The 144179-nt window shown below is 35.0% G+C and overlaps 9 protein-coding genes and 1 pseudogene across 11 annotated transcripts; 7 read left to right on the top strand and 3 right to left on the bottom strand.

Moving 5' to 3' along the window:
- Nucleotides 1–1116: 1116 nt before the first annotated feature.
- On the top strand, nt 1117–2534 carry LOC125835543 (AAA-ATPase ASD, mitochondrial-like; annotated as a pseudogene).
- A 3593-nt stretch (nt 2535–6127) lies between these two features.
- LOC125835452 (beta-amyrin 28-monooxygenase-like) lies at nt 6128–8983 on the top strand. Its single transcript, XM_049514578.1, is given in 3 exon segments — nt 6128–7090; nt 7494–7681; nt 8678–8983. Coding segments are annotated over 3 exon segments (1446 nt in total). The 5' UTR covers nt 6128–6138.
- A 14321-nt stretch (nt 8984–23304) lies between these two features.
- LOC125835467 (serine/threonine-protein kinase STY13-like) lies at nt 23305–31287 on the top strand. Its single transcript, XM_049514592.1, has 3 exons — nt 23305–23359; nt 24226–25140; nt 30703–31287. Exons 2-3 carry the CDS (start codon nt 24242–24244, stop codon nt 31040–31042), a joined length of 1239 nt encoding a protein of 412 aa, XP_049370549.1. The 5' UTR covers nt 23305–23359; nt 24226–24241; the 3' UTR covers nt 31043–31287.
- A 15883-nt stretch (nt 31288–47170) lies between these two features.
- On the top strand, nt 47171–47547 carry LOC125835520 (organic cation/carnitine transporter 7-like). Its single transcript, XM_049514652.1, has one exon. The coding sequence runs from the start codon at nt 47171–47173 to the stop codon at nt 47531–47533; it is 363 nt and encodes a 120-aa protein (XP_049370609.1). The 3' UTR covers nt 47534–47547.
- On the top strand, nt 47547–52775 carry LOC125835471 (organic cation/carnitine transporter 7-like). The gene is made up of 4 exons (XM_049514604.1): nt 47547–47866; nt 50613–51102; nt 51212–51414; nt 52353–52775. The coding sequence occupies exons 1-4, from the start codon at nt 47594–47596 to the stop codon at nt 52575–52577; spliced, it is 1191 nt and encodes a 396-aa protein (XP_049370561.1). The 5' UTR covers nt 47547–47593; the 3' UTR covers nt 52578–52775.
- Nucleotides 52776–53076: 301 nt separating this feature from the next.
- LOC125835409 (uncharacterized) lies at nt 53077–86307 on the bottom strand. 3 transcript variants are annotated; one of them, XM_049514532.1, is made up of 25 exons: nt 86075–86307; nt 84711–84837; nt 84553–84615; nt 78202–78303; nt 77885–78053; nt 77683–77781; nt 77412–77561; nt 72909–72948; nt 72707–72764; nt 72514–72596; nt 71161–71259; nt 70869–70984; nt 70676–70794; nt 67685–67755; nt 66709–66820; nt 66347–66486; nt 65991–66149; nt 65818–65921; nt 65370–65545; nt 57169–57358; nt 55592–55691; nt 54734–54902; nt 54219–54301; nt 53845–53921; nt 53077–53618 (listed from the first exon to the last, which is right to left on the bottom strand). In XM_049514532.1, exons 1-25 carry the CDS (start codon nt 86126–86128, stop codon nt 53447–53449), a joined length of 2832 nt encoding a protein of 943 aa, XP_049370489.1. In that variant the 5' UTR covers nt 86129–86307; the 3' UTR covers nt 53077–53446. The 3 variants fall into 3 exon arrangements, 2 of the variants coding, with proteins under 2 accessions (XP_049370489.1, XP_049370490.1); XM_049514533.1 differs by lacking the exon at nt 86075–86307 and having other exon boundaries at nt 84557–84615; XR_007443411.1 differs by lacking the exon at nt 53077–53618 and having other exon boundaries at nt 53887–53921; nt 54219–54298; nt 86075–86271.
- Nucleotides 86308–103942: 17635 nt separating this feature from the next.
- On the bottom strand, nt 103943–105325 carry LOC125835542 (uncharacterized). The gene has a single exon (XM_049514665.1). The coding sequence runs from the start codon at nt 105323–105325 to the stop codon at nt 103943–103945; it is 1383 nt and encodes a 460-aa protein (XP_049370622.1).
- Nucleotides 105326–122184: 16859 nt separating this feature from the next.
- LOC125835457 (pyruvate dehydrogenase E1 component subunit alpha-3, chloroplastic-like) lies at nt 122185–125298 on the top strand. Its single transcript, XM_049514583.1, has 3 exons — nt 122185–122595; nt 123119–123899; nt 124683–125298. Exons 1-3 carry the CDS (start codon nt 122341–122343, stop codon nt 124958–124960), a joined length of 1314 nt encoding a protein of 437 aa, XP_049370540.1. The 5' UTR covers nt 122185–122340; the 3' UTR covers nt 124961–125298.
- A 1672-nt stretch (nt 125299–126970) lies between these two features.
- Nucleotides 126971–129932, top strand: LOC125835489 (rhomboid-like protein 14, mitochondrial). The gene is made up of 2 exons (XM_049514622.1): nt 126971–127297; nt 128882–129932. Exons 1-2 carry the CDS (start codon nt 127079–127081, stop codon nt 129659–129661), a joined length of 999 nt encoding a protein of 332 aa, XP_049370579.1. The 5' UTR covers nt 126971–127078; the 3' UTR covers nt 129662–129932.
- Nucleotides 129933–130615: 683 nt separating this feature from the next.
- LOC125835475 (F-box/kelch-repeat protein At1g16250) lies at nt 130616–140107 on the bottom strand. Its single transcript, XM_049514609.1, has 3 exons — nt 139860–140107; nt 138219–138794; nt 130616–131629 (listed from the first exon to the last, which is right to left on the bottom strand). Coding segments are annotated over exons 1-3 (1149 nt in total). The 5' UTR covers nt 139862–140107; the 3' UTR covers nt 130616–131058.
- Between the last annotated feature and the right edge of the window lie 4072 nt (nt 140108–144179).

Here is a 144179-nt window from a genome sequence, read left to right as displayed (position 1 = left end):
ACAAATCTTCGACAAAGGCTGCAATCATTTTGGAAGTCTAATCTATAGTGGCAATAGTTCTTGGGAATTCTTGGTGGACGTCAAGGATGGACTCAAAACTTTTAAGATCAATGACAACACTATTCATAGTTTTTTGGATGAACAATTTTTTTTTAGAGAAAACAGGAAAATAGGATCTCAAGCTTCCATAAATTCACATGGCTACACACTAATATGACTCGTTTAAGGTGAACTATTACATATGCTATTTGGTAGATACAAATTATATAAAATACTAAATCCAGGTTCATTACAAAGCGCTGTCAATTGTCAAATCTCCGCATAATTCAATAAACCAACTAGATGTTGCGTGAAACAGAACTTGACACCTGCTGTAGGAGCTGTATCAGCGGCCAGAAGATATCCAGTCTTGAAATCTTGATTTGAGTTTGCAAATTTGAAGCCCCTAACGCGCTGCATTTTTAACTCCAACCACTGAAGAGCCCTATTAATGCTAAGCTCAGTCAACAAAAACTGCTTCAAAGTGAAAAATTCAGTTATCATTCCTTATAGAACATATTCACTCTATTATATTCTCCTGCATCCTTTAAAACTTTAACAACTATAGTAAGTTGTAGTTGAATATCTGATGTTAGCCTAAGCAATTCTTTACCCTGCACTTCTGTTATTTCTTCTCATATCCTTTTCCTGCATTTGGAATTTCTTGAGTGATGGTTGCTCATATGATTTTTCTTTGTGGTTTCTACTTATCTTTTTCTCCTGCCTATGAAATTTCTTGGATTATTGTTGCAACGTCTAACGTTATTGTTGGTTTTGGTTATATGTTGATTTTACTTTTTTATGGCTGTCCAAATTTTTGTCACAATCCGACTTTGTTGATTTGTTAATTTCACTGCAATGCTGAAGATGAGGTTTGTTTGAAATAGTTTTTTTAGCTGAGTTGTAGCTTAAGTTTTTTTAAATGATTTGGGGAAATTCGTGTGGTGAATAATTTTGAATAGCTTAGTAAGTATATACACATAAAGGATTGAAATTTTAAGTTTTAATTTTCTGTTTCTCTCAGCCTCTTAAATAAAGTGAACACAAATCTAAGGGAATTTCTGAACATCTTTAACAATGATCAGAGCAATGAGATTGCTGCAAAGTTGGGGTGGTGTCTGGACCAGCATCGCTAGTTTCATATTCATGTGGGATAGGATCCGTCGATACTGTCCCCCTAAGCTTATCTGAGCTTCTGATAAGTGGACACGAAGAATCAGGAGCTTTTTGTACCCTTATATTCAGATTTCCATCAGTGAATTCATGAGCAACAATCTCAGGCCTCATGATGCCTATGCAGCAATCGAGGCGTTTCTCAGTGTCCACTTGGCAAAAGAAGCAAAGAGGCTTAGAGCTGAAACGGTAAATGGTGGGAGCAAGTTGGTGCTAAGCATGGATGAACATGAGAGAGTTACTGATGAGTTTCACGGAGCAAAAATACAGTGGATTTCAGGCAAACTTGTGCAACGGGAAAGTAAGTACTTGCTAGAACTGGAAAGAAAATATTACAAGCTTGTGTTCCACAAGAAATATCGTGACATGGTAACCGATATTTACTTGGAGCAAGTGATCAAGGTAGGGAGAGAGATTCAGATGAGAAACAGGAAGAGAAAGCTCTACACTAATAATGGACACAGCAAGACCACATGGAGCCATATCGTATTTGAGCATCCTGCAACATTTGGTAGCCTGGCAATGGAAGCAGCGAAGAAGCAAGAGATTATGGATGATCTCCTCTTGTTTAGAGATAGCAAGGATTTCTATGCAAGGATTGGCAAGGCGTGAAAGCGTGGTTATCTACTATATGGTCCCCCGGGTACTGGAAAGTCTACTATGATTGCTGCAATAGCAAATTTATTGGATTATGACGTGTATGATCTTGAACTGACATCTGTGAGGGACAACATAGAATTGAGAAGGCTCTTAGCTGAAACATTATTATAGTGATAGAAGACATTGATTGTTCACTTGATCTAACAGGTCAAAGGAAGAAGAAAGAGAAGACTGCAAAGACCAACAAAGAAGTTCCTCGAAAGGACACAGAAGAGAGTGGAAGTAGAGTCACTCTCTCTGGGCTTCTGAACTTCATTGACGGTCTTTGGTCTGCATGCAGTGGAGAGCGTATAATTGTCTTTACTACAAATTATGTGGATAAGTTGGATCCAGCTCTTACAAGAAGGGGAAGAATGGATAAGCACATCGAGCTCTCCTACTGTAGCTTTGATGGATTCAAGGTTCTTGCAAAGAATTACCTGAGCTTGGACACACATCCCCTATTTGAATCAATTGAAATTCTAATGACGGAGACCAAGATTATACCTGCTGATGTTGCAGAGAACCTGATGCCCAACTCCCTGAAAGAAGATGCAGAGAAATGCCTTCTGAAGCTGGTTGAAGCTCTCAAACAGGCAAAACAACTGATGATAAAGAAAGACGAGGAATCCGCACTGTCTGAAGCTGCAGATGGGTTGCAGGATTCTATAGACAAAATTTAAATGGTTATTTTTCACAATTAATTGTATGACAGAAACAGAAAGAGTCATCTGAGACCATTTGTGTTTTATAGTTGATCATCAAACTATTTATCTAAATCTAGATGCTATTTTCATGTGACAGCTAGACCACAAAATCTAATCAATTACCTATCCTTGAAAAACAATAAGATAGCAAGCCTGGCCTTGCATAATAAAACTATTTTACCTTCTGTTAAAAGTTGGGTACATTACTAACAGTTGACTACAATCTCTAAATCCAGCAATAGATCCTTAGCACTGGACCATTGGTAAAGTATCCAGTTACAAATCTTCTTTTTTTGCCTTTGGCAGCACTAACTTATGTTACCTAATTCTGCCCTGCAATATGAAATGAGAAAGCTTGCATGCAACTTGTCTAATTACATGGCGTACCTGCTACCTCCCACCGTCACGAATCCATAACCTGATAGTAATGAGTCAAGGAACCTTGAAAGTACTGTAATTCATATCGCATTATGCTTTCACAACATGTATGTGCAAATTACAGGAGGAATTTATATTCATCAGTTAAAAGTTAGAATAGAACAGGCAGAATAAAAGCAAAATAGACTATGATAATAATTTATTAGAAACATCCTGGTACTCATCCAATGCAAATTAGTTGCAACGGTTACCTATTGGTAATATGAGTCAGGCATCAGAATTAAGCTAGCAGCGACACTGACCACAAGAAAACAAATGATCCTATAACCCTCAAACCCCCAAATACTTTCTTAGTATACTACAAGAATATGGGTGTTTTGTGGCAACTAAAGTTACTACAGAAAACCAAAAAATATTTTCATATGCTTCAACTTATTCACATCTATTTTGAAATGAAAAGATCACTTGGTTTACTATGTATAAGAAAGTAATCAACTCTAATAGATTCTTCAAGAGATTTTGTGATCTCATCATCAACATTCCCATCAATTATTTCTTTCTATAAAAAAAATTGCATGTTTCTTACGAAATTCAAGCTCGTCTCTAATCCAATTTCTTTAGCTGAAATCATAACACTTGTAAATCATTTTTCTCTATATCTTTTCTCTTAATTGACAGAGGCGTCTTGACCATAAGGCCACTAAAACAATCGTTTGGAGCCTCAACTTTTCCAAGGAACAAATTAGGCCAAGAGGCTTCAACAAGTTTTCCAAGGAACGAATTAGGCTCAAATAATGACAAAATGGGCAAGGTAGTCATAATGTAGGTACGATAATTGGGTTGATCACTCTCAAAACTTGTGCCTAAGGTTATTTCTTGCATTCACCAAAGTTAAACAATTAGACGAAAAATGCAAATTCAAGGAATCCACACAAGTAAACCTCACCACTCAAGGCACTTAAAACACAATCATTGGACATAAAGTTTGCGTACAAATGGTCATTGCCAGTCTCACAATTTGATATGCAACTAGTCACAACGAAGAGTCATGCAATTTGAGTTGACTTATAGAATCCACACAAACACGCCTTCTCATCAAAAACACCTATCCAAGACATCAATATTGATTACGATCGATACTCACAATAGATGTTCAACGATTTCAAGGCAGTAGATTGAGGAGAATCAAGCATCACCAATTTGTTCACCCAGAACTTTAATTCGACACTTTCAACATTACCGATTGCTTTCCCGGTAGCCAAGAATAATAGGAATCTCCGCATTCAAACACCACAAAATCCGTGGGAAAGATAAAATTTCTCTATCTTCACTAGGATTCCATGAAGACCGATGCTAATTTAGACTTAATGGCAATTTTAAGGCTAATTTAACTCTCCTCATTAAGGCTTCATTGGTTTTCATTAAGATTAAATATCAAAATCGAAATTATTATTTGCTAAAAAATAAAACATATTATGTATTTGCTTATTGTTTAATAATTCTATTATGTATTTAATTATCATACTTTTACTTCGGTTTGGTAGTTTGTATCATGTTGTTTTGATTTTATTCTATGAATAAAAGGAACTGCAAACCCTTTCCATATCATATATAAGTCCACAAAATTGAAGTATATTTTAGAATATTTGACATCTGTTTAATTTAAAGCTATCAAATTCAAAAGTTTTTATTTTTATTTTCCTATTAAATGTGTGCCAAATCAAAATCACGCTATAATATTTTAAAAGACTACAATATATAGTCCAAATGCTACATTTACACTCTGTTTGGATCATTGTTACCCATTGTATTGTATTGTATTGTATTGTTATCATAGGTACAATATTTGTTTTGATTGTTACTTAAAATGTATTGTATTGTTAAATTTCGTTGTTACGTAACAATGAAAACCCTCATTTTATGGAACAACCAATTTAGTGTGTTCCCATTGTTACTTAATTTCTTTTTTCATTTATATCCTTACTTAATATTTCATAATATTATTTTACCTTTTAGCCTATATTATTTAATCTCACTCAAACATTCAAACCTCCTACCCAACAACTACTATGTTGTTTTGTCTCCTTCTAGGTTTGGTTGTTTGTTCTTCCTCTTTCTTCTTTTTTTAAGCATACGTTCTTCCCTTTTTTTCATACTTTTGTGTCTTTCAACATATTACATTATATGATTCTTTTTAAATATAATTAAATCAATCTTGATATAAACGTGATGGTAATATTTGATAATATAATATAATTGATGATATAATTTTATGTTATTTTCATATGACATAAAAAAAACATGCATGATAGTATTGTTATTTTATTAGTAATTATTGAGTAAAAAGTTTAGTATTTAGAATAATCATGGATAGTTTAGTAAATTTATAAATTACAATACAATAGGATACAGTCAAACCAAACAATAAAAATGTTATTAAACAACAACAAACAATACAGTCTAGTCAAATATTATATCTATCATACAGTACAATACAATACAGTACATTATAATACAGTATATTATTAAGAAATAATAGATAACAATGATCCAAACATAATGTTACCGTACGATTTTATTGTTTAGAAACAGTATTTTAACTTTATCCCAAGTTTGATTTATAAAGCATCAAAGTTGATAATATCAATGCTTGCCTGATGCGACTCATATATTTTTTATTTTGTGACAAGTGTAATCACGAATAATTAATGGTATCGGCTTGATAAATTTTCATATCCACGTAATTTCAATAATAATACTCTCCGGTTCGTTCCTTTTAGTTGTCATAGTTTTCCTTTTGAGAATTAAACGATATTTATTTTAACTAATATTTTAAGATGTATTTTTAATTTATAGTACTATCCGTATAGTTTTTGAATATCTAATTTTGAAATATGGAATGAATGTAATCTAATTTAACTTTGACAATATGACAACTAAAACGGAACGGAAATAGTACTATATAAGACTTGGCATTAAACGTACCAACCCTTAAATATAAAATAAATCTAAGATAATAAGAGGAATAATTCAAAAACAAAGATGAGACAAATTATAGAATATCTCTTGCTATAGTTCTCACATAATAATATGTCATTTAAGTATAGGTGCCTATATATGTGTGCTTTAACTTTAACCCAAAAATCCTCAATTCATACAAAATCACACCAATAGCATTTTTCTCTAAACTAATTAGTTAGACATGGAATTGTTCTATGTCTCTCTTATTTGCCTCTTTGTCCTTTTAGTCTCCCTCTCCTTCCTCTTTCTCTTCAACAATAAGAACAAATCCATCTTATCTTGCCCTCTTCCCCCGGGCAAGTCCGGTTGGCCGGTTATCGGTGAAAGCCTCGAGTTTCTCTCTACTGGTTGGAAAGGTCATCCTGAAAAATTCATCTTCAATAGAATTTCCAAGTACTCTTCTAATATTTTCAAGACTCATCTTTTAGGTGAAAAAGCGGTTGTTTTTTGTGGTGCATCTAGCAATTAGTTCTTGTTTTCGAATGAAAATAAACTAGTTCAAGCATGGTGGCCAAGTTCAGTAGACAAAGTCTTTCCATCTTCAACACAAACTTCTTCAAAAGAAGAAGCTATAAAAATGAGGAAAATGCTTCCCAATTTCCTCAAACCCGAAGCATTGCAACGTTACATTGGAATCATGGATCATATCGCGCAAAAACATTTTCAATCGTGGGAAAATCAAGAAGAAGTTCTTGTTTTCCCTCTAGCAAAACGTTATACTTTTTGGTTGGCTTGTAGATTATTTGTGAGTGTAGAAGATCCTAACCATGTTGCTAAACTTGCTGACCCTTTTGATGTTTTGGCTTCTGGATTGATTTCTATACCTATAAATTTACCAGGCACACCATTTAATCGTGCAATTAAGGCCTCGAATTTTATTAGAAAAGAGCTTGTGGCAATCATAAAGCAAAGGAAGATTGATTTGACCGAGGGGAAAGCATCAGACAGTCAAGATATATTGTCACACATGTTATTGACAAGTGATGAAAATGGAAAGTTTATGCATGAGTTGGATATTGCTGATAAGATATTAGGATTGTTGATTGGTGGCCATGACACTGCTAGTTCTGCTTGTACGTTTATTGTCAAATACCTTGCTGAGCTTCCTGACATCTATGATGGAGTTTACAAAGGTAATCCAACTTTTCATACTTCATTATCGTAAAAAAATATTTATACAATCAGATTACATGATGTAAATCTATTTGAAAAGTATTATTAAGTAATCTGATAAAAATGGTAAAAAATAAGTGAAATTACACTATTTATATAAAAACTTTTCTAATAGTCGATCGATATGGTATATAACTTAAAAAATAAATAAATTATGTGTTTGAACATTAGTAATTGATAAAAATAACAAGTAATATTCATTTTTGTATAACCAAGTCTTAGGAAAACACACTTCTTATCTAAATTTATTGATTTTTTTTATTCTACAAAATTCAATGATTTATTTTGACTAGTCATAGTTGGGGTAATTTATTTTCAACAGATATTAATGTTTTTATTTTTCTTTGTATTTGATGAAAATAGAGCAAATAGAGATTGCAAAATCAAAGGGTCCAGGAGAATTATTGAATTGGGAAGACATTAAAAAGATGAAATATTCATGGAATGTGGCATGTGAAGTTCTAAGACTTGCTCCGCCCCTTCAAGGTGCTTTTAGGGAAGCCCTTGTAGACTTCACCTTCAATGGTTTCTCCATTCCAAAAGGATGGAAGGTATGAAAAAGAAAAAGATCAATACTGTATATGTTGTGTTATTTTGATCATGTTATAAACCAGTTGATTGAGCGGTATATATCTGTAATTTTTCCATAATTAATAAGTACTATCACCAAATCAAGGGAAAATAGGATATGAGAAGTGAAAGAGAGAGTCTAAGGGCGTGTTCGGTATAAAGATGACATTTTTTCAATTTTCATACATTCGGTTGGTCAAATATTTTGAAAATTATTTTGTCTAGAAAAATAAGCTCCTTAAAAATAGTAAAAAATAATCAGTTCCCTAATGAAACTAACAAAAACAAGCTCTAATAGTGACCTTTCACATTGATTGTTTCCTCCCTACCCTCCAACACACCTCATCTTCGCCCCTAGTCTCTATAGCTCTCATCCCACCATCCTTCACCCCTAAAGCCCTCATCCCACCCTCAATCCCCGCAGCCCTCATTTCACCATCACAATGATTTTGTTTTTTACAATTTTGGTTTTCAATAAAAATTTCATATTAACAAATGAAAAAATCAATTTAATTGGTTGGGTGACTTTATAGATAAACACTTATAGTTAGTGGCTTTGAGTTTATAAAATTATATTGAGGGACATTCTGAGAGAGAGCCCTTAGTTGATTAACTTTAAAGTTATAAAAGAAAATTGAGTGATCACAATCTGAGAGAAGAACCCTTAGTTAAGTGACAATCTAAGATATTATCTCACTTAGGGTCAATACGAAGAGAATGTTTTCCAACCCTGACTCTCTTCATTCTCAACACACCTGACTATCTTCATTCTCAACCCTCATCCCATCATCCCACACCTCCATCTGTCATAGTATTTGTTTTGAGTTATATACAAATATTTTCAAGATAATATTTTTTGCTTAATTACGTACCGAACACAAAAGATCTACTTAATTATTTTCCTAAATACAATATAACATTTTCATTCATATGGAACACATCCTAACTCTTGTTTGTGCATTGAAATTGATTTGTAGATATATTGGAGTGCAAATTCAACACACAGAAATCCAGAAGTATTCCTAGATCCTTTAAAATTTGACCCTTCAAGATTTGAAGGAAATGGACCTGCTCCATACACATTTGTACCTTTTGGTGGTGGACCAAGAATGTGCCCTGGAAAAGAGTATGCTCGTTTAGAAATACTTGTTTTCATGCACCATCTTGTTAAAAGGTTCAGCTGGAAGAAAATTATCCACGATGAGAAAATCGTCGTTAATCCCATGCCAATTCCGGCTAACGGACTTCCGATCAGACTCTATCCTCATCACAACAAGACGTAAATAACTTAAATTGTTAGAGAGAGTATATTGAAATTGATGACTCGTACGTATTATGTTGTGGTTATATGTATGTTGATTTTATCTCTTCGTTAATTAAGGCAATCTTCTATATATATAAAGCAAGGACATAGGCCAAAAATAAATAATTGTGCTTATTTTTAATGTCTTGAATTGTTATTTATATAAAGTTCTTACATTTAAAAGTTTTGATAAAATATGATTTTGATGGTACCTTTATTTTTATTTTTAATTCTTTTTTCTTGTGTTATTTGTTTTGAAGATGTTGAATCATGCTCAAGTTTAAAGAGGTGTTGTTAAAATTATCTTCATAGGCAATTATTGTTAAAGCGTGAAGTTTCAAAGTTTGAATTTTTTTTATTTTTTTTTGTAAATAGGCTCTGTTTTAAGTAGGTATTGTATTGTTGCAAAAAGATCGATTACATATTGAGGAGTTTAATTATGATTGTTTGGGTGATTTGATGTAATTTTAGAGATGTTTTTTTTAATGAATCTGATGTTTGGGTTCAAGGAAGAAGACGAAGTCAATTTTTTTTTTGTATAAAAGAGTATAATATTGTATATGGATACATAAATATCTCTTATAATTTTATATAATATTGTATATTAGGTATACAATATTGTATATTAAGTTTAAACATTTTTGTAAAAAAAAATACTATAAAATTTCGTATATTATTGTATAAGAATATATAGTAGCTTTGAATCCCACCTCTTCTCTATTTTGATGAGCCCATTTTGAGATCATGAGTCACACACGGTAATTCTATACTCCCTTCGGTCATTTTTATTTGTCATATTGCGTTTTTTAAAAGTTAATTTGACTAATTTTCAAAGTTAAATTAGATTACAATAATTTAGATATTCATAAACTATACGAAAAGTACTATAAATTGCAACTTTTGCATATCAATATGATGAAAAAATACATTTTAAGATATTAGTCAAAGTTTTTATAGTTTGACTCTAAAAAAAAACTATGACAATTAAAAATAGATGGAGATAGTATTTTTGTATAGTGTGGACTAACTCCATATTTTACTTATTCATTTGGTGTGTCGTATAGAGTCCATAAACGAATGTGTAATAAATGTTGGGCTGCATATGTTATATTTTGGTTTAACTTACATAAATCACATAGTGTAAAGAGTAAATTACATCTTATCCCTACTTTTTTTCTAATTACAATAATCCCTTAAAATTTATACCTTCCAGATACATAAGTTCCCATCCGGATACATTAATTCTAATACAAGAAAAAAACTTTTTGTTGCACTAAAAAGGGAATAAAATCTGAAAATTAATTAAATCCCATAAATTACGCTTATGTTTATTCTTACTCTCAATCATACATAGAAAAATCCTAATAGAATGAAGAAATTCAAATTTTCAAATTGCTCTCCCCGTTCAACAAAGAAACCTTTCAGATTTGATTCAAAAACATTTGTTGAAACTTTGGGTAAGCGAGGTGAATTATGAAGGATACAAAAGTGATGGAATTGTTGTTGGACAAACGATATCCTTTTGAATCTTCAAGTTCATAGATCCTTTCAATTTTGATTCAAAATTATAAAAAAATTTGAGATTCAAGATTCTTTCTTCTCTCAATTCAACGAAGATCCTTTCAATTTTGATTCAAAATTGTTGAAAATTTTGAGATACAAAATTCTTCTCCTAGTTTATTGAAGATCCTTTCAATTTTGATTCAAAATTGTCGAAAAAATTGAGAAGATACATCATGAATATCTTTGCTACTTAGCATTTTATATACTATTTATGTATCTTGTTTAAATTGATAAGTATTGTATTTATACTAGATACATTAAATAAATAATTGTTGCCATAAGATGTTAGATTTGAGATCGATACATTACTGTGTGGTAGTTGCTATGTAATTGATACATTTAGTATAAATTCAAATTTACGTATCATATCTAAAAAATTAGTGCATGATACATTACTATTTATGTATCTCGTTTAATTTGATAATTATTGTATTTATACTAGATACATTAAATAAGTAATTGTTGCCCATAAGATGTTAGATTTGAGATCGGTACATTACCGTGTGTTGGCTGCTATGTAATTGATACATTAGTATAAATTAGAAATTTACGTATATATCATATCTAAAAAAATTAGGCATGATACAATACTATTATGTATCTCGTTTAAATTGATAAGTATTGTATTGTTTGCCTTGAAAGATACGTATAACTTACATAATATATCATTTTGTAGTTGATAATAATGTAGTTAATACAATAAGGTTGTGAAAGAAAGATGTATGTAGGCTGAAATAAAGTGTATCTTATAAATGTATCACAATAAATAAAAATTAAGTTATCAATTAGATACATGAACAAACACGGATTTGGCTCCCCTCCATTACACTTTCCATCCATTTCGTCAAGTACACTTCTAGATGAGAGACATGTGTCTTATTCAATTTTTAAAGATCAAAATTATATTATATTAAGAAGTATTGTAACCATAGTTAAGTTAACAAATTTTGGTAAACTATTCTCCAAATTTGGTAAGAACAAGATATTCCACATAAATTTTAATATCCATTAATATCATTATTTTCATCTTATATTTTTTTAAAAACATATTAAACTATGCTATCTTTAAGATGAGAATTGACCACAAAAAATTGTGGCAATAAATTTTATACTTGAAATATTATGTTGAGAATCCAAAAAGAAGGTAAAAAAATTATCAATATTGACAAAAATTATAAAATAAAAGAAAGGGAAATAAAAATAATAATAACAAAAAAAAGACGAGATGTTATCAAGATTACAAATGTGAATTATCAAAATTCTAAAGTTTAGGAGAAAATGTGGTTGTTGTGTTTGAAGAAGGAAAAAAATGAAATATATATGTTTTTAAAAAATATTATTTTATCTTCTTCGGGTTTTTTTTGTTTTGTGAATTTTGAAAACATATTTAAAGCCAAAATATTTTCGAAGACTGTTATTTATCGGGCTAAATAAAAATAGAGATTTGTGGAGTGAAATAAGGAAGGGATAAATATTGATTTTGGGAGTTAGGATTTATGTATCCAGGATTTGGGGGTTTGGGAGTAAAATAAGGGATTTTGGAAAAATTTAGAACTGATAGGGATTAATGGGAATTATGGAAAAAAAAGGTGTGTATATAGGCAATTTATCCTATATTGTGACCTATAATACGACAGACTTAATCCAAATTGTATGTTTGTTCATTATATTCATTTAAATCCTTGCTAAATAATTTGATTGTGATTTGTGATACATATGGGTATTACGAAATGGGTAATTACTGGTTAAATTGACTTACTTAGTGTAAGGTGATAGATATCAGGTGTCAGTGCCATATCTTATTATATTTTAAGACTTGACAATTTATTTTTTAATATAGATGATATACATATTTTTAACTTTATTTGAGATCTTATACGAACAAAATATATGTTTAACTTTTAGAAAATTTTAAATTGTAAAGTATTGGGCTAAAATTTATTTAAATGAAATATAAGTATTGATGATTTAATTGTCGATCACAACTTATTTGAAATTAAGCTATTGTAATTAGGGGTAGTTTGGTAAAGTGTATAAAAATAATGCTAAATAGAGTGTATTAGTAATGCTTGCATAAGTAATGCTTGTATTAGTTATGCTTGCACTAACATAAATTATTTCTTATTCATTGTTTGGTTTGGTGTATTAAAAATAGTATATATGCATTGTATAAAAATATTTATTTACAAAAGTATCTTCCACAATTATGGTGAAAAAGATGTAAAGCGCTTTTGAGGGGTAATTGAGTCTTTAACCATGCTAATGCATCATGCATGTATTAAATTTGTTTGCATTACTAGTACCTAGAAATTTGTGGTATTAATAATACACTCTTCAATACACAATATAGTGTATAATTAATACAAACATTAGTTATACATAGCATGAAAAATGTACCAAATAAGGGACTACTAATACAAAGAGCTAATGCGTGCATTATTTTTGCTAATACACTCTACCAAACGACCCTTTAAATTCTCACTTCCCGTACAATTATAATTAAATGCGAAGATAATTCAAAAAATATGATACTACAAAAATTAAATTGGCTCATAGCTCATGGCATGTGTGGCTCTACATTTCAAAAATATATTTCTACTTTTTATATTATGTTACAAGACCAAATAGTTTATTTTCATTTATCTACAAGTCGCACACTGTAATGAATCATTATGGCCAATTTTGTAATTCATAAAATATTGTGTATAGTTAAGTTGAATGGTTCATAGTCATGAACTTATAATTAATTGAAGTTGACCTATAATGACAATTGAACTTGACAATAATTTTCTTGATGAAATGAAATAATAAAATCTGTAATTTTAATGTTTTCTCATATATCTACAACTTGTAAGACTTTTTAGGAAGTAGGTATCACCGACATGTTCACAATAATATTGCTTTAAGCTGCAATATAGTCAAATATTTAGTCAAAGTACTATGCTTTGAATTTCAAGGTCATGAATAATCAAGGAATGTTATAACATTTTATTTACTTCACTTTGTTTTATCTTATATTGAAATATTCAATTATATTTTAACTCATTGCTTTTTAAAGAAATATGAGATAATTCGATAGTACTTTATCTTTAAATAAATATGTCCACATTTTTTTTTATTTCTTAATTTCTCATATCATTTAACACCCTTGGGTATGGTCTATTGGTCAATAAAGTGGTAGGTTCAATTTCTGATAAAGACAAAAAATACTAGGGGATTCTTCCTATCTGTCCTAATCTTGATCGATAGAATAACCTGATACATGTTACTGATGGGAAGTGGGCAAAAGCAGATATCTAGTATGGACAATTGGACATTGAAGAAAAACTTGGAGAAAGTTTTCTGTGTATATCCTTGATCAATAATTTTGTACATACTAATTCTACTTATACAATTTTTCTACCCTCTAATTTATGTACTACAAAACAAAATAAGACAAAGAAATAAGAACGATATTTACACTTGGCAAAGAATAATTGGTTCTTCTTCTAACAAACTCCAACAACATCGCGTGCCTCTCATATGTGATGAAAGATATATTTTGTTATGGGCACAATTGTTGCTTTACACGTGGACGCTCCAAATCTGATCTATTAAGTAATTAATCCACGATTGTGATGTTGCCACGTATCTTGTTTCTTTTTCATTAACGTGTATGAATTAATTTCAACTGGTTCAAGTGTTGACTTCTTGTTTTCTTTTCCAACATCTGCATTGGATCCATGGTTGTGACTATGATATGTAGATGCTTGATTTTTGTTCCCAACACCCCTTTTCAAGATGGAGGGGAGAGAAACGACACCCATCTTGGACATAAACAAAAAATGAGAAGGACCACTAAGAGCTTTTGTGAACAAATTAGCAAGTTGTGAAGAAGAAGGAACAAATGAAAGAGAGATCAAGCCGGCAAGAAATTGTTGCCTCACGAAATGGCAACCAAGATCTACATGCTTGGTTCGTTCATGGAATACAGGATTGCAAGCAATGTGGATGGCAGCTTGACTGTCCGAATGAACTGGAATAGGCAAAGATGGAGATACAGAGAGATCTTGAAGAAGTTGAGTCAATCAAGCTCTAGTGTAACCTTTCTCATAGATCTGTATTCCGATTTCGCAGACGATAAGGAGACAAAGGTCTGTTTCTTGGACTTCTAAGAAATAGGCGATCCACCTATACTGTAACACCTCAAAAATCAGACCTAGAAAAAAATTGCAAAACTTATCTGAAGCAGTGAACCACGGCAAGGTTCACAGTCCGTGATAGGGTCCACGATCAGTTGACCTGCCCGTGGTCATGACTTGGAAGTCACCAGTCCCAGACGTCAGACCACGGGCAACTTCACGGTCTGTGGCCTTGACGACGGGTCGTGGTGGCGTCCGTTACATCTAGGCAGTAGCCTCCCTAGCCTAGCCCTCAGACACCCCTCGCCTAAGTGAGGACCACGGGGACCTTCACAGTCCGTGGTCCTGAAGACGGGTCTTGGGGGCGTCTGTGAAGCCTTACCAGTAGCCATCTACCAGACCTCAGCCCAAGTGAGGACCACGAGGACCTCACGATCCGTGGTCCCTCACACGGGAGGTGGTAAGGCTCGTAAGACAGACTCTCAGCTCAGTAGTCAGCAAGTGAAGACCACGACCCACTTTATGGTCCGTGGTCCTTTTCACGATCCGTGAAGGTGGTCGTGGTTAGCCCCATCAGCAGTTTAAGTCAGGGGTCTTTTGGTCTTTTCCTATTTCGTTAGACCCCTAAAATACATCGTTTTAACCCTAAACTAAGTGGTTTTGATTAGTTTTAGCCTAGAAACATAACTAGAACTTACTTAAGTCAAATTATTAATCAAAACTTAGAAAATTAAAAGCAAGAGAGGAGTAAAAGTTGACCAGACCAAACTCCAAGAACGCAACAAGTTTTCTTCAGTTCCAGCCCATAAATCAAGGGATTTCTCCGTGGAATTCGTCACCAGGTATGTGGAATTTCACTAGTGGGTTCCTTTCACCCATTAGGTCCCTAGTTTTCAGTCAGTTTCTTGATTCCCTTATTATGACTAAACCTAGGGTTTCTTGATCGTTAGAATTGTTGGGTTCTTAGCTATTAGAATGATCTAAATCATATTAGTATATCAGATTAGTATGTTATTATTCAGTTTAATGCATGAATTCCAGAACCCTAGCTATGTATTTCTTTATTTCTTGAATTACACATATTAGGTCAGATATTTCAATTATTCAGGTATACATGCCTCAGTTATTAATGCATCAATATTAGTTTAATTGTTGCATTCTCAATTTGCATGTTCAGTTTGAGGTATCCAGTAACTTATATAAATTCAGTCATAATGTGTTCATTACTTAATCCATTGGGAGTAGCATAATACCGAGTTGCACTAGGGTTCATCGTACCCAAATAGTCTAGAACTACTAGCCACGTAGGTTATAAGTCCCCTATGTGGACATCATTTCAGTGATCACGCCAGTATGCCTCTATACCTCTGGCAGGATATATTGGGTCCTCTCAATGGGGTGTATACATCAGACTCCACATTTAGCTCATGTGGTTTTATTATCGGTTATTAGTAGCTCCTACAGTTCAGTCAAATTCTATTGCATTGACCATTTATCAGTATATCCAGTATTCAGTTTCAGCATATTATAAATTGGCCATTGCATTCAGTTATCTCAGCATTCAATATATATATCATGTTCATATTATATCATTGTTTATTTGCTTTGTTCAGTTATATGTTATTTCAGCTTTATTCTATCCTGCATGCTCAGTACCTTTCAAGTACTGACGCATACTCTGCACTATATCTTCTCGTGATGTAGGTTTAGGTTCTCAGTATCCAGATCACGCTTAGATCGGTTCCCGATCTCCAGTTCAACAGAATCAGTAGTGAGTCCTCATTCTCCGAGGACAATAGTCATGAGTTTCTTTTCAGTATTTTTTTAGTCTTTTAGTTTCAGTTTTGCTAGACTTAGCTGGGGCCTGTCCCAACATTTCTAGTTAGTTAGAGACTATTTTCAGACATAGATAGATTCAGCTTAGTATTAAGTTAATATCTTCCTTGTGTTAAACTCATCAGTTTTCATATATCACAGTTATAGTATATGGGTATTCCCCATCTATTCATTTTGTTTATGATTATAGCTTCCGCACAGTTTCTATTATTCAGTTTATATTTAGTATGCTCATGATCATGTCAGCAGGGTTCGCTTGGGATCACTTGTGGTCCTAGGTCCGTGTCCGCGTTTCGTGGATAGCTCGGGGGTGACATATACTGATAAAAAACCCACTAACAAATCTTCTAGTATCCCAGCAAGATGCCCAATCGGCATCGTAAAAAGCTAAAAGGGAAAGAGAAGAGGTGGAATTAAAAAATCAACCTTGACTTGGGTCCAATCTAATGTATTTAAGAACTCGTAATGCAGCATCCAAATGACCCTGACAAGGGTGTTGCATATATTGACTTAGAGTGAGGACAACAAATGAGAGATCTGGTCTGGGGTGAGTGAGGTATTTTAGTTTGCCCACAAGTCGCCGGTAAATGGTGGGATCAGCAAGAAGGGGACTAGAAGAAGCATTCAATTTGGTTGAAGGATCTAAGAGAGAAGATACAATAGGCTTAAACTCTAAGTCAAATTCTTGTAATAACTCCAAAGAAAATTTACGTTGACTCACAATGCATCCATGAGATTCTCTAAGAACCTCTAAACTAAGAAAATAATGAAGCTCTCTCAGATCCTTGATTTGAAAAGCAGTGTGAAGAAAACTTTGATAACTGCAGTCTCATTGGGATCATCACCAGTTATTAAAATGTCGTCAACATAGACAACAATAATAGAAATGAACTTTCCCATTTTCTTAAAGAACAGAGAATCGTCATTAAGAGAGGGATTGTAACCTTTAAAAGTTAGAGCACCAAAAAACTTCCATACCACTACCTAGAAGCTTGTTTCAGTCTATATAAGGACTTAGTGAGCCTGCAAACATGCTGAGGGCTGGGAGGAAGCATGCCTGAAGAAACTTCATATAGACTTTCTCTTGAAGCTCTCCATGGAGAAAGGCATTATTGACATCAAATTGTGAAATAGGCCAGTTTTTCTTGATTGCAATGGCAATGAAACACCTGATGGTTGTCATCTTGACGACGGGGAAAATGTCTCATTGTAATCTATGCCTTCCTTTTGTATTTCTCCCCTAATGATAAGTCTAGCTTTGTATCTCTCAAGATTACCATCAGAGTGCTTCTTGACTTTGAATACCCATTTACAAGGTAGAGCCTTTCGACCGGGGGTAAAATCACCACTTCCCAAGTGTTATTAGCCTCTAAAGCTGCAAGTTCTTTATCCATGGCCAACTTCCAATTAAGGTCTGAACAAGCTTGTTTAAAGCTGGAAGGCTCAACAATAGCACTGATAGAACCAAGTAAAGACTGATTCTGGACATATAAAACATTAAACGAGAAAGAAAAGGGTTGTATAGGGTTAGTAAAACATATGTCTAAAACATTGGACAAAAATACATGATTGCAAATGAAATCAGTTAAGTAATTTGGTTTTTTAGTGAGTCGGGTGGATCTCCTTTCAACTTGAGGAGGAGGAGAAGGAACATCAAGTGGGACAAGAGGTTCAGGGTTAGGCACATGAATATCAGGTGGTATTATGGAGGAAGGAGTAGGTGAAGAGGTGGGCAAGGAATAATCAAAAACATTAGGTGTGAATTTAGGAAAAATGGGTTCCAGGGTAAAGTTCAGATTAGAGAAAGGAAATATGTGCTCATAGAACTACACATCTCTAGAAATAAGAACCTTTCTAGTTGTAAGGTTAAGAAGTTTGTAACCTTTTTGACCTTGTAGATATCCCAAGAACAAGCATCAGCCCTTTGGTCAAATTTGTCCCTGTTTCTTTTCAAAGTGGAAGCATAGCAAGGACAACCAAAGGTTTTCAAGAGTTTATAATCAGGTGGTTTAGAGAAAAGAAGTTCCTAGGGAGTTTTGCCATTAAGAACCTTAGAAAGAATCCTATTAATGATGTGTGTGGCAGTCAAGATGGACCCCCCTCCCAATAGCATTTGGGTAGGTAAGATTGAAATAGAAGTGCCCTTGCAACTTCTAACAAATGCATGTGCTTCCTCTCAATAATGTCATTTTGTTGAGGGGTAGCCACATAAGAAATTTGGTGTATGATTCTTTGGGACTTGAGAAATTTTGCCTCTTGTATCCCCTTTCCCAACTCCAAAAGCATTATCTGACCTAATTTTTTGAACTTTGAGGTCAAATTGTCTTTCAACCATCAACGAGAAATCTTTTAAAATTGAGAATGCATTGCTTTTGACAGTTAATAAGAAAGTCCAGGTACCCCTACTGAAATCATCAACAATAGTGAGAAAGTACTTGTATCCATTATAAGTAGGTACCTGGAAAGGACCCCAAGTGTCTATGTGAATCAATTCAAATAGCCTCTTAGAAGCAATATGTCTAATAGGGAAAGGGAGTCTGGTTTGTCTTGCAATGGGGCAAATGTCACACACACAATCAAAATTGGAATGAATAGAAATAAAGCTAAAATGTTTCATTGCTCGAAAAGGCAAATGCCCTAATCTGGCATGCCAAAGAGTTACATCTGAGTTTGCATTAGCAGAAAATAGAAAAGGAATAGAAACTGACTTGGAAGCATGTCCTTCTTTAACAGAAACTACATTGCACTCAAGCAAATTGCTATAACTAAGAAATGTTGGCTCTAGAATGTAAAGACCATCTCTCACTTCACCAAAAGCTTGTTCCTTCTTCATCGAAGGTTCCTGCATGATACACCTTTCTACGTTAAATAAGAGAGAATAACTAAATTGACTGTAAAATTGATGAACAGATAGAAGGTTATATCTGAAAGTGGGGACAAAAAGAACATTTTGTATAGTAAAGTCAGGAAAAATGGGGACTCTACAAGTGTATGTGACTTGAATTTTAAAAAAATTAGGCAAGTTTATAGTTACAGGAACAAGTAATGGAATCAAATTCAAAGAGGAAGTACAGTCAAAACACATATGTTCAGAGGCTCTTGAATCCACAATCCAGTCCTTAAAGTTATAAATAGAAAAACAAGATCCAAAGTATTTAGCAATTGTACCAACGACAACACTTGCATTTATCCCTGAGCTATAACACTTCCTTCTCCTCTAGTCCTTCCTAGTTTGAATATTTGTTTAATTTGGAAAATTTGTTTTTGGCTGAGTTGATCAATAATGCTTTCATCAAACTCTCCAACTTCATAATCTTCATCACCAATTGCTGCATTTCCCATGATATTTCCTGAAAATTCCTTAGGTTGGTATTCCTCTGGATACCTAATCAGTCTGTAGCAGTCTTGTGCTACATGTCCAAGTTTGAGACAATAAGAACAAGTAACATTAGCATTAAACTTCTTCCTCCTAGAATTTCTAACCCTTTGAGATGGATAACCTCTTGGTGCTTGACCTGGAAACCACTTCCCTTGAGCCTGGTTACCAGATCTTCCTTGTAGCTGATTTTCATTCCTTCCTTGGATCTGATTTCCAGATCTTTGTGGATACGGAGTTGGTTAAGTAAATTTCTGTATGTTAGTTCCAGATATCTGCATAGGGTAACTCCTTGTCATGAATGAAGAATTGTTAGGAGGGAATTGAGGGTTTACATGAACTTCCCTCTGATTCTCATCTTGAAGTAAGAGATAATAGGCATAGTTAATCCCTGGTAAAGGATTCAACATCAGTATGTTTCCCCTTGCCTGGGCATAAATGTCATTCAATCCCATAAGGAATTGAATAAGCCTTTGATCCTCAATGAATTTACTCATCTTTTGCTTGCCTTCACAGATACACACCTGAGCAATTGATGTGAGAATTGAGGGAATCCAATTCATCCCACAACTTCTTTATCTTAGTAAAATTCCCTGCAACATCATTGGAACCTTGCATTAATCCATTTATCTCTTTTTACAGGTTGTAGAGCTTGGCTCCATTGGATTGTCCAAATCTCTGTTCTAGATCTGTCCATAGATCTTTTGCAGCTCTAGAATAAATCATAGAATGAGCAATGTTCTTGGACAAATAGTTGAGTAACCAAGAGGTGACCATATCGTTGCACCTGCTCCATAATGAGAAATCTGCTGCTGTAACTGCTGGTTCAGAACAACCTCCATTGATAAATCCAAGCCTGTTCTTGGCGGAGAGGGAAATCAAGATGGATCTCCTCCAACCTTGATATCCTCGACCATCAAAAACCCCATTCACAAGAGTCATCCTTGGGCCATCAGAAGGATGAAGAAAAAGAGAGTTGCTGGAATCAATACTGGTGAATCCAACAATGATTCCCTAAGTAATGGTGGAAATGGTATTCAGAACTCTTCGGGGTTAACCATGATTCAAAACAGTCTAAGCAACGGAAAAAATATAGACGAAAGTGGGGATCTATTGCTCTGATACCATGAAGAAAAACTAGGAGAAAGTTTGTTGTATGTCCTTGCTCAACAATTCTGTACATACTAATTCTATTTATACAATTTTCCTACCCTCTAATTTCTGTACTACAAAACAAAATAAGACAAAGAAATAAGAATGATAATTACACTTGGCAAAGAATAATTGGTTCTTCTTCTAACAAACTCCAACAACATCACGTGCCTCTCATATGTGAGCACATTTATTGCTTTACACGTGGACGCTCCAGATCTAATCTATCAAGTAATTGATCCACGCTTGTGATGTTTCCACGTATCTTGTTTCTTTTTCATTAACGTGTCTGAATTAATTTCAACTGGTTCAAGTGTTGACTTCTTGTTTTCTCTTCCAACATCTGCATTGGATCCATGGTTGTGACTATGAGATGCAGATGCTTGATTTTTATTCCTAATAGACATCATAGTCATAAAAAAAGTTGCACATATCGCTTATACATTAAAATAATAATAAATAAGTATCCAAAGAAATACTCCTTAATTTCGTAATATGTACCCCTATTGATCTCAACCAAATAGTTTAATTATGTCTATTTTATATTTAATATATTTCACAATTCACATTGACAAGCTTTCAACTAATATCAAAATATTTTTTTACAGAAATTTCAGTTCACTAATTTTATGCAGTCATTGTGTATACTTTATTTTTGTGTTTTTAACTTTTCAATGCACTAATATAATGATTAATTAAATTGCGAGTTTTAAACATACAATCGTATATATGATATTGATATGTGAAGGTAATATTAAAAATGATATAGCATGCCAAGAAAAATTAAAATATATTTTGAAATAAATATATTATCGATGAATATGATAACAACGTGATTTATCAAGTTAAAATGTTGTTAGTTTCAAATTGATATATTGTTGGACAAAAGTAAAGTTCAAGTCAAACTTATATATGTAAAATAAATGTACTAAGAAAGAATGTCTAAATTATTATATTTGTTTTCTTTGACTGGGTCAATTAGAGTTAGCTCAAATTTTCAAAAGAGGAAAATGCACATTTGACTTGAATTTTGTCATAAATTTTTTTACTTTACTATTAATTATAAATTATAATTGTGAAAATTTTCCAATTTCTGGCATAACTTCAATAATCCTATTATACTTTTAGGGTCGTTCGGTTGAGAATAATTATCTCAAAAATAATTATTTCAAAATAAGTTATCATGAGATAAGTTATTCCATCATATACGAGATATAACCTATTTCATTACTAAGGAATCGTTTGGTGTGAGGTATAATGCATGAAATAAAATGTAGGACTATTTTATTCTATATTGGTTGGAAGTATTAGACAATCTTGAGATTATTTATTTCTCCATTTATATATACTTTAGTGATGAGATAAATTATCTCATATACATGGTGGAATAACTTATCCCAAGATAACTTTTTGAGGAATACTTAATCTCGGGATAAATTATTCCCAACCAAACGACCCCTAAGATATAAATGGTAGGATAAATTATCTCATGACTGTCAATCAAACGACGCCTAACTTGAAATACCTTATGTCTCACATCGACCGAATCCTTACTTCTCAATTCTCACTTTCCACTATACTATTATTAATATATATTTTTTTAATAATGTCACATTATGTCATGATTGAAATATGGATGTAATAGGTTTTTTTTTTTTGGAAAAAAATAATTTGAATTATAAGAACGATTAACGGTAAAAAATTGTTTATCTGGATTCTGGGGTGATTACACCACACTAGTCACTATATTATCTTATCACTGTTAAGTGATTTTATGAAAGTGAAATATATATTAACTAATCATATTAAGTGTAAGAATACATATCATGCATTTATTGATTTAACATAAAAAATTAATATAAGCAAATAAAGATATTTTATGTTTTACCCGAGATAACTTATTTTATAATTTATATTAAATTAGTAAAAAAAGATATTACTATCTATTATCAAACAAATACATAAAATAAAAATAATTTGATGAAATATGTAAAAATTATTATGCATTTATGTGAGGAAAGAAACAAGTCGTTTGAGTCCAAATAAAGGTAGACCCCAGCAAGTGGGTATGCAAGGAGACAAAAGTGGCCTGGAAAACTAAAACAAAACGAGAGACCAAAAAAACAAGACTGACTGCAAAAGGCCAACAATACATTCATTCATTCATTTTCTTCTCCTCTCTGCTTTTATCTCTTTATACGACATCGTTTCTCCACCGCTGCTGCTGCTCAGACTTCCTTTTTACAGCTTTTTCGGTCGATCGGTTTGTTTTCAGACCATATCTCAAAGTCAAGTCTACTCGATCCAGGTAATTTTACTACTGGATCGCCTAATTTGTTGATTTTTTGGGGTTTTCTTCACTTCAATTGAGGGATTTCAGCTGTTTTTTTGCTTTTGTTGTTAAATTCTTTAGCTATGTTTTTTGCCTGTTTTGTGCTTCATGTATCTGACTTGTTTTCTTTCAAGCTTGAGCTACAAATCGAAAACGCGTTTTTGTTCTAATTACGATTGAAACCTCAACTGTTGGGGGAGATAAATGTAAGAGAGGAAATGGAACTTCTTACCTGTTGGGTGGGTCTGTATATGTTTTTTTTTTCTCTTCTCAACAAGTTCACTTTTTTTAAAATTAATTTTTAGTTATATATATCTGTTCTTTCAGATGTTTCAGGCTTCTCAAGATTTTTCTGCATGTAATTCAACAAAGTTCTTTACTCTGTCATTTCTCAAGAATCCCCAAACAGCAAAATATTGTTCCTTTAAACAGCAAAACATTGGTCCAAATAGTTCTGGCTTTACAAAACGAATAAGACATTAATAGGTTTTTGCGAATTCTATACTTAGTGTGCTCTATGAAAGCATATACTCATGGATTACATTTAATGAGTCATTTAGCTAATTTGAAGGAATTGAATGAACTGAAATATTACTTCTGAGTGTAGACTCAAGAGACAATTTCTCAACAAGCCTTTCTTCTGTGGGTTCATTTTGAAATTAATCTTTGTTCAGTTATTTTCTCCTATTTGTTTTTTTGTGTTTTGATGCATGAAGTTGGAGAGAAGAATTTTTAACAGACGAGCTTCTCACATTTCATGATTTGTACAGGTTGTGGACGGTTAAAGTTTGACTTACAAATCCTCATGCTAAAGAACCTATAGTTTTTTTTTTTTGCAGCAGTTGCTTAGACGGGAAAATGTTGGAGGCTCCAAAGTTTGCAGGACTTATAGACTTAAATGAAAACCCTGATCATTATGGACTCTCACAAAATTTTTACCATAAGCTTGATGAGGGATCACACATGTCAATCGATAGTTATGGGAGCTTGCAGATGAGCAATGGTGGAGGTTCAGTTGCAATGTCCATGGATAACAGCAGTGTTGGATCAAATGATTCGCACACTCGTATCTTAAACCATCAGGGTCTTAAGCGTGTTCACAATAACTATTCGGTTGCAGCTAGTGTAAATAAGGGCAAAGCTTCGCATGGGTTGAGTGATGATGCCCTAGCTAAAGCGTTGATGGATCCTCGATTTCCTACCAATGGGCTTGAGAATTATGATGAGTGGACGATTGATTTGAGGAAGCTCAACATGGGGCCAGCTTTTGCTCAAGGGGCTTTTGGGAAACTATACAAAGGAACTTATAATGGTGAGGATGTTGCTATCAAGCTTCTAGAGAGGCCAGATAATGATCTTGAGAGGGCTCACTTGATGGAGCAACAGTTTCAGCAGGAAGTTATGATGTTGGCAAGGTTGAGACATCCAAATATTGTTCGGTTTATCGGTGCATGCCGTAAACCCATGGTGTGGTGTATTGTCACTGAATATGCTAAAGGAGGATCAGTTCGTCAGTTTCTCACTAGGCGACAAAATCGATCTGTGCCCTTGAAGTTAGCAGTGAAGCAGGCCTTGGATGTGGCAAGGGGTATGGAATATGTGCATGGCCTGAATCTGATACATCGTGACCTGAAATCTGACAACCTACTAATTTCTGCTGATAAATCAATCAAGATTGCGGACTTTGGGGTTGCTCGTATTGAGGTGCAGACAGAAGGAATGACACCAGAGACTGGAACATACCGTTGGATGGCTCCGTAAGGCTCTAACCCTTTAGCTGCCTCATTAAATGTGATTGCCTTATTTACTGTTACCTTTCTCAAAAAAAATGTGATTGTCTTATTCTAGCCTGGTCTTTTGGCAAAACCATAATACTGAGTTTTTATTTCTTTTTCAATATGTTAAATATTAACCATAACACAGAGCTATTTCGGCTGTTCCATAGATTCTTTAATGGTTTTAGTTTCCTTCATTTCATAGAATTCATTCAAATGTCTTGCATACTTGTGTTTGCTTTACAATTGCCTTTAACTTATCAAAGACAATAGAGAAATATTATCAGTAAGATATGTTTATGTTCCAATATGATATTTGACTGAACATTTTCTTTTCACTATATCTACTATATAATGATCTTATATAACTGCACCTTCATTGCCTAAAGATAGATTTAAAGTGAAAAAGTGATAGGATTTAATTTTTTTCCCTGATGATTGAGAAATCTGTCTTGATCCAACCAGAGCTCTCCAAAATCGGGGATGATGGACCCGACCCGCTCTCTACCCTCAAACCTTTGGGCCAACAGAGCTTTCGAAACTTGGGAATAATGGGCCCACCTCTCTACCCTCCTCTTAAATTGTGTGGATTCAATTGATGAGCACAAAACACAACATGATTTTCAAAAGTTTCACTACTCGAAAGTAGTATAGTAAGATCATGACGAATCAAAAAAGCTTGCTAACTATTATTTAGGGGATCAAAACTTGAGTTTGATGTGGTTATTAACCACGATTATCGACTACAAACGTAATTAAAGACAATTGATAACGGAAGCAATAATTACTATCAATATGAGATGTAGGGTAATATACATAATACTAATGCAAGATTTTATCAATTAACTCAGATTCCACAAGTTTAATGTAATCCCAAGAATGTGCAAAAACTATGGATAGAAATAGATCTTCGGATGATTTCTCACGAATGTCATAAACTTATAACTCAAGATAAATTATTCAAGAGCCTCTTTCGATTATCAATGGAAATGTTCAACTTGAGCTAAATCAGGATTGTACAAAGATAATCATAGATCACTTCCTCTTCCGATTAAAGCATCAAGAATAGCTCAACAATCAATTAAAACTACTATCCACAAGTAACAAGAATCAGATCTAAAAATGTCAATCAATACACCATATCTGTGGAAACCCAATAATAGAAACTAATCCATAATAGAATAAAAGAACATCAAAGAATAAGAACTAGAAAACATACAACTGCCGATTGATTCGAACTTCCGTATTGAATCAAATAGTGATGGAAAGTAACAAATTTGAGCGCTTCAACTCTTCTCCGCTCCTCCAATGCTTGCTAGGTCAAAATTCCTCTCAAAAATGTGTTGTCCAAGTATTTATAACATGTCCCAAAAATTTTGGATGAAAATGACCCCAAACAAAAAAAGCTGAAAAATCTCTTGAATTTTGGCCTAGGGTGGGGGCGGGGCATGTAGGTCGAAGGAAAATTTCTAGGACCTTTGTTTCTCTGCGGGTTGACACCCAAACTCGGCAGGAAGGCAAGTGCACACAACGTGGCGCGTACGGCCAAAATTGGTTGTTGGTCAATTTTCACGTGTTTCCGCTTGTGCTTTCACTCATTGAACCTCGACTTGAACCTGAATCACTTTCTTGGACTTCTACTCAGACTTCAAAGTCTCAAATTACTTGTTTTATCTCCAAATTCGTTCTTTAGCCTGGGAATACGTCCTACACAACAAAATACACATTATGAGTGTAAATTAATCATATATTAGCTCAAACTCAATTAAAATGTAGAATAACTAAAAAATCCTTGTTTATAGCCTATCATAACCAACCCTTTGGGCCAATCGGAGCTTTCGAAACTCGGTGATGATGGGCTCATGGACCCCCACTCTACTCTACCTTCCCCCTCTTAAATATTGGTCTTAATTCTCTTAGCGAAGGGCTCATACTTGTGGCCTAAGACACAAATCCCTCATCCTTTTCCAATTGAGTTGAGCTAACCCCCGGGGGGAAATAAGTTATGGGTTTAAGAACTGCATAGCCTTTTGAAAGAGTCAGATTGTTTGTTTCCAGTGTTCCTATTGTATGCCTGGTATTGCTAAGAGACAGAAGTTGTTTCTTTCTGTCAACCCTTAAACTTATGTTATTTTATACCTGGTAATGTTATATTTCTCAGCATAATGTTGGCTACCTCCAAAAATTCAACCCTTAAAACTTTGTTATTTGTGCCTCTTGCTAGAAATGTGAAAGACTCCTTTTTTGTGGGTTTTAGTGTGCTTAACTCAGTCTGCTCATATAATTTGTTTTCAAGATGTGTAGAGATGAACCATAGTTCACACTCATGTTCTTTTGTGGAGTCTTCTAGTTAGAACAGTATACAAAAGCTCATCTGTCACCTTCGTTTTAAACTTTCAAAGGGTGGCTTCACCATATATTTTTCTCTCATGTTTTGTTCCCTCCTATGCCATTCTTTGGTTTTTATTTCATCTGGTCGATCTATCTGATAATAAATTGTTCATGGTGCTCATTCCATGTAGCAGTAATCAAACTGAGAAATGTTAAACAATTTCTGTTGGGTAGTTGTAGGCCCTTCAGCTTAAGTGGTTCAACTTATTTTTTGGGTGTATCATCTCTTATCCTTAATTTGAAATTTGACAGAATTAGCTTCAAAATTAGGGTTTCTCTGTATAACGGGGTGACCGGGCCAGCCAGCACGCACCCGAATATTCACCAGGTACCTGCTGCCTCTTGCCACCACACGTACTAAATAACTTGGTCTGCCAAGGTTTCGGCAAATGCAGATAGGTAGACCTCACCTAATGTTTTTTTCTAAACCTTAGTCTCCAAGGTTTGCACCACCTCATTGACCACTAGGCTGCATGTCGTGCTCCAAGGGTTAGTTTCTTCTCCTTGCCCTATTTCAAACAATTGAAGTAAGAAGAGTAGATTGGCAAAAATTTAACTTGTGTAATCATAGCATCTGCTATCTTTTGCATTGAGATTGTGTCCTGAATATGGCTTCTGAGAGTACATTGAATTTTTTTAGTTCAAGTCCTATGTAGATTTCTTGTGTGGACACAACATGAATGTTGTAGGCAATGATGGTTATAGGACTCAAAACATATCTGATAACCATCATTGCCTACAAGCATTGTACCTTCCTTCTCAAAATCTTGAGAGAGAATGTCCAAGAAAAGATCTACAAGCAATTACAGACTCTACTGCAGTCATCCATGTCCACAAACCATCATTGCCTACAACATTCGTAACTTGCGAGAATCGCAATTCCTCCATAGTTTCTCCTTAGTAGGATTCGCTAAAAGGTTTTTTTAACCTGCAAACATCGGGTACTTGTACTTCCAAGTGGTCTTCATCTTCTACTATCCATTTTGGATATTTTTCCTGTCACCATTTGTTCCGTCCTGTCGGAAGTCCTTGGTTAGTTGTTCTTGCCCTTACCAGTGTACTAACTGTGGATGGGATAGGAAACAGAGACATGAAATATGCTGGAATGCTGATGACCACATCCTGGCTTTTCGTCTCTGAAATCAGCAGAGGATACCTTGTAGCTAGCTTTTCATTCTTGTTCATTGTTGTGGCTGCCAAAAGGTGGTGCCATCTTCTTCAGTGGACAATTTCTTTTTAGGCTAAGGTGAATTATTTTACACAAAAGGCTGAACAAATTCCACTCAGCCCCATTTGCTGAAGAATAAGTTTGTCACCGGATTGCAGGCAGGCTGAGAGGGAAGTGTAGCTAGTTTATATTTAGCTCCTGACTTTTGACTCACCTGATTTCGAAAGAGTACTTTTGGTTGGTGTCATCTGCTTGTCTCGTGTATACCAAGGTTCCCTTGCCTTATCTAAAGCGATTAAGCAGTGTAGATCTTTTCATGACAGAACTGTCAGCTTTTTAGCTCTCTTGGAGAAGTAAGAAAGAGAAGTGTATGCATCAAATCTTCTAAAGGATTTAGATAGGCTGACATAGCACATGTGTACATTCACATGAAAAAAACACAAGAATATGGAAGGTACAGATACACATAGTGAGACTATTCTAACTTTGTCTACCAAGAAATTACACTTCTGTATGTATGGGTACATTGTAGTGTCATGTGTCAATTAATGCATTTGCGTACTGGACAGCTTTAGCAGTTGTCAGGTGAACTTTATAATCATGAAATTAGAACATAAACAACAAGTAAAATTACTAACTCCCCTGTTTGATAACTATGGTAAAGTTTTAATGACGGAAACAAAATGTTCACTTCAATTTGGGCCTGAATAGAGCATGGTGGTTGCCAATCCATAAAGCCGAGCCAACTTTGTTCGAGGTTAAGCTAGTTGTTTGATTGATTGTTTATTGTGTCACTACTACTTGGGTGACTTTTCAATTGGAAACTTCACTAACATGTTGCTACATTTTAACAGACCAGAAGACATGAATTTATCATGGTTTAGACCTTTATAATAACTTTCGTGTTAGCCTTCACAAAAAAAAAGAAGAAAAGATATTACATATGTTAGCTTATTATTTTCTTTCTCGGGCTTGATGCGGCAGTTAGGATGTGCAGCTCGAGTTAAATGAGAAATCCAGGATGAAAGGAGATTGAAAGATAGAGTAGTATCATTTTTCATTGGCTGGAGATTCATAACATAATTAAGTTTAAAGAAGAGTATCTATGGATATATCTCTAGGATACAATTGTGTAATAAGTTTCCATGATCTAGCTTTCTACAAAATATAAGAGATGAAACTTGTCTTCTGGGATGAAATTACATTTATTTAAAACTAAGGAGATTGGAGATTAAGCGTGCATTTGTTAGAGAAATATGACAATTGAATATTTTAATTTGCAATTGGACAAACTTTTTCCGACATTTAGTCGAAGAAGATGGTGTTTGTTGGTGTCTACAAGAGACTGACCAAATGCCTGTGATTAAGCTTGCATTTGTCAAAAAAAAAGTACGACAGATGAAGGTTTCATTTCCAATTGGACAATAATTCCCGACATTTAGTTGAAGAGTGTCAAAATGCTTGTGATTGGAATGGATGTATATAGTGTCTCTGGTGATGTATAAGTGTGCTGTTGCAAGTTGGGATGGACCACTTCGCTGTGATGGCCCAAGATTTTTCAATGCAATTATTTCCCGTGCGAGGGCTGAGTAGTGCTTAGATGAGTAGCATGCATGACTTGAGGAAAATAGATGGGAACTTGCCAAGTTGCAATCTTCATGACAAATAAGGCTCGTATCTTGGCATGTGTAGCCACTCTTGTATATCACATCCAATTATAATATATTCAAAATTTGATTTTTGGTTGGTTGGAAAAAGAAACCTGTCTCATTTCCCTGAAAAAATAATCTTTTCACATCTTAGCTAGTATTTTTTTTTACTGTATTCACATCTTAGCAATACCTTCTGAATTGCATGTTTTTGTTTTTTCTTGCAATAATCTTTCATTATTCCTGTTGCAAAATAAAAGGATAATGCTCCTAGTTGTGGTTTAGCATGTGCGTGCTGTTGTGGGCTACTTGAGTGCATTTTACTGTGTTTTGCAGGGAGATGATCCAGCACCGACCGTACACCCAAAAAGTTGATGTTTATAGTTTTGGCATTGTTCTGTGGGAGCTTCTAACGGGGATGCTTCCCTTCCAGAACATGACTGCTGTGCAGGCAGCTTTTGCAGTTGTCAACAAAGGTGTCCGTCCAACCATCCCCAGTGATTGTTTACCTGTCCTAGCTGAAATCATGACTTGCTGCTGGGATGGTAACCCTGACAATAGACCACCCTTCTCTCAGGTGGTCAGAATGCTTGAGGCTGCAGAAACAGAGATCTTGACGAAGGTCAGAAAGGCCCGTTTCAGATGCTGCATCAGTCAACCCATGACTACAGATTGATATGGAAAGAGAAACTGTAGGCAGTAAAGGGCAAGAGTAAAGGATTTGGGAAGGCTAAACTGAAGTGATTCCAAAGTCTGGCATGTGTATCTATGAGAGGCATAATTTCTTTATTCAGATAGAAAAAAAGGGAGAAAGTTATGACAAGGAACTGTTTGATTTTGTGTTGTATCTTCTTTTGATTTCCTTTTCTTCTTGAATTTAAGATTCTGATTAGTGATAATAGAAGAGTATGTGTATGTATACATGTCCATTATGGCTATGTTTTATTTTACTTTAATCAAATTTTACCAGGTGCTGAAGATGGTTACATGCAGATCCACCCCACAGAAGACGAGGGAATCAAAGTTTTTGGTTATGCATGGATGCAAAGTCCCTAATCTAATTGAAATTGTTGCTGCTATCGAGTTCCTTATGGTTTACATGGGCTTTTATCATATTATTACTTACAAAACTAATAACCAAACTCTAGTGAATGGATATAATAAAAAAAAAATTCATATATTTTTAGGTATATTAGATACATAATTCAAATAAGGTAAGCTTTAATGGCTAAATTTTCAATTTTGTCTAGTAAGATCTTTTAAGAAAGGACAAAAAGTTCAATCAACATTTGTAAGAATTTATATATATATGATGTGATAAAGATGTCTCCTATGCTGATCACTCACTTACGCTCTTGCAGCATGTTCCTTTTGGGCAATACGATGTAATACATGAAATAGCTGAGCCATAGTTCTTCTATACCCTTCAGAGGGAAAGAGAGAACCAAGAATGAACATTTTTTTAAAAAAAAGAAATAAAGTTGGTCAAGACACATTTAAATAAGTCACCAGGAATAGTTAAAAGGTTCAGTATCTAAAGGAAAACTTATGAAAAATCAAAGGTATGATTGGGCAAAACATACTAACAAGACAACTTTTGGTCACTGTTTTGGAATGGTCGGAAAACTCTCAACGTGTGGTTTCTCCTTTGACATGAGGAAAAAGCAATTTCTCACGTTAGTTCTAGACGGGGATAAATCTTGTGGTTTAAAATAGTCTAATCTCATAAGAAGTAGTTATCACATCTTGTAAAAGTGATTCAAATTTACAATCTTAAAATTAGAGGTGGATATACAGTATACCTACTATCGATCAACTCCCTCTTGTCAATTATCACGTCTTTAAATCACTAAATTGACTATTTAACATACCTTTAAATTTTATTCTGTCTACTTTCTTAAAGATTAATTAAGAAACTATTTGAGTACCTAGTTGATTAAAAGTGACTGATAAATACAAACAGTCGATATAAAATTCAAGTGTTGAAATCAGTGGTGGAGACAAGATTTTCATCGAGGAATTAAAAAAAATAAGTAAGCACATGAGTCGGATATAAACAATTAGATAAAAATCAACTCTACCTCAACATAAACCATGAAAGTTAAAAAATCATATTACAATTTCTATATTTTCAGCCCTATTGAGTATGGAAACAATGGAACAAAGAAGATGGAGGATCAAATGACCACAAAATGATTCAATTACCATGAATATAAGGCTAGGAAAAAGTATAGACGGTAACAACGGTCGGAAATCTATTTTTCCAACAAGAAGAAGATAAAACATATGGGAAAGTATAGGCAGCAACAATAACATAAAAAATAGGAAAAATTACATAAATGGGTCATAAAACTCAAAATAATAAGGGAAACTAATTGCATGCTTATACCTCAATTTAAAGTAATTCAAAAAATACTCATTTTCTCAAAAATAATTACAACTCATACCCCTCATTCATTAAGGCTGATAATTTTCGCTTAACTGATACTAAATCAATATCAGATATTGTATTGGTATCATTAGGGCTGATAATTTCGCTTAACTGATACTAAATCATTATATATAAGAGTACATGTATATCAAGAATTACTCACTAGTCAATCATACTATAATAGTATACGTATATTGTTGTGATATCATTAAGGTTTCTTGTTCAGAAATTACTCATTAGTTAATGATACTATAAGAGTATATGTATATTGTTGTGGTATCATTAAGATTTCTGAACAATGATACTAAGAGTATATATAAATATTATAGTATCATTAAGGTTTCTTATTCAGAAATTACTCATTAGTCAATGATATCATAAGAGTATATTATAGCAATAGTGACTGCTGTATGTGCAGCTCTCCATACCTTTTCTCCAAATTATAATTCGTTATTTGGTGTGTGAACCATATGTTAGTTCACTTGCCTTGCTTTGTAGAATAACTAGTGTTAAATCTGGCTATGTGTAGTGCAGCACTCGGAGTCTCAACTCTCTTTGTTTTTCAATATGCTTTTCTTGATGTTGTTGATCTTCCATTTAATGCTCCCGACTGTATAATGTGATAATCTTCTGTTTCCACATTGAAAAAACAGAAGCAGTCCAATTTGGATTTCTTTTGAGTGATTGATAACTCACGTGTTTTATAAAACGTTACTGACAATTGAAGTGTGTGTCATCTAGAACCATTTTAACAAGAAACATTTTCTTGCTTTTTGAATTTGTTCTCTTTTTGGTAATTGTTCAAGTAAGATGCCGGAAAGATATATAAGTAAATATGCTAGGTTCTCATGTTTTTTTTCCTTCTTATGTGTGTATTTTGGTGTCTTCCCATAAAGTAAATATTCATTTTGTCAGTTTTAGTCTTCATTCACTTACAGGACTATAGTAACATTACTCTAGCTAGTATATGTAGTACTGAGGTCCGTTTGGTAGATGATTAGAATATTTTAAATTACGTATAAGTAATATAATATTTTATGTTTAGTAGTATTTTTTACTCTGTATAAAATTTAAAAAAATGGTACTTGATTTGCAATTTAAATATCTATATATCTAATAGGCAAGTACTCTATGAATTTGACCTTAACATCTCATTCTTATAATCAAGAATTCTCCAAAACTCTTTCATCTTGCTCTTTTAGTTATTGTCGTGTCAATCAGGGGTGGATTTAGGAGTAGGTAAGGTATGTCGCGGGACACGGCTTCATTGAAATTTATTATGGAATATATCTATATAAAAAAAAAAACTTAAAAGGTAAAACAATTAAAAAGGACACCCCTTATATCAGAATGCTCCTAGCTCGTGTGGCAGAGGCGCCACATTTGATGTTTTACGTCCCGAGTTGGATTCCAAACGGGCTACTTTCTTCTACATTTTTTTACACGTTTTATTTTTATTTTTTACCCCTTTTTCTCTTAAATTGTTATTTTAAATTCAAACGAGTAGGTCACAATCATTAAAAACTTATAGACCCACTATAATTCATTCAAAATCTAACTTACTCTTCTTCTTTTTTAGAATTAAAATAAAACTCAAAATATGTGAGCCCTTCATCCATTAGAATTATAGTTAAATAAAAATAGTAGTGACTCCTTAAATCCTTATATTTATATATTTGTGACTTGTGAGTTTCTTCAATTTTCTTTCCGTTCTTGTTCATCTATCATCGGTATTTGGCATCTTAAATCTCTCCACATCATGTAAGTATTTTGTGATATTCTATTTTAAATTATTACGTACTTGAATTTTTATTTTTATTTGTTCATAATAATAATTTTTTTTTTCTATTGGCTTGTTACAATGAAACAATTTAGAATTCATTAAATTGATCACAATTGTCTGTAATCGTCTATTAATTGATCCTTAATTGCCAATTGTGCAGATTACATCATATTAGTATAAATTTAATGGAGAGTTTAAATTTAATGCAGAGGTATTATTCTAAAAAAAATCATAAACGTTCAAAGTCAATCTTAACAATTCAAGCTTCAACTGACTTGGAAGAACAAGCTAATGAGTCAAAAAAATATCGACGAAGTGAAGAAATTGATTTAAATTCATTGCCGATTGATGTTAATTTATTAAAAGATATTATTCGTATTTATTTGCAATACAATCTGTTGAATAATGTTGTATAAAATTTTATTTAATAATATGAAAATGTGAGTGGTTTAATTTAAAATTTTGAAATATTATCTAATTTAAAGAGTAGGCAATTTTTTTTAAAAATAATTTAATCAATTTTTTATAATTTTAAGAAAAATATTATTTCATAAAGTTCACTATTAATGGGGCCCTCAAATTTTTGAAGGCCTAAAGCAAAAGCTTCATCGATTTTCTTTTAGAGTCATTCTTGTCACTTAATGGTGACACCGCTTAGAAAAAAAATCATGCGTACGCCACTGGTGTCAATATTTACATTATACTTCTTCCTGATTAACTCTTACAACTTGAACACTTTGATATTTGATTGTTCAATTACTCTATTTTTAAAAATACTAGTGAAGAATTGCACAAGTAATTTCTAGAGGTCCTCCCACATAGATATACTGAAATGTATATTCTAATAACAAAGTTATTAGTTGTAGTAGTTTCAAGACTGACATACAATAGTCATTTGCAATTTTCCTTGCAACATCTCACCCTTACTTTAGTTGGCTCATTCACATACTACTCAATTTGAACCCTTTTCTAAATTGCATACTTAGTGACAGTCAATCTAAACTTTTTTACATTTTCAAAAATCGTACTCAATTGCCACAAAATTTTTGTACTGTTGAGATCAAATCTAATACTATTTGTGGTATGATTTTCCCTTTTTGTTTTAGGTAGTTTGAACCTCAATTTTTCACCTTCCTCAAGACAACTATCATATATATATATATATCAGTTTCATAGCTACAAGCATTGCATAATATGATTCATTATTTTTAGAAGCATCACTATCATTGGTTGACTTATCATATCTAAGAGTAATCAATATATTTAGAATCTGATGAACCATTATTTGGAGTTGTTGGATATGATAGAGAAGAAACATTTAAGGTAGTATTTAGATATACACCTACCCCATTAAAAGCAACCTCATCTACGTCATTATCTCCAATGTTTTCACTAGCATTATTTTTATTGGTTCCAACTTTATTAAAAGTTGTCAATATCTCCTAAGATGCAATTGTTAGGTGGTCGGGTACCAAATTTGCAATTCGGGCTACACCCTAATTGTTTAATATAGTTTTTAATCTCAAAGTATGATATTGTATTCACATCAATATTCACATATTCACTCACTAATTCACCCACATATCTTGCTTCTTCACCTTCATACAAAAAGGTCCGCTATGATACAACTTCAAAATATAATGAATGTAAGTTCACTCATATTTATATGCGTAAACATTAACAATAATTAAGTAAAAGTCATTAATGAAATACAATTGATTAAAAAAGCACACACATAGACACCTTTAACCCCAAACAGAAATTCAGTCACTAATAGAATATAAAAATTTATGTTAATAATTAAGTACAAGTAACTACTAAAATACAAAAGAGGAAGTAGAATTAGCCCTAAAGGATATCAGTGATTTGAAAGCTCCTGGATATGGTGGTTTTAATGCCCATTTCTTTAAAAAGGCCTGGCCAGTAGTGGGAGAAGAAATCACAAATGCAGTGCTGAAATTTTTTGAGACAGGGGTAATGTATACACCTATAAATTGCACAGCTGTTACTTTAATACCCAAAGTGGATCATCCCACAAGAATTGGAGAATATAGACATATCTCTTGTTGCACAACAGTATATAAAATCATATCAAAGGTCATTACTAAAAGGCTGCAGAAGGTGATGAGTTCAATTGTAGATGACAATCAATCAGGTAGAGCTATTAGTGATAACATAATTTTGAGCCATGAGTTGGTAGAAGGGTATGGCAGGAAAGGCATATAAGCAAGGTGTATGGTGAAAGTGGATATGAAGAATGTCACGACCCAGGGGTACCCCTAGACGTAACATGGCGTAGTTGATCCCGAAGGGGTAGCATACAAGCCCTTAGCATATCCTGAACATAAGATAATAGAAAATACGGGAAAGTTTAAAACTTTTACAATCAAAGTCATTTTTCATAAAAGCAAACAGAAGGCTTTCTACACTTTGTCTCAAACCATCTAATACAACTTTTTAGAATAAACTCTTGGGACACAGCCTGTATAATAGTCTTAACATGAAAATAAAAGACATAAAGGTAAGGTGAGTTTTGTCCTCGAAGCTATGAGGCCTTACCAAAATCTTCAACTCTACTAGATTCTTGGAAACCTAGCCTTCAAAACAACTCAATCTCCTCAACCCTACATTTGATTAGAATGTAGGCAATATGCGTTAGTACAAAATGTATCAAGTATGGAAGCTAGCACAACATCATAAGAGCATCTCAAAATGGTTAGTCAACATAAGACATAAGCATAAGATATAATAACATAATCATCATAGTCAATAGCAAAATCTCCAATATAAACATTATATAAACATAAGTCAACATAAGACATAGTTAATGAGCATAGGAGATAAGTCATAATAATATAAGCACAATTGACTCTTGGTCATAAATACCATAATAGAACCATTCTCAAGTAACCTCAAAAGCATACATGTGCAAAGCAAGAATAGCATCCCATAATACCACCCAAGCCAAGTATCTCTTTTTGGTCATCCTAATCATGGTTTATAGGCATAGTTAAGTCTTAAACCTTTCTACCATAAGGGTACCATAGTCCTAACTAACCTCAAGGCACACTTGTGCATTGCATAAAATGCATCTCATACTACCTTTCACACTAAGCATCACCTTGAAGTCATCCTAGTCATATTCACCCTCCTTTGGTATCACTATGGCTTACTTCATGTAGACAAAGGAATTATCACTTCTAGTCAATCCTATCTTGGAAGGCATTTATAACAACAATCCATCAAGTATCACTCATGTAAGACAACACTCATAAGGTAACCTTTAGTCATACTTGTGCAAGGCATGAGTAGCATCCCATACTACTACTCATACTAAGTACTTCTTTAGGTCATTATACTCATGTTCCTTAATTAGAGACTAGCCCTCTTTTAAAACATGGGGACCCTAGGAGACACTTTACTAAGTCTATATTAGTTCCTTCTTGTTTTGAACCCTAAGAGATACTATCCTGGGTACATTTTAGTTCACCATGTTGAAACTCTAGGAAATGCTACTCAAAGCATAATCTAAGTTCATTAGACTTGACCTCTTGGAGATGCTACTTAAAACATAATCTTAGTTTATTATAAAATTGGACCCTATGAGATACTTCTTCTAACATGTCTAGGTTCATTATTATTATGGACTCTAGGAGGCATTACTCGAGCATATTTAAGTCCATTTATACTCTTGAACATTATGAGGTCCTTCATTAACTTGTCTTAGTCCCTCATTACTTAGAACCCTAAAATATACTATATTAAGTACATCTTAGTTCATTAAGGTTGAACCCTAGGATATACTACCCTAGGTATATCTTAGTTCATCATATTTGAACTCTAGGAGATACTACTTAAAGCATACTCTTAGTTCATTTAGTTTGATCCCTAGAAGATGCTCCTTCAAGCATAATCTTAGACCATTACTTACATTGGACTCTAGGAGATGCTACTGTATGCATAATCTTAGCCCATGAAGTTTGAACTCTAGGAGATGCTACATTGAGCACAATTTTAGTTCATTACCAATCTTGTTTAATTGGGATATAGCCTTAACCGACATGAGAACATATAAGTTATCACATAATCTCCAATGGTGTTACCCACACCATTAAAAGTTGGTCCACTTGCCAAGGAAGGACCAGTTTGTTAGCTTAGTCGGATCCACTAGCTAACTTCCTACGGGACATGTAGTCATGGGATACAAAGATTTCTACTAGAAACCCAAACTCCACTAGGTGAGGCTTCCATCTCATGAGACACACTTGGGGAAATCAATACTCTTCTAGGTGAGAGATCTCATGTGGGAAGCCCAAACTAAACTAGGTGGAAACCTCCATGAAAGCCCAAACTCAACTTGGTGGGAACCTCCATCTCATTTCAATATCCACTTGGTGCTAGGCATAAATCCCACAAGATAATCATTAAGTCTATACTTTGACTCAAGTTTATGAAAAGGTGTTCTTGACAACCAATCCATGCTAATACCCTTTTTAGACCATGTGGGAGCAACTATCACCATCCATGGCCTAGGTATAAAGGCTTGCTAGCCTTTGGTTCAATTAGTTAGGAGAAGTCCTTCAACCCTAAAACCATTACTATGTGAGAAGTCTTTCATGTTAATTTTATATTCATACTTTAGAATTATGTCTAGAATTCTTCATTAGACAAGGACATCATCATGGCCTAAGTAATTCTATCACTTCCTACCATCTATGATTCATAAGGTGATCTAGGTAGGTAAAGGTCTCTCAACACAATTCTATTCATTAGCCTTAGATTAATATGTAGAGTTTACTCTCAAAGCCTTAGGATCTAAAGTTGATCATATTAGCTTCTTTCTTAAGCCCTAATGATCATCATTCATCACTATGACTCCTTATTATCAATGACTCTATATCATGGAAGCATATTATGAACCTAGATTACAAGGCATTCAATCACATTCTTTAATACTAGGTGATTCTAGTCATAATTTGCCTTAAAGGTTCAATTTCATCTTTACAAGTCAAGATCAATCATGTGGTATAGAGCCTAGTTCAATTCATGTCTAGGTATTCCTAATCTTGATCAATTACTACACACAACATTGATTTAGAAAGATCACTCATGAACCTTCAATTTCACCTCTAATGGCATCAACCCACAATTATCACATTCATCAATTTAGATTAGGGTTTACCATAGAAATCACATGAAATCATCATAATATTATTAAAAAAATGCTAATTCAATCATAATTGGATGTTATCCACTAGATTGGAATCACATCCAAACCCTACCCACAATGTAATCGCAACCCTAACTAGAATTGGGTTTTTGATTTCACAAGTAGGGAAACTATGGGGGAACCATGGGTGGAAGAACCCATGGATGATTAAGCTTCACATACCTTCAATCAAAGCCCTAAACAAATCTTGAATCAATGGGGAAAATATCCCTAAGTTGCTGCCCTCTTCTCTTCTCTTCTTCTTCTATTCTAGAGAGATGATTTTTTTTTATTTTTTTGGAGAGAGTTTTGGGGCCTTTAGATGAATGAGTTCTAATGATTAGTTTAGGTTTTATTTAAGCTTATATATGTGGTTAAATAACCTATTAACCGACCTACATTAACCCTTAATTAATAACTAACTTAACCCCTAAACACTCAACTAAAAACTAAAGGCTGAAAACTGCTCATGACTCACGCTCACCCATCCACGGACCGTGGATGGAACTACTGTCTGTGGTTTGGTCTCGTGGTTGGGTCTGAGGCCTAAATGTTGCAGGCAACTCAGGCCTTGACCTACGTCTATGACCTACGGGGCGTGGACTGATCTTCTGGCCGTAGATGGCCATCCGTAGGTCACCAAAATTCTATTTTGGGGATTGTTTTGGGGTCCTCCTCAAGGACCCCTTGGGTGGTCCGTGGGGGGAGGGTCGTACCCAGACGTTTAACCCCTAAAATCCTTATTCTAAATACGGGAACCATTGGGGGGAGGTCATACCCAGACGTTTAACTCCTAAAACCCTATTCTAAGTACGAGAATCATTTCTTTTGATTTTAATCCTCATACGACACTCCAAAACTCTTACCAAAGGCTCTAGAACTCACTAGTTCAACTCACTAAATTCGGGGTGTTACAAAGAAAGCCTATGATTCACTAGAATGGAGTTTCTTGGAAAGTATGCTTTGGGAACTTAAATTTCCAACAGTGGTAGTCAGGTGGATAATGCAGTGTGTTACCACTGTTACATATTCTATCAGGATCAATGGGAAAACAACTAAACCTTTTAAGGCAAGGAAAGGGGTTAGACAGGGTGATTCTCAATCAACATTCATGTTTGTTCTAGCCATGGAATACCTCATAAGAGTATTGAAAACATTACATACCAATCCTAGCTTCCACTATCATCCTAAATGCAAAAAGCAAAAGATAATTCAACTAAGCTTTGTTGATGATCTTTTACTATTCTGTAGGGGAGATGTTAAATCTGTCAAATGTCTGTATGATTGTTTTCAAGTGTTTTCCCAGGATTGGTGGCAAATGTTGATAAGAGTAGCATATACTTTGGAGGGTGAAAATGAATTATCAAGAACATATAGTGCAGGAGCTGAAATTTGCTAAGGGGGAACTACCTTTTAGATATCTTGGAGTACCCTTAAGCACCAAAAGAGTATCCATAATGCAGTGCAAACCACTTATTGACAAAATACTGGGAAGATCACAAGTTGAACTGTTAGATTTTTATCATATGCTGGTAGAGCACAATTAGTCAAAAGTGTTCTGTTTGCTGCACAATTTTTTTGGGCTCAAGTGTCTGCTTTGCCAAAGAAGATTATACAAGCAATTGAATCTATATACCAGAGGTTTTTGTGGTCAGAAAGTGTTGATGCATCAAAAAAAGCACTAATTGGTTGGTAGAAGCTATGCAGGCCCAAATCCAATGGAGGATTGTACTTCCTAGATATCTATACCCGGAACAAAGCTGCCCTTGGGAAGTTACTATGGAACTTGTGCAAGAAAAAAGACAGACTATGGGTATTATAGGTGCATAGTTACTATGGAAAACAGAACTCTGTGTGGGGTGTGCAGGTCAAGCAGACATCTTGGATGGTCCATAGGATTTTGAAGGTTCATAAATATCTCCAGGAAGTTGTCTATAGTGAACATGATATGATTAACAAGGATAAATATTCTATAAAAGAGGTCTATCAGCAGATGAGGGGGCAGTATAAAGAGAGTGGAATGGAGGAAGCTGGTATGGGAAAACCTTGGAGCTCCTAAATGGCTGTTTATACTGTATATTGCACTGAATAGAAGGCTACTAACTAAAGACAGGTTGGCACAATGGGGTTTAACTCTGTCAGACAGATGATGAAGATATTGATCATTTATTCTTCAAATGCTCTTATGCTGAAACGGTATGGAGTAAACTATTGTATTCTTCAAATGCTCTTATGCTGAAAAGGTATGGAGTAAACTATTGGGATGACAAGGTATACAGAGACAAAGTATGAACTGGCAAAAAGAAGTTCAATAGGCAGTGAGGAACATGAAAGGGAAAAACAGTAAGATGCAGGTATACAAAATGATAATGGTAGGAGCATTATACTGGTTGTGGAGAGAAAGAAATGGTAGAATATTTCAAAAGAAGCAAAGGATACCGGAAAGTATTGTTCAACAAGTCATACAAGAGGTTCATGGAAGGGGATCCCAGCAACCTAGATTAGCTAGTAGGCTTCAAGAACTCAATGTATATCCCTTAATTATAAGAGTATTAGGTAGATAGGGATGGTTTATGTTTGTGCTTCAGCAAGACTTGGGACTGCATGTCCAAGTTTGGCTGGTTTTTTTCTATTAAGCTCTTTGGTAAATAAAATAATTTTACTTACCAAAAAAAAAAAAACTACTAAAATACAAAGAGAAAATGGCCAACCCCCCCCCCCCCCCCAATCTATACCCGAATTCTCAACTACCCACTCATACTTCACGGGGGTCCTATTACCCCCTTGGACTATTTTAAAGTGGAATTATTTGCTTCCTAAATGTTGATGTGACAAAGAAGGTGTAGTTCACTCTCTTTGGGAGAGTGAGAGATAAAAAATAATTAAAATATTAACTTTATAAATATTTAGTTTATTTCATATTAATATTCTATTTATTTTAAAAAATAAATAAATTATGTTTCCTTTTATTTTTTTACCTTTGTTTATCTTTTCCCTTTAATCTTCATCAGATCCAGACACCAGTGATGGCTCACTTCAACCACCAGGTCACCACCCTCATCAACTTTTCATCACTAAGTCAATTCTCATATTCAAATCACATATTTTTCATCATATCTCCACATTTCATCACTTTGAAAATTTGTTGGTAGCTCAAAATCAAAATTGAAAGTTGGAAGAATCGAACTTTAGACTAGTCATTAATGGAGGAGTTTTCTAAGTAATAGATTCAATTAATGGAGAAGAATTCTTTAAAGAAATCATTGGGTAACAAATCATTTGATGAAGAAGACTCATTTATTCAAATTGTTGTAAACATCAATTGAGTTTCTCATATCAACATTGTTAAATCTAAATCAATACTAGTCTCTCCACTAGTCTGATACCTTTATTTCGGCAAGCAAGTATAATTTTGATGAAGGTCGAAGAGCGGTAGTCGTCAAATCTTCAGAAGCCTTCAAAGAAAAAGAAATGGAGGAATGGAAAAGAAAGAGAAAAGGAGAAGATAGAAAATATAACACAAAAAAATTTAAATATAAAAGAATAATTATTATTTTTATATAAAAAAGGGGTAATATTACGTGACAGCGTGTGTTGACTACTACCTAGCTAATACAAACTTGGACTTGAGTTTGTAGAGGGTTAAATATTTCACTTTTAAAAGGTTAGGGAGTGAAAGGATCCCCATAAAGAATAAGTGTGTAGTTGAGAATTCGATAATAGTTTGGGGATGCTTTTGGCCATTTTTCTCAAATACAAATTGACTAAAGAAGCACACACATGCACACATATAACCCCAAGTGATATCCAGTCACTTATAAAACATAAAATTTTGTGTCCAAATACTTCAAATAAGTAGTCCATAATATTGAGTTGTTAATCTAACTATAACCTCACACATAAATATGTCACCCACAATATCAAATTCATCTTTATCTTCTTGTATTTTATTTTAAAAGGAGAGCTCATACAAACATAGCACCACCCCACCCACACATGCACGACTGAATAACAAATTTAAATTGAATAACAAATTCAAAGTAGCTAATCAACAAATTAGCAAAAAAATCACAAAACGTATGTAACAATATGATATGAGTTACATTTCATACTAAGATCGAATATATATTTAATACCATAACATAAATCATAACAAAATAAGGATGAAGTTACATTTCAAACAAAAATTGACATCTACATTTTAAATCATAATATAAATTCTAATAAAATCTAAGTATAACACTAACAAAAAAAACAAAATAAATAAAAGAAAAAACTAATTTTTCCTCTTTTATTTTAAAGATTATTCTAAGATAGCCTTTGAACTTGACCACAATTTCTTGATTGACTATGATTAGTGTAATGACCTGGTAGGTCATTTTTGAAAAGTTTCGTGAGTTTACCATTTTTCCCTTCTATGATTGAGTTTAGAAAAGTTAGTTTTGAACTTTGAGTTAAAAGTTGCGAATTTGGTAAGTTTTGAGTTTGAAAGGCTAAGTTGTTAAGAAAGTGGTTTTGGGTGTCATTCGGGGTTTGGATGCTCGGATCGAAATTTCAAGAGTTCCGTTGGATTCAAGGAATAATTTTAGGCATATGTAAGGTCCTGGTTAATTTTTGAGAGGTCCCGAGCTTGTTTTAGCCTTTCAAGCGTTGAGTTAGTTTCTTGTGGCTTTCACGGATGTCGGGTCATAGAGACCTCAGATTCATATTTTGACTGTTCCATTGAGTCCAAAACTTCGAGTATATTTGATTTTCATATGTGGTTTGTGTTCATGGGATTCCAAATGAATTCTGAGGATCGATGTTTGGAGAGTTGGCTTTGTTTTCTAAAGGTTGCAGGCCTCGCTTTTGCGAAGGTCATGTCACTTAAGCGAAGGACTTGTCGCTTAAGCGGCCTTCATTTAGAGAAGGTCGTTCACTTTTGCGATGCTTGAGAATTTTGCGGGGTTCGCTCAATTGCGAGACCTTAGAGAGTTTTGACCTGCCATTTTCGGGGTTTAAGCCTCACTTTCCATTTTTGAGCTTGGGGAACCCTGGTGGCAATTTTGGAAAGGTTTTCTTGCGCTAAATCATTTGGGTAAGCTTCTATAATCCTAAACCTTCATTTCCATTTGATTTTTATGAGTTTAAACATCAAAGTATGAGATTTTGATTGGTGAATGATGATTTTTTTAAGGACTCAAGTTCTTAGCTAAAATGGAGATTTTGAACTGATTTTAAGTACTTTTTGTTATATGATTTTCCCCAATGAATTTCTAGAGCCATGAGTAATGTTTTCAAGTGTTAAATTTTGGATTCAAACCTTACTTTCGGAATTGAATTTTGTGTTGATTGACTCACTTCTTAAGAGATTTGATGTGGGTATTGTTGTTTCTGGAAATTTATTGTGAATACTTGCTTGTGTATAGATTGTGTGGCTTTGGCAGTGATTTGGAAGGGAAATACTCAACTTTTGGAGTGACTATTGATTGATTTAAGGCAAGTGATCTACTAAACCTTGTATTCTAGTAGGATTCGTGTACTTTCTTCGTTGCTTGTGTGTTGGAGTAATGGAGATGAGGTGAGGGGTTTAATTGTCCACTTGATACATCTTAATGAATAAAGAGGGGTTGAAATGAAAAAGACTATGTGATGAACATGATGATGTGAATTACCTTATTGTGACCCTTGTTGTTTGATTGATGAAATGTTTGAAATCATAAATGTGGACTTGAATTGTGTGAATTGTGATATTGCTTATGTGCATTGACTGTGAACAGCGTGATGAGACATGTGATGATCTATGATGCCGAGATCTTTTCTGGCGAGTGTTGTGATGTCGAGGTCTTTGCCGGCGAGTGTTGTGATGCCGAGGTCATTTTCGGCAAGTGTTTATAAAGTCGGTGAGAAATGGTTCTGGCTAGTGACTTGATATACAACCGATGGGAAATGGTTCCGACTAGTGATTTGATATAAAGCCGGTGGGAAATGGTTTCAGCAAGTGATTTGCTATAAAGTCGATGGGAAATGGTTCCGGCCAATGATATTGTGCCGATGAGAAATGATTCCGGCAAGAGATTGATTATTGTGACTTACTTGTTACTTAAGATTGATGTACTTGTTGTGTGTGATTGAACTACTTGATATTGATGTTGACTTACTTGATTCGTGTGATTATTGTTTATGACTAGTAAACTGTGGATATTGGGCCTTGTGAGCTGTGTTTAATAGAATTGCTAGGTTGGGTGGATTTATGTGCAGGTTGTAGTTTGAGGAGGTTCGGTTAATGTGTAAGGAGTATTCAATTTCTAGCTAGATGTCTTGTTTATTAGGTTGCGTGCTGAGTGTCGTGTTCTTGGTACTCACCCATTGCTTCTACACTTGTGTAGGTTCCGAGTTCGGCCCTGTGTGATCTTCTTCTACTTCTCTTGACATTCGAGGCTCGTTGAAGGACTTGAGAGGTAGCTGCTTGTCATCTTGACGAACCCTGTTTTTCTTTTATCATGCTTTGTTCTACTTGAAAAGCAAAGACATTTACGACTTGTATTTATCTTTTGAATTTTGTATTTTCATTAGTGACTTGTACATGTGACAACTAGATTTTGGGGGTTTTAATAGAATGAATACGTTTTTCTCCTTTGTCTTGTTCTTGCTTTACTGTATTCCGCATTTCTTTCATTTTTGTTGGATTGATGCTGACTTGTCTTGATGAGAATAAACAAGTGTCATCACGTCCATTTTTGGATCGTAACAATTAGAATAAATCTTGAATAAAATCGAACACTAAGTATCAAAATATGATACACAAAATAGAAAAATAGATTTTGAATCTACACGTTTGAATTTCTAAAAACTAAATTTGAAGAACAATAATGTTTCAACACTCTCTTTTGGTAAAATTAGAAGTTGTTAGATTTTTAAGAAAGTAAAAAGAAGTTATACAATTAGCAAAATAAGTGCAAGGAATTCAAAAAATAAGTTTGGAAATAACAAGACATAGTTAAGTTAAAATATGTCGCTCGCATTTTCATTCATAATTAAAGTATCTCACTATAATATGCAACACTTTTTTATTTTTCCTCGCACGCTATTTTCACGGACAAAGTGGCTAAAACTTTGAACCAACGAGAAGTCATTGTCACCCCCAATTTGTTATCCAAGTTACCACACATGGTTGATCAGATTTCTCATTCTGATTTGACTCCATGAAACAAGATTTAACAGAAAGAGACGCGAGGAAGAGCAGAGTAATGTGATATAGGAGGTGAGCAAAAGTATAACTGTGTTTATTTGAGCTCACATGGAGGCAAGATCCTAAATTTATGAAGAAAACCCATATTTTACCCTTTAATTTGCTTCAAACCATCGATCGATTCATTGACCCGAATTTGACGGGCTGGAGATGGCACCGCAACAGCAGCAGGTGGAGGAAGATGAACATGTGTACACACTGGATGAAGCTCTTACAACTCTGGGTTTTGGCAAATTCCAGTATTTGGTGTTGGGTTATGCGGGTCTTGGATCAATGGTGGATGCTGTTGAAGTTATGATTCTTTCTTTTATTGGACCAGCTGTTAAGTCTCAATGGGGGCTTTCTTCTACACAAGAAACTCTTATTACTACTGTTGTGTTTGCTGGCATGCTTATTGGAGCTTACTTTTGGGGCATTCTTGCTGACAACTATGGAAGAAGGCAAGCCTATTTTCCCTTTTTAGTATTTACTGAAAAAGTTTATGTTTGTGTTTCTCTTTTTCAAATTGGGTGACTAGTGAATAACCATATTTGAGTCTGTAGATTGCTTAATTGTTGTTTGGTTTAAGTTGTCATGGATGATTATACACTTTCATTTTCCATCACCAGGAAAAGTCTTCTGATTGTGGCAATAGTGACAACCGTATCTGCATTTCTGAGTTCCTTTTCTCCAAACTATATATCACTGCTCATTCTTCGTATGCTGGTTGGAACTGGTCTGGGTGGTGGGCCTGTATATGGATCTTGGTTTCTAGAATTCGTGCCTTCTCGAAATAGGGGCATGTGGATGGTTATCTATTCAACTTTTTGGACAATTGGAACAATACTTGAGGCTTTATTGGCTATGGTACATCCTTTGCTTGTGTATTTACCTTACAAAAAAAAAGTGGAAACTGGTACATCCTTTAGCTGTTCTTATGTACTGCCTATCTATTGTGAAGTCGTTCTCCTCTTATCGGGATTTTAACAAGATATGATTTGTGAATAAAATAAGAATTAGAAGACACTGTAACGTGTGTTTTTCTATATCTAATTCCTGTTTATTACATGCTACTATGTTGGACTATATACACATAGATATTTACATACATAGGAGTCCATTTGGCTGCTTGATAATTGTGTTCTACAAGGATTGTATATGTAACAATCCTTCCAGCTCTCATACACGTACAGGTTAATTGTTAGGTTTAGACTAGAGAATTGCTAATTAACTTGGTTGTCTTACATCCCCTCTCAAGCTGGTGGTGGGATGAGCAGCAACACCCAGCTTGGCTCGAAGTAGCTGACACTGATGTTTGGGCAGTGGTTTGGTAGAAAAATCTTGGCAATGTGCTGATGCAACGGAGCAAACTTGGTCACAATAGCTCCCCAGATAACTTTCTCGTGGAGAAAATGATAATCAAGCTCGACATGCTCCATATGAGTGTGCAACACTGGATTAGCTGATACATGCAAGGCACTAATGTTGTCTGTGAACAACATGGAAGGTTGAGGCAGGGAAATGCCAATGTCTCACAATAAGTAACTGATCCAAGTTAGGTCGGCAGCTAAAGAGACCAACGAGCGATATTCAGCTTTGGCGCTTGACTTGGCGACAGTGTGTTGCTTCTTTGATAACCAGAGAAAACACAAATGCCAGTAGTAGAGTGCCTAGTGATGGGACAACCTGCCCAATCTGCATCAGAGAAGCCGACCAAGTTAAGAGAGGATTGAGCAAAAATGTGCAGGTTTAGGTGTGAAGTTCCAACAATGTAGTGAAGTACATGTTTGATCCCAGCCCAACGAACCTCAGTAAGATGCTGCGTGAATGGCAAAACAAGTTCACTGCATGGGAGATTCTGGTCCAGTTAATGTGAGGTACTGAAGTGCACCAACAACGCTGTGATAGTCGTAGGGATCAACTGGAGTACCACCCAAGCCATGAAGCTGATGCTTTTTAAAGGAGTGGGATGAGCCCGAGAAGCTACCATATTTGTGCGTTGAAGTATGGAAGTAGCATACTTTTGCTGACTCAGAAAAAGGCCATCCTTGTCATGATGAAGTGAACTGCAGGCCAAGGGAAAAAAAATCAAGGGGCCCGAAGTCTTTCATTGCAAAATGTGATTGTAGCTTGCAAATAAGAGCAGACAACATGAAGGAGTTACTGCCATCAAAAATAATGTCATTCCTGTAGAGGAGGAGCAAGATTTTACCTTCAAACGAATGAAGAACAAATTGTGAAAATATGCTTTGCTGCAAAAGAAGACAAGATATAATAGATACGAGCTGAACTTGTGCTCAGATGAGCTTCAATTAGGATGGAATAGCAAGTCTTAGGATCCATCTTGTTACTTTCCACTATATATACATACAGACTTCCACAATGACTAAAAACCTATCATCTGTATGTGGCAGATTCCTTCACGTATAGACAATGTTTTTAGATTAAGAAATATCTCAGTAACGACTCTCAAATGCATGTAGGAAAACGTTTATACGTGAATAAGATCCAATTTGTGCATAATAAAGTGAATATTACACTTTTCCAAAGTATAAAGTGGAAAGAATAACTATCTCTCTTTTAATAAGTGAAATAGGAATAGGATGATCGTGTAACTCATCTAATACTCTGCGGAAGTCAATGGAAGCTAAACAGATAATAACAGAGGAAAAAGGAACAATGTCGAGTCACAAAAAGTCTGCTTTCTGTCCACTGTTAATTTTCATCTTCTTTTAAATATGAATAATTGACACTACGCTTTTGTGGTGCCTCATTGACACTTTGCCACTAATATCCATGGGTCAAGTAAGATTTAAGAGATTTTGGAACCAAGGTATAAGCATCTTCTGAATGGAAATCTTTACTTGCAAAGACGGTCCATATAAAACAATAACTTGTCCATATCTGTTTGCATTCTTTTGAAGGGTTTGCTTAAACAAATGAGATACACACACACATTTGTATATACAAGGTATATGCATTTCACTTCTTTCATCCTTGATTTATTTGAATTATTTTCTAATAACAGTTCTACTTTTATCTGTATTTCCAGTTCTTCTCTAAAAACTTCTAGTTAAATTGTTCAGTTGTCTCAATAGGACTAACACATATTTATCACCAATGAAGCGCGGTTATTGGCTTCATCGTCTAGACCCCTCCAAAAAAAAAAAGACAGGTCTCAAATCCCAAACAGAACTTAATTCAAAGAAACAACAAGGGGGGTTGAGAAAAGTTTCACCCAGAAAACTTAGAACAATTCTCCTAAATTGGTCTGACTGCCCTAGAATTCGAGGAGCTGAGCCAGAACATAGACGACTGTAAGTGCATAGAAGGTGATGAACCAGATAAGCTGTGCTTGGTCACTTGCTCCCACACATTTTGTGGTTCTGTAGTCTTCAGTAGAGAATGATTAGGTTATACCTAAGAATTGTCTTACTTGATTATTATCACTTCATCGGATATCATTTTCTGTAGTTTTTTATCGTTGACAATTTGTAGCTCTCCCAAATAGTTAGTAATTAATGAGAAAAATGAAAACAAAGAAGAGTCTGTATCTTACCATATTTGTAAATATTGGAAAAACTTATTGCAACTTGCTTGGTATTTCTTGCAGATTATCATGCCAAGACTAGGTTGGAGGTGGTTATTGGCTTTATCGTCTATACCATCATTTGCAGCACTTCTCTTGTACATATTTACAGTAGAGTCTCCTAGATATCTATGTGCCGAAGGTAGAATAAGTGATGCACATGATATTTTGAGGAAAATAGCTGTTGTCAATCAGACAAAACTTCCCCCTGGGATGCTTGTTTCTGATCAAGTGACACAGCTGGATGAGGAAGAGGAATTGCTTAGGCCGAGAGCAAACAAAATCTTCAATTTTAAGACAGGATTGTCTTCATCCCTGATGCTTTTATCCCCACAATTACTACGAATTACCCTCCTCATGTGGGTGGTTTATTTTGGAAATTCATTTGCCTATTATGGCATTATATTGCTGACATCACAGTTCAGTGCTGGGGAAAATCAATGCTTCTCAGTTGCTTTGCATGTGAAAAATGATACAAGCCTCTATACAGACGTGTTCATCACTAGCCTTGCTGGTACTTCTACTTTCATTTTCTTGTGTCAAATTGCGATTCTATTATTTCATCTCAGCTCCCATTTGACTTGATTACAATTTGTAAATCTAAGTTATTCTTTGTCTTTCAGAGCTTCCTGGGCTTCTTATTTCAGCTGTAGTGGTGGAGAAAGTTGGTCGGAAATATTCAATGGCCCTGATGTATATCATGGGGTCCCTTTTCCTTTTTCCACTTGTTGTACCTCAGAATGAGGCATTAACAACAGCATTGCTATTTGGAGCTCGTATCTGGTTCTTAGGGACCTTCACCCTTGCTGGTGTTTATTGTCCAGAGGTGAGTATCACTCTTTACCTTCTTGAAGCACTTCTTTCTTCTCTCTTTCTTAGCTTCATCGTTCTGACTTGTTCAATGTCTTGACATGTCAACTTATTTTGGTCCCTACCAGTCTAAACTTGATAGATATTCCTTGTCTTTCATGTATTCAATTGAACAGAGAATTTTGAACTTCTACCTTTCACATATTAAAAGTTTTGACTTTGTAAGAGTTCTTTCTCCACTGGACTGTGTTTTATTTGGTTGAAGTGGCAAACAACATTTATGTTCATTATTGGGCATCTTAAACTGTTGACTGCATGAATTCTTTATGCCCCCCCCCCCCCCCCCCCCTCTCTCTCTCTCTCTCTTATGCGCATCGACTTGTTTTATATGGGTGCATTGACTTGCAAACCAAATTGATTTTAGGACATTAAGGCTGGCTCCCTTATTTATTGAAGCTGTTGCATGTATTTTTACAGATATTTGATTGTATTAGCATAGAGTTCTAAAGAGAAAACTGAACATGGTTACTAAAGCTGATTAGTTTTAGCAATTTTGTCACAATTTAAGAACCATTTACCTTTTTATATATAAACTATCAATATCATTGTGGATCTTCTTCAGGTAAATACATTGAGTTTTCAGGTTTGTAATGAGGAATAAACGTAGATTAGTCCAATTTCCAAGCATTTTTAGCTTTGAGGTTCTCTTGGCCTGTTCTACCTGTTCTTCTTTGGTCGCTGAGGAACCTTTGATAGGGTGAGAGGATCAAGTTACTCCTGCTATAAGCCTTGTTTGGAGTATGAATATAAAGATGTTAAACATTTAATTTTGACATTTTAGTAAATTCTCGTCTAAAGTTGTAGATTGGAACAAACTGACTCTTCAGACAAAAATACAGCTGGGAGAATTTTATATTAGGAGGCCTAAGTGCCATTTTGATCTATTTTCTGCAGATTTATCCAACCTCAGTGAGATCAACAGGTTGTGGAGTTGCAAGTGCTGTGGGGAGAATTGCAGGGATGGTCTCTCCTATAGTTGCAGTGCAATTGGTTAGAGGTTGCCACCAGATGGCTGCAATCATTTTATTTGAAGTGGTTGTAATTTTATCAGCAATTAGTGTTCTGCTCTTTCCAGTTGAGACCAAGGGGCGTGAACTTGTTGATCATGTCTCTCTGTAGGAAATTGCATACCAATTTTATGTTAATGTGCTCTCCACATTGGAGAGAAATCTATTGAAGATACAGCTCTCTAAGTCATGTTGCAATGGTATGGTAAGTTTCAGCGTTAACGAGTCAAATTTGGTTAATCATGTAAGATCTTATATTATCAATATATATAAGCTAAATCTGTTTGTATTATTAATTGGGAAAACAAATCTCCATCCAAGGAAAGCTACCGTTACTCATCGTAGACTAACTTTGAACCTTCTTTCTCTTTATGACTGAAAAATTCTAGATTAGCTATGGCTAAAATCAGATAATCAAATGGGAACGATAAACGTTCAAAAAGAGAGGTAGGCAGACAACATTTTAAGAAATTATGGAATGGGATATAGGAAAAAGTGGCTACTGGTTAAACTGCATTAACTAGTCAATTTTACCCAAAAGAAAAGAATGGCGAGTATTTTCCTCCAGTTATAATAAGCATGGACTGCATCAGGCAACCTTTGCTATCATCTAAAGGGAGTAAAGTTCACATTGCTATTGTAAATTGTAATCAATGATATCATTTTTTGAGATGTATACAGTATTAAGGCATGCACTGAGCACAATTACAATAGTTATTAGCTACTAACAAGAAAAAATAAGACTTGATGGTCCAGAGCAAAATCTCAGCTGTTATAATACTGGGAGATGAAAATTTACAAAGCAAAGACAGTGCAACACCATATGATTTTGACCTAGCTATTCTACCTATCTTGCCTATGCTCTCTAGTCCAGTGTTGCATAAGAGAGCTCTATTGGCTCAACAGAGTTTCCCACCAGGGGAAATCATACTGAGGAAACTAAGTAACTCGCATTTTCAAGGCACGCCAACCACGAAACTCTCAGTTGATCTTAGGCTTGGCTCTTCTAGGCTTTAGCACAAACCAAAGAACGAAGAAAACAACGAGGAAAGCAGGTATTGTTGTCATGTCAAACTTGACCTTAACTTCTCTTTTACGGGTGCAATGTATTGGATGGAGACTGGCTAGAGTTGTATCAACATAATTTACAAACCTGCATAAGAGGAGACTTTTAGCAAACAAATTTATCAAACACATACGTTAAGTGAAAAGTGAAGAACTTTTGGATGCCAAATGGAAGTTGCTTAATACTTCCAAATGTAGTGAAACACCGTATTCTATTATCTCAAATTGGTTGCACATGTAAAAGCAACCCCAACAATAAGGGTGTCTAGTGATGGTTGTCACAATCAGCCACCTAACAAATGTCAGATGCTAACCCTTTTGATGCATCCTCTAAGGTATAGAGAAGTCTCAAGGCATCCAGATAACGCAGTTCCCCACTGACAGTTGAAATCTGCGAGGGACCCATAACATGGAATAAATTGGTCAGGAATATGTTTCATAAACAGGCTGAATTTAAGACAACAAAAGCCAACACATATCAAACTATTTCTTGCAAACATCATTCTAACTCATGCAGAAAATGCAGATCAATTAGATTGAAATAAGAAACAAATTATTCTACCAAGCTTAAAGTGATAATACACCAAGTGTTATTTATCTGGAAAAAAGATAGTGTAACAAGTGTTTGGCAAAAATATTTGTGTACATAGTACTTAATAAGGATTGGTGAAAACCGTAAAGAACTTACTCTTCTCCACAAGCTAACAACATAGTTGTATTTGTTTACCAACTCGCGCTCGTGGGTTTTAAAGAGCTTAAAAGTCTGTTCTGCTGTTCCAGATTAAGGATCCACAGAGAAAATCTGATAAAAGGTCAATTACCAAACTTATATGAAAAAACATCAGTAACTAATGAAGAAAGTTTGAAACTAGTGATCCACTGTCCAAACCAATGAAAAAGAAGTGCTAAAATCTATTAACCCCAAAGGACCTATTGACCAACCTGAAATTTTAGACAGACATTTCCATATTCAAATATTGAGATAAGTTCCCATGTCATGAGACGGCTAAGACCAAATAAGTATTCGCAATGACAGTCACCATTCAAACAGAGAAATAAATCTTTTATGCAATCTGCTGAAGACAGTTTGCAAAACCTTCTTGGGGAATATATTCAATGAGACAACTCACAAAAGTGACAATTTGTGCAATCAAAACAATCTTTTACTTGTAGTTATGAAAGTAAAACATTCATAAAGGATACATGTCCGCTCCATAACAAGGCGATGAATAGCCGAATTGACCAATTGAATGGACTCTTCAAGTACTGTCAATACATAGCTTCGAGCAACAGTGTCTGAATGGAATTTGGAGATATGCCAGCCTTGGGAAGTGATGGATAGAGGATTGCATCCAACTGACCAAATCCAGTCCTGTTTAAAGTGTAATGAGACGAACAGAGGTGACTTGGAGAAACCAGACTTAAATTACAAGCTTTAATCTCAACATAACACATTAAACCAGACACATGTTACCACTTCTGTCTCAAGGAAAAGTATCAAGTAAAGCATATGCAACACATACAAGAGTATGAAGTGCTCTCTTATTATCTTTATTGCATTTTTATTAATACATTCTTTAAAAGGGGTACCCCGAAATAAAGCAGAAATATTAAATTAATGAAAGTCACATATAAGCTTCAACAGAATTACAAGTAGAAGAAAGCATTCACTAAAATCTATTGATCTCTCACAAGAATGAAACAAATTACTAAAATAATTAGTGTCATAAAAGTGTGACAAACTTCTTAGATCTTAAAACTTGGGTTCCAAGGAAGCAAGAGAGAAAAAAAAAACTCTCTTGAATAGTGTTCTTGTTTTTGGAGAGCTTATCCTACCTCACTACCAAAAGAAATAATTTGTCGAGCGAGAAGAAAAAAAGGTGCAGAGGAGAAGTGCATGAGACGCTCAGGAAGTTAACAATCCCTCAGAAGAAGTTAATTACATGCAAGAAATTAGAAACTTTCAGGTTACAAGTCTATAGACACCTAACATAAAGAAGTTACAAGTCTCTATAGTCAGAGTGAGACCATTGTAAGATTCACATTCATGTCTTCCAATACCTCAATTGCAGTTTCATGGGCTTGACTATAAACAAGATGAAGGGGAAGCATTCCTGCTAGATGTTCTGACACAGCAGTCAAAGCAGCTTTAATAGGCTTCCTGTATAACAGATGAGAAAGCAAATGCCAGATCAGCATTGTCCATTTCCACAATATCTTAGAAAACCATCAAATCCCACTCAACAGAGAGTTCTTTTGAGATGAGAATTCAGGTAAGCTAAAGAAAGAACAACAAACCTGAAATCACATGGAGGGAAGTTGTCCCAAAATTCAAAAGATCAACGGTATCTCTAAATCAACCCGGAATTAACTAAGAACACAATACAAGGAAAGGAAAAGGTCCATACATGTGATCCCATTGGGTATTAAGATTTTATTGCTGTTGTACGCCTATATTAGGTCTAGTATTTTCCACGAGCCTTTTATGTCTAACTAAAGACCGTATGTCAGTGTCAATATAAGTGTGAGAGTCAGGAAATGTAGTCTTAGAGAATACCTAGTTTGCCTTAAAAGAAATTTATTTACTAACATTGGAATGAAATTGACCTGAATGAAGAGGAATTGATAGAGAGGTTCAATTGATCTATTAAGGTCATAGATGAGCTAATTTATAGTAATACGAGTGTCATGAGTAATGCTTCAGTCTTGACATGTGATAAGAGAAAATATGCATCACGCATTGCACAAGATTACTAAAGGTAAAAGAGTTATCAGAAAGTTACTCACGGAGAGAAACTTCGGCAACAATTAAAATCCCCCCCACCCCCACAAAAAAAAAAAACTTGTGTAGCCCTAAAATTGTTTTTTTTAAAACATTGCCGGAGTCTTATTTTGAAGTCCTTTATTTTCTACTTTCCAATTTCAAATAAAAAAATATACCGCATTGAGCGGGTACTGGCTTATAGTGAGAACCCAGTCTATAGCTTTACTTACCATTAATCTGTCGAATGCCTTCTCTCCCATTACCTTAAAGTTCAATCAGAAGATCTCATTGGAAATAGCAGCTTTTATACCTTAGTGAAGTTTAGTCATAGTCATAGTCATTTGTGTTTACTCGGCCTAAAGACCGTACATAATAGAGTTCATCCCTAATCGGTATGTGAAATCCTTTATGAAGTAGAATGGGTCAGAGAATCAGGAATAAAACCATAGTAATGCTTAATTTTCTTAAACAAGAGTGCTTTATCACGAATCCATGCAATTCTACCATCTCATGTAATCCCTAAGGGCTCAAGGAGTGCTCTAGAGCTATTATTATTATTTTCCTCTTTTCATCAAAATTATCACTTTCACCTTCCCCATTTTGCATGCTTAAACCATTGCTAGGCCATCACCACACAGACCTTTCCTCCAACAAATTTCCTAATCATTTTCAGCGCATAATATGTGCTTTTTCAAGTGAGGAACTACAGAACATCTTTAGAAGCCCACTAGCTTATTTTCTTTAAATAAAACTAGCAAAATACAAGTCTAAAGCATCTAAAAATAAAAGTAAGGTAAATGAATGAGAAAGAAAATGTATATAATAAGTTGTAATATATAATCCAAACTCATCTTAAATGCATTAAAATAATAACCTCAAATCCCACAGGAGAGACCGCCCATTACACTGCAAATGACTCTCCCAGGATGGTTCTTCTGACTGCACCACAATGACCATATCGGAAAGCGTTTTGGCTTGATAATGCTTGTCAACTAACAAGGGATCACTGTGAATAAACCAAAAGATAGGCACTTCAAGGGTAGATCTGCTATGTGCATGTGAACCTGCAGTATGAAGGAAATCAAAGCACTATAATTTGCAAAACACAAGCCCTAACCAGCATAAAACCCAAAAGAAGAGAGGGGGGAGAAGATGGCAGACATGAATAAGCATTTAAAGGCTCCTGAACCATCATATAAAACAAATAACAAGATTATATAAGTGGCCTTAATCCTCATTTGTTTGCAGCTACTGAAGGTCTGATCAAGTCTTAATCCTTTAGATCTAAGTCAGCCATTATGTGTGTTTGTTTTTTAGATTTGAATCTTAATCAATAAGTGCATTTCTATTTTTTCTTCTACAACCACTTAATGGATCTGAATATAGTGAATAGTTGAGACCTATAATAAAATATTAATATCACTAAGATGCTATGCTTCAAGTAATTCTGTAAAGATGGCATTTCACCACTACTTCATCCATTTTCATTGTTAACCATCATGATCGCCCACCTTTATCAACTACTACTACCACCAATCATCACAATTAACTGACACCACCACTAGCCACCATTTACAAAGATCACCACCCACCACTATTATCACAACAACCACCAATCACTATTGACAATCACCACTATCAACCACCACTATTTTCCACAACCATTAGCTACAACAATGATCCACCACAATAATCAGCCGCCCCCACCATTAACTACTATTTTCAATCATCGTCACCATACAATGACTTAAAGAATTGGGCTTGGACCATTTAAAACAACTAAACAATTAAAATACCTAACCCAAGCCATTAAACAACTTAAGTCCCAAGTTAAAAACCCACCTCCATGATAATTTTAAATAGTAATCAAGAGAGAGAGAAAAGGCCGCGGCTTTGGAAAAAAAGTAGGAGAAGAGGCAGTCAACAAATAAAACTGTTGGGTCTTCTTATATAGCTGGTTCAACCAGGCCCCTGTAACCACTGTTGAACTTTTTTGGACTATGTCTGCTCTTTAGTTATTTAGTAAATTCTTGTACAGAAGCAGACCCCTTCTTTTGCTGTAATTTTTGCTTTGCATATTCTTATGCCTTCTAATGAAATCTCCGTACTTCATCAAAAAAAAAAAAAAAACAGTAGTGCTGCTGGTTTCAAACCATGCTGTCCAACAGCAGTGATTTTCAGAAGGAAAAAATAGAGAGGAAATGAGAGATACAGAAGAGAGAAAGGGGAAATGAAGAAGATAGCAGAGACAATTAGTATTGAGGACACCCAATCACTTTTCTCCATTCTTGACTTTTACAAGTTCGTTCTTTTTCTTGAGATTGCTTTTACAAGTAAGTTCTTGACATACATATTTCACCGTGAATTCATCCTCTGGTTGGGAGAAGTAGTAATAACAACTGGGATTTTTAGGATTAAATAAAATCTGATATTTTCTTTTAAGAGTTCCAACTTTGGGAAGACAACCTGAAAAGCAGATTTTGGTATCAAAACTGGGGGATAATAACTTTCTTGTAAATTCGAAGTTCCACATCATAACCTATAAATAAAGATTGTAGAAATCATTTCTTAAGCTAGAAAATTTAGGTTGACACAGTAGTGGTGGTGGTGGTGGTGGTGGTCTATTAAGAGATGGCATTATGTCAAGAAATATTTAGAGTTCATGAGTTTTTGGGATAAATAACATCTAAACATTATGTCGTGAATTTAGATTTTTGAAATTTTTGCGACATAATTATTGGAAGCAAGGTTGGAGCTATTTTGGCGGAAGTACAGTGAGTGATAACTCCTCCATAGTTGATTTTCAACTATAGCATGTTTTTAATTTGAATTTTGCATTGAAATGTTTAATCCAAAAATTGATTTTTCTCGCAGACAAGCAAGAATATGATCAAATATTTGAAAATGTACTAAATCACTTTTACCATGAGTTTACATACTGATTACTCTTGAATTTATGCCTTGGAAAGAGTGCCTTGGAATGTTAGGGGGCTAAATTGTGGCAGAAAAAGGAGGCTAATCAGAAACATTCTAGATGCATGGAAAGCTGATGTAGTGCCTCTCCGGGAAACAAAGCTAATGGGGGGATATTACAAAGATACTGAAGGAAGTTTGGACAGACCAGTTGCGGAAGATACTCATTTATCTACGGAGGACTAAGTGGGTGGAGCCAGGGAACATCAAAGGATTGTTAAACTGCTGGAACAAGGATGGCAATGCAGACAAAAAGGAAGGAAGATGGAAGATTGTCCCTGCATGCATTTCATGGACAATGTGGAAAGAAAGGAATAGGAGATGTTTTGAAGACAAGCAGAGCAACTTGCAGGATTGTCCCTATTTTATTTTTGGTGTAAACACAATTAATAGCTCAACCAGAAGATATTTTTGACGTTTTAGACTATTCAAGGAACAATAGATGGATGTTCAAACTGTAAGTTGTAATACTTTTGAAGGGGGACTACATATTTTGATGTAGTATACATACCTGTGGATATATAGATTACATGTTACCATTCTCAAAACAGAAAAAATTACTCTTGAATTTATGCTATTTCCGAGTTATTATATATTGTTGGATTCAAAGTTGACACAAGAAGAATATGAATATATGTGGCATTATGAATAAACTGTTTCAGGAAGTTAACTTTGTCAGTTTCGTTGTTATCTAACGTCGATCGGGATTGTTAGACCTGGTAGGACAAACTAATGTTGTATAAACTATAAAGACCCTCTAGAAGGGAACCTAGCTGACAGGGTAGTCAGATGGCTATGGTAAATCCATAGTGTCAGAAAGAATACTCAATCCTAAAGATCCTCCCAATAAATAACGATGTGATTATTTAAACAACTTGAATACAATTTTCATATATGAATTTGCCAAGTTGATTGAAACAAGCTATTCTTGATGATTTATAAACTGCATGATCTCTTATATATGCTTGTTCCAGGTAAATAGCTATGGTTGAGGTTATTCCTCAATATGTCAGTGTGACTGACCCCGCTTATCCTTGCTTTCTCCTTGCAGATAAATTAGCTGACTGCATAATATTTAGTTTTAATGTTCATATTTAATTTAGTATGAATTGAATGGACAGAAAAAAAAAGAAGAGAAAATTCAGCTTCAAATGAATCACTTTTACACTTCAAGCTTTCACCAAGCTCCGGTGACAACAACAATAACAATGAGACATTAAAAATGGAGAGTAGAATCAAAAGAGTTTTGTGTTGTTTTTTAAATTTCTAGATGGAGCTTTTTTTTCAATTTTATTAGCTTTATAAAAAATTGTAGGTTTTGCTTATTAACTTTAAATTAAATAATTACTTTTAAGTTTTATTCAAATTTTTAATCAATAAAAAAGAATGTCAAAATCAAATCGTTTAAAAACCCTGCTAATTTTTTTTGTTCTTTTCTTGGATTTTTAAGTTGTATGTCTCTAATAAAGGATTATTTTAATAAGTAATGTTAGTTTTGAATTATTTCAAAATTAACAGATTTATTAAGTATTATCAACAAAAGTAATCAGTAAAATTAGAAGTTCTTGTAAAAGTGCTGCTCACTGAACATAGGCTTTTCAGTGCCTAGAAGCTAGAACCACTGGGCTAGAACCCCTTTTTGTTTCAAGGGTGTCCAAAGTATAACATTTAACCGTTTAAAGTAGCATTTAACTCATGTATATGGTATAATTTTTCGACGAAGAGTGTCCGCCTGGTCACCCTTAGTATACTTGTAGTTCCGTCCCTATAGGCTACAACGTACCCACTCCATCAACCAACAACACCACTAACCACCACCATAAGTCATTGCTACTATCAACCACCATGTAATATTTTTAAAATATTTTGTTGATATGGTATTAGATAAATTAGTATTTTATATTATATTTATTATTTTTTAAACAGAGACGAGATTTTTGCATTCAGATGTAGAGAAAATAAACCGTTTTAATTATTTAATATTCATATTTTAATACAACATCTTAATATTAAGATGTATATTTAGTTTCAAACATCTTAAATCTTAATATACATCTTAATAATCAGATATGTACATTCATATTCAGATGTCTTAACTTGAACAAATAAAAATGAGGCCTTACTCCCCTTCATACTATGTTGCTCGGCTCTTTAAAAATGTGAAGGGGTGCGTGTCGGATTCGCCAAAAATAGTGTGTTTTTGGAGAAATCCGAGATTGGTGCGGCATCGAAAGTGAAGAGTCCATGCAACTTAGCCTTTATAAACTCCATATCAGGTAAAACACAGGTTGTACTTACTCGGTGCGACTACTCCATTTACATACTAAAAACTTTGTAAATTGACAAACATATCTTCTTCTTTTTTTGAAATGGTAAATGTGTATTCCTCAGCATTAAGGACATGCGGGACACCATCAAAAAGTGTTAGATAAACAAAAAAAAAAACAACTAGAAAAGAAGATACTTACAGAGATCTTAATAAATCTACAAACTGATCTATATCCTCTAAACCTACTTCTTTACACCAAAAGTAGAAAGATATTATACAATTCCATTTAACTTTCTGGATGGAATTGGATCTATCTTCATAACACCTCCCATTTCTCTCTCTCCAAACTGTCCACCAGATGCATTGTGGGATGATCCTCCACCACTTCTTTTGACTTTTGCTGCCTCCTCTTTTCATCCAGCAACTAAGCAAATCTGCAGTATGCTCTGGCATAGTCCAGCTTGTCTTTGTTATGTTGAGAAATAGAGACCAAAGTTGTGCTGTAAATGTGCAGTGCAAAAATAGATGACTGTTTGTTTCATTTGTCTCATTGCATAAGAAGCACCTGGAAACTATGATGGCCCCTTTTTTCTTCAAAACTTCTTGTGTCAGGCATGCTCTTTTAACCACCAACCAAGTAAAGCATTTTACCTTGGTTGGGGATGGACTATTCCATAAGTTTCTCCATATTTTTGGTTGCCCTCTACACTGTACCCTTTCTTCCATTTTATAAACCCTTTTAACAGAGAATTGCCCATCAATATTGTGTTTCCATCTTAATGTATCTGGTTCAGCAGTAGTACCATTGAAATCATCAATCCTATTTAGCAAATCGGCTACTCTATCAATCTCCCAGTCATTTAGCAATCTCCTGAAGAATAAGTTCCATCCTTGTGCACTCCACATATCATAAATGGTGCCATCTGGGTTGTTGCTTAGAATAAACAGGTCTGGAAAAATCTCCATTGATGGACTTTGCTCCTTCCAAGCATCCTTCCTGAATTTTATTCTTTTCCCATCTGCAACTCTCTTCTGCAAGTTTCTTTTCAATTTGGGCCATAGAGCTCTAATGGTCTTCCAGACTACAACTCCATAAGTATCAGTGCTCACATTGGTACACCATGGATTGAGTTCACCAAACTTGTGTCTAATTACCTCCCTCCATAATGCATGATCCTCCATATTGTATCTCCAGAGCCATTTCATCAATAAACTATTGTTCTGTGCTCTCAGATTTCTGATGCCCAAACCACCTTGTTCTCTATTGTGCATTGTTGTCTACCAATTGACTAGTTTATATCCTTTGCCCTCTTTACCGCCATGCCACAGAAAATCCCTCCTAAGTCTGTCAAGCTTTTTCATAACTTTGGGAGGTATGGGAAATAGAGACATTACATACGTAGGAAGTGCATCAAGTACAGAGTTGATAAGGATGAGCCTCCCTCCTAGTGATATGTATTGTGCCTTCCACCTAGCCAATCTTTTTTCAGTTTTCTCTAATATTCCATCCCAAATTTCCCCTGCCTTGTGTTCACTTCCCAGTGGCATACCAAGGTATGTAGTTGGCATCTTTTCAACTTTGCACCATAAAATGATTGCAAGATTTTGGATATTTGGCACCTCCTTTATCGGGAACAAACTGGTTTTTCCCCAGTTAACTTTCAAGCACAAGGTAAGCTTCAAAAATAGACAAAATCATTCTGATGTAACCTATTTGTTCAACCTTTGGCCCACAAAATATCATTGTGTCATCTGCATACCGTAGGTGACATACCTCCATTATTTCCCCTCTACTATCTCCTATCTCAAACCCTTTAATCCATATATTTTGTAAGGTTATCCTCATCATGCTATCAAATCCCTCCATAGCTAGTATAAACAGGAAAGGAGACAAAGGGTCACCTTGTCTAAGACCCCTTTCAGAACCAAAAAAACCTACAGGTTCACCATTCACCAAAACAGAGAACTTGACAGTTTTAATGCAAAAGCCAATCCATTTCAACCATTTCTCACCAAAGCCCATTTGTCTGAGAGTATTCAACAAGAATCTCAAGTTGACATGATCATAGGCTTTTTCTATGTCTAGCTTACACATGACACCTGCTTCTGCCCTTTTAAGTCTTGAGTCCACACTCACTAGCAATTAGCGCTGCATCCACGATCTGTCTTCCTTTTATAAATGCCATTTGATGCTTGTTAACTAAATTGTTAACCACCTTCTTGAGTCTTTCAGCCAGTATCTTTGCCACAATTTTATATATTCCACCTATGAGACTTATAGGTCTGAAATCTTTCAACTCTGAAGCTCCAACCTTCTTTGGGATCAAGGCTATGAATGTTGCATTAAGGCTTTTCTAAAAATTTCTGATATTCATAAAAATATTGGAGAGTCTTCAGGATGTCCTCCTTCATAAGTTCCCAGAAAGCCAAAATAAAAGGACATAGGTAATCCATCCGGCCCTGGTGCCTTCTCCATAGCACACAATTATTGACAAGCATATCTAGTATTCATTTCACTTCAAATGACTATAAAAACGGACAAAGAATAACCATATCGTTATTACATGGTTTTAAGAATGAATACTTGGGGGTTGTTTGGCATGGGGGATTGGATAGACAAAGTTATCCCATGGGATTGGATATCCCATCATACATATGGGATAACTTATCCCATCATTATAGTACAAATGGTGGAATAAATAATCTCGGGACTAACTAATACCCCTAACCAAACTCAGGATAAAATAATCCTGCATTTTACAAATGACCCCTTAGGAGTCGTTTAGTTTGAATTCAAGTTATGATGGGATTAGTTATGATGGGATAAATTATGATCGGATTAGTTATGATGGGATAAGTTATTGAGTGTTTGGTTTGTTGTATTCAAAATAATAAATTTTAAGAACAATTTATTGGTTACAAAAAAGCCCTTCATGAGTGTATAAAGTGATGTATAAAAAGGGTTTAAAGAGATATTATTGTCATTTATTTATTTTATCCCGAGATTACTATACCACCCAAGGGGAGGGATAATTTATCCCGGTACTAATTATTAATCCCGGGATAAGTTATCCCGGACTTACCAACCAAACAACAAATTAAGTGGCACTATAATTTAATCTCAGGACTATTTGGTATTATCCTTCACACCAAACGACCCCTTGAAGTACAAGTTGAAACAAAACAAATGACTACTATAACTTTTTTTTTTTTTTATGACAAGAGAAACCCGCAGCCGCTACCCATTGGGTGCGCACAGGGTAAAACTCCCGCTCCTATGCAATAGCTCGCAAACCACATAGGAGAGGTAACCCGCACTAGGCAAGCTTGGTGCGACGAGCTCGACCCAGAAGGCAAACCCCTTGCTTTCGCTAGCAAGGGGTTTCGAACTTGAGACCTCCAACATGAAAATCCCAAGCCCAAACCACTAGGCCAGCCCGAAGGGTCAAATGACTACTATAACTTATCCCATCATTATAGTACAAATGATGGAATAAATAATCTCGGGACTAACTAATACCCCTAACCAAACGCAGGATAATCCTGGGATTATTATCCCTTATCCCTCAGAACAAATGACCCCTTAAAGTACAAGTTGAAACAAAACAAATGACTACTAAGATAATTAATATCCATATAAGATTTATTTATTATTCTCTAGCCCGCCCCAAATATAAATCTACAGGGGGGAAACAAAAACTTTGATTTTCTAATTAATCACCCTAGATGTCTCTCCTTTCCCTCTCAAATGATGTCATACTTAAGGAGAGTTGGCCGTGTGCTTTTTCTACCTCAACAAGCACTACTATAAACCTGTGATCACAAAAGCTCACCTTTTAAAGAACCATGATCATTCAATCTCTGCAACTGATGCTGGAGAATGGAGGAATCCAGATAGGAACGAACAGTTTTCCTATACGTTCCATTCACAAGCAACAGGGGAACAGCTGCCGCTCTCCGGGCTACTGAAAATGCCATGGCTAAAGCAGGATCCTCTGACAGCGGCAACCTGTGAAACAGAACAGACTAAAATAAATAGGGGCACATATCCAGAGGGTATATTTAGAACAAGATCACATAATTAAAGACGAGTAAGCTAAATCCATGAAGCGGAAATAAAATATATACTTACACGGACAATTATTCAATACAATATCTGTATTTAACACTTTTACCTTTACACCTCAACATATAACTAACCTACATTTAACTTGAGACAAATATAGAGAACAATATTTATCTGGAAGGACCAATGAATAAGAGAATGAACCAAATGCTTACATGTGCGGACTGAACATCACTTCCTGAGAAGATAGCACCAATGATGAAAGACCATTCATGATAGTCTTGAGGTCAACAGGTAACTGCTTAATATTTCTAAATTTCTGCACAAACGCATAGAACATGTAAGTACAAAGCAATGTCATTAGTTTAAATTCAAATTAGTATCATACCTCCTGTGTGATAAAGAACAACTGAAAAGATATTTTCTCATAGTAGTGGAATGCCCCATCAGCAAGTGATGGAGAAATGATGTGTCTCATTGACCCCCATAAGGTTGCCCCCAAATGTGAAAGGAAAGTGTCACGAGCAACTGTATAATTTTTGTAGTCCTGCATGACCACGGTTTTAATCACTGATGATCAATATCATTATCATGTCTTATCATCATCCCATGTGAAAGAAACAATGCAACTATAAGCAATGGCAATTTTTTCGGACAAAAGAACAATATCAAAACAGCAACAATAGTTTAGTCTTCTCATAGAAGTTACTGAATAGTGAATACGACTTAGCAAAAGTAAGATACCTCATAAGATTCACTAAACAGGTTCCAGTTCTCCATCCTTTTCAGTGCATCTACAGCCTTTGTCCTATGGCTTTCATCAGACCCCTCACCCTCAAAAGATTGCAGCTCATTTTTCAAATCTTGCATTCTCTCGTCAAGCTCTGGTTTGATGATTTACACTCATGAATTTCCTCAAAATAAAGATAAACTTAAGAAAAACAATTTGAAACTTTTCAAAAAGAACAGGGAAACCTAGACAAAACCAACACCGGATACGTAGATAGTCAGATAACTACAAGGCTTTAACAGAAAGCAAACTGAATGGCCAAACAACAATTTTCATATAAATTATGCAGGATTCTACAACAAATGACAAGGGTTACCTTCGCAAAGAGCAAGCTTGACCTTCCTTCCCTTGCAATGATTGAAAGCAAATAGTTCATATATATCTATTTCAGCTAAAAGAATATCGATGGCTTGATGATCTTTCTGGACCTACATAACAGAACAGCCAATATCAGACTTTAGCACCCGTACATTCAATGACAAAACATAATCACCCCCAAATCAGAAGAAAAAGAGAGGAAAAAAAAGAAAACGCGGACAATAGAAAGGGGAGTTCATAAAAGTTTTTAGTTTTCAAAAGTAGAAAGGAGTAGAAGATAAAACCTTTGGTCTTTAAAACAAGAAGAAAAAAATTAGATGACGATTGAGAATCAGTAACCAGTTTTTATTCTTCGTTTGCAGAAGCAGAGTAATCAGATTTTGAATTTCCAAGAACTAAGGCTCCAAAAATTCAGCCCATGCTACTTGACTGAGCACTCGTAATAGTCTTTATCCTCGAACAATTCTACGGACTGTTGAACCTATAATATTATTCCTAAGTTGAAATGTCATGCCTAAGACAACTCTTTTCTAAGTAGAGAAAAGTAAAATGAAGACCATGTACAGCAAGTGATTGTGATGCATCTCTTTCTACTGTTGTTTACTTAAATCTTGCTTTCCATACATCAAAATATATCTTGATCTAGCACATCCTTGTTCCATCTATGAAATATTTTGACTGGTTTCTGATCAAACAATAACCTTCCCCTTTTTCCAATCTACCTCATCACTATTCATGTGAAAAACCAATCAACTTTTTTCCCAGAAGGCAACTTAGAGAGAAGACATGGCCATGTCCTTTGTTAGCTCAGCTATTTCTCCTGGGGATTTTCTGCCCAAAAAAACTTCTAGTCTCCATAGTTTACCCCAAAGATATCTCTTGACCAATTAATTAACTAACAATATTGAAAAGCAGAACTCACTGACATGATAATGGAAAATTAACTATTTAAGTAACTATTTTGTATATCATACATCACCAAACACAGCAAACTTCTCTTGAATAGCCTCTTGTAATAGATTTTCTGCTTCGTCTTCTGAAATTTCTGAAAGCAAACAAAGAAGCACAAAATAAGAATGCATAAACGACTGTGTTTTGAGATAGAGTTAACTTGAAAAGATTTTAAACAGAAATTGAGAAGGGGAAGACTCCTATTTTCTGAGAATGAAGACTCATATTTCATTGACTAAAATGGAGTGAGACCTTTTCTGTGAAACTGAATGGATTGCTTCAAAGAAACCTGTTGAACAGTTATAACTTATACCGTTGAAACTGATTTTCTTTGTTTCTGATAGATCATGTACTCAGTTTTTTAACGCACTGAGAAAATGGAAAAAATATACAACGTAAGGTTACATGTCATATTTCACCCATCTAGCAAATCAGGCCAGTAATCAATACGAAAAAGAATTATCTCTTTTCAATTACATCAAAAGTATTTAATACAACTAAAACCATTTTCTAATACTTTCATATCATGCTGTATGCTATGAAGCAATCTGCTAACTCATTCTATCTTGTCCAGAAAAGGCAAACAAGTACAACCTCCCTAGCCTATGTCCTCTCTCCCAATCTTTTGTAACTTCCAGCTAGCAATTATGCCCAGCACAATCTGCACTAACACCCAACTGATGATAAACAACTAGAAGATTAGCTAGCTCCAATAGCTGTACTTCAACCCTGCAGTGTACTGGTAGATACGCTGTATCTTCTCCACACTCTTTGCACATACAACATAAACTCACCATTATTCTACTTCTTTTACATGAAATATCTGTGTCAAAACTGTTTTTCAAAGGCAAACTATGTCAAGAATGCAATAACATTCTAGGAGCGAGTTCCCTCCAAATAATCCTATTTTCACCCCTCTCTTGCTCTAAAATTGTATTTTCTTTATAATTAGTCCCAACTTTTCTCCCACTTATAATTGATTCTTTAGAAACTAACATTCGATGTATCTCATTATCATTCCTCATGAGCTCACTGCTCACCCACACCATAACGAATTTGCCCTCCCTTCATTATTCCTTTCCAACATGCTAACACCACACAAGTTCATTACCACACCCAAGAATCATCTGTAATTTGATCTCCCATGTTTTTCCACTATAACGCTTCTCCACAACGTGTTTTTCTCCTCAGTAATCTCAACAACTACTCAAGTTGCCTAGCGTCACAACCCAATCCCATGACATGTATTGTACATATATTGAGCCCAAAAGCATGTGAACTTGTGCTCTATCTTACATAGCACTTCAACATTCTCTCTTTCCTATGTAAGAATTGCCTAATGTATCATATGCACCTCTTCTTCGAAAACTTATTTTCCTAGAAGCCTGCAGGTAATTTCTTTGACCTCTACTAGAGTCGTCATGACCTTCAGCTTCATTCCATCCCCTCAACATCATTGGGAACTCAGTAATTCTCATTTATTTATTCATATCTTCTTTACTTCTCTATTTTGTCTCTCCCATAATTTTGAAGTTGATTTTGTATTCCCTATTTTGCTTGAGCTGATTTACTTCTATTCTTTGCAGTGTTATCAAAGGAGCACTTAAGCCCTGAAGCGAGGCTCAAAACGTGTTGAGCACTTTGCCTCGCTTTATGTGCGCGTCAGTGTCATCATCAAGGTTCTAAGACAAACTTTTCCTTGTCAATGAGACTCTTATGAAGAAGTGACACTAAACAATTGATATTTCACTTTATCATAAATGTTTTTCAATTTCTTTGGTCATATATTTGTCATTCATGTTTATAATTATTAGTCTTGGACTAAACATATACATTTTGTTTTTTCTCCCTTTGCGCCTTTTTTCATTAATGCCCACGCTTTATTTGTGCTTAAATCCCCCACGGACCTTAAAGCTTTTTTGCACTTTTCGCCTTTGATAACTCTGATTCTTTGTTTAGTTATTTGATAAAAAAAAGGGTAAAATGACCAACAAACAAATAGTTGAGAAACCCATTTTCTCCACCCTCTCTACTCTTTCAACACCTACAATTACCACTGTGAAGTTGTACGACAATAAAAATTCTGCTTCTAGGGGCAACTTCTCTGCAATTGCAGGTCGTGGATCAAAGGTATAATGATCACTTACTCAAAACAGTACTGATATAGCAGCACTTGACGTGAGACATGGATTAAAATGTACAACTATGTGATCTCCTCTTGAACTAGCTTGATCTGAAATTACTTAACCTCTTCGGTCTTCGGACTAAGGTTAAAGCATTATACAAGAACAACATTCGGTGCTGATATTTCTTCATATTGTTCACTTGCTGCAAAATCATCAGGATATTGCGAGTGATTTGGGTAGAGTGTAACCCCTAACGAATCAATTTGATTCTCTTATGATAATTATCAACAATCTTAATTAGCAGGAACAACAAAGAGACAATCCATTGATTTCCGTTGTAGGAGACGTTGGGTAGACTTCAATAACATCTAGTCTGAGTGTGAGGTTACCTCTCACGAGACTTCATGACTATTCAATTAGATAGTCCGCAAAATAGGATTGGGGAAGAAAAAGGAAAGATCATAGCACGCACTGTGTTTAGGCCAATATACGGCACTGAATGGTTAAGTGACTGCCACATCTGTCTACCTACCTGATTATTAGGAGTTAGGACTCTGTCTACTCATTGAAAAATCAAGTACAATAGCAGCTACTACTACCACACTTCAATACCAAACTACTTAGGGCCACCTAAATGAATTTTACATATCTATGCCGCTCTATTTGGGCTGTCTTATTGCCTTGATAAACTAAGAGAGGGCATCAAAGAGCAGAATAACAAAAACACATACATCAACCAAGACCATTATGTACAATGTACACAACAGGGAGAAAAAACAATTTCGTCTAAAACATCCCTAGTCAACTTCATAAATACAATCTAAAGTGTATAGATCTATCTACGAAGTCTCAGCGATGAGCGAAAACATGTGACTACCGCTTTAGTACCTGCAACCGCACCGATGGTTTTCTCCACGTTTGGTAAACTTAGTTCTGTGCGCACACCTTCTCCACCCACAGCAGGTCCCCATGAAAAAGGGCCCGCAGTCAAATCAATAAAAGCCCACCTGATACGAAATGAAACAAAAATCACAACTATGGAAGGCACTGAGTGAGGGGAAGTGGTAAGACAGACTCTAACCTGTGATTTCCAATCCAAGTATCAGTGAGACATTCAGCATGAAAACCGCTAAATTGCCCAGCCTTTAACTCTCTCTCAAAACGAAGCTTCAATTCTCCATTTCTCCCATTCAGAAACTTGAAAGGAACAGAGTATCATAATAACTAGAGTCAAATAGAGGCTTCAGATAGTCCAAGATGTAAAATGTTCAAAGAAATAATTAGTGCAGTATTTGCCGTACTTCTCTTCTATAATGATCAATTAGCGAGACATATCCAGAGGGGGGGGGGGATAAAGTGGTGTAAAGTAATACCTGCATAACCTTGTTCTGCACAACTTCAGCCATGTCCTTTCCTTGAGATACCTTCTCAACATTGTTTAATACATCCACGCATCTAGTATACCACTCTGCCTGGTTTTGTTAAAGAAAGTAAACAGTTCAGAACAAACACACATCAGAACAATGGGAGTACGAGAACTACAGTTTTACTATGCATCTCTAGGGCAATTATGTGGCCCATTTCACTGGCTAAGAAATATTTTTGATCACCAGAAAGAAGCACATTGAAAGATCAATAAAGTTAAAAGAATAGTACAAAATTAAAACATAGATGATCCGAAAAACTAAGAGAAACTAGTATGTTGACTGAATCTTTCAAACCTACTGTACTAGAGCTTATAATACCAAGAGTGAGCATGTGTCACAGACTCACAGTGATGCTCTTTCAGGTTTCGCCATACTCACTTCAACCTTACCAAAAAGGAAAAAGAAAAAGTGTACAATACAGAAGATCAAATGGAAAGCAATTACTACTCTAGGCTTTGGGTGTAAAGAACAGGATATAGAAGAGGAGATACAATTAGTGGACTTCATAGGTTCTTTGTAAGTATTTCTTTTAGCTTTTTCCTTTCTTGCAACAGTTTTTGGAGGTGGCCAGCATAGCCCTTAATGCTGAGGAATACAAAAAATTACCAGTTTCAGATTTTAAAAAAAAAGGAAAAAGAAAAAAAAAAGCACTCAGCTTCACTAATTCATGAAATACAGAGGGGGAAAGGGGAGCTATTGATGCATAACTGCAAATTTGTTGCCAGCACATTGAATTTTTAACAACTAAGAAAACTTATGTTGCTTGACAACAAAAAAACAAGCAGCCCATATTGCATGATGATACTGATTGCACCAGACACAATATATAAAGGAGAATAAGATATGACACCTGCAGGTTATTCCCATGAACTGATACAGTTCAATGAATTATAACGAATAAAAAATTTCCCTGATCAGACAGTTGGTATCATTCAGTCTACCTGAACAACATTTTTACATCCAGTAAAAGCTGTATCTGCTTCATTTATAACTCTAGAGCATTGGCATGTACTCTAGAATAAAATATTCAATGCATGCCCCTATAATAAATTACACAATAAATTGCATCTGCAAGACATTTTGTATTTAGATTCCTTGATCATCTATTTTTAGCAAGAATTTAACTTTCTCCTTAACTAGATACTGAAGAGCATCATATTTGTGTGCGACAAGAAATATAGGCACACATACACAACCAGTAAATCCACATTGGGTCTCTATCAATTCCATCTCCAATGACATGCTTGAAATTTAAGATCCAGAATGATATTAAGGGAGCCAAGAGGAGAGATAACTTACTGTATCTGTATCTTCTGTGACAGTCCATGAAAACTTTGCCATTGGATGCTTGGCATACAGTGGTCTTGTCATCTTTTCGAGAGCTGTGACAGTTTTTGTACAAATAAGCATCAGTCTTAGTTCATGCTTTTCAGAGGACATACAAATGCCAATCATGCTACAGTTAAGAAAATCTGAACACACATTTACCTACCAAGAATACTTTCTGATGCTCTTCCTGAGTGAAGAATTTTCGATTGTACCTCCTTATTCTGTAAGAAGCATCCAACCAGTGAAAACATTACCCAAAAATAGATCTTGACAAATCAAGAATCACTGAAGTATAAGATCAAAAAACATGAAGCGGATGATCCATGTCCAACTAATATAAAGGGGTATTGAAATTACAATTTTACCTCCCTAAGAAAGTTAATTTCGCTTTCGGATAACCCTTGCCTACATGATTTAAGGAACAGAAGATACAGATGAATCAGAAATCAGAAAATAGAAATAAAGAGACATGTGAATAAGGAAAGATATTATGTGATCAGAAATAATCCGGATGCAGCAAATGCACAGAATATCTCTGCAAGAATACATTCTACACATTGGAGTACTGTGTTTTTTATATTCTAAATCAGCTTGAGGACAACCTTTTCTCTCTCTTTTACTCTTCATTGTACCCATTTGCATGTAATACCCATATAAAGGACCTAAGCAGAAAATTGAAAGCCAGTTGATGCAAAAGCACATATGCTGCTAATAGAATGACTTGACCAAGTAAAATTCCAGTAACCAGGGAAGTACCGCAAGGACTGAGAACCATATGTGTTAAACTTCACGGATCTTAGTCCATCTCCAGCTTTACAAAGCTTTTTACACAATTCTTAATAAGCAAGTAGACGAGATAGTAGAGAAATGAGTTTCTAAGTAATGTAAGATTGATTAAAACAAAAATGGCTTAAGACACATAGAGCCAGTTTTAGATTTCCAAAACTTGTATATGCACATACGATAGAGAACTGACATGGGCCTGCAATGTATTACATCGAAGTTTTGCATAAGGCCAGATTTTATACATTTTACTTGCTCTAGTACTTAAGTTTCAAATCTGACTAAACCTTCAGAAAGACTCCGTCAGTTCCAAAACATAGCTCGACCTACCTTTCTTTTTTCCCATCTAAAAGAAGTGATCTCTTTCTTGATGGAAACATTTCTCTCTCCATAAGTTCAAGCATAATGTTTAAACTTGGAAGTTATTTGTTTCTTTAAAGGAGATTGTTTTTTTTATGACAAGGGAAACTCACAGCCGCTCCCATCCCAAACATAGGGTAAAACCCTTGCTCCTATGCAATAGCTCGTCAACCACACAGGAGAGGTAATTTGCACTAGGCAAGCCCGGTGCGACGAGCTCGACCCATAAGGCATACCTCTTGCTTTCGCTGGCAAGGGGTTTCGAACTTAAGACCTCCAACATGGAAGTCCCAAGCCCAAACCACTGGCAAGGGATTTCTTTACAGGAGATTGTTCAACTCAAAAGTCTAATTTTTTTTAATTGGAAATATTGGTATTGAAAGCACTAGCACAGAGCTACCAAACAAAAGCCTAGAAACAATTACAGTTGCCCTATCAAATCTATTAAAGAAACCTCTTCCTCTAAAAAAGCTCTCTTTACACCAAAGTGGAACATAGTACACAGTTCAACTAAATCTCCTGCATATGATTGCCCCTATCTTCAAAAACGCTGGAGTTCCTCTCTATCCAAACTGTCCACCATATGCAAGCAGGAACCAATCTTCACCATTTCTTAAGAAGATCCACAGTGTTAGCAGGCATACACCATTTGATTCCCAACAAATGCCACAATTGATAAGTAGAAGAACAATCTAGAAATAAATGGCTATTAGTTTCTGTGTTAAACTAACAGAACAAACATCTGGAACATAACTGGAATTCTCTTCTTCTCAACCTTTCTTGACTCGACACTGTCTTTCTAGCTACCAACAAGGTGAAACACAGAACCTTTTGTAGGAGCATTAGACTACCAAATAAACTTCCATTGCCAATCAATAATCTGATAAGCATGGTTGCTGATTGCTAAATGGGCAGACTTGACTGTGAAAGTCCCATTTTTGCTTGGATTCCAATACAAGTTGTCCTCTGCTTCTGATGGCCCCTGAAACTCCTCCAAAGTCTAAAAAAACTCCACTGCACCTTCAAAAGTCTCATCTACTCGATTGCCTTATATGAGCCTGTCTAAAACTAGGCAACCTTAACAGGAAAGGAATTCAGCTGGTCAACAGATGTTACCTATGTAACAAGGATCTGAAATCTGTTAATCACTTGTTTTTGCACTGTCCAGTAGCTACTGATGTTTGGAACATGTTTTGCACCCTTTTTGACCTGAGTAGGGTTATGCCAATGAACATGAGACAGGCATATCTGAGTTAGAGGTTATGGAAAGTTGATAAGGCCATCAAGAAAATCTGGTTGATGGTTCCTGCTACTATCTTTTGGTGTTTGTGGACAGAAAGGAACAAAGAGATGTTTTGATGGCATCTCAACTCCAAATCACTCTCTTAAAGCTAAATGTTTTGCTTGACCTTTTTTATAGGTCAAAGTTGACCCCAGTTCTTTGTGCTGGACATTTTCTAGACTGTGTTAGCACCCTAGGTTTAGATTAACACTTTGTATGGGGGCTGAACTGAGCTAAATACTCCTTTTTGTCATTCTGTTACTTGTAATTTCCCCTTGTAACTTTGCATCTCCTTGATGCTTTATAATGGAACACATTACTTCATCAAAAAAAATAAGTCTCATCTACTCATTTTTTGTTTTTTTGAGATTGGCAACTGTTTCTATTGCTGTAATCACTACATGGGTTGTACTGAAAACCATATTTACATAATGAACTCTAAAGGCACTGTCCTATCCCTATAATGAGAGTAAAACATCAATGATAGAAACAGTGTCATTAGAGTAAATCTGATTACACCAAAAACACAAAGTTAGAATACAATAGTTTTACTTGCTGCATATTACCCATTAACTACTCCTGTTATTCACATTTCTTAAAACATTTATCTTTTTCTTTGAAAGGTTCTCTTAAAAACACTTATCTAGCTCAATACAATCTGTTTAAACATCTTAATCTTAGTTTTTATGATAGAAGCAAGCCATAATTTTTGGGGCAAAGGGAGAATGTATCTGTATGTATATGTGAGCTACTAAATATAAGTGATTTTCATTTATTTTTAATTTTACCTTTTATGGGATCATATCTATTACTCCCTCCATTTTAATTTGTTTGTTCTACTTTCCTTTTTTGTCCGTTCAAAAAGAATGTCTCTTCCCTTTTTCGGCGATTCTTTAATTTCAACTTTCCACCTGGCATACCACGATATTAAAGGGCATTTTGGTACATTCTACATATCTTTAATTTAAGGCCACAAGATTCAAAAGTCTTCTTTACTTTCTTAAACTCTGTGTCAAGTCAAACAAGACAAACAAATTGAAAGGGAGTACTTATAGGGGATAACTATTTGTTTAAGTTTTACAAAAGAAAATTTCCACTTCAGCTTTTTCGATTGAGTGATAATTTTAGTTTAAACTACGTCAAAATACCGTCTATCTTCTAAAAATAGAATATTTCACATGAAACCATGTAAAAGTGCAACCTTTTACACTACAAAAAACTTGAACAAAATGAATTTTGTGCATACTTTAACGCCAATGCAATCAATTAAATCAAGTAGATGTTTTCTGAACAAGTGAGTATGGCAGCTTAGTATAGGTTTACTTACATCTAAGAGGGGGAACACTAAGTGATTCAGCATTGACAACAGCTTTGATGACTCAATATTTAAAATTATAGAAGTAAATAGGTCAACCATGCACCTCACACCGCAAAAGAAGAGTTGTCAACCCTAATAAATAGAGCATCATGTAACACAAGGCTTCAGCCTTCAGCATGGCAATACTTGTCATGCAAGAGCAGATTATTCCACACCTCAAAAATGTAAGCTCTAGGTCAAGAAAGATAAACTTACACAAGAGCACAATGTTGACCATTATCCGATATTAATTCAATTGTCAAACCTAATCTACATGCACAAATCATCTAGCAAATATGTATAATGCACATCCATGCATGTGTGCATGGTGTTTCTGTAGTAATCAATGCTTGATCATTTTACCCTTGTTGCTACAACTTCAAAAAATTAATAGACTTAGTCACTTAAAGATGGAAATGGGGCGGGGTGGGGTGGTTGTTAGGCTATGCGGGTACGGGTCGGGTTGAATAATTTTTCTAAACTAATGTGGGGTGGGGCAGGGCGGGGCGGATTTGCGGGCTTCAAATGGTGATAAAGGATCTTTTTATTGAAATTTATAGGTACAGGGGCGCGGCGGAGCGGGTTTATGCGGAGTGTGGCGGGGCAGATTGAGATTATAGAAAAACACTATGTGGAGCGGGGAGAGGCGGGTTAGAAATTTTGCAGGTTAAGCTCAACCCGCCCCGACCTGCCCCATTGCCATCCCTAAATAGACTTGTCCTACTTTACTAAGTTCCAACACATTCTTCTGATAGTTAAATACAACATCATACCTAGTGTTATCTCACAAGTGGAGTCGGGGGAAAGTAGAGAGGCTGCTTCCGATAGTAAAATATGGACTTTTAATCATCTTTGTATAATTTAATAACTGAAACCTTCTTAACTACTTTGCATCCATATTTGCTATTGGGAAGACTATACAGGTTTAGCTTGCACAAATCTCTTCAGATTTCCCTGATCCTCTGTTATCCCTCTGCTGTAGTGAGCAAAGAGGAGGCAATTTGCACCTTTATTTCTGATTCTCAGTGCATTAGTGCAACACACATGTAAAAGTAGTATAAAAAGTTCAATTTTCACAAGAAAAACCTGTATCCATATTTGACTCTTTTCCCATTGCGCTTAGGATTTAAAACGAAGATGTTATAGGCATCTTCCAGTTGTAAATACTCCACAAGACTGGTATAGAGAACATCGATCATATCCACATCAACTTGCCATAGAACAGTTCCATCATCCCTGAAAACACACATTTATATAGAGGAACCGAAGAAACACAGCTAAGAAATAATAATTGAGTCACAGAAAGTTACACAGACAAAAACATAAATTCTCTAATATTAGAGAGGATTTCAAGTACCTGTTATCAGACATAACATCCTTGCGGCCAAAGACATCAATGGCACGCTCAAAGATGGATGTGACCTTTTCACCCATTTGAATGGCATGAACAGAGAAACTGCACAAAGATTTGAATACCTTATCAGATCAGTCTATAGTGCATTAACTATTTTACTCACGCAGATTGTATGGTTGTTTCGGGGAAGGGAAACAAAAAGTACTTGTAGTTTATGTGGCTGATTAGAGGCAGATGGTGACGCTGTTCTCTGTCAATGCTAGTTTTGTAAAATGGTGTCAAAACTTCTCCCACTTGAGGAATCCTTGTATGTTCAAGGATATGATCAATCTTTGTAAACCAGCGCTCTAGTTCCAGTGGCAGTAGCTTAAATTCTGAGCAGAAACCACATCACAGTAGTAAAGAATAATATAGTCAATATTTACAATGTAGAAATATAACAAAGAGAACAGTCATCTTCAATTGTGGAGGGACAATTAGATACCTTTTTTATAGAAGGTAAAGTAAAGGAATAATACATACCTTGATTACCCTTCCCTTCAAATCCAATAAAAATGAAATTCACAGGTACTGGAAGGTACATGGAATCAACTTCCAGAAGCTTCAAATAATTTGCTATATTACCTGCAGTACAAAAGAACAATATTTTATTTTCCTCCACTTATTAAAAGATATACTCCCCCTCTGTTCCATCATAGAACGTATTAATAGTATATTCAAGAGCACATCAAACATGTAGTTCTTTAAGGGGTCGTTTGGTACAAAGTATTATAACGCAGGGATTAGTAATGCAGGGATTAGTAATGCAAGGGTTATATTTATCAAGTGTTTGGTTCATTGCTTCCCACCTAATTTTGGGTTTGAATTAAAACTTTTACAAAAGTTAACTACCAATTATACCCTTGAATTGTTATAGAATTTTCTATTTTATTTAATTGAGCCGAGATAGATAACTATTGGAAAATATTTTTTTTTTTCTTATTACTAAATTTTTAGAGCTCGAATTATCAAAATTCAATTGCTTTGAAATTAAATAAGGTTATTACTTTGTTTTTTTTTCTTTCAATAAATGGCGTGTTGCTATAATTACAGTGTCGTTCGAAAAAATTCAGGAAAACTGAGGATGTTTTCTGTTTTGGTTCCTTTTATGATACATGTTATAGTGTGTTATAGACAATCCATTATTTTATTTCTCAGCTTATCCTATTTACAACCCTAGTTATAAAAAAAATAAAAAGAATAGATCGAATTCCGAATTAATTAGAAATTCCACTTTAACATTTGAGTCCTTTTTAATCTAAATAATTAATTTCTTCGTTGGGTCCATAATTTTATTACATACAAAATAATTTCTTTTGCCTTATTATCCTATATTTGAAGTTAAATTTAATTGAGTGATTTATTGATAGAAATATCTAAGTTGAGTGAGTTTATCGACACAAAACAAAGTTCAATGTGACTTTATTTGATAAATTCTCAAAGTTGAGTAATCTTTTGAGCAATAAACAACTCTTTTAAAATAATAAATTTCGTAAGCTAAATTATTTAAATAAATTTACTAATATAAATATAAAATATAAAATCAAGAAAATAAATAAAATGATTAAAAGAATTTGAGGGATATTTTTGTCTTTACATAGATAATCCCATGGTATTAAAACCTATGTATTACTAATACCACCAAATGGGAGGTATTAGTAATACATCATATAATATCATGTATGTTGTATAACTAATCCATGCATGGACCAAAATTCCTACAAAACATAGTACTAAATAATACCATAGATAATACATGGACTATTTCTCCTAATACTCCCTAGCAAATGACCCCTAAGGCTTTTAGGAATATACACCAATATGATGGCTCATTGGAGTCTTATTTGACTCACACAGTTATTTCAAATGGGTAGCGCAAAAGAATCCAAATGGGCTTATAAAAGCCTCGAGTCACTCCACCTATTGTCTTTGGTCACATTTCATTAGATGTATTGGACAAAATAATCATGGTCTATGCATTGTTTATCCAATGTTTGGTCCAGTATGATTGATATATGTATAGCTTATACAATATTTCCTGTATTATTTTTATTTTTTTAATCAAGTAAAAGATTTCATCGATAATAACAAGGTCATTATGGCCCGTATACAAGAGGAAGGAGAGACCTACAATATATGGCTCACCCCATTCCAAAAGACACCCAAACCTCTATACAAACAGGAACTTCATGGGTGCACCAAAACTAAATAAGGGATCAGGGACTACTTCTCAACTAAGCTCATTTCCCCACCTTCATAAGCTCTTCTACGCCTCTCCTTCCAAATGACCCACGAAAAAGCAAGAGTAGTAACATTCAAAGCTACACGGATTTTGGTATAACCCAAGAATTACCAAACCAACGTATCCCACCATAACCTCGTGGCTAGTTTGTAATGCAACATAATATGATCCACGTCCTCACCTACCTCCTTACATAGGAAACATCATCTCATGCAAACAACCTTAATGTAACATAATTTGATCCACGTCCTCGCCTACCTCCTTACATAGGAAACATCATCTCATGCAAACAACCTTTCTTTTCCTACGATTCTCCATCGTCAATATCACTCCTTAGTAGCCAACCATGTGAAGAAGCACACCTTCCTCGACACCTTAGGTATCCAAACCAAATCATAAGAGAAACTAACATTCACCATAACCAAAAGTTTCTCATAGATAGACTTGACAGAGAACACTTTGTTATTTCTCAACTTCCAACTCAAAGCATCGGGTCTATTGATGGGATCATATTGCTTGTGAAAGCTAGCAATCTCTGAAAAGTAAAGTTAGCAATCTCAGAAGCTTGTTCACCTACCAATTCTGGAAATTCCTCCTAAACCTCAAATCCCAAAATCCCTTTTTGTCCCCTTAACTTGCTGGACAAACAATTCCCTTTGCCAAGAGGCGTTATACAACACAGGGAAATCTAGCAATCTCTTAAGCTCGTTCACCTCCCAATACTAGAAATTCCTCCTAAACCTCAAATCCCAAAATCCCCTTTTGTCCCCCTAACTTGCTGGACAAACAATTCCCTTTGGCAAGAAGCCTAGTAGAACACCGAGAAATCATCTTTTAGCACCACACCACTTTTGCCCCCGAAAACCAACTTTATTCCCAACCCATACCAATGTTTTCATTAAAGGTTGTCCACCCCTTCAAAATATTCCTCCACACCACACGCAAAAGTCATAGTAACCACATTTGTTCTCCACCACCCGCCACCCCCTCCCCCAATTTCCCATTCCAATACTCTATATTTATCTGCTACCACCTCTCCCTAAAGCTTCTCCCTCCACCCCAAATCTACACAACCACTTGCCCAAAAGTGGCTTGTTGAAAATCTTCAAGTCTTTAACCCTAAGCCCTCCTCATCATTTTGGCGTTGTCATTGTCTCCCAACAAACTAAGTGAAACTTTTTATCCCCATCTGCCGCATCCCAAAGAAATTTTTGTTGCAACCTTTCAAACTTTCCTATGATAATGATAGGTGCATTGAACAATGACATGCAATAAGTAGGAATGTTGGATAAAGTGCTCTTGATAAGCATTTCTTTTCCTCCTTTGGATATCTCTTCTGCCACCCTAATAGCATCTTCTCTACCCTCTGGATAAACGGATTCCAGTCAATGCACCTAGAAGTAATCCAAGGTTTGTAGGGAGAACCCCTACCCTGCAGTGCAAAAGTTGAGTGAGCACATCAATGTTGTCTATTGCACCAACGAGAAAGATCTCCCATTTTCAGAGATTAATTTTGAGCCCTAGAACCAAGTCAACACTTGTCCAAGGTAGTCCAACTGAATCCCGTCTGCAAAACACATAACATAAAATATCAACCGCAAATAAAAGATGGGAAACTGACAAGGTCCCACTACCAGTAACGGCCAACCACAACCTTGAGACTCTTGATAAGACTGCCTAACACATCCCTGTCCATCATCCTACTCAAAGCCTCCATAACCTAGATAAAAGGCATGGGTGATAAACAATATCCCTGCCTCAAATCCCTCAAACTACCAAAGAAACCGCAAGGATATCCATTCACCAATATTGAGTATCTCACTGAAGAGATACAAAAATTGATCCACTTCCTCCATTTCTCCCCAAGCCATCTTCAGCATCATAAAGTCAAGGAAATTTCATTTAACATGGCAATAAGCTTTATCGAGATCTAACTTGCACAGGACACCTGATAACCCTGTTTCTTTCTCGAATCTACCACTTCAATAGCATTGCATCAAGAATTTGTCTTCCTTCACTAAAAGCATTTTGCGAAGAGGACACGATCTCATCCAATACTCTTTTTTTTTTATTGACATCTCATCCAATACTCTCTTAAGACTACTAGAACTAGAAAGCATCTTAGAAAAGATCTTATGAATGCTTCCCACTAGACCTAATAGGTTTGTATTCCCCGACGCTAGTGACTCCTCCTAAGGAATAATAACAATGAAAGAAGCATTTACGCTTTTTCAAATTCACCCCGCTAGAAACTCATCAATATGCTCAAAACATTAGCTTTTATTGTGCTCCAACAATGCCAAAATAAAGCCACCATGAAGCCATTTAGACTTGTTGCATTGTCACCCGCACAACATTCTACCGCCACATGCACCTCCTCCTCAATAGCCCTCTCTAACAAAACACTATTACCCCCTCCAATTTGATTGAAATCCACCACCATCACTCCTAAATTTAGCCACAACTACACTTTCTCCTTGAACAACCGTTCGTAGAAGTGAACGTGACAACAACTACTTTAGGCTCTTCTCTTCTTATTTCCAACTCCAACACTCTATCCTCAGTCCACTTATGGAAATTGTCGTCCATCCACCTCCCACCTTCTCGAAAAACACAACGAGCCTCTTGCTCACATAAAAACCTACCCAGGAACACTCTCCCATGGAAGTTCCCTTAATCCATAACTTTACAGCCCAAACCTTTGCAACACAAGAAGCTATCAGGTTTGGCAAAGTCCCTCTTACGGATCTTCCCACTAAACACAAAGCAAGAAAAGTTTTTCTCTTCGAGAACAGGCCCATTGACAACCTAACCCTTGCTTCACGATCACCCTTTAGCCTTCGGCAACCCCTATCCAGAGTCAAAGGTGTGGAAGACAACACCTCCTCGTAGTTGATCTTTCTTGCTTTTAGAGTTTAGGAGTCTCTCTGTAGAACCCATGTGGTATAAGCAACACTATGATTAGTTATACATGGATAAAACATTCAAAATGGTAACACTAACCCTCGAGGGTATCCTCAAATCCTATATGCCAAGCCCTCGTACAGTTTTAAATCAAACACAAGTTTAAATCATACACTGTATATCCAATTTTTAATACAATGAAACAAACGCCTAATAAGCAATCATCCATGCATTATTAATATATATACAACAATTCCTGCATAACTTGTGTCTAAACTCTAAACCAAAAAACAACCCCCAAGGGTTTCAAGTAGAATGCTCATATTCTTCAATATAACATTAAGATTTAAGGGACAAGCTAAGGTCATGGATTCAAGCATCATCCCTCAAGGAGAGTATCGCCACTATCTTGGTCCCCCAAAATAACAAGCTCACACATTGTGGGACATCATAGATAAATAATCATGTCACACATCAAATTGCAAATGCATCCATCCGCAAGTGTGAAACCATGGTAAGTAAAGGTGTTAATTAGAAACAAGATAGATCTAAAATCGCAGGGAAGGAAGTAATCTTGAAAGATCTACAATCTCTTGTAATCCATGCAGACCCAACATAAAATAGGGTACAATGGAAGTAAAAGATATAGATATGCGATACCAAACAAAAAAAAATATGTTTTAGTCACATTAGTACGTTTACTTTAGGTCCTATGAAGTCTTTTTGAGTCATGCTAGATATATTTTTTTTTATGACAAGGGAAACCCGCAGCCGCTACCCTTTGGGTGCGCACAGGGTAAAACCCTCGCTCCTATGCAATAGCTCGCAAACCACATAGGAGAGGTAACCCGCACTAGGCAAGTCCGATGCGAATATATATATGCTAGTAAGAATATAGAGACCATCTAGCACTTTAATTTTTATCTTTATTTAGTATAATATTAATTTGATAATGGAGCGATATGACCCATGATAAATCATATAGCTGACTCAAAGTAGCTTGGGGTTGAGGCTTTGTGGTGCTTGACACTCAGATTTCAATATCCTGAGCCCTCCCACCTAATATTTGAGCTTCAAGGTATAATGGAGACGCGGTTATTTTAAAATCTCCTACCGCATTTTCATTCAAAGTTGCATAATGAACATGTCAAAAGAGGAATACATGAGATGAATGAAAAGCACAAAGATTCTACTAAGATATATAAGGAAACATATATCGACAACTAGAATGCAAATTTGTATTTGACTTTCTAAAAAAGGATAGTTCATGGATACCCAATGGAGTAGTCGAGGTGCACACAAGTTGGCCCGGACACCACCGTCATTACAAAGAAAAGGGTAGTTTATGGGCAAATCCCCATGATAGGAGTCCCTAATTCTATCCATTACACAAGTTTTACAATGTGATGTACAAACTAGTTACATCTTCTAGAACACTAGAAGCTTCAATAGATAAATAGAAAGTAAATGCATGAAAAAAGGTTGTTTCATTGTCTCGAGTACTTAAGTTAAAAAAAGATTAATCTTATGAAGCACTAATATAGAAAATTGAGAAGGGAGTATAATACACATCAAAGGCAAATATAAAAGAAAGTGAAATTTAATCCTTGTCAAAGGATAGAAGAAAGTGAAATTTAATCCTTGTCAAAGGATAGAAGAAAGTGAAAATTTTGGAGAAACACAAGTACCTGCCTGGGTGTAATTGAGAACACTCATTTTTTCCGGTTTAGATGCTTCCAGATCATCGAAATCTGTACCCATACAGAATAACCTTAATGGAAGTCGAGCAAGTAAAAGTCATATTTACAACCATGTATACAAAAAAACATGCATTTCAAGAACTTACCACCACCATGGATAACAGACTCACTCCAGAACTTGCTTCTATCTTTAAGGTTAAATAACGAAAATACTGATGACTTCCCTGTTTTACGATTTCCACCCGTAGAACCAAGTGAACTATGACACAGCAACTGCCAAATATTATTGCAATAATCAGTACCCTTTCTATAGTTTCTCTTGGCTTCAAGTGGGAGTAAATGGCTTTGAGAAAATCATTAGTGCAAAGTTGACACGAACTACCACAGAAGTCTAAAAATACTTCCCAGAGTAACGAACACAAAAGAAAAATAAAGGAAATAATTTAATCAAAAGCTATTGATTCTACAATTCCCAAGAAAGTGCCAATTTTTTTAAGCTTGTCAATATTCTCCTCCCACAACCATCCGTACCACGAGTAAGGTGTTATGTAAATATACTGTGACAGTGTGACTAGGCTACATGGCGAGATAAAACAAAGAAACAAAAAGAAAAAAAAAATCATTATACAATAAAGATGTTCACAATTTAGACAAACTAAGGTCCACGGAAATGCAATACTAGTGCCTCAAATTAACACACAATGAATGCTCCTGGAACCAATAAGCTCATAATCCTAAATATGGTTCCGTAAAATAAAAACCTTATCTCAAAAAAAAAAAAATATATACATATATAATAGTCTGAATAGGAAATCATTTTATTCACTTGTAACCTAAAGAATCAAGGATGAAGTGTGACATTGGAATATCAATTTACTATTCACCCTCTCAAAGCACCTGAGGGTGTGGGCATGACCTACTGTTCAATGAAGTGGGAGGTGAACCATGAAGTCTTAGGGTTCAAATTAGTAGGAGGCAAAAAACAAAAACATTAGGTGATTTCTTCTTATCTACTAAGCCTTGGCAAGCAAAGTTAACCACCCTATGTGTGTGTGTGTATATATATATATTCACCCTTTCAACTGAACTTTCCCCATCATAACCTGTTTTGCAACAAGTGGAGGAGCTTCTAGAACCATTGGGAGTTCATTCACTCACAGAGATTTTACTCATAATATGATCATGTAAAACAAGGGCATACAAACATTTCCATTCACAGGTATCTTACATAAACATTCTTCGGAGTTTAAACAAATTTAGAACAAAAACCCATAATCAAATAATCAAAGAACATCTCATCCAAACATTCAATTCCATTCAATTCGCTGATAAGGTTATCAAAGTCGTAGCATAATTAGAATCAGGAATGCACATTTGGGCGAGCTAAAAATTAAGTATCATGAGCAGATTCGATGTAAAACCATTTAAGGAGAAACAAAATTAATCAGTTCTTATAACATGAAAAGAAAAATGACTGTTTGACAATTCAAGATTACAAGGATATGTTTACCACAATGAAGAGGAACAGTAAAGAGAAGGAGCGAGCCAAGTGAGGACGCAACATGACTGAAGCCTACAGATCTTCTGGGGAAATGAATCGGCAATTCAAGGGGAGAGTTTCAATTCGGAGTGTGAGAATCCTCCAAGCAGATTCATCAACTGCGATGGGGGAGAGTGGAGACTGAGGAAGACGGGAATCGACCGTTTTGACTCTTAACAATGAAATGAACCTAACCGGACCAAACCCGTTTGTAACATATTGGTTCGTTTGTGACCCGTTTTTTCAACCTATTTTGTTGCAATTTAAATTAAAATTTCCATAAATGATCCTTATGAATGCTTATAAATTAAATTAAAAAATTATTTTTTAAGATTCTTACAACCAAAACAAATTTATAAAAAGGTATAAATCAAAGTTCCTCATAATTTATTTATTGATTCTATCTATCTTTAACATGTTCAAATTGGGAGATTAGCGCAATTATGAATTTGAGATTTTGGTTTAAATATTGTCTCAATTTAATAAAGTTCTACAAAAATAATTTTACTCTACACAATCGAAAAATTATAAAATTTTAATTTGTTCACAAATGTTGTCGTGTGAAGCATAGCTTTAGTAAATGGTATGATGGATCTTTCTACTTGTATGACTTTATATTCTTAATCAGATGCGTATTCGGGATTTTGAGATGATAGGTGTACTATTACGAAAAGGTGAATCTAAGCTATAAATTTGATCGGTTTAACATTTAGGTTCTTATCATTGAAAATCATTAAAAATTAAAAACTATAGGTCCAAATATTTTTTATCTATATAAACCACTTGAGAGGTGTTACCCAATTTTAGAAGGAACATAAAACAAGATAGATAAATGTTAATATTTCTAACCTCACTTAGAGAGTTGCACTCAATCATCATCGCACGACATTATATGATACTTCGAGTGTGGGTTCACACATCTATATTTAAATATTTTTAAAAATATATATAAACTACTATATATGATTTCAAGAGGGGAGCGCGCATGAGTTCACGTGAACCCGGTGACCTCCTCCTAGATATGCCTCTGCTTAATCTATTATTTTATTATTTATCAACTGAACTCTTAAACTCAATAAAATTCACCATTTTAAACCTATTTAGCTTTGTTGAACTTCAAACGCACAATGAAAATGACACTTCACCATTCACATCAAACTTTAAATGATACATCACTTATTATTTATTTATTTTAAAAATATTTTTTCTTCTTTTTAAGTCCATTCTTCCTCAATGTCCCTTAACAACCTCTCTCCAAAAAAAATTATATTAGAGACACCGAAAAAATTTACTATGTATGAGGTATGTCAAGTCATACTTATTTATATGAGACATAATTTGATTGACAAATAAACATGGATGAGACCTATCTTCGAAGTGACAAAGGGGCATCTATAAGTCCTTTCTGCCATTTTTTTTGTTTACACTTAGTTCGATATATTTTTGTTTCCATTTTTTTACATTTTTTTTTCATTCTTAGCTAATCTAATTAGTTTATGTTTTTTCTTTTTTACGTAGTGAATTTTGATTTGTTTTTTGTGATCATTGTATAAGTTTTTAGTTTATTATATTTTTTTCTATTCTATGTTATTTATTCATATTATAATAAAAAATTGTTTGTATTTAATTTTCAATTTATAGAATCAAGATATAAGTAATTTTTTAATCTTTTTAATTAAAATTATAAATAAAATTTGTAAAGTCGCAAAAAGTCTTTTAAGGAATAAATTAATAAATTATCATTTTTACTATAATTTCCTAAGAAACGTGTAAGGAAAGTAGATAAAAAAAAATTAAATAAATTTCACCTAGCTTGAATTTCAAGAATAAAAAATATCTTATAAATTGATAGAAAGATTATGTATTTATGTAGGTGTTTACAAATTGACAGAAAGATTATTTAGTATTTTTCATTTTTTAATTTCGTTAAAATAGTATCAAAACTTATGCAATTGTTTGTCAAGATCATTGATGCTCTTTCCGTTATATTTTCTTATTGAAGAATATTTGATGGACTTAAGTGCTTTTGAAAACGTGAAATAGTTGAGAGAAGAATAAAAGAACAAATTAATTTCATACCTTCTTTGTTTTTCATATTAATAGTCTATTTTTTCTTTTACGAATTTCTTAAGAAACCATAAATAAAATAATAGTTTTACTATTTTACACCTTTGTTTTTTTTTTGTAACTTTATAAAATTTATTTACACTTTCAAAAATAATTACTATAATAAAATAGAAAATTTGTAATTAATTATATCTTAATTCGTAAATTAACAAATAAATTTATATAACTACTTTTAGCAATATAAATAATTAGTATCGAGATGGGAAATAATGTCAAAATGTTAGAAACAAAATGAATAAGGCAATAAATTTTGATTTCATACTTTCGATGAATAAAATTATTAAAGTATGAAAGTGCAAAATTTGGAAGAATGGTTGGAAAAGAAATCAAAGAAAAAAAAAGGTAATAAAGTAAGAGAGAGGGGGGGGGGGGGGGTGGGGGGAGGAAGAGAGAGAAAGAGGAGTTTGGGCCATTTTTTAAAATGAGACTCAATTATCCACTTGTCAAAGAATAAATGGGGGAAAAGGCATAAATTCACCTCTGAACTTGTCTCGAAAAGTCAGTTACATGCTTAAACTAATATGGTGACCTATAACACACCTCTGCTACTAAATAGTGAATTTTTTTTACCCATAAGACATGTAGCAGCACTCTGACAATGGGAGGTGTATCACACTTACGCCACATCAATGCCATGTCACTGCCACATAAAATGCCATGTCAAATTTTGACTGAAATTCTCTATATCATTCAATTGTTTCTTCTTCAATGAACATCACCATGAAACCACTACCATTGCCGTCATATTACTACCAAATCTATATATTTCACCATGAAAATCAAAATACTCACCATAAATTTCACCACCTACAATCAAATCCACCATCGAAATCATACTATCACCATTATCCTGACAAAAATTAGAAAGATCCACAACAAAATTTGACACTCATAAACAAACTTGTTGTTGACATCCCGTGAGAGGGCGCAACATCGCGGTGACTTGCCAAAAAATAGTTATCAATTTTTAAAAGAATTAAAGAATTTTAAAAGGGTAAAGGGGTAAAAGGGAGTCGCCACCTAATTTTAGGAAAACTAGGAAACCAATTAATAAATTAACTTTAAAAATATGTCTACGAAACCAATAGATTCAAGTTATTTCGAAGGGAAGGTGTTAGACATCCTTCGAAATCCACAATTATGGGTCCCGACTGAATTCATTTTCTCAAATTGAGGAGGAGATAACAAATAATATACAAGTATAATAAGCATGCAATATACCAAGTAATAAAATGAAATAATAAAGTAAGAAACAACCTAGATTTGCCTAACGTCAATATATACAAAATAATGAATAAAAAGTATAATTCGAATAGCTTCCATGGGAAGCAACTCCGTGTACTTGTAAAGACACTTAGTAAAAGTGTTAGTAATAAATAAATATGAATAGATCAAATAATAACTTTAAAAATAAAAACTCATCTTATTAACGTGGAGGCCTTGAAAATCAACGATAATTTCTTCATCGGCCATTTTAACAAACAAAATATGACTAACAAACAATATAACATAATGTTCAACACCCTAAAGATAAACCAAAATAAAAATAAAATAAAAAAAACAATCTGGGAACGCAAATCACTGGAAGCCAATTTTTGACATTCAACTAAAAGAGCAACCTAATAAAAATAATACTAAAATCAGTCTTAAGACATGGCATCACCGCATGGCAACAGTGAAGGCAAACAAAATGATAACATAATGAGAAAATGTATAAATATTTAAAGTTAGCTATTACTAAAATAATATTAAATTATAAAGAGAAAATACATAAAATCCCCCCTGAACTTGGCAGCAAAACTTACTTTAGCACTTTAACTTTACATATAATTATTTACCCCCCCCCCCCCCAATTTCATTTCAAGTGAATTTAAATCCACCCTAAGTTTATAAGACCAGTCTCACAATGACAACTGTATTCCACACGTACCATGTCATCGACACGTCAGTGCCACGTCACTGTCATGTCAGTGCCACATTGAGAAAATACAATTGAAGATATACTCAAAGTCATCACTACACTTTGTATCAAAGTGGACAGTATGGACAATGAGATACAAAAACTAAAGACTAATGAAGATAATCCGAAGTCTAAAGCTATTACAAGTCAGCAGCATGACTATAAAAATGTGGAGCTAAGTCAATCGGAAGACTTTAAAAATCCAGAGCTAAATGGTGACGTTGGGAAACACCTTAAAACCCATAATATTTGTTTACTCCGCACCCCCGAAAAATGGTATTAGAGCTATGGATGAAAAGAAATATAAGAAGAAAATACTAGTAGAAAGTTAAGAAAAATAAGAAGAAAATTAAACAAATTATATCCAGAATACAAACAACTCAATATCACAAAAATTGATAACGAAAAATTAGATCAATTAATAGATAATATATCTAAAATAGAATATAAATATATTCAATATTTAAAAATATAATGAATAACGAGAATAACGAATATAGACAAAAACTTACTGAAATAATTATAGCGAAAAAACAAGAATTAGCACATAGGCAAAGTAGAGTTAACAGTAATATATTCGCAGGAACTTGTAAAAAATCTATAGTAGCACAAAGGAAAACTATTTTATATCTACAGATACAGATAGAAAGTTTAGAATATAAACTTCAACACAATCTATAAATGAATAAGGAAGAATATGCCATAGACGAAAAAATATATGAAAACTATGACGGATTAAAAATAAAGATAATATTTTCTAATCTAGGAAGAACATACAAGAAAATATGTGACAATATAAGTTTAATGTTAGAAAAAGAAACGGTAAAACTAGAAGATAGTTTAACTGCTATGATAAGAATAACAAAAGAAAATGAAGAAATAGATAGAAAAACGTAAATTGAAAAAATAAAACAACAAGCAAAAAAGGAAGTACAACAATTAGAAGAAATAAAAAATACTAAAATAATAGAACTAGAAAAAGAACTGACAATATTAAAAGAAATGTATGAAATTAAACAAAAAAAAAAAGAACAAAAAACAAAATTAGCAAATGAGATAAATAAATTTAAAGAAAAATTGCAATTAGAAGAAGAACTAGAAGAAAAAGAAGAAATAACCAAGATAATCTACCTGAAATAAGAATTGATGAAATAAATAACGGTGATCTAGATGAACAACATTCGGAAACAAGCGAAACATATACGAAACTTTTAGCAAACATAGATAATACAAATAATTTAGAAGTAAATACATGAGACGTAGATATGAATGAAAAACCTAGTACATCGGGAATAAAAAACCCAAAAAAATTAAAATATTATAATGCAAACTATGGACAATATGATAAAGAAAAAACTATATAGGATAAAAGATTAAATAAAAAATGGACACCTAAACCAACAACTGAACAACATGATTTTTTAGATTTAGACTGTGTAGAAGATATAAATAAAACAATCCAATTATGGATGGGATATATATCAAAACAATTAATAGATAACAAAATAGGAATGACAGAAACACCAGGATATATAGAAAGAACACTTATAGGAACAGTAAAATTATGGCTACAAAATTTATCAGATGAAAATTTAAAAACTCTAAGAAGTAATAAAAAATCTAATGGTGAATTAGCTACTACAACTATGAAAATATTATATAAGTACGAAGTAGATATAAGAAATGAATTTAGTAGTATGACAATAGAAGTAGAAGAACAAAATAAAGAAAAAATCATAAATCGGAATCTAATGACAAAATTAGCAATATGTAATATGTGTTAAATAGATGAATATACATGTGCATTTAGAGAATATTATTATAAAAGAACATATAGCACAGAAGAAAGTAAGGAAATAAGAAAATTATATTTTACAAAATTACCAGAACCTTTTAATTCAAAAGTAATAAAAAGTTGGAATGAAGCAGGATTAACAGATACCTTAGGAGCTAGAATAAAATTCTTACAACGATGGTTTATAGAACTATGTGAAAAACATAAAGAAGAAATAAAAATGAAAAAAATATTAGTAAAAAACTTAGCATGTTGCAAAAATAAAACGACATCCCAATTTGGTTGTACGAACAAATACTATAAAAAGAGATACAACAAAAAATATAGGTCAAAATATAAATATAAAAAACCAAGAAGAAGATACTATGTAAAAAACTACAAAACCAAAAGACCATATAGACCAAAAAGAAAACTAACGGAATGTACCTGTTATAATTGTAGAAAATTAGGACATATAGCTAGAGATTGTAAATTACCTAAAAATTCAAAGAAAAAACAAATATCAGAAATAATAATAGACGATGAAAAATATACGCAGATATAGTACATAGATTATGAATTAGAAAGTGAAGATAGTATATATGAATTATTAGAAAACGAAACAGACGAAATGGAAAATAATTCAGTAATAGAATCAGATAATGAATACTATATCAATGACTGAAACAGATATACAAATAATAACTAAAGAAAAATATTGAGATGAAGAATCGGCAGAACAAAAAATAATATTTGATAATAATATATTTGTACAAATAAAAGGAAAAGAATTAGACCTAAGCGTAAATGCTGGGCTTGTATGCTTGCTATTGCTTTCTTGTATATACCCTTTTTCTAGTAATTCGCTTATATGTATCTTAAATTCTGTTAAATCATTAAAATTATATTTTAATGGTTTTTGGCTTATTATGCTATTATTATGAATTAGCTCAATTTTTATTTTTGTTTTATGTTTTTCCCATCCTTGTAAAGGATCTTCACTATATAACAATTCTAACTTATCTTGGATTATTTTTACTTTATCTATAGAGAATATAATTAATTCAATTTTAGGGTCTTCTTCTTTTATATTTTCTAATTTTTGTGTAATTTTTTCACTTCCTTTTATCCATTCTGTTGTTTTCCGTTTTTTATTATTCACTCTTTTTGCTCCTATTTTTTGTTTACATGGTGTTGTGAACCACCAATGTGTTTTTGTTATTATATGTGGGTATAATTTTTCTAAAAATGACATTCCTAATAGCATATCTTTTGTTGTAAGCTCGAAGTTATACATTTCTTCTATATTCCTTTTTTGTTTTCTTAATTCACAATTTTAGAAAGGAAAAAAGAAAAATAAAATTAATCCAAGATTATTAAAAAGAAAAATAAAAAGTAAAAAATTCTCAAAAAAGATCAAACTCCACAAATTCAAAATTCTCAAAGTCATTTTCACTAAAAACATTCAATCTTTAAGGCACATTAATAAGTTGTTGATTTTTTTTCATTTTTTTCGTTGTTCATCACATCTAAAAATAAGTGAGAATAATTTGAATTTAGTGATGGATGGGGGTATGAAGAAGAAGGAGAAGGAGAAGGAGAAGAAGAAGAAGATAGTGGAGTTTGAAAAAAGAAGAAAGAGGGGTGCGGATGAAGGGTTCGAAGAAAGAGAAATAAGGTGAAGGTGAAGGATTTCGAAGAAAGAAAAAGAAAATAGAGAGTTCGAAAAAGAAAATGAGGAGATGGTGCAGGTGGTGGTTGAGGGTGGCAAGGGGTGGTGGGGTGTGAGGAAGAAAAAGGGCTAGGGTTGTTGGTGGATAGGGGTGGTGGGGTGTGAGGAAGATGAAGAGAAAAATTCTTATTGGCTGAAAAGAAAATAAAAGTAGCCCAATTATTATTTTTTCTTTAATTTTAAACTTTTTAAGTGCTTTTTTTATTATTATTTGTCACATCAGCCATTAAGGGGATATTTAATTCACTTGAAAGTTGTTTAGGGGGGTATTTGAACGTCCGTGTAGTTAAAGTATTAAAGTAAGTTTTGTAGCCAAGTTCAAGGGGGATTTGATGTATTTCCTCAATTATAAACTACCAACTATCAACAACTAAGATGGGTGAATGAATTATAGGCAAAAAAGTGTTGAAATATAAAAAGAGTGACTCTAGTTTTAATTATTAAGTGTTGGTGACAAATTTTTAATCAATTTTAAAAAATAATTAAATAGGTCCTCAAGTTTTTGTTTCTACACTTTCACCCAAATTTAATTAAACCCTAATTTCTAAAATAGGAAAACCCCCAAATCAGTTTTTTTTTGTTCTCTCCCAACGTCCTGCTCTTTTCACATTTTTTTTGCTTCTAATCTTCGTCACTAGCGCTTCTTCTTCTTCTTCTTCTTTTATTGGTGTTGCAACTTATTGTAGATTTCTTATTTGAAGAATTTGAGAAGGGAAAATCTCAAATTTTAATTTAACATGTGATTTGAAAAGGTCTAAGCTTTAGAAATTACTTGTTAACAAGTAATTTTCAATCATTTTAACAAGTTAATAGTATTGTTTGTGTGTATTATTCATTAAAAAATTGATTTTTGTATTATTGTTCTTGCCATTGATGTATAATAATTTTCACCAAGTGATATGACTATTTCAGTAATTTACAACAATTGTTGAATGTTGTTGTTGAATAAATTGCCGCAACTGATACATCTATTTTAGCAGTTGTTGAATAACTTACAACAATTGTGATATTTTAATATAATTTTTTTTATGATCAATTTTTTAGTTCTAAGTTACAATATTTTCAGGTATCTTCAGCATCATTAATGGGAGATAGAATAGTAGTACCAGTTGATTGCAATGGTCAATGGGTTGAGTCCAACAATCGTTATATTTGGCGTTGAAAGAGTAAAGAATTGGCCGTGACAATTGCGATGATTGTGCATCGAGATATTGCATATGATGATTTTGTGAATAAAATCTTTACTTGTTGTAAATTAAATTGTGAGTTGAAAGATATTGTGATCACTTACCTGCATAGTTGTGGTGAAAAGCAGAAGACGGCTCCTTTTAAGATAAATGATCAACTTAGTTTAAGTACTTTTGGAAGATGAACCTAGAGGTGTTTTAAGGATCTACATGCTCCGAGCGAAATGTTGCATAAAAACACATTTGTTCTTCTTGTTTTTTGTGAACATATTTGATCTTATCTTTTTTGGTACTAATTGTTGGTTTTGTTGTTATTATTAGTGAACACATTTGATCTTATCTATTTTGGTACTAATTGTTGTTTTTGTTGTTATTATTTGTGAACACATTTGATCTTAACTATTTGGTACTAATTGTTGTTGTTTTTTATTGTGAGCAGCATATTTGATTTTATTGTTATTCTTATTATTACTTTATTACTTGTTGTAGAGAATTTTAGCAATTGCTATATGAAGTACAATAACTTTCTTACTTGCTGTAGAAAAGTTTAGCAACTACTATGAAAAGTATAATAATTTTCATGCTCGTTGTAGAAATTTAAACAATTGTTGTAAAACAATACAACAACTCGTTTAATTGTTGTAGAGAATTGTAGCAATTGCTATGAAAAGTACAACAATTTGCTTATTTGTTGTAGCATATTCAAATAAAATTACTAGCTATTCTATATTTTCTTTTAAAATTAGTCAAAACTATCCCATTTAACATGAAATATGATTAATATAACTAATTAACAATCAATTTATCAATTTAAGTTGATTACATATGAAATTACTTAATTGATCGTCTGGTATCTCAAATAACTATCTCATTAAACAAGATCACTATCTACTATAAATTTTATTTTTAATTTAAATCAACACTACTCTATTTATAATTAAATATGAGTGTTACAACCAATAAACAATCAATTACTCATTATAATTGATTACATGTGAAATTGTAATGAATTTGATCGTCTGGTATCTCAAATAACTATCTCATTATACAAGATCACTATCTAATATAAAATTTATTTTTAAATTAAATCAACACTACTCTACTTATCATTAAATATGAGTGTTACAATCAATAAACAATCATTTACTCATTATAAATTGATTACATGTGAAATTGTAATGGAATTGATCGTCTAGTATCTCAAATAACTATCTCATTATACAAGATCACCATCTAATATAAATTTTATTTTTAAATTAAATCAACACTACTCTATTTATCATAAAATATGAGTGTTACAACCAATAAACAATCAATTAGCCAATTAATTTGCTTACTTGTTAAAGAATTTTTTAGCAATTGCTATATAAAGTACAACAACTTTCTTACTTGCTGTAGAAAAGTTCAGCAACTGCTATGAAAAGTACAATATTTTTCGTGCTTGTTGTAGAAATTTAAGCAATTGTTGTAAAATAATACAACAACTCGTTTAATTGCTGTAGAGAATTGTAGCAATTGTTATGAAAAATACAACAATTTGCTTAATTGTTGTAGAGAATTTTAGCAATTACTGTAAAAAATACAAGAACTTGTTTAATTGCTGTACAGAATTTCAACAAATGGATGAGTCAAATCCTCACCTTCAACTAGTTCACTAACAACATCACAATTCTTTTTTCGATTAAAATATCAATTCATCAAATTCAAAATACCATATTCACTAATGTACAACAAAAGTAAATTAAAAGTGTAGCAAAATAGTGGTAAAAATGCATATTCACAAGCAATCCCTTCAATTCATCAAATTCAAAATACCATATTCACTAATGTACAACAAAAGTGAATTAAAAATGTAGCAAAATAGTGGTAAAAATGCATATCCACAATCAGCCCCTTCAATTCATCAAATTCAAAATACCATATTCACTAATGTACAACAAAAGTGAATTAAAAGTGCAACAAAACAGTGGTAAAATGCATATCCACAAGCAACCCCTTCAATTCATCAAATTCAAAATACCATATTCACTAATGTACAACAAAAGTGAATTAAAAGTGTAGCAAATAGTGGTAAAATGCATATACACAAGCAGCCCCTTCAATTCATCAAATTGTAGAAGAAACATCTATTTCATGTTCTCCTTCTTCTTCTTCTATAGAATTTTTCAAATTTGTGTTTTCTAGTTCTTCTTCTTCTCTTTATCTTTGTGTTTTGATTCGCCTTTCATACTCTTTAGTAGGAGTTGTTCGTTTTTTCCTTGGAGTCATGGATGCACAATCTACATATAAAAACAATAAATTCAAAATGTAATAATAAAAAAGACAATTCATTATCATTTAGATAATTTTGAAAGTTAGTTTCAAAACCACATAAAGAAATAGGGTAAACAATTATAAATGTAGCAACTGTTGCTTTTCACTCGCAAAATTCTTAAACTTGTACAAGTTCATAGCTTTCAATTGCTATTTAGAGTTCTATTAAAAATCCCACACTTGACCTACCTGAGCCTAATTTAAGTGCAACAGCATTGTCCTTCATCTTCCATGTCTCTGGATTCTATGAGACATCCAAACTCTAACAAATCCCATAACACCATTATCGTTTAGAATATATTAAACATTAACCCCACACCAACAATATTGTCCTTTATGTCACGGACTTAGAGTCTTACTAAAGTTCCGTGCGGCACTTGACAACTTACTCACGAATCTTTCACGATCTTGTAAGCTCAAGTAAGCCCTTTAAGACTAGATCGCTAAGAGAATGCTTAAGGAAAGACTTAGAGAATTTTGGAAGAAGGCTTTTTATATTGCTTTGGAGAATGCTTTACACTTTCTTGGTTGGTTCTTGGTTGGTGCCTTGCAAATGAGGGGCACCTCTATTTATACTACCTCCTAGGGACTAAAATGTAATTAATATTTACTTTACAAGTCCCTAAATTATTTACACTTTGGTCCCTCCCTAGAATCTTCTACTAATTCTAGGAAATTCTAAAGCTTTCCAAGAAAATATCTAGTCCCTCTTTTAGAATTCTCTACACATTCTAGAGAATTCTTTCTTGGAGACTATCTAGGACCTTCCATTGTCTTATAAGTTTATTCTAGAGAATTCTAGGGAATTCTCTAGCCTCCTTGAATAATCTAAAAGGTTCTAGAGTCTTCCGGAAACCTCTCCACAACTCTAGACCCTTCCGCCCCTATCCGGACGCTAAATTTAATTGTGATGTGGCGGGACGTGACACTCTCCCCCACCTATTGATGCGACGACCGCGTCACATTGCTGCTACATCGTCATCTGAGCCTTGTGCGTGCACGACCAATAGTCCATTGACTCGATTAAGGCCCTTGCGCAACGCCTTCAACATCTTCCATAGCCCTCTTAACTCGGACTTATGACTCATCTCCTTCTTCGGATGTGCGCGCCTCGGCAGCTTCTTTGGCATCACGACATTGTTCTCTTTTGACACCTTCTTCATGCACGGTGGCAAGGACCTTCTTGCACCATTGTCCTTCTTCGAACTTGCAATGGTGGCTCTATGTGTCGACTCCTTCTTCTTAGGGTTTTTTCTCGAGCTGCATGGCCGTTAGGCGGACTTGTCCTTCCGTCTTCGGCACCTTGACCATGGTCACCATACATGATCTTCCTTGCTCCATGACTAGAAGTCGTTGGAGGTAGGGGTCGATCACCGCGTGGCACTGCTGGAAGAACTCCTGCCCAAGAATTATGTCAAAGAGATCTAACGGAGCGACAGTGAAGTTGGTCTTACCTTGCCACTCGCCTAGCGTGATGCTCACTCCATGCGTGACTCCACTCACAGGAGTCGGGGGTGCATTGACCGTCCTGAGTTGGGCATTGCTTGAACTGTAACTCAACCCCAACCTCGTTGCTGCCTTTTTGGTCATAAGATTGACCTCTGCACCCGTGTCGACCAAGGCACAAGCAGGTTTTCCATTGATCTTAAGGTCGACATACTGCGCGCCGTATCCTATTGGCTTCTCTGGCTGCTTCGTGATGGCTCCGCATAGTCCTATCAAGCCCAACTGCGTCGTCCCTTCGCCTTGTCCTTGCTCCTGGGCGTCTTTCTCCTTCTGCTCTCGCAAGATGGCACCAAGGCTCTTCAGTTCAGGGCACCTTATATAACCATGCGGCCCGCTGCATATGTAGCAGCCACCTTTGTTGGCAACTTCTGTCTTCCTCTCCGTGTTGCCATGATGTCCAGACTTCTTGCCATCAGACTTATAGGTGTCATGCTTCTTGGGATGTGGCCGCTGCTCCTCGCCTTTTCCACGATCTCCCCCACCATGGTCATGACTACCTCTCATCTCTTCTCCTCTGGCTCTGTCCGACTTCTCCTGCCTGAAGTCCGTCAAAGCTTCGGCCTGCGTGATGGCTTCATCTATAGTCCTGACTTGCCGACGTTCCAACTCCGTCCTGGCCCAATTTTGCAGCCCATCCATGAAGTGGAACAACATATCATCATCCGTGAGGTTAGGAATTTGAAGGGTGAGGGTAGTGAACTCCTGCACATATGCGCGGATGCTACCCGTTTGCTTCAGCTCCCTAAACTTGCGTTTCGCCTCATAGATGACGTTGTTAGGGAAGAAGGCTTTCTTGAACTCCTCCCGAAATTGCTCCCAGGTGTTGATGGTGCATGTCCCCTTCCCTATCTTGGCCTCCTTGCGCCTCCACCATAGCATAGCCATCTCCGAAAGATACAACAAAGCGGTGTTGATCTTACTCTCGTCGCTCTTCAGCCCGTTGCACTTGAAGTAATTCTCCAAATGCCAAAGAAAATTCTCCACCTCTTGCGCGTCACAGACGCCTTTGAACATAGGTGGCTTGGGAGCCTCGACCCTGGCCTCCCTATCTCGGTTAAGCGACGATGATCCTCCAACTGCCACACCTTCCTTGAGTGCTTTCATCTCGGCCTTCATGGTCTCAATCGTGCTCAACGCCTCCATGAGCCGACACTCCAAGGAAGTGATAGCCTCCTTCATCTCGAACTCCGCCCGCTGACATCCCTCCTACTCCTTGCGGATGTTTTCGGTCTCCTCAAGGGTGAAGTCTTCAAGAGTCTTGAATTTGCCATCGGCCACGTTCAAACGCCGGCCTAATATCTCCACGGCCTGCCTCACCACTTCAACCCTTGCGACCCATTCTTCTCCAACGGTGACGTCAATAGGCTCCTCGCCACGTTCATCGTCACTTGCTTCGGTGGTCGAAGGTGGATGAGATGTTAGCGCCTCGCTTGGTGTGGGATCCAGTAGCATTTCCTCATGACTCTTTTGGTGCTTCTTTCCCTTTCGGGACTTCTTTCCACCATCCGGACGAATGTTGGTGGTGCTAGCGGCGTTTACATCCCCTTCGGTTGTCATTCCCTTAGTATCGAACCTGGCTCTGATACCACGTTGTCACGGAGTTAGAGTCTTACTAAAGTTCCGTGCGGCACTTGACAACTTACTCACGAATCTTTCACGATCTTGTAAGCTCAAGTAAGCCCTTTAAGACTAGATCGCTAAGAGAATGCTTAAGGAAAGACTTAAAGAATTTTGGAAGAAGGCTTTTTATATTGCTTTGGAGAATGCTTTACACTTTCTTGGTTGGTTCTTGGTTGGTGCCTTGCAAATGAGGGGCACCACTATTTATACTACCTCATAGGGACTAAAATGTAATTAATATTTACTTTACAAGTCCCTAAATTATTTACACTTTGGTCCCTCCTTAGAATCTTCTACTAATTCTAGGAAATTCTAAAGCTTTCCAAGAAAATATCTAGTCCCTCTTTTAGAATTCTCTACACATTCTAGAGAATTCTTTCTTGGAGACTATTTAGGACCTTCCATTGTCTTATAAGTTTATTCTAGAGAATTCTAGGGAATTCTCTAGCCTCCTTGAATAATCTAAAAGGTTCTAGAGTCTTCCGGAAACCTCTCCACAACTCTAGACCCTTCCGCCCCTATCCGGACGCTAAATTTAATTGTGATGTGGCGGGACGTGACATTTAGCTCTCTAATTTCTCTAAACTAAGTAAATGAAGGGTTTACTTCTCATCATATGCATAAAAATAAAAATCAGCTGAATTTTCATAAATTCAGCATCACAAACATTTTCAGATAGAGAATTCTCAATGAACTCCAGAAATGCAGGTGATAATTTGGACAAAACTAACACAAAAAATTATAAACATAAACAACCCAATGGATTTTCAATATTTACACTCTCAAAACCCTAACAATGAAAGAAAAGAAAAAAGTGTTACCTTGAGGGTAGATGACGACGATGACGAAGAAGACGACAAACAAAAACGAAGATGACAGTCGAAGATGAAGAAGACGAACCCTAACTTGTTCACATCAATTGAAAGAAAAAGAAACACAATGAGAAGTTGGGGTTATTTTGAATACTTTTAAAAGTTTAAAAGTTTTAAATATTACATTTTAGACCCTAATTATCTTAATCACTAATTAAAAAAGAGTTTGACTTGGTCAGTCCTTTTTTGTCACCAATTTTAATTTCAACACTTTTTTGTCACCTCCTGCTCAATTTACTCAATTGATGCTCACTGTAAATGTATAACTCATCATCAAGAAATCAAAAACACATAAAATCAACTCAATAAAATAAACAAAATATATATAGCTCTAGTAGAAAAATGAAAGAAAATTAAAACAAGTACCACATTATCGGAGATGGAGTTTGTGATTGGAACAATGATTTGTGAGCACTATATATATTGATTTTTCCAATGGTGTAAGAGCTTCGTTGGTGCAAGATCTAGTTAACTGGTTATGGTATACCGGTGATGGAGCCACGCCAGAGCCGGAGTCGGAGCTTCGAGCTCGCTGGTTCGCGTAAAAGCTGCAAAAACAATCAAAAATAAATTGTGAAAGGGAAAGGGGAAGGGGGTTTTGTTTGATGTAGTATGTGCTGGTTTGGGTCTGGTGAAGGAGAGGGAAATGGGCTGGGATTTTGGTGTTGAAGGTTGGTTATTTCTGATGGTTGTTCACCGGAATGTACAGATTTGGACACCTGCAAAATAAATAAAATATCGCAAAAAGGGAAAAGGGAAGGGGACTGAGCACGGGTTCCTTATTATTTGCTCCGCTTGAGCTTCGAGCTCCATCGGAAATGGTGTTTCTGGTTGGCTGGGTGTTGTGCACGTTTGGAGAGAGGGAAACAGGTGATTTTTTAGTGTTGCTGGAAGTGTTTGAAGGTTGTTCTAGGTGGGGTTTGTGGTGGAGATCTGGAGAGGAGAAGGACACTTGAGAGTTGTTTGATTGCTGGAAAAGGTGGGGTTTTGGTGGTGTTGGGTGGTCTGGAGGGTGGCGTTTCGCCGAAAAAAAAGACCAGAGACAGTGGGGTTTTTTTGGGTCTGTTTGGTGGTGGACTCGCCGGTTTCCGGCGGAACTCCGGTGAATTAGTCACCGGAAAAATAATGAACAATAAAAAATCTCTTAAACACTAAGGGGTCGTTTGGTAGAGTGTATAAAAATAATACCAATAGAGTGTATTAGTAATGCATGTATTAGTTATACTTGTATTAGTTATGCATAGATTATTTCTTATGCATTGTTTGGTTTGGTGTATTAAAAATAGTATGCATTGTACAAAAATATTTATTTACAAAAATATCCTTCATAATTATGGTGGAAAAGATGTAAATGTACTTTTGAGGGGTAATTGAGTGTTTAACCATATTAATGCATGTATTAAATCCTTTGCATTACTAATACCTAGAAATTCATGGTATTAGTAATACACTTCTCAATACACTATATAGTGTATAACCAGTGGCGGATCCTGGATTTAAAGGTTGTGGGTGCTCACTTCCTTTAACATAAACATGTTAGCAATCACATAGTGTAAGCGTATACTAACTCAAACTCTTTAATAAAAAAAGTAAACATATACTAACTCAAACTCTTTAATAAAAAAAAGTATAAAGAATAAAACAACGATTAATATTATCATCATAAAAAACAACCACTAGTTATAAGTCACAATGACCTACTAGTAATATTATCATTACAAAAAGAGACTTCTAGTCTTAAAGTTATAATTGTGCTCGACGACTTTTCATATGTTGAAAACGATAAATAATAGCATTATTGCTTACATTTGCGAATATCTTACGCTCTACATAGCAAACTAAACAACCATTCAAAAATTCATCACCAATACTATTGCGAAGTTCATTTTTAATGTACTTCATGGATGAGAAAACTCGTTCCACAGAAGCAGTAGCAACGGGAAGAATGAGAGTCAACTTGATAAGCAAATAAACAAGTGACCAAATTTGATGCAAATCTGACTTGACTAATACTTTAGCAAGATCACTAATTCCCTTCAAGTTGAAGAACCTCTTGTCAGAACCACAGACATAAACTATAAAGCTATCAAGCTGAAAACTGAGATCCCAAAGCTTGTTGCTGTCAACCTCATTCATATAATATTCAGCCAACCTCATTATCTTGCCCTTATCAAAACCACCAAATGAATTAACTGGATTCAAACTAGCCATACCGAGAAGTAAGTCAGTACTCACAACATCAAAACGATTATTAAGCTCTTGAAGATGCAAATCAATAACAACATAAAATATTTCAACACGCAAATGATGAGAATATGTAACATCAAGAGATTTACGCTTTGACTTCCCAGGAAGTAGCTAGCATCCATCTCCGGAATGACTATATCATGTTTATCACAAAAAGAAGAGACATCATCCATTAATGATTCTAATTCATTATCCCTCATATTTTGTAATCTTTGCTTTGTAAGAGCAAGAAATCCCATAGCATTGACAATATCTTGATCCATCATTTGTAATGAGAAGTTCAATTCATTTGTCATCATAAGAACTTTCCACATCAAGTGCAACATAAAGGCAAAATCAAATTTCTAAATCGTATCCACAAGAGTTTTAGCAAGAAGTCTATCAGTATAGTTTGGACACTCGCATCCAGTAAATTCAAGCACATGAATAACTGATGGAAATAGAACAATAAGATTATCTAATGTTCTACAATGAGAACCCCAAAGAGTATCACCTGGCCTCTAAAGCCCATGTTCTTGATTTAATCCTCGCCCAGTATGCACTTCCCATGATATGAGCAACTCCTCTAACTGTTCAGCTTGGTGTTTTTGAAGTAAATCTCTATGCTTAAAAGATGCTCCAACAATATTTAACACATTAGTAACTAAGCAAAAAAAGTCATCTACATTTGAATCCTTCTTTGCAAGAGCCACTAGTGTTAACTGCAATTGGTGGGCAAAACAATGAATGCAATATGCCGATAGAGTCTCATTTAAAATCAAAGTTTTAAGACCATTTAGATGTCCTTGCATATTGCTAGCTCCATCATAACCTTGCCCACATATTTGGGATGGACTTAAGGAGTGATCTGAAAGAAAAGAGTATATTGCTTCCTTTAATGAACAAGCAGATGTATCACTAACATGAATAATACCAACAAATCGTTCTATCACTTCTCCTTCTTTGTTAACATATCTCAAAACAAGTGTCATATGCTCCTTGTGTGATACATCCTCTGATTTATCGACTAGTATCCCAAAATAATCCCCATCTAAATCTTCAAGAATAGATTTGATTGTTTCCTTAGCACAAGAATCAACAATATCCTTTTGAATACTTGGAGAACACATCATTTCATTTTTTGGAGCTTTTTCTAAAATAATGCTTCCAACATCTTCATTAATATCTCCATACCATTGCAAAAGTTCAAGAAAAATACCTCTATTTGAAGAAGATCGACTCTCATCATGTCCACGGAATGATAATCCTAATTTCAAGAGAAATCTTGTCACATCAACTGAAGCACTCAAGCGACGCCGAGACTCACTTTTTTCTTTCTTGAACTTTTTATCAAAGGAAGTGCGTATTGACTGTGATTGATTCATCAAATCAAGCATCTTGTTGAAACACTTGTTGTGGATGCTATTTATATCTCCAACATGAGCTCTAAATCTTTCAGTAGCTTTGTTCCAAGCTCTATAGACAGTCTTTGTGAAAGCAACATCAACCACATATCCACGACTTTCACATTCATTTTTAAACAAATAGCAACACAAACAAAATGCAACATCTTTTGTTATGCTATACTCCAACCACTTACGACCATTAAGCCAATTAAGAAAAAATTGCCGCATTTCCTTCCCAAACTTAGTTTTAGGAAATTTATGATCCTTAGGTTGGCAAGGCTTTTTAAGAATATAATATCTCCTAATATCATCACGTATATTAGGATTATATTCTGCAATTGGCTTTCTAATTCCCGAATCAGCTTCAAGAGATTCTAAATCAACATCTGAAATAAATGTTTTCTTTTGAATTTTTGGCGCTATGGTTGAAGCGGTAGATGCATGAGTAGAGCTAGAACTTGGATGTCGAATTTTCGATCTTGTGACATACTTATCCATCTCAATTTACAAAGATAAATTTCTGCAAAAAAATCAATTTTATCATAGAATTAATTCACATAATTCAATTAATTTTTATTGAAATCTATAACTTTCTATCAACAACCCAAACACCAATTAATATATCTATTTGATCTTTCAACACCACAAGCAATAATTAGCAATATATGAGTCAATGAGCACAAAATTTTCAATTGCACAATTTGTTATTTGTATACATCCTAAAATTTAATTTTTGAATCAAGTAAGTTGGTAAGAAAAAAATTTATTTCCAAAGTATTCAAAAAATATATTTTTAATCACAAAACACTAATATGTGAGACTCTAAAGTCTAAATCTATTTATCAAGTAACAAAAAAAAGTATGTGGAATATATTTTAAGAATTAAGACTTAAAGAGTACTAGCCATAAGCAATGAAAATCTCAAAACCTAATTTCCCTAACCCTTTTTTTTCATTATCTAACTTTAATCAAACATCAAATCTTATTACCTTGCTTTTATATTGATTTTGAAAAGAAAAAAGCTTGAAGTTTGTTGTTGGGCTGGCTGCTTTTTCTTTGAAACAAGAAGAAGAAGAAGAATGATTTCCTCTTTTTGTTAAAAGAAAAAATCCCATAAAAGTGGGCAGTGGAAAAGGTTTTAAAACATAGAAAAAGTTAAAAATAAAAAAGAAAGAAAAAGTTAGTCACCCTAAGCTAATTAAGAATAGGAAAAGTCAAAACAAGTACAAATTCGGAGTAAAATAAGCCCTTAATTAAAAAAAGGAAAAGTAAAAAAAAGGTGCAAAATTCGCTAGAAAAAGTTTTAAAAAAAAAAGAATGGGGCTGACGGGATTCGAACCCTCGCCCTCATGCTTCGCGTACGTTATTTTTCAAGTGTTAACCAGCGCACCCACGACTACTATTGTTCTATGGGTGCTTATTTTTCTTTAATAATGTATTTATCATATTTTCTATATATATATATATACAAAAAAAATTCCGGAGTCAAAACTAACTACGTGGGTCCGCCCCTGTGTATAACTAATGCAATCATTAGTTATACATAGCATGAAAAAATGCACCAAACAAAGGATTACTAATACATATAATAATGGGCAAATTACATAAATCACATACTTTTAAGGCAAAATTACAACCTATCATTTAAAAATTTATAATTACAGAAGTCTCTCAAACGGATACAATAATATAAGCGTTGATACATTAATCTGATGCGCGAGATACATTAATCGTTAAGTAAGATACATTACATTTTATACATGATATACTAATCTGATGTACATGTAATGACCCTTCTGGTCATTTCTGTGTTTTGCCTTTTGTTTGTCGTTTAGAGCGTTCCTGTAGCAACCCCAAGTCATTTATAATTTGTTGGGACTGACAGTTCAGTCACCGGGTCGTTCGTATGGCTTTTATGCGAATTTTAGTGTTTTTGGAGCTTATGAACCTTGAACGATCATTTTCGATCAAAAGTTCAAGAAGATGACATCAGAATCCAATTCTAACGATTCCATCAGCTTCGGAAATGTCATTTTAGGCTGTTAGCATGGTCGGCATGACTCTCGAGGTTTTTAGTGTGAGTCGGTGTGATTAAGCGTTTTAACTTTAAGTTTAAGCCTAAGTTTGACTTTAGTCAACATTCTGAGTAAACGCGCTCGGATGAGAATTTCGTCAGTGCGGTTAGCTTCAGAATGTTGAGTTTTCTCTAGATTGACCCTTCTTTTGTGTCCCGAGGTTTTCGATATTTTTTCGAGCCCTTTTGTGGTTTTTGACTTAAAATAACACTTGGGTGTGGGACCCACTTTTTGTCAAGATGACCTCGTATGAAAATTTTGACTGCGCCATTGAGTTTGAAATATCGAATTTGGTATGGTTGCATATCTCGTTTGCAAGCACGGGGTTCCAAACGAGTTTGGAGCACCCCGTCAGAGTTTTTATGTTTTGGAAAAAAATTGCAGAAATATCTGCTATAAATGCAGCTATATCAGCCAACTTTTTTCAAACTTAAAACCCTCATCTCTCAACCGATTTAGGTGATTCGAGTGCGGGAGCTTCGTATTTTCGGTGGCTTCGCTGTAAAGTGTTTGGAAGTTGTCGGGTGCACGTAGTTCGAGGTAATTTCGTGATTAACTTGACTATTGTACCCTTTTTCGAGCCTTTATATTTGGCATTCTTGTTTTGGTCATATCTCACTCATTTTAGCTCGGTTTTGGGTGATTCGAAGTCCTACATGTTGGGAATTATCGTGGCTACCTCGTAGAGTGTTCAAGGAGTGCTGGGAACTTTTTGATTCTCGTTAATTCCGAGTTTAGACTGCTGTTGTTTTCTTTTAGGTTGATTAAAGTGTGGTTTTCTTGCTTTTTGGTTTTTGCTGTGTTTTGAGCCTTGAATTGTGTTCCATTTTGGAACACAAGTTCGGGGCGCTGTTTAGGGTCTCTTGAAGGAGTCAATTTCAGAAAGTTCGGTGCGGGTCCCATGATTTCCGTTGTGACTCCAAAAATTGACCCGTCTCTGTTTGTTGTGATTTTGGTGTCTAAACGACCGTATTAACGTTGTGATCCTATATTTAATAGAGTGGCATCGTTCAAGGGTCATTCGGGAAGGACAAGCTCCGGTAAAGTGATTTGGAGCTCGCGCGGTCAGCCTTAAGGTAAGCTACGACTTCCTTTCTTTTAGATTGAGCTTAATTGTGTAAAAGCATGTCGATTAGAGTGAATTGGGGGTGGGTACCAGTTTCCTACCTTACTTGATTAGATACCTCTGTTTCGACCCGATTTCGAAAACTAAGGTTTCGAAACCATCTTCGCAACTTTGGCAATTCTTGTTTAAGTTTTTGGAAAAATTTATAATTTGGAAGTCGTCACTAAATTTTTTAGGAAAAAATAAGAAAACCATTTAAAAGTGGTCTTTTGAAAGAAAAACATTTAAAATAAACCAGAGTTGGGTAAGAGTTCAAATAATTCTCTAAGGAAGGGTTTATGCATCTTAGAGACTCCGCTAACACGCGGTTGACCGACGGATTTAAAAGCTTGGCCGTTTTTAAAAGAAAAACTTAAATTACTTGAAAATCTTATTATTATTATTATTATTATTATTATTTTAAATGAGAAATCCTTTGATATTTGTACATTTGTATTATCCCAAATAATGAAATAATTTCAAATGTTAAAGTGTCAAAAATAAAATTTTAACTTAATAATTTATTCGAGTCAAGTTTTTGAGTTGAATAATCGACACAATTACTTAGACGTGGATTTGAAAGCTAAATACTAACTATGAAAGAATATGGATAATTCTCAAGTTAGTCTTGGAGAATAGATTGCCCAACTTAAAAGAAGTTTCGAAAAAATTGAATATTTAAATAAACAAATGCCGAAATAGAAGAGTCATTAGAAACCTCCAAAAGATTCATCTAAGTTAACAAAAATAATATTAGAAGCTAAAAATAAACTATCACAAAATCACGATATAAGGAAAACAAAAGCGCGAATAGAACTTGGACAATTTTAAGTCCACTTGCTGCTTCTTATTTGTTGCTACTGCTGCTGTTTTTGACCTTTTTTAAGGTCCGAAAAATGCTATTTCCATCCCTTCGAGGCTGCTGCAAATCTGCTGCACTTAGTGGACTTTTGAGAGTCCAAAAATTATCAAATTTCAGCCTTTTCAAGGCTACTGCTGCTGTTGTCTTTTGGGGGTTTCAACCCAATTTTGCTCTTCGTCTTCGGCCTTTTAAGTCTGTTGTTGCTGCTACTTTCTTGGGATTTTAACACAATAATATTAGCTTCCTTTTGATCGGCTTGGATGAGGTTGACTCGAAGAGAGGAAAATGCAAGAGATAGAGTCCAAGTGGACTCAATGGGAGAGTGTTCATACACCAAGAAATAAAGGAATAAAAGATTAGAAAGTTCAAAAGAGAAACCTCATCTCAAAATGCAATAAATGTAAACTGGAAAGGAGAACTTAATTATACTAATATATGGTCAAGCTTAACTACTGCATATATTAATCAATAAAAGGAATTAAGCGTAACTACACAAAAATAATTAAACAAATGCGATATCAATAGCATCACTTAGAAGGACTAAACCCAAACATTTTGATAATTTTTATCCTTCATCACAGTTAATAAACCCATTTCTACCAAAGTTCTATTGCCCTTAATGAAAACCAAAATTGTCAAACACCATAAAACATCCAACTACTACATACTTAATCAAATCAAGATCAACTAAGGATGTAAACTAACTAACATATATATCATAAAAAAAATCTAGGATCCATGTTACTAATGTAATTGATATTCTCTAAATTAAAACTACCCATGGGAAGTATCAAGAACAACTACAAAGAATAGACAAATCTGCATTATATATTGCTACTAGAATACTATCCAATATTAAAACCACATGCCTAACTTAAAGAATTTAAGTCAAAAATCTAACAAAAGGAAAAACAACCAACAACTTAAGGGAAGCAAATGCTAAAATCTAAAAAGAAGAACATGGCTATGGAATATTGTAAAGGGTGCACAACTATGGATCAAAGAAACTAAGGTAGGAACTAAAGACATTTTTCATATTAATAGCAATCGGAACATTTTAAAGACAGTAAAGAAGCAAACCAACAACTAGTTTTCTCCTTAACACAACAAATCAACAATTGCCCAACTTAGCATTTATAAAACAGATTGGAGCTTTGATAAAAATAGAAGTAAAAATCTTACTACAGAAGATAACAAATTAAGGCAGAAAATAACAACTATATAACATGGATTACAAAATCTAATAAGAATAACAATAACTAGAAGCACATATATAGATTTATGAACTCGACTAAGCAGAGAAATCACCTACACATTTTTTCAAGTATATGAAACAACCATGAAGAATACATAAAATAGGCAAGTTCAAATAGGTAATTTAAACAAGATCATTCTTCATAAGAAAATCGAAAACTAGCACACTATATATAATACTCAGAAAAAAAAAACAAAGCTAGCTATCAAGATACATAATAGAAATAAGCAATGACAAGATTGAAACTCCCTAAATAAATTTATTTACTAAAAGATAAGAGCTAAACTTAGCTAATCTATGTGATTATAGGAAATGCCCAAAACTGGAAATGAAAGGAATATTATATAACAAAAACGACTAAGCCGAAGCTAATTTTTACTTTGAATAAACAACCACAAAAGAACACTTAAGATAATGAAAAAACTAGCTATTTAATTTTCTATGCTAAAGCAGCTAATACCAAACACTATTTCAACGAACAAAACATAATTAAGAGCCGGAAAATGCTGAAATACAGAGAAATTTACCTGGTTCTAGGCAGCGAACCGGAAAACGAGTTTGACGGAGACGATTCCATCACCTCCTTCAACTCAAACAACCACAAAAGCCACAAAATTTTAAACTATGAAACCAAGAATTTCCAAAAAACTTAGGGTACTCTTTGGTTTCCCCAAAATTCCCTCCTTTGATAAGTGAGCAAAAAAGGTATTTATAGGGCATCTTCTAGGTCGAATTTGAGGGGGAAAACGATGTGGGAATTGGGAAATTTTCAAAATCCTTGAGCGGATAAGGATTGCCCCCTAGCTAGTGTACGAATTCGTACCATTTTTGAAAGAAATTGGAAAAGAAAAATCTGAAATTGTAAGATAATACCATCTGGGAATGTTTGGACTGTATCACGGGTACAAGAGCTCGTGCTCTCCGCGTGACAAAACAAGCTAAGCAAAAAAGGAATCTTGGCGTCTTTTGGATTCTTTCCCTTGGTTGAATCTCATGTTTTGGGTCGTTTCGGTATAAAGCGTTGTATTGCCGGTTGTTGGGTTGAATTAGTATGTTGATAGGTCTTCTGGAATTGGATTGGATTTGGTCTTTGGGAATTGGGAATGGAAAATTTGGGCTCAAACACAACTATCAGGCTGAATATAAAAGTCCAAATTGAAATTTAAAAAGAATAAAGAGTCTTGGTCCCTGAGTCTTGAGAATGACAAGGATGATAAAATTTGAAACTAAATAAATTATGTATCTAATAAATTAATAAGCTTCTTGAATTCTTTCTTTACATATGTGAAATAATTAACTAATTATCGAAAATAATACCAATTGCAACACTAATTAAAATTTTGATTAGTTTAAGGAAAATAAGATAAGTATTAAGTTAAACACATTTTTTTTAGACGAATTTTTAAAAATATTTATAAAAATCCAAAGTCATACACAAAACTTATATGTATATAAATATAGAAATATATAATTGCTTCTAAAAACAAAACAAAACCAAGCCTGAAACATTTTGGATTTTTCAAAAAACAATTATTTCCAATTGTTTAAAATTTAAGAAGCTTAAAAATTAATCAAATTGTGGAGGGTCAAAATTCGGGAAGGACAAGCTCCGGTAAATTGATTTGAAGCGCGCGCGGTCAACCTTAAGGTAGGCTATGGCTTCCTTTCTTTTAGATTGAGCTTAATTGTGTAAAAGCATGTCGATTAGAGTGAATTAGGGGTGGGTACCAGTTTCCTATCTTACTTTGATTAGATACCTCATGTTAGGATCGATTGGCCATATTCGAGTGTAGTATCATGTTAACCGATTTAGTAGAGTTGCATGTTTATGTGCTAAATGCTATTGTATGCTTGTATGTTATGTGTTGCATGCCTTGTTCATCCTCAATCGTAAGCATGATGTCCTTAGTCTAGGTTAGGCTAGCATTGCCTTAGACTTATGACCTGTGTAAGCTGGATAGCCTTGACTTTCTATCGACGTCGTTCGGATGACTTAGCTCCTTGTAGACTGGAGTAACAGACTTGAGTCTGATAGTTTGAGCCTTAGATTAGGCGTTATCGCTGCTTGTTGTACTTATGTATCTTCTCCCTCTCATTCTGCAGTTCCGACGTATTCTTGAAGGTCCGATGCATCACTAGAGGCGCGGGATTGAGATAGTATAGGCTTGGAGCCTTTTATGTGATTCTTAGAGTGGACGGTGATCCACAGTGGTTGTTGTTGGATTGGATCCTATTGGAGATACCATCACCCCCGGGTCGTTCTTTCTAGCTGAGCTGGGTAGACTCGGTGATATCGGTGATCGCCCCCGGGCCTCTCTTTTTAGCTGGGCTGGGAGTGTGCTGCTGGTTGGGTGTCCCCGGGTTGCTCTTTCTAGCTGGGCTAGGAGCTGACTGCATGGTAGGACGACTCCGATATCTACCTCACTCACGGGTCCCTCTTTCTAGCTGGGCTGGGAGTGGACTGTTTGGTTAGGTGCCCCCTTGAGTCATTCTTTCTAGTTGAGCTGGGCTGGGAGTGCACTGCTGGCTGGGTGGAGTCTGATGGATTATCTTAGTTACTTTGGGCTAGGAGCCCGATTTTCTTCTTTCTAAGCAGACTTAGCTTTTCTGTGTACCTGTCGGGCTTATGGGGGTCCGTTCAGGTTTTATTTGAACTTGCACACGAGTATACCTTTTGAGCTTATGGGGTCCAGTTAGGTTTAGTTTAGTTGTACTTAGTTTATTTCTGGTATGCTCGTATGCTTACTTTTCGTATCCGTTTTGACCTCTATGTGTCTAGATTCTATCATTTCATATTGTTTTTACCCTTTTTGCTCAGTCGGCCTATGATGCCTACTAAGTACCTGTTGTTAGGGGTGTTCATGGTTTGGATAAAAACCTATCCAAACCGAAAAACCAAACCAAACCGGTTAAATAAACCGATTTAATTTGGGTTTTGGTTTGGTTTGGTTTTAGATTGTTAAGAACCGATAGTCATTGGTTTGATTATGGTTTTGTTCGAAAAAAATCTAAGAAATAACCGGACCGAACCAACAAGTTATATACATAATTTTATTATTATACATACATAATATATCATATTCATAAACAATTTTAAAGATTTTATATATGTTTCATAAAAAATTATTTATAATTTACTTATGAAAGAAAAAATGTCCAAGGTGAGAACATTTTTCTTATTGGTTTCATGTATATGAGTGTCTATGAAATTTCATTGTGGGACTGAAAATGTCATTGTCTCTTCCTTCTATGCCAAAATAGTGAATTTTGAAGTTTTATTCAGTAAATTCAATGATCCAAAGTTCTGTAATGCCAGTCATTTTATGTATGGTTAACAACCAAATAACCGAATCAAACCAAACCAAAACCGAAAAATGTATATTATATTTGGTTTGGTTTGATTTTGATAATTTTAAAATCGATTAAGTTGGTTTGGTTTTGGTTTTGACCAATAATGTGAACACCCCTACCTGTTGTGTTAGTACTCATGCTACGCTCTACATCTATTTCGTGATGCAGGTCCCAGTACCAGTTATCAGCGGTGAGTAGTTCCAGCCTTCTTTTGCAGTTGTGACTCGGAGACGAGGGCGAGCACTTGGCGTTTTGGATTTGTTCTGCCTTATTCTTTTGGTTTAGCTAGTCTTGTTGCTTTTGAGACACGCTCTGTTGTAGTCCACTTTTGAGACTTGTACTCTTTATTAGATAGCTCTGTACTAGTGACTTCCAGGTTCTGGGAGGGATTTTCTGTATATATTTATTTTGGTTTGCTTCCGCCTTGTTGTCCTTGTTTAGTTTATTGTTTCCGCTAGTTTCTACCCTTACACTCATTGCTTGATATTCTGGGTTTCGGGTTGGCGTACCTACTGGTAGGGTATAGTAAGTGCCATCATGATTCGAGAAATCGGATCGTGACAGTATATTTTATACATTATACACTAATCTGATGCGCGAGATACACTAATATGATGTGCGAAAATGAGGGATTTTGGAGATTTGTAAAACTTATAGGGGATAATGGTAATAAGTAAACTAAAATGTGGGATTTCTGTAATTTTTCCTATAATTAATGCATGCATTATTTTGCTAATACACTCTACCAAACGACCTGTAAATATATGAAAATACCACCTAAATTTTATCCACCACCCCCTTAACCTAATAAGCAAACTATTCTTTATATAGGGAGTTGAAAACTACAATACCATTATTTTAAAATCATGGGTCAAAATCACCGGTCAATAAAATATCTGTGTATTAAATATTACTATATCAGAATGAATTTCTAGATTGTGTAAACTATCAAAATGAATATTAACAAATGTAACAGATAAAATGAATATTAAGAAATGTAATGAACGTAACCAATGACATGTAAAAAATACAATTTAACAGAAATAATGATTTTATAAAAAATGAACAAATATTTGAACGTATTCAACCGGTTGTGACAAAATAATATAAAGAGAATTAACCGATAAAAATCCTAATAATTTGAGAATAAGGATAATTATCAATAAATTGCATTAAAATGGGAAAACATGTATTTTGAACTATTTAAAAAATAAAATACTTAAAAAGTATTAACTTTAGAAATATCATACCAAAATTTGGTGTCAACACTTATCACCAGAATTACATTATCACCATCAAAAGGTACAAACTCACCACCAAATATCACTACCACCATTGTCAATATTGATTTTTTCTTCTCCACCACCTTCAATTCCCTCCTCTTTGTCACCCCACACCAACAAATCCATCATTATATTTTATTTTTTTAAACTTACCAAAGAGAAAAATTAAATATAATGAAAATGATGAAATCGAATAAGCATTGAAATAGGATATGATTTGGGGGGGGGGGGGGAGAGGCTTTTGGTCGAGGTAATAGTGGGATGGATGGAAATTGGGTATGAAAAAATGATGAAAAAAAATAAAGAAGAAGAAGATGGTTGCCTGTGAAGAAGAAGAACAAGAGGCGTTGGGTGGGGGTAGGGTGATAGTAAAAGAAGATTTTAATTTATTTTTTTACTTTATTTACTGTCAATTTTCTTTTTTTATATTTTTTATTTTTTGACACGTCAGTTTTAGGGGGTAAAAAAAATCATTTTTAAATAGTAAAGGTGTGTAATAGGTCGTCATGATAGTTTAAGTGTGTAACTGACTTTTCGAGACAAGTTCCAAGGATGAATTTATACCTTTTCCCAATAAATGGAGTCATACAAGTTTTGTGTGCCACATCATATTTGTGCCTCATACATAAAAAAAATAATTCTAGAGACACCACCACGACATTCCATCCTCATAGGTATCACCATTTTCCTAAATAACTAAATATCATCATACTTCTCGAAGTTTTCATCATCCACAATTTTAAGTCTTTTTTTTTTATCAACGTCTTCATTCAACACTTGAACCACCATAAACCACTTGATGACAACGAATCACCATTAAAATACATCAATATGCCTATACTTGAACTTATGCAATATTTCATAAGTCGTCTGAATAATTGCATGAAAGTTGTTATTATAAGAAAATTCAATTATAAATAAATGGTCATCTCAACTCCTTACGAATTTCAATACACAGACATATAGCATATCTTAAATTGTTTGAATAGTGCGCTCATCTTGTCTATCAATTTAAAGATGAAAAGTTGTACCAAGGTTCACTTGAATAGTTAAGCTTTTCTGAAAGAATCTCCAAATAATTTGCCGTAAATTAAGCCCCTCTATATGAAATAATAGAGATCAATACACCACGAAGTAGAACAATCTCATGGATGTAAAGCTTAGCATAATCTTCGATCATATATGTTGTCCTGACTGACAAGAAATGAACTGACTTTGTCAACCTGCCCATAATCACCCCAATAGAATCACATTTCCGTTGTACGAGGTAACCTTGTAATGAAATCCATATTGGTTATTTTCTATTTTCACGTCAGAATTCCCATGTTCTGAGTTATACCTCCAGGCCTCTGGTGTTCGACTTTCACCTCTTGGCAATTTAAACTCTAAGCTACCAACTCTGCAATATTTTTTTTCATGCTATTCAATCAATAAATTTGTCGGAGGCCATGGTACATTTTTGCCCCCCTTTGATGAGTTGAATAACGAGAATAATGGGCTTCTATTGGAATTTTTTTTCCAAAGCTTCCCCATATCAAGTACACATAGACGACCTTGATGTCGGAACACTCCTTCCGCAAGTTCAAATAAAAATTGCTTCTCCTGCGAAATTTTGTTCCTTAGCTTTATGAACTTTGGATCCTCATACTGTTGTTACTTTGTCATTGTCATGGAAGAAGATTCTGCAGTACTATGTGATGGAAACTTAAGAAGGAGAAATAAAAAGATACGTAAGGAGAGAAAAATTTTTGCTGAAAACACTACATCCTTTTATTCATGACTTCAAGCCTATAAATAGGCAAATACTTAACAGAATAATCAATTAAATAGGACACATATCAGTCCCATTATCAACTTACTCCTAAAATAGAGCACATGACTCCTAAAGCAACTATGACACCTTACTGCACTAATTCCTTAAAAACAGAACAACCTGCAAACTACTACAATCAAAAAAGGAATCAAAAATCCTAAAGACTAGGTCAACTGATAAAAGAATAACGACTAAAAAATCCAACAGTTGCCCCCTTAAACTGATGTTTTCTAACAGTCAGTTTATATCTTTGATTGTACATACACCTAGCAGCCTTCTAAGTTTCATGAATGACTCCGTCTTCAGGGCCTTGGTGAAAATATCGGCAACTTGATCTTCACTCCTGCAGTAAATCAGATCAATAGTTCCATTATTGCTAAGATCTCTTAAGAAATAAAACTTCACATCAATGTGCTTGCTTCTTCCATGTAGCACTGGATTCTTGGATAGCTGAATTGCTGAATCATTGTCACAAAAAATCTTAGTGGCTTCTGCTTGCTTGAATTTTAACTCCTCCAAAAGTCTCCTCAACCAAATAGCTTGACAAGCACAAGCAGTCGCAGCAACAAACTCGGCTTCTGTAGTAGACAAAGTGACAATTGGTTGCTTCTTAGCTGACCACGAAATAGCACCGGACCCTAGCATAAAAGCATAACCTGAAGTGCTTTTCCTGTCATCACGATCACCAGCATAATCACTATCCGTATACCCAAGAAGATTGGAATTTTCACTCTTCTTATAAACTAGTCCAAAGTCTCTCGTTCCTTGCAAGTAACGGAGAATTCTCTTGGCTGCCAGCAAGTGCATTTCTGTGGGATTCTCCATGTACCTGCTGATTAAACTCACAGAGTACATTATGTCAGGCCTTGTAGCAGTGAGATACATCAAACTTCCCACGATTTGCTTGTAAAGTGTGTTATCAACCTTCATTCCAGTAGGATCTTTGTGCAACTTCAAACTAAGTTCAACAGGAGTATTAACTGGATTGCAATCCATCATCCGAAATCTTTCTAGTATTTCCCTTATATACTTCTTCTGAGAAATAAAGATCCCCTTTTCAGATTGTACTACCTCTATGCCAAGAAAGTAATGCATCAATCCTAGGTCGGACATTTCAAACTCATCCATCATTGACTTCTTGAATTCCTCAAACATGACACCACAATTTCCAGTAAAAATGAGATCATCAACATACAAGCAGATAATGAGCATTTTTCCTTTATCCCCAATCTTAACAAAAAGTGTATGCTCATAAGGACATTTCGAAAAACCAACTTTTAGAAAATAGCCCTCAATGCGACTATACCAAGCTCGAGGAGCTTGTTTTAGACCATAGAGGGCCTTTTTTAATCTATAAACCTTATGCTCATTTCCAATTTCAACATAACCAGGGGGTTGTTCAACAAATACCTGTTCCTCCAAGTGCCCATGTAGGAACGCCGACTTGACATCTAGCTGGAAAATAGGCCAAGAATTCTGAGCTGCCAATGCGATAACCAATCTGATTGTATCATGCCTAGCAACAGGAGAAAATACTTCTGTATAATCGATCCCATATTGTTGCTTATACCCCTTGGCCACTAAACGCGCTTTGTACCTGTCAACTTCGCCATTTTCCTTCAACTTTGTTTTGAACACCCACTTCAGTCCAATGGTTTTCTGTCCCTTTGGAAGATCGGACAACTCCCAAGTATCATTTCGTTTAATAGCATCAATTTCATCATCCATTGCTTTTCTCCATTTTTCTTCCTTTACAGCACTCTCATAAAAAATAGGGTCGCAATCTGAAAATAAAGCAAAGTGAGTAATTGGATCTTCAATTCCAGTTACCTTGTAATCCTTCATCCAAGCAGGCCTTCTTCTAACACGCCCAAGAGTTTGAGTTGCTTCTTCATTTGCAACAGCAACTGGTGGGGAAGTTATAGGGGCCGAATCTGATGAATTTTCAAGTGTACAAGGTGCTGAAAATTGCTCTTGTTCCACGTCACTGTCACATAGGATTTGGGTAGCAGGCTGCTGCCTATTCCAATCCCAAGTGCTTTCCTCATCAAAAGTAACGTCCCTGCTGATAACAATCTTCTTAGTCAACGGACTAAACAACTTATATGCTTTGGAAGACTCGCTCACACCAAGAAAAATACATTTTTCAGCCTTATCATCAAGTTTCTTCCTCCTTTCATCCGGGACATGGGCATATGCAATGCATCCAAAAATTCTAAAATGATCTACTGTTGGTTTTCTCCTATTCCATGCCTCCTCGGGTGTCATATTTTTAACAGAAAAAGTTGGACTTCTGTTTAGAATATGAACACTCCAATTCACTGATTCTGGCCAGAAAGTTTTTGGAATGCTTCCTCTCAATAACATACTTCTCACCATGTTGAGGATGGTTCTGTTTTTCCTTTCCGACACACCATTTTGCTGTGGTGTATACGCAGTGTAAGCTCTCTCCGAATGCCATGCTTTGCACAAAACTCTTCAAATTCTTTTGAGCAGTATTCGCCACCACGATCAGTTCGGAGAGCCTTAATGGTTTTCCCCTTCATTAGACGTTGGGTTTATCGGACCACAAAGATCTGAGTGTACTAGCTCCAAAACATCCTTTGCTCTCCATGACTTTCCTTTGGGAAATTGAGAGCGATGTTGTTTGCCAACAACACATTCTTCACAAATTTTGGAAGGTGCAGTAATTTGAGGAAGACCAGTAACCATGTTTTTCTGTTGGAGTGTTTTCAAACCTCCAAAACTCAAGTGACCATAAGGAAGTGCCACAACAAGGATGAATCCTTTACTTCAGCCATCAAACAGGATTGAATGCTATCAATCCTTAGTGGAAATAATCTGTTGGAGCTCATTTGAACTACTGCAATAGCTCCTCTCACAGGATCATAAATTTCACACTCGCCCTTCTTGATAGTGATGACATAACCCTTTTCTTGCAACTGACCAGCACTAAGTAAATTACTTTTCAAGTCAGGAACATACAACACATTAGTAATTGTTTCCACAAAACCATTCTTGGTTTTAATCTTGATGGCACCTTTCCCCATCACTTCCACAGTTGAACAATCACCAAACGCTACAGTAGAGTGGAAATTTTCGTCTAGAGATGAAAAAGAAAATTTACTTCCACACATGTGATTACTGCATCCAGTATCTACATACCAAATATTAGACTCATATTTTGTTCCACCATGGACAGCCATTAACAATGTTTCTACTTCCTTATTTTCGACAAAATTGGCACTTTCACATTTTTCTTTGTCATTAGGAAGTCTAGTGTAACAATCTGATGCATAGTGACCAAATTTGTGACATCTATAACACTCTACCTTCGATTTGTCATGATCTCGACCTCTGTCTTGAGACTGATCAGTGTTGGTTTTGCAATTTCTGCTGAAATCTCTTCCTCCACGATCTCCTCTTCCCCTTCCTCCACGATCTCCTCTTCCTCGGCCTCTACCTCTACCTCTATAGTTGCTGGAATAAGTATTAGTAGAAGCCTTCAACGCTTGCTCCTGCACTCCAGAACTTTTGTTCATCTTCTGTTCATGAACCAATAAAGAACTTTGCAGTTCATCAAGAGATAGTTCATCTATATCCTTTGATTCTTCAATTGAGCAGACAACATAATTATATTTTGATGTCAGAGATCGTAAAATCTTCTCCACAATGGCTACATCACCTATCTTCTCACCATGGAAGCGCATCTTGTTGGTTATTTCCATGGTTCTAGCACAATAGTTTGTCACAGATTCTCCTTCCTTCATCTCCAGTGTTTCAAAATCCTTTCTCAAAGCTTGAAGCTGTGCACGCTTCACCCTGCTTGAGCCTTGATACTTCTTCTTCATGGAATCCCAAATATCCTTGGAAGTTTCTTTGCAAAGAATAGTTTCCAGGATGGGACGATCAATTGCCTGAAAGAGATAATTCTTCGCTTTCAGATCTTTCAGCTTTTTTGCTTCCAACTCTGCCTTTTGAGCATTCGTCAAAACTTCGCCTTCCGCTGGAGTGTTGATGCCGTCCTCAATAATTGGCCAATACTCTTTTGACCGTAAGAAATTCTCCATCAACATGCTCCAATGGTCATAATGACCATCAAAGCGAGGAATTGCTGCTTGCACAAAATTATTTTCAGTAGCCATTAGATAATATGAAAAGAAATTTGTGGCTGCCTCACTTGTTTTCACTCTTTGAATAACCTGGCGCTGATACCACTGATGGAAACTTAAGAAGGAGAAATAAAAAGATACGTAAGGAGAGAAAAATTTTTGCTGAAAACACTACATCCTTTTATTCATGACTTCAAGCCTATAAATAGGCAAATACTTAACAGAATAATCAATTAAATAGGACACATATCAGTCCCATTATCAACTTACTCCTAAAATAGAGCACATGACTCCTAAAGCAACTATGACACCTTACTGCACTAATTCCTTAAAAACAGAACAACCTGCAAACTACTACAATCAAAAAAGGAATCAAAAATCCTAAAGACTAGGTCAACTGATAAAAGAATAACGACTAAAAAATCCAACACTATGAACAATAACTACCATGTCACCTACTTTTAATAACCAATCAGTAAGTTAGCTGGCTGATGAACTCTATGCAGATTCTGCAGTTCCTTTGTCTCACCACATTAGTTTACTCCAATTGATGAACTCTATGACGAAGACGTTAACTTTGTCTTGTAACAAACTCCGAACAAACACCAATTGGCTCTACTACCTTTCGTGAAGATAATTTACAACTTGATTCTACTTGTGGACACAATCACTATTAAACAATGATTAGACTAATTCTTTAATGTGTTGTCATGCGTTCTTTGATCATACTTCTAATTGCTATTATTGAAAGAGAACATTATTTGCTTGTGTGCAATCATCATCTCATTAGGATTTCCTCTTTGTTTATAATCACACCTCCATGTCCTTCAATGCCTAGGGTTAAAGAAAAGATTTTTCTTGTAGGACATCGACTTGCTTAAGAAAAATGAGATTGTATTCTCATGAGTCTTTTTCTTGTGTTGTTTTGACTTTGCTAATCTTATTAGGACTCTGCTTTCTTTCTCTTTAATTTAGTCTTTCTTCTGTAATATTTCATACACTATCAGCTACACCATGCATTCCTTATCATAATGAAACCTAATTTATCGATAAGAACAAACTCAAGACAATAAAAAGTAACTAGTAAACCCGATTCATGTTGTCAATCATCAAAACTATATATTTTACGATCTCCTCCTTCCCAATAAATAATATTAGAGATTAATATTCAAATTCATAGAGGTACCTAGATGTCTCACACTCATAACCAAACCTTTTTCTGTCTTGGTAAAAATAATAATAATAATAACAATTTTACCTCTTGAAAAGGAAAATTTCTGGGAAAAAACTTAGAAGCCATGCCCAATAAAAGTGAAAGTTTTATATAGAGATGAGAACATATAGCCAAAAGGCCAAGAAAAACATAATAGTTATTATAGCACATGAAACAAATAGATTTTCAGTATAATTATTTACTAAATAGTTTTAAAATATACTAGTATTATTTTTTTGTCAAACCAACTATACCCACAAAATAGAAGGCAAAATTTAGGATGAGAAGACGAGAAAGCCCAGTAGAGAGCAGCCAACGCTCCTGACGGTTATTTCTACACATTTGGTTTCTCGTTTCCTCCGCCCCTTTCTTGCCTTTTTATCTCCTTCAATTCTACAATCATTCATCTCTTACTCACATTTCTTGATTTCTTGTAATTCATCCATGGCGACGTCTTTCTCTGCAACAAAAGTTTTGCAACCTTTGCCCCTTAACTCTACTAGATCTGCTGAAAAGCCCCTTTTGTGTCAATCTCTAAAGGGTAGCTCCTCCTTTCTTGGATCATCTTCTCATAAGCTTTCCCTCAAGAAGACTTTCTATCCTCATCAATCTCAACGCCGATCCAATAATGCTGTTGTCGCCGTTTCTGATGTTGTTAAGGAAAAGAAATCAAAGTCCAAATCTTCTAGCTCCAATCTGGTATCTGCATTTTCTTGATTTTTTGCCCCTTCTCTGTTGATTTTGGCTTTGCAAGCTTAATTTTTCATTTGGATCATGCTCAATTTTTTTCTTTTGTAGCTCTTATCTTATTAATGTCTTTTTATGGCGATTTAGTGCTTGTTTGTTTAGATTTCTCGTATAAAAATTCTGTTGCTTACTAAAGATTCGTCCTTTTTTGGATCGTTAAGTCTTTTGAGTGTTCTTTGTGTTGATTTAGTGCTTATTTTTGAATCTGTCGTATGACATTGTAGTTGTTTGCATGATTCGGCTTGTTTGTGATTTTGTTAAATAGTTGTGTCTGTTGGTCCATTCCAATTTTGATAATTTTGGCATTTGCAAGCTCTTTTTTTTTTTTGTGTCATGCAACTTTTGACCCAGAGTAGTTATTGTGGTAATTTAGTGCTTAATCTTCTTAGAATTTCTCTTATAGCATGTAGTTGTTTGAAAAGATTCGGGATTCCGTGATTTTTACTCAATTATCTGTGTCTGTTGTTTCATTTAGTTGATTACTAAGGAGGAAGGATTGGTACTGTATGAGGACATGGTGTTGGGAAGAGCTTTTGAGGACATGTGCGCCCAAATGTATTACAGGGGTAAAATGTTTGGTTTTGTGCATTTGTACAACGGCCAAGAAGCTGTCTCAACTGGTTTCATCAAGCTCTTGAAGAAGGAAGACTCTGTAGTTAGTACTTATCGTGATCATGTCCATGCATTGAGCAAAGGTGTCCCAGCTCGTCAAGTGATGAGTGAGCTATTTGGGAAGACCACGGGCTGTTGTAGAGGCCAGGGTGGATCGATGCACATGTTTTCCAAAGAGCACAACGTTCTTGGTGGTTTCGCCTTTATTGGTGAGGGAATCCCAGTGGCTACAGGTGCTGCATTCACTAGCAAGTACAGAAGGGAGGTCTTGAAGGAGGCTGATTGTGATCATGTTACTCTGGCCTTCTTTGGTGATGGAACTTGCAACAATGGACAATTCTATGAGTGCTTGAACATGGCTGCATTGTGGAAATTGCCCATTATCTTTGTTGTTGAGAACAATCTGTGGGCAATTGGGATGTCCCACTTGAGATCTACTTCTGATCCTGAAATTTGGAAGAAAGGTCCTGCCTTTGGGATGCCTGGGGTTCATGTTGATGGAATGGATGTGTTGAAGGTGAGGGAGGTAGCAATGGAGGCTGTTGGCAGAGCTAGGAGAGGGGAAGGTCCCACTTTGGTTGAATGTGAGACCTACCGGTTCAGAGGACACTCTTTGGCTGATCCAGATGAGCTTCGTGACCCTGGTGAGTGTTCCATTTCCCTTCTGTTTCCTTGCTCAACTATTTTAAATTCTTCCAGTTTACTTGTGTTATTATCCTCAAGCCACTTGTTGCTGTTTCTTCGATACTGCTGCTTTTTATCTGTGTTACCCGACAATGATTGTAGCCCGTGTTTTCTAAGGTTTGGAAGGGTAAACCTTTAGTACTTAATAGAGAGCTATTAGTTGATCAAATTAACTTTAGGCAACTTGTCTGAGGACTCATTAAATGCTTTTGACTTACCTCTGGCATTTTTGTAGTGAATGCTGTGTGTAACCAAACAATTTCTTAGCACAGTGGCAGACCACTTCTTTGTAGTAATATGTCTGTACTATGACATGGCAGAAAAGTGGATAGAGTCATTTTGTATGAGAAGCCTCAAATTGGCTGATTGTGTTGAAACTGTTGAGATAGTGATTTATGTGCGCAAATGTGTAAATGTAAATGAGGAGCACATCTATTTGATTATTTATAGCTTCCATTTACACTTAGGCAGATGTTACATGAAGTATCTCAGGGACACCACTAGATGTATTCGCTTATCGAGATATACCTCCAAAACAAAAGGAACAAAAACACCAGAAAGGAGCTCTAATGCTCCAAAATTCCTTTGTAGAAATGCTGTAAGATATATGACCATGTACCATAAGAGAATGAGCCTTTTAAACTCTATTATCTTATTTTGTTGCACATGTACCCTTATATGTGATCCACATATTTGGAGGCAATTACGTCATTTCTTTGACCTTAATTTGTTCGTTTTGGTAGCTGAAAAGAATCACTATGCCACAAGAGATCCTATCACTGCCTTGAAGAAGTATATGTTTGAGAACAATCTGGTCAATGAAGCAGAGTTAAAGGCCATCGATAAGAAGATTGATGAATTGGTTGAAGAGTCTGTTGAGTTTGCTGATGCAAGCCCTGTTCCAGCTCGTAACCAGCTGCTAGAGAATGTATTTGCTGATCCTAGGGGCTTCGGAATTGGGCCTGATGGAAGGTACAGATGTGAGGATCCTAAGTTCACTGAAGGCACAGCTCAGGTCTAGTTCTCAAGGTTGTGCTGTGTGGACCTGCACAAGATGGCCTTCAGTCGTTGATGATAAGCAGGGTTTCTTTAGTAATTATTGATATTGATATTGATAGCACTCCTACACGTATTAATATCTTTCCCCATGAGAAAGATCTGAGGTTTAGTTACTTTATAGTTTCAGTTTTGTTCAGGTTTGTGTTCTCTTTATCTTGGACATTGTTTGTTAGTTGTTACTATTCATGAATGACAAAACCTGAAGGGCCTTGCATTCCTCTTTTTGCACATTCAATGGTTGTAAGTGGCTAGTCTCTTGGCAAGTCTTGTATCATTTGTTAAATTTCTTTCAACTTCTTAGCTCTGTGCCGTCAAGTTAACTCTACTTATTGCATCCTTGTAAAGCTGGGGATGAATTGTCTTCAGGAGACACCAGTTTGGAGGGTGCTATTGTTTATAATATTCATTAGCTGGTGTACATTGTTGATACTTGATACCAGTATTTACGTGTTTCTGCCAATATCATGGAGGCTATATCATTAAGTTTGCTCCTAAATTTCTATGGTCAAAATATTCCGGTGAAAGAGGTGTCTGTAGATCAAGTAGGTACTTGATCTTTAGTGGTCTTAGTTAAACAGAATGAAGAGGTGTATGGGGATTTATTAAGAATTCTAAGGTGTTGAATGACCAGGCCTGGTTATAGCGAAGAGCACGCTTTCGAGGGTGTGTTAATGCTCCTTCCATTAGCTATCTGTATTACTGAAACAGTGAAAGGGAGAGTAAAGAGTGCCAGTGGACTTCATCATGATTAGAAATTTTACTAGATTAGTAGATGTGTTTGAATCTTCAATGTGACATCAACTTGTGCATCTATGATTTTGACTTGTAATATGTAATCCAAGTGCACAGGTAGAAGTCCTGTCCTGGCTTTTGGTGGAGTTTTCATCAAATTCATTGTCCAATGGCTGTTTTATTTGTGCTGCATCTTCTCCTCAACAAACCTCAAGAGCAATGCTTCTTTGTTAGTAGAAGGAATCTGCTTTGATCCAGGCGTTTTCTAGATGCAGCAATATTTTAAGAAATTAGAATTTGTGGCATATATACTGAAAGAAGAAATAAGCACATGTAGATACCAAAGTAGGACACCAAAACACACACAAACCATTTCCAACTTTGGGTGTGCGTGCACAAGTAGATACTAAAACTTGTACAAGATTGAACAAGTAGACACATCACACATTCACATTCTATAATATGTCACGTAGAATGTGTGTCTACTTGTTCAATTTTATACAAGTTTAACTGTTTACTTGTGTACTCAAAGCATAGGTGAACCCAACATTTGAAGACGATGATTGACTTTGAGTGCAATGTTTGCTTTGTGCACTTTGCACCATGAGGTCGCATGTCAAAAATCTTCCAACCACCCTTACCAATAGATGGGATTCGAACCCAGGACCTTCAACATCAACCAGTTCACCAAGCATCTTAGTGTGCCTAAGAAAATAAATATTAATATCTTAAGGTTTATAAACTATATATACATAATTTTTCTGAAGTTAACGGGGTACATGCACCCACATCTTTCTACATAGGTTTGCTTCTGACTCGAAGTTGGAGAACATAAATGTCAATTAAAATCAAGTTAAATGACATATTTATGTATTATGCCAAAAGAAAAAGATATTGTTATGGTGGGGACTGGGGACTGGGGAGGGGATTGCCAAACACAAATATTTTATAAATAATTATTCTTTTGTTCCATTTTATGTGACACCCTTTTCTTTTTAGTCCGTCTCAAAAAAAATTCACCTTATTATAATTAGAAACAATTAAACTTTAAATTCTTCTTTTATTATCAATGAAATGTAATTTACAACCAAATAAAAATCTGAGAATTGCTATAGACCACAAGTTCAAAACTCTTCATTTTTTCATAAACAACTTATCGACTCAAATAATGCCATTTAATTTTGGGAAAAAGTAAAGCAAAGCTATTAAAACCGTACAGCTAGAGTTTGGCCTTCATAAGTAAGAGAAGCATCTGAAATGTTCCTAAACCTTAATTTGCTCAAAAGAAAAAGATTGATTTCAGAGGATTCGCCTTTGCAGTAGAATCATCCAAATTCTCGAATTAGGTATGGAGAGAGGAAGAGGAAAGTGGGGATCAGTATCTCGTGGTTTGATTCCTCTGCTAGGGCTGCATACAGTGAGTGAGTATTCCAGATTAGACAGAAAACCCCCTATTACTGCTGCACTTCTTGCCGCTAATACCATTATTTACTTGAGGCCCAAATTTATTCATCCTTTCCTCCCCACAATCGATCAAGTTTGGTTTAATCCTCACCTTATCCTCAAGGTAATCAACCCTTTTTGCCTTTTTGATTTTCACTGATGATTTTGTTTCTTGCTGGACACCATATGTGACTAAAGTTTGATTCTTTTGTTGTTTTTCTAGACGTTACTTAGCTTTTGGTATGGGTAGTTTGATACTAATAATATTATGGGTGTGTTTGGTACAAAGGAAAATGTTTTTCTTACTTATTTTATAGTGTTTGGTAAGTAAGCAAGAAAATATTATTCAAAGAGTATTTATATGTCATATAGCAAAACACTATGAGGCGGAATGGGATGGCGAGTGGGCGTTCGGGGGTGGGGATTGCAGGGATTGGGTTGGAAGAAGACAATAAACATGATATGTCACTTCTGCAACTTCTTTTCCCTACTTTCATTAGGGAAGTTGTTTTTGAGAGAAATATTTTTCCAAACATTTTGACCCACCATACATGGGAAAATTGGAAACCAAACACACCCTGTGCCTGAAAATTTTAACTAGATGGCAACCACGATGTTGTTTGATCACAGCAGAGAAGAACTGCTATTTCATATGTAAAATAATTTTTTTTTTGTAAAATAAGCTTAGCATGTGTAAAAGTTTTCTTAAATGTTGATGAACTTATATGGCTTCTATCATGGCCTAAAACACCAATTCCCTCTTTGAAGATAAAAGAAATTGCAGGTTTCTGCCCTCTAGCTGTAAAACTCTCGATAGAGTTATGTAGGATACAAATGATAAGAGACCCCTCTGTGCGAAGTGTGGTTATAGTATTCATTGGATGGATATATGAGTTTTTTGTCCAGAGTGGACTCATGAGTTTGTTGATAAATTGCAACTTATGTTGCTCGTACTTTTCAAAAATGTCGATGGGTGAGGGTTGGATACTCCAAAAGTAGTGCATTTTTGTAGAATTCGACACGGATACGGCAACATATTTGGAGAGTCCGAGCAACATAGGTTGCAACCAATTCAGAAAAATCAATTACTGTTAACTCTCTTACTTCCTGCTTAGTTTGTTGATTTATCACATTTCCATATTGTTGGTGCCCTCTGAGTAGATATTGCTTCTATGTAGAGGCGTATTCAGGAGGGGGTCACCGGGTTCACGTGAACCCATGCTCCCCTCCTGAATTCATATATAGTAGTGTTATATTTTAAAAAATATATGTAAACATAGATGAGTTAACCCACACTTGAAGTATCATATAATGTTGTGCGATGATGATTGGGTGCACCTCTAAGGCTAGAAATTTGAATCTTTCATTTATCTTGTTTTATTTTCTATCTAAAATTGGGTAACACCTCTCTAAGTGGTTTGGATAGATAAAAAAATAATTTTGGACCTATAATTTTAAAATTTGAATGATTTTCAGTGATAAGAACCTAAATGTTAAACTGATCAAATTTATTTCTTAATCAATCTTTTCGTAATAGTGCACCCATCATCTCAAAATCTTGGATACGCCTCTGCTTATATGATTCGACTGTAGTAAGCAATATGTGCCATATTAATCTATTTTCTCGAGCTTTAACTGTTATTCATAGTTTTGGGAGATCGAATTTCAAACTATTATGTTGGCTTCACACTTGCTTTTGCTGGTGCAGTACACAGACCTCAAGCGATTCTTCCTGTCGCCGTTCTTCCACATAAATGAATCTCACCTGGTGTACAATATGCTTTCACTTTTGTGGAAGGGTATTCAATTGGAGATATCGATGGGTAGTGCAGAGTTTGCATCAATGGTTGCAACCTTAGTTGCTATGTCCCAAGGTGTCACACTGTTGCTTGCAAAATCACTTCTGCTGTTCTTTGATTACGAGAGACCCTACTATAATGAATACTCTGTGGGTTTTTCTGGTGTCCTCTTCGCCATGAAAGTTATCGTCAATGCACAATCAGATGAGTATACCTCTGTACATGGACTTATGGTTCCTACTCGTTATGCTGCCTGGGCAGAGCTTGTTCTCATACAAATGTTTGTCCCTGGTGTCTCATTCCTTGGCCACCTTGGGGGAATACTAGCTGGCCTTCTGTATTTGCGATTAAAAGCGTCATATTCAGGTCTGAATCCAGTTAGACAATTCATGAGAAGCTTTAGCCATGCCCTGAGCTTGCCTTTAAGATTAGTGAAGAGCTTATTTCGAAACCGACCAAGAATTACTGGGAGAGGAACTGCTGGTGGGAGGATTGCACGAAATACACTTCTTACGTGGAGATGTGATGCATGTACATTTGATAATTCAGGTAGGCTGAATGTTTGTGAAATGTGTGGCACAGGTCGTACCGGTGATGCACCATCATCCCCTGGTCCAACAAGTGAGATACGTGATCTATCTTTGGAAGAATTAAGGCGTAGGAGGATTCAACGATTTGCTAGATCATAAGGCAAATTGTTATCAAGTTTAGATGGAAATGTCATAATCGCATTCATGTAGATAGTCAATATGGGGCCTTAGCACCCATCACGATGTTCGTCAGACTCGTGTTATTCTAGATGGTGGAGATGTTATTGAATGTGAACCAATATTGGTTTATGTAAGGGATGGAGAAAATTGCAGAAAATCGAACAATTATCCAATATTTGCCTTATGTAACACGTTGGGATTATTTAGCTACTGTGGTCAAAAAGTAATAACCATAAATGGATTCGAACAATTAGGCAATATTTACGCACCTAAAAGGGTTGGCTATATCAGAGTCATTATGTGTATTAGCTGGTTTTGCTAAGTTGATACTTCATCCATTTCAAAATAAATATTATTTTTCTATTTATTTTATTTCAAAATAAGCATTGTTTTTACGTAATCAAGAAGACATTAATGGTCTTCTTCCAATTTTACTCTTATTCAAACAAAGTGAGTTTTTCATAATCAAGAAACTACTTCCTCCGTTCACTATTATTTGTCCAATATGGAGTTTATTTAGGCTAAAAGATAGAAGGAAAAATATATTTCTGTCTTAATATGCTGAAAGTGACAAATAAAAGTTAAAAATGTATTTGTAAAATAGTAGATAAGTAAAAATGAAATAAGTAGTTTACATAAAAGTGTTCAAGCTAAAAACACTACTTATTTTGAAACAGAGGGCGTAGTTGCAGAGGACCAAGACATTGAACTCTTTGCCTACCATTACTCGATTAAAGACTTTAAAAGCATGAACTTCTTTTCATTTGAGAAGTGTATTTACCTTGAATGTGTACTTCACCTTGACCTAAAACCTGGTAAAATCTTCTAATCTTGTCACATCCATTCTTTAACTATTGCATTGTGCATTTCTTAACAGGCAGAACTGCTACTGCTGTCTCAAATGCGCGAATAAAAACATTATGCACGTTGATAAAGTATTAAAGATAAGCAGATTAAGTACCATAAGTGAAATTCAAGAACGGCGAAAGAAAGCCAGTAGAAGTAATTCAAAACAACAGAAGAAACTCAGTATATTGCGTTTGGGAGAGACGTTCCTCTGGAAACAGGAAAAAGAACCACTAGAATGGAACTTAGAGCATTAATATATATTTTAGTGATTCCATAATGTGCTGTTTGAATAATCTACCACAATCTTCCTGGAACTTTGTCACGCCTGTCAATTGTTGCAGAATTCGACTCAACACCAGTAGCTTTTCCTCAACGTTCTAGATCCACTTCACTCGCACCAGTCAGAATTTAATTGCACGAATGATAATCTCCATTGGTGATACCTTTCTTAGCCTATTATTAGAGCAAGGTTGCAATGTAGTCATTTTTATTACACAACAGCAGCACATAGGAAACAGAACCTTAAATCAAAAAGATCTTGTTTCCATGGATGCACAACCTAGTATGGAGCCAAATGCAGGCTCACACATTGGTCTGATCTCCCTCCACCTTAAAGGTAAACTCAGTGGGTTGCACACTCTAACTGTGCTCAACTTCACAATGTTAAACTTCCCGGTCCCAGATTCCTCCCATCGCAGCACTCTTCCTCCCAAAACATAAATTTCATTTCTCAGTGCAACAAATCCATAATCAAAGACCTCTAGAGGCCGGGGATGGTCAGGTAGAATCACAGGAGGTATCAAACCTCTATGATGCCACTCCCTGTTATCGACATCCCTAGTTTCAATGGAGCTCCCACCCCAATCAACAACTGTGCATATATGACCACCATCAAGCACCTGAATTCCCAAATGCATGGCCCTTGAAAACGGCCAAGTATCATTTACACTTAGCCATGTTTCATCGGATGGATCAAAAACAACAGATGTCTCATGCTCTAGCAGCCCAACAAGGTCCGTTAGAACATAAAATTTACCATCGTATGGTAGGCCTATGCAATCCATCTGGGGACTTGGCAGAGGTGGTAGGTCTTCCCACCTGCAACATATTAAAATATTCAGAAAACCAGTATAGGATAAAATATAAACATTCTTCTCTCTTAGGATTCTGTCAAATTAAATATCAGACCATCCTTTTGCTTCAAAGAGAAAAACGGAGTAGAAGTTAGAAGCAACAAGGAATCGTTTCCAAGATAAATTAACAAGGCACATAGGTTTCTAAAGAACTACGACCCCAACGGCAAATGTAGTCAAAGCATCAAAATTTATTTCCACTGGAGTACCTTTTTTCTTTTCTTTTGATAAAGTTGACGTAGACTACTATAAACGTTCCACTGATACGCATTTTTGAGTCCATGTTTCCATCACCCTTATACTTCCATTAACCTTTTCTTCTTATTTTACTTCTAAATTGGGAAGTGTTTTTCATTTCATAAATATAGTATACGTCGTATATGCCTCTTAAAAGCTTTTCTTATAAAGTTTATTGGTGCTTAAAAGCTTAATGGAAGTACTGTTTTCTCTTAAAATTAGTGTGCGCATTTCAATTTATATGACGGCGTTTGACAGATTTAAGACTGACTTTTGGAACTTGTGTTCTTTAACATGCCATGAGGTTTCCATGGCTATTAAAAGATGTCATTAAAGAATAAAGATAAATTGAGAAGTTTAAAGTTAAATTGTTTCCAACTTTAGAAAGACGGTTTGCACCCTAAAGTTGTCTGGAAAAGTCACTTACACACTCGTACTTTACGGGTGACCTATACACACCCACACCCAATCCTTATTTGAAGTGGTGTTATTTTCACCCTAAAACATACAAAGCCAGTCCCATGGTACAGGGTGATTCACACGCGCCTGCCACATCAGCATTTTGGGTGGTAATAATTACATTTTAAATAAGTATAGAAGGGTAAAAGATCACCCGTAAAGTATGAGTGTGTGAGTGACTTTTTCGGACAAGTTTAGGGTGCAACTTGATGTCTTTTCCCTTTTTTTTTAATAGATTAATAAGGAAATAGTGTCACATAAAATGGAACATACGTACTGCTAAGAAATATGAAATTGGAATGCAGATAAAGGAAAAAAATTCTACCATGTATAAACTATGACCTAATAGGGTGTGGAGGTTGCACATTAGGGTAGAAGGTTAGTAGGTGTGGAGTGTTGTCTTGATTTTTGAGGGGTTTAGCTGTTTTCTTATAGTGTTTTGTTTTTGATTCCATCATCATCGGTTTATTCTGTTTAGGTTATCACATTATTTTGTGGTTACTTTTGTTTCCTTATTAGTTATTTTGTTTCTCCACTGCCGTTTTCCTTTTCATCATTCTAATATGTTATACTCGGGCGGAGGGTCCTCCCGAAATAGTCTCCTAACTTCCACGAGTATAATCTGTGTAAATTCTATCCTCCCACCTATGGGATTCCACTGGGTATGTTGTTGTTGTTGATGTTGACCTTGAAAAGTTGCAAAATTAAATTTCCATGAACAAAAATATAAGTTACATGGATACTCCTATAGAAAATAATTTGACAAGGAAATGTAATGGAACAATGTAGATTCATTTGGACTGGAAAAATAAATTCTCAAAACTGGCAACTAATCAGGAAATTGCAACAATCTACAAATCCTAATATGTGAAATTGTTTAGTGAATTACACGAAGGTGATGATTAATGAGCAATTGGTTCCATCACATCATTTCCAAGAAGGGAGTATAGACAATGATTCACACCCTATTAACGAGACTGAGTAAGAAATTGATCCATCAAATAGGCACCCCAAACTGGTGGAGGTCGCAGATTAGGGGTGTGTATCGCTCTGTTCGGCTCGATTTTAAGTATTATCGGTTCGATTTATCGATTTTTAAATATGTTAAACCAATAACCAAACCAATAAGATATTTGTTATCGGTTTTCGGTTTAACCGATAAGAAAATGCTTTCAAAACAAATATATGATTTGTCCAATAATTTTACGCGTACAAGCATACATCGAAAAAAGCAAATCAGACTAAATTGCAACAATAAAGACTAAAGTAATACTAAAACCTAAAGGGTAAATTCAGAGGCTGAAGTTAAGTAATGTTAATTGTGTAAGGTCCTTATAGTTATAGTCTAATATAGTAATTATATTAGTAATATTTTTTGTTTGATATTTATGTATGACTAAAAATTAAAATAGTAAATTATTATATTCTTAATGGGTTATTGGTTAACCCAATATTAAAAAACCAATATCGAACCAATAACTCAATACTTTTTTTATAAAACCATTAAATAACCGTTAACCCAATAACAACAAACCAATAACACCTTTTTCGGTTCGATTTCTACACACCCCTAATTAGGATAGATGGGTAGTAGGTAGTTGCGCTTTGTCTCGCTTTTTGGCGGTTTAGGCTTGGTGGGAGCCTGGGAGCACCGTGTTTGTTGTATTATTAGTCTTATACATGTATTACCTTTTCAATTACTGTATCATTTCGTTGTTGTTACTGTTTCTTTTCATTGAATGCCATATGTTGCTTTCCTCATTAATTGACATGTTTTCTTCACTGTCACATTCTTTTTCATAAATACTTTGATATGTTGCACTTGAGCCGAGGGTCTTTCGAAAACATCTCTACCTCCACGAGGCAGGAATAAAATCTACGTACACTCTACCCTCCCCAAACCCCATTTGGGGGATTACATTGGGTATGTTGTAGTATTGTCAAATGCGCGCTTAAGCCCATAAGTGAGGCTCGAAACGTGTTGAGTGCTTTGCCTCGCTTAAAGTACACTTTAGTGTCGTCATCAATGTTCTAAGGCATACTTCTCTTTGCCAATGAACCTCTTGTGAAGGGGAGACACTAAGCAATTGATATTTCATTTTATCGTTTTTTTTTTTCAATTTCTTTGTTCTTATATTTGTCATTCACGCATATACTTATTAGTATAGGACTAAACATATATATTTGTATTTGTTTCTCCCCTAACGAACCTTAGAGCTTTTTTGCTTTTGATAACACTTGTATGTTATTGTTGTATAGGCACCCTAAAGTGGTGTTACAAAGGGTAGATGCTAGTCCAAAAGGCTTAAAATTCAAATAGGTGGTTGGACCGTAGGCAAGAGACTACATGGATAGGGAAAATGCCTAACGACATCGACATAAGAGGGATCAAATAGGAACTAAAATCATTGTGAAACCAAGACATAAGGATAAAGTTGCAAAGTAAAGAGATTCGATTATAGCCCGATAAGAGTATTTTGTTGGGACCAATTTGGATGGAGGACACAATTTTACTATTGATACATATAGATGAGAACTTAAATTAAATGCTAGGATGATATCAATAACTTTGTCCAATGAGGCCCAAATGACCAACAAATCTTTATAGGAGGATAGTTGAATAGTGGTGGTTGATGTAATGACAATTTTGATCAAGTGCATGGGTGGGGGTTTCCATTATTTGTTTTAAGGAATGAAGTAGGAAACACCAATGTTGAGAAAAGTGGGTGCTTCACCTCTTTAAGTGGTGAAGCAAAGCGATGCGAAGGACCTGCGCTTCAATGGCATGAAGCGAGAGAGGTGAGCAGACGTGGGAACTTCAACCCCAAAAGTGCGGCGCGAGCAAAAACGCTCTCTGCTCTCCTTTTTTAAGTTTGAACTCCCTGGGCTCCATTCCAAGTTTGTTGAGCCCATCTTCGGATGTCATTACAAGTTGGAGTGTCTTCAGCTTTTGTGAAACTCCCCACTAAGCATATGTCCAGCATGCCTTTTTCCTATGTCTCTCTTAGTCCATTTGTTCTTGAAAAACATCTCTTTGTAGATCTTCTCCCCTCTGGTGTGGTTAAGGAGTCTAGGTTGCTTGTTTGTGATTAATGTTGTACTATTTCTATCAATGAAATTTCCTATTTTTGCAATTAGAACATTCCATCCCTCATTGAATGTGTTCACTGACAAGATAATTACTGCTGTGTCATTTCCTTTAGCAGTAATCATTGAGACAAATCTTCCATATTGATTGAACTTTTGCGTTAAGAAAATGTTGGTTGTGTTATCTTTGCATTTCCAAGACTTGGAGGTCTTTCCTTTGTTCTCCGATGCCTCTCTGAGCCTTTTCCATATCCAAGACATGGCTCCCTTGTTGAGTATCAGCTTGCTCATGTAGTATCTTGCATTTCTGATCCAGTCATACCAAATCCCTAATTTGGATTTAGATTCTGTGATATAAGATTTGGCCCCAAGGCGGAAGAGGATTTTGTTGTCCATGAAAAAAGGTGGGTTCTAGATGGCTGCTCCGGTGGAGGAAGTCTACCAGAGAGGGGAGAGGCTGGGTCCAGAAGGGACCCCTCAATTAAGGGTCATTGGGAATGTGCCTGGGAGCATTTGTGGAGTGCTTGTATTAAAATCCTTTTGTGTTACTCCGAGTCTCTTTTCATTGCTCTTACCCGGGGCTTGGCTCTATCGTAATGTCCTTCATCGACCCAATGTATGCCATTGATACACCTCTAGCCTTGAGGCATCTCCATGAAACCTCCCCGACTTTATCATATACATTGTCTAGGTCAATGAATATCATATGTAAGTCCCTCTTTCTCTCCATTTACTCTCCCCAGTCTCCTCACAACATGAATGCTTTCTATAGTCGATCATCCAATATGAATCCGAACTGGTTCTCGAAAATAGACACACCCCTCCTCACCTTCATCTCCATCACCCTTTCCAAAACTTTCATAGTGTGGCTAAGCAGCTTGATACCCCTTGAATATCAGCTTGTAGTTCTGAATATCACCATTGTTCTTATATAACAGGATCATTGTAATCCACCCCCCACTTTTCAAGCATTTTGTAGTCTTAAAATGATATAAACAGCCCCGTCAGCCATTCCAGACCTTCTTGTCTTGCCTGTGTTCTTCAAGAACTCCACCGGAATCTCGTCTCCCCGATCATTCTTCCCACGTTCATCCTAGGAATAGCTTAACCTCATTAATCTTTATACACCTACAGTACCCAAAATCACAACTTCTCTCAGAGTGCTCCAATTACCTGGCACAATCTCCCTGTCCCCTCTTCATACAACAGAATAAAGCTCTCATGAAAGTCAATTGTTTTACTTGGTTAGTTGCTAGAAGGGCGTGTCTTACACATGAAAACCTTCAAAAAGGGGAGTCAACATTTGTAGTAGGTGAGTGCTATGTCATAAGCTTTATGAAGATGTGAATCACCTTATTCTTCCCTGACAATTCACGTCTCAGATCTGGAGCTTCTTATTTAGTATTTTGGGGGTCAAGGAAAACTTAGAACATACATGGTGGATTGTATGGAAAAGTATGGCTCCTACTAAGGTCAAGTGCTTTGCTTGGTTAGTAATCAGGAAAGCTTGCCTCACTCATGAGATCCTGCAGAAAAAGGGATTGCCAATTGTGTCCAGATGCATGTTATGTAGTGACGCTAGAGAGACAAATAATCATTTGTTCCTCCATTGTAAAGTCACATCTCAACTTTGGACTATGTTCCTCAGTTTAACAGAGACAAAATGGTCAATGCCAGAGCACACAGCAGACTTGTTAAGTTGCTGGATTAGGAGAGGGGGAAGCAAGACACAGAAGAAGTGGTGGAGAATAATCCCACACTGTAGCTGGTGGACTATGTGGAGGGAGAGGAATGGAAGAAACTTTGAAGATAGATTCAACAACATTCAGAAAATCAAAGAGAGCTGCATAGCAACTTTCTACTTTTGGTGTAAAGAACATTGTATAGAAAATGCTGAACAATTAGTAGATCTTTTAGGATTACTGTAATTAGTCTCTTGTTCTAGCTTGTTACTACCTTTTTGGAGGTCTCCAGCATACCTTAATGCTGAGGAATACAACATTACCAGTTTCAAAAAAAAATATATGGGAAGAAAGGAATGAACCTAATGGTAGAATTTTTTAGCGCAAATCGGAATCTGTAATTAGTATTAAATACAAATGTATATCTTTTACTTTATTATTGGTGCATAATGGCTATTGCAAACAACATTGATGCCATGGTTGACTCTTTGGGGTCACTACACCTTTCGTATGGCAACACCGTTGCAATTACTTTACAGCACGAACTTGTTGCTGATTCTAATATGTACTACCTTAAACAATAAAAAAAAATGATATATGGTGAAATGAAAAACTAAAAAAATGCATAAACAAGAGAATAAGAAGATAAATAGTCTGGTTCATAAATCATTGTCAGTATGCTTGCAATTCCATTGTGAGATCTAAGATTCATCGGTTGAAGACACAGTACTCAGCTCAAGACTAAAAGGATAGAATTTTAACAGCTCTGTCAACACAAACAGGTTTCTACTCAGAAGCAGCACACATCCAGATAAATATTCACATGGCATTCCTATACTCCGTATATTCTGCTATATTTCATATCCAAGTCCCTAAAATTATTTTACAATCTCGACAACAATTGGATAACTTGTGGTCCAAATAATAGCATGATAAACTACTTAAAAAACCCTATCTAAGATCAGTCCTGTATTTTTTTGATGAAGTCAGGTTAGTCCTGTATTCAAAAAGCCATATTTCCTTTTATACTTGAAATTCATAAAGGAACACATGCTCAAAAAAATATACCATAATTTTCTAAAAACATACTTGTCTGTCAGTGGATTATAAACTTCAGCAAGAGCAAGCCCTCCTCCCGATGATGTGTTGCGCCCTCCAGCTACATAAACCTTACCAGAGACAACACTGCAGGCGAAGTGAGAACGTGCTGTTCTCATACTTGCAACATTTCTCCACTCTTTTCTGAAAGGATCAAATTGGAAAACTTCATTTGTCGTCAGGGCCGTTTGATGGGGAATTACTTGATCACGTGCTCCATATGTGCCGCCAATCAGAAGAAATTTATTCAAGACACAGGCACATGAGAAACCAAGGTGCTCTTGGTCAGGGTGGCTCGTGGGTATCCTAGGCAGAGGGTGCCACCTATCAGCTTCAGGGTCATAAGCAACCCATTGATTCTCAGATGCTCCAGTCAGAACAAATAACCAGTTTCCAGACCATCCTTCTCTAGCTTTATAATTGGAATATTCTACACTATGGAATAGCTTCCTCCATCGTCTACTTACTGTTTCAAGAATACCATGATATCCATGTGATATCATTGCTAGACATCTCAATGCCAAATCATCTGGTAGTCCAGGTATTAGCGGTTGATCAATCGTCTCCCTACAGAACATTACCTTGTAAATGACTTAAGAGTATGAAATACAGGTGGATGAAAAAGAATGCAGATGCAGAGTTCAGGATTTGGAATGTGACATCAGAACAAGAGATGTATGGAGGTTTTTAGTATATGTAGTTAGTTAGCACTGGACCCCACGTAAGTACAAGAAATTCAACAGGGTAAGGGAATGATTTTTGGGCTTAAGAACCCATAACAAGGGGCACAATAGAGGAAAAAGCACGGCAATAAAGTACTACAAACAACAATTTCTCCTTAATTGAAATAATGGAAGAAGAGAAAAAGAAGTGACTGAAAAGTACACACAAAAAAGTAGAAGAAAAGAACGGATAAGAATAGAATATAGAAAAAAGGAGCTCCAGGATTTGAGCTACTTCAAGCCAATAATTTGTCTTAAAGAAGCAATTGCTGATTTTGACAATATCCCAGCTTTGATTTCTTTTCTATGACCTCTACTGTTCCACGAAAACATAAATTTCGAGCAAACCCTAGTTCATGTACCTCAATGTCATCAAGGGGCTTAAAACAGGTACCACATTTTCCCTACAAGAGAGAATCCAAAACTTAAAATCAGATAATAAAGCACCTAGTTTTCATTATCATGCACCAAGACCAGGGGTGAGTTTATGCACTAAAATTGGGCCACGTGAACCCGTGGTCTCTCCGTAAAACTAGGTATTTTATGTATATATTTTCTAACATTGGTATAATATTATGCACCCATCCTACACGAAGGCTAAATGGCGAACTTGGTTAAATGTTGAGTTATTTACATAAAAAACTAGTAATCAATTACCACTTAAAACTTTTTGTTTTGTTTTAGTGATGCACCCATGTTGTATACAAACCCTAGATTCGCCTCTGAGTCCAAGACAACACCACAACAATAAAATGACAATCCATCAATCAAATGAATTTCAGATATCTCTTTATTTTGCACAATTGATGTAAACCCAGTTTAATAATCTTTGCAAGACTACCTTTTACTGTGATAAAAATAATCAAAGCTAAAAATTAAATACAAAGTGATGAAATGGAGACTTGCTTACATTAATAAGGTCACTCTCTAAGAGCTCGAAATTTCCAGATACTGGGAATCGGTCATGAAATTCAGCTAGTCCAATGGATTGTTGAAGTGATGCTGCATCCAAGTAAAACTTCTGGTGACTCCAAGAAGAACGACGGGCCGATTTTCTTGTGGAAATTATAGAAAGTGAAAGAGGGCTTTAACAATTTGATTGGGTTTATCCAGACTATTCTGAGAACATTTTTACGATAGTTTTAAACAAAATGAAAAGGAAAGGGCTTAATTTAAACATGAAGTAGTACCTCAACTTGTACCATTTTGCAAAGCCGGCACTATAACTTCTAGTAATTCTCAAATGAATACATTTATTTGATGAAACTATAACTTAGTACCCCTATAATTTCACGTGTTTTTTCACTATCGGTAATGTGAATATAGTATTGAGGTAAAATAATATAAGAAGTCATTTATTTTGCGGAATAAGTTATTTTGAAATTATAATCTTTGAACTAATTTATTTTATTTCTCAGGTGGAATAAGATAACACTAAGGGGTCGTTTGATTGAGAACAAGTTATTTAGGATAAATTATCCTGTGATAACTTATATCATCATGTATATGAGATAACTTATTCCATCATTTGGTATAAATGGTGGGATAAGTTATCCCTAACATGACAACCAAACAAGACACCAAATCTTTATCCTAGGACTATTTTTTTTATCCAAGGACTATTTATTTTTATTTCTTACACCAAACAAGTTTGCTACTTATTAAGTATAATATATATTTTGTTTGTTTGAAGGTATAAATTTGACTTAAAATTATTTATACTCTTGTAGTCACATAAAATTTATTGGATAAATTCATATAAAATTTGAATTTAATCCATGTTTGTTTGAATTGAACGATTAATTTGGATTGCATAGTTAAATAAATTTATTTTCATTAAATTCAAGTCAAATGTTCATTTCATCTTGAAGCCTAAACACATACCAAATATCGAGTGACATGATATTTTAGTCAAATTCAAGACCATAAAGCATATTTGATGTCCCCACGCAAGCTGCTCAGGAAGAGCACAACTCTAACTAGCGAAGGGAGGAAGGGGAGGGGGTCGCCCAAAGCTGTGGAGATAGGGTGGAAGATAAAAAAGCTATATTTATAATAATAAAGAGTTTCATTCTATCGTGCCTATCTATGTGGCTCTGACTCTAGCAGAGAATCTAGTTCCACAACAATCCGCTTATCTTATATAAGATAATATATAAACTTCTGCTCAATGTCCGCCTCGCCACTGCTTTCGGGTGATTGGAGAATAGTTGTAAGGAATACTAAAAGCTCCACTATTCAACAAAGAGAAAGGAAGATGCGTTAATTCGGCAGCCCCTACCATTAGTCGTCTATGGAGATCTGGGATTCAGTATTGAATCAATCCAACATTTCGTTCGGTCACTTCAGCAGTCATAAAAAAAATCACTCAATTTTTATGTTATTATGCTGAAGATAGTAGCTTAAGGTAAATCTTGCCATGTTAATTTACGGCATAACAATTCTTTCATCAACTTTTGTAGCAAACAAAAAGGGGGCTTTGAATTAAAGGTGACATTAATGTGTCAAAATAAAGGGGCAGTGACATAAGTCTTAATTATTGAGTGTATGTGACAATTATGTGATTAATGATTAAGGATTGTGGAGTTGCCCTCAAGTTTATAAGATGGCAGTTTGGTTCATTGAATTAAATAAGGGGTAAAAGGATAAATGACTAAAACCTAATTTAATCAATTTTGGTGGAAATCAAAACTGGAGGAAAGCCACCAGCGAGATGTACCAAAAGGAGAAATAAAAGATTTTTTCCCCCGCCTACCGCCGTATTCCTCTTCTGCTTCGTTCTTGCTTGCTTGCTTGCCTTTCTTCCCGTTCTCTTTATCTTCTTCTTCTTCTTTTCGTACATTGTTGGTCCTGCTAGTCCTTGAGCTTTCTTCTTCTTCTTGAATCAGATTTAGCCAATCTAATCAGTGGACCAGATTTCATTCTGTATCAATTGGAATTACTTCATAAGTGATTGGGGTCACACACCATTGTTTTGATAAGTAAAATTAATAGTTCTTTGAAATCATTCATCATCATCTGGGTACTTGCAAATTTTTTAATAATTTGCATTCGTATTTTCAACAGATGGTTATATATGTTGCAACAAAAAGATTATTTCAATCTCAACAGAATAGACATATGTTGCAACATATAACTTAGACATGTAGCAACATATGACTTACATGTGGCAATAGAATGGTCATATGTTGCAACATATGACGTATACATTTTGTCACAACATGTGATTTATATTTCGCAACAGAATAATTATATGTAACAACATATGACTTACATTTCACAACAGAATAGCCATATATTGCGACATATAACTTATACATGTTGTCATATATGATTTATTTGTCACAACACAATAATTATATGTAGCAACATATGACTTACATCTCGCCACTAATAGCCATATGTAGCAACATAGACTTACACATGTTATCACATGTGATTTATTTGTCACAACATAACAGTTATATGTAGCAACATATGACTTACATCTCGCCACATAATAGTTATATGTAGCAACATATGACTTACACATTTCTTCATTAGTACTAATTGTTTTTTTAATTAATTTCTTCAGGTACAATAAATTGAGGGATTATTTGTATGTATTGATTGTCGTGGTGAATGGGTCAAGAAGAAAAATTGATACATTTAGCGTTGGAAGGTAGTAAGAAACGGGGAGGGTCGATAGGGATGACTGTCGAAAGAAATATTTTGTATCAACATGTCTAAGTACAATATTATGGTTAATACAACAATCTTCATCAATTTTATCAATTATTTTTACAAAGACTATCATACCACTAGTCCATCATACAATGACCAAGTAACTTCATATGATAGTTATATAACACCCTTGTAAATCGTTGTTTCAAGTGTTATAACATATTTTTATTGTTTAATTATAGTCCAAAGTACTAAACATATGTGGCAACATATGCACGTTCTGTTGGAAAAATTGCAACACACATGTCATATGTGGCAACATATGTATATCCTAAAATGGTCTTTTGGGGTTAATTCAATTAAATTGTCACCTAATTCAACATGTAACACTAATAAATAATCCTACAACATGTCTAAGTACAAAATTATGGTCTAATACAACAACCTTCATTAATTCTATCAATTATTTTTACAAAGACTATCATACCACTAGTTCATCATACAATGACCAAGTAACTTCATATGATAGTTATATAACACCCTTGTAAATCATTGTTCCAAGTGTTATAGCATGTTATTATTGCTTAATTATGGTCCAAAGTACTAAAATTTGGTCCAATTTGACATTTTTTCATTCCTAAATCGCTCAATTTATCGATTAAGTCATCCTTGAAGTGACATATGTGGCAACATATGCACGCTCTGTTGGAAAAATTGCAACATACATGTCATATGTGGCAACATATGTATATTCTAAAATGTGTTTTTTTGGGTTAATTCAATTAAATTGTCACCTAATTCAACATGTAATACTAATATATAGTCCTACAACATGTCTAAGTACAACATTATGGTTTAATACAACAACCTTCATCAATTTTATCAATTATTTTTACAAAAACTATCATACCATTAGTTCATCAATGACCAAGTAACTACATATGATAGTTATATAACACCCTTGTAAATCGTTGTTCCAAGTGTTATAGCATATTTTTTGTAACACCCCGCCTTTTTGAAACATATAAAATTACTTGTATCTTCACGGAAAGACCAGAAGGGTGGGTAATAAATTAAGAATGATGTGGTATGTCATATTTTAAGTGTTCAAGGATTGTATCTCTAGTTTTGAAGTTAGGTAAGTGGCAAAATGAAAGTTGGCAAAAGTTATCGTAAGTTCTTTTTTAAAGATTTCTCTGAAATTTGGGTCAAATATCTCAGAGGTTTTCTCCCAATATATAAAGACTTATGGGGCCTACGACCTATGAAATCGAAGGTCTACGAGTGTAGTTTCCAACGCATCAAATTGTTTGTTCATACGACTTCAGAATAGAGAGATATTCGCGTTTTCGTGGAACTGCGCAAGCAGGCATGTGAGGTGGGGCCCTAGGTCGGTGGAACTTTATATACATCTTCTACTTAGACCTTTTCTTCATTTTTTAGCTAAGAACCATAAAAATTAGAGAAACCCATTTCTAGGATCAACTAAAGTATAAATTTTCTCGACTTAAGTCCTTGACAAAAGTTGTTTAATGCGTTGGGCTCATCATCGTGGTATAATTTGTTT

The sequence above is a fragment of the Solanum verrucosum genome, unplaced genomic scaffold, assembly GCF_900185275.1.
Source record: "Solanum verrucosum unplaced genomic scaffold, falcon-dt-bn FXZP01000040.1, whole genome shotgun sequence".
Lineage (NCBI taxonomy): Eukaryota > Viridiplantae > Streptophyta > Magnoliopsida > Solanales > Solanaceae > Solanum > Solanum verrucosum.
The sequence above is the reverse complement of the archived record's forward strand: the minus strand, read 5'-3'. Positions and strand labels throughout refer to the sequence as shown.

Bases quoted from the DNA above. Each gene is read 5' to 3' on its own strand.
- LOC125835467 (XM_049514592.1), top strand. From the start codon at position 24,242: ATGTTGGAGGCTCCAAAGTTTGCAGGACTTATAGACTTAAATGAAAAC. The intron at 25,141-30,702 runs GTAAGGCTCTAA...TGTGTTTTGCAG, and splicing joins ACATACCGTTGGATGGCTCC to GGAGATGATCCAGCACCGAC.
- LOC125835520 (XM_049514652.1), top strand. From the start codon at position 47,171: ATGGCACCGCAACAGCAGCAGGTGGAGGAAGATGAACATGTGTACACA.
- LOC125835471 (XM_049514604.1), top strand. From the start codon at position 47,594: ATGGATGATTATACACTTTCATTTTCCATCACCAGGAAAAGTCTTCTG. The intron at 47,867-50,612 runs GTACATCCTTTG...TATTTCTTGCAG, and splicing joins TTGAGGCTTTATTGGCTATG to ATTATCATGCCAAGACTAGG. The intron at 51,103-51,211 runs GTACTTCTACTT...TTTGTCTTTCAG, and splicing joins GTTCATCACTAGCCTTGCTG to AGCTTCCTGGGCTTCTTATT.
- LOC125835409 (XM_049514532.1), bottom strand. From the start codon at position 86,128: ATGTTGCGTCCTCACTTGGCTCGCTCCTTCTCTTTACTGTTCCTCTTC. The intron at 77,562-77,682 runs GTACTTGAAATC...GTGTGTTTTCAG, and splicing joins GATGTTATGTCTGATAACAG to GGATGATGGAACTGTTCTAT. The intron at 71,260-72,513 runs GTAAGTTATCTC...TAACAAAACCAG, and splicing joins TCACAGAAGATACAGATACA to GCAGAGTGGTATACTAGATG.
- LOC125835542 (XM_049514665.1), bottom strand. From the start codon at position 105,325: ATGGATAAGTATGTCACAAGATCGAAAATTCGACATCCAAGTTCTAGC.
- LOC125835457 (XM_049514583.1), top strand. From the start codon at position 122,341: ATGGCGACGTCTTTCTCTGCAACAAAAGTTTTGCAACCTTTGCCCCTT. The intron at 122,596-123,118 runs GTATCTGCATTT...TGTTTCATTTAG, and splicing joins AATCTTCTAGCTCCAATCTG to TTGATTACTAAGGAGGAAGG. The intron at 123,900-124,682 runs GTGAGTGTTCCA...TCGTTTTGGTAG, and splicing joins AGATGAGCTTCGTGACCCTG to CTGAAAAGAATCACTATGCC.
- LOC125835489 (XM_049514622.1), top strand. From the start codon at position 127,079: ATGGAGAGAGGAAGAGGAAAGTGGGGATCAGTATCTCGTGGTTTGATT. The intron at 127,298-128,881 runs GTAATCAACCCT...TTGCTGGTGCAG, and splicing joins ATCCTCACCTTATCCTCAAG to TACACAGACCTCAAGCGATT.
- LOC125835475 (XM_049514609.1), bottom strand. The intron at 131,630-138,218 runs GTATGTTTTTAG...AATATGTTGCAG, and splicing joins TATAATCCACTGACAGACAA to GTGGGAAGACCTACCACCTC.